Below are 105,000 nucleotides of genomic sequence, written 5' to 3'. Positions count from 1 at the left end.
CTGCTATTTATATCCCACTCCCATACAAGGAGAGACACATATAACAAATCCCTTTAATAAGCGTATAAAGGTCAGAGAGCGGCCCCCTCCATTATACACACCGCCATTACCGCCTGTTTATATCGATTTGGGGAAGGTTTTAGCTAATCTCCATCGCTTGGATTAGGCAACGCTAAATGTCCTGCAAAAGATGGAGTATTAATGTGACAGCAAACAGATTGTAGAAGCAAGCCAGTCCTGTGTTACTGCAGGGTCTATGTGTACATATACTACTGCTCCGGTATTATACTCCAGAGCTGCACTCACTATTCTGCTGGTGGGGTCACTGTGTACTTACATTACATTACTGATCCTGTATTGATCCTGAGTTACATCCTGTATTAGGCCATGTTCACACTACGTAAGTTCCACAGAAATCATGGCCGTTGTTACAACGACCATGATTTCTGCGGTACTTACATAATGCTGCAGGTTGAGGGAATCCCGGCCAGAGTGTATACAGATGGTATACATGTAAGTTTTGTGCAGCCGCTATTCAGTGAATAGCAGCCGCAGAAAACCCTGTCAGTACACGCTATGGAGCAAGCGGCTCCGGCTGACGCTCCAGTGTGCAGTGGGGAGTTCTGATGCGGACACGCACAGATGCGCCTGAATCAGCGGCGCTAAAGATCCTCCAACCAGTACTGCAGTATAATCTTTTCTGAGACCAGCCGGGTCATGAGCGGCCGGTCTCATACTACGTGTGACCATAGCCTTATACTGCAGAGCTGCACTCACTATTCTGCTGGTGGGGTCACTGTGTACATACATTACATTACATATACTGTATCTTACTATATGATGTTATTATACTATATACTATTATGTGATATGATGTATACACCCTTGTCCCTCCATATAACACCCCATATACTGTCTTACTATATACTACAATGTGATATGATGTATACACCCTTATCCCTCTGTATACCATCACATATACTGTATCTTACTGTATGATGTTATACTATATACTATTATGTGATATGATGTATACACCCTTGTCCCTCCATATAACACCCCATATACTGTATCTTACTATATGATGTTATTATACTATATACTATTATGTGATATGATGTATACACCCTTGTCCCTCTGTATACCATCACATATACTGTTGGGAAGTTAATTAAGCCTGACTGAGAATAATTAAAGTGGAGCGGTGTATGTCAGGGCGGATCGATCGGTGACTCTCTTAGCCCTGACAGAGACTCTTCCTCGCTCCCTTATTGTTATTTATGATCCCTGTGAATTCCCCGGCGTCTTCTCAGCCCATTAGTGTTTATGGGATGACATTAGATTGTTCTACATTGTGTGAATCTCTTCTCTTTATCTGTTACTGAGCCCTGGGGTCGCTTTAATGGGGTCCGGGATCACCACTCATCACTGAATATCAGGGGCTTTCCTCTTATTCTGGAGAATTTACCTTAAAAACTGGAGAAAACATAAACCAGCAGACGCCTGGAAGAAGAGACTGCATTGCTTATTGAGCTATAGAGCAGCGCCACCTAGTGGCCAAATTATCAGTATATTCTTGCAATACTGTTTGTCTAGCCAACCAGTGCCCCGCTCTGTCCTGATGAAGAAGCATCCGCAGGAGAGGAGGGGGCATTGGATTGGCTAGTATAAGTCAGTTCCTTCAGCTAATTTGCATACTTTTCCCATGTTGCATTGCCTGTAAAAGTTCCCATACATCCATGAATCTCTTAGACATGATCAGTGACAACTATAACAAGCTGTAGGATATGAGTGCCTATAATAGACTATATGAGATGAGTTTAGCTCAGGTTACCTGCTCTCCCTACCTTATAGGCAGTGTAGCGTCCTGTAAGTACCTGCACTCCCACAGACCACAGGCAGTCATGGCAGCCTCCTCATGGCACACAGAAGTAAGAAGAACACACACACTGGCTCTAGATCCAATACAATGTGATGGTGGGAACAATCGTCAGGATAAGGCCCTATAAAAAAATATATTATTATCGGGCCCCCTATACTACTACTACTAATAACAATATTTTACTATGTTTGCGCCTTGGCTTAAAGGGGTATTACCACCCAAGCCATTACGGCTTCCTTGACTTCCTAAACACAGGTGACCACCTCTCAATTCACTCTTAAATAGGTATCCCCATCTACCGCTCCTTAATGGCTATACTAGAAATGACAACTATATATGAGTATCCCTTAAAGGGGGTACTCTGGCGATTTTGTTTTCTTCTCAAATCAACTGGTAATTTACTTTTATTTAAAAATCTCCAGTCTTCCAGTACTTATCAGCTGCTGTGTGTCCTGCAGGAAGTGGTGTATTCTCTCCAGTCTGACACAGTGCTCTCTGCTGCCACCTCTGTCCATGTCAGGAACTGTGCAGAGCAGCAACAAATCCCCATAGAAAACCTCTCCTGCTCTGGACAGTTCCTGACATGGACAGAGGTGGCAGCAGAGAGCACTGTGTCAGACTGGAAAGAATACACCACTTCCTACAGCAGTGCTTCTCAATTCCAGTCCTCAGGCCTCACCAACAGGTCATGTTTTGAGGCTATCTTATACAAAGGACACCTGTGATAATACCCGATGCACTGAGTATAATTATATCACCTGTGAAATACTAAGGAAATCCTCAAATCATGACCTGTTGGTGAGGCCTGAGGACTGGAATTAAGAAGAACTGTCCTACAGGATATACAGCAGCTGATAAGTACTGGAAGACTTTTACATTGGAGTAATTTACAAATCTATATAACTTTCTATTGATTTGGGAAGAACATTCCACCAGAGTACCCCTTTAAGGATCTGATGGTAACACAACAACATAAGAATCAAGGACTGATCTCTACCTTATCCTATTACCCAGTATGCCATTGTTTTATGACTGGATGCCCCCAGCATTGTGACCAGTGATTGGGTCCCCTCAGCAGCACTGGTCTCCATACTCGCAGGCCATACGGCATCATGGTGATGGCTTTCTTCCCCTTTTAATCAGGCCTAATGCTTTATTATAGACGGCAGCTTATTGCATCGACATATAAAGGTCGGGAGGTTGGGAATCCACTTTAATTGAATAGCGCAGATGAGTCTGAACTTTGAGCCAGAACACAAATCACTTGTCTGGCAGCCGCCGGATCCTCTGTTGACATCTCCCAACCGTCGGTGATGTCACCGTACAAAGAACAAGGTAATAATCTGCAACGGCCCAGCAGGTGTAAACATCTCCTCCCCGTGTAAAAGCTGCGAGCGCTGATCCCAGGGAGACGGCTTATCTGGCGGGCGCTCAGTCATTACACACCTTCTATACACTCAGGTAATCTCTCCGCATTCCTCCAGACACCTCAGCTCCCGCGGAGACATTGGACGGATCGCGCCTCTCTGCCACTCACCTGCCACCACCACCGCCGCGTATGATAGATGCCAGGGACGGCCGCCTGGCTGCAGACAATGGGGCCAATATCCTGGAATGTACAGCGTGACCCAGAGATAAAGGTTATATATATCATACCCAGGTTATACCAATTATAAACAGTATATACCCAGGTTATACCAGCTGTCCATATATCATTATATACAGGAGATCCCCAGGTTATACCAGCTGTACATATATAATTATATACATTATAGACCCAGGTTATACCAGCTGTACATATTTATTATATACAGGAGATCCCCAGGTTATACCAGCTGTGCATATATAATTATATACAGGAGATCCCCAGGTTATACCAGCTGTACATATATAATTATATACAGGAGATACCCAGCTTATACCAGCTGTACATATATAATTATATACAGGAGATACCCAGGTTATACCAGCTGTACATATATAATTATATACAGGAGATACCCAGGTTATACCAGCTGTACATATATAAATATACACAAGAGTTACCTAGGTTATACCAGCTGTACACATATAATTATATACAGGAGGTCCTCAGGTTATACCAGCTGTACATATATAGTTATATACAGGAGATCCCCAGGTTATACCAGCTGTACATATATATTATATACAGAAGATACCCAGGTTATACCAGCTGTACATATATAATTATATACAGGAGATACCCAGGTTATACCAGCTGTACATTTATTACTATATACAGTATAGACCCAGATTATACCAGCTGTACATATATACTATATAGGAGATACCCAGGTTATACCAGCTGTACATATATACTATACAGGGGATACCCAGGTTATACCGGCTGTACATATATCATATACAGGAGATACCTGGGTTATACCAGCTGTACATACTTATAAACAGGAGATCCCCAGGTTTTACCTGTTGTACATATATAATTATATACAGGAGATCCCCAGGTTATACCAGCTGTACATATATAATTATATACAGGAGATCCCCAGGTTATACCAGCTGTACATATATAATTATATACAGGAGATCCCCAGGTTATACCAGCTGTACATATATAATTATATACAGGAGATCCCCAGGTTATACCTGTTGTACATATATAATTATATACAGTATATACCCAGGTCATACCAGCTGTATATATATACATATATACTATACAGGGGATATCAAGGTTATACCGGCTGTACATATATACTATACAGGGGATACCCAGGTTATACCGGCTGTACATATATACTATACAGGGGATACCCAGGTTATACCGCCATGCTACATATCGTTATATATGAGTAGTCGCCTATCTTCTAGCAGCTGTAGAGATATAATTATACCCCTCCCGGTGGCTTTGTATATAATGGTTCGATGACACATTTCGGATCCCTGGTATGTATCTATTCCTCCATGTATTCGGCTGCTCTGCGGTGTCATTGTGCGCACGGTCGCGCTGATGTAAATACAATTATAGATATTTACATGGGGGACGGCTGCCATGATACGCTGAGATTTACGCCTTCTGTTCAATGAAACCTAAAACCTCCCATTATGGCGGCTCCCCTGTCAGGCCGCTGCCTGCAATTACCAGCCAGCGCCGCTAATTAGCCCGTCCTGGCAGCCGGCAGCCAGCTATTTAGGTGTCCGGGAGCCGCAGTGCCAGCAGCCGCCTCAGCTTTGAGCAGCCGCCTGCACTGATCTGTATAATTATCAGCGATACACCCCAGAGATGAGCGCAGGAAGGGGGTGACACGGTCTGTGCCCCTGTATACACAAACACATCATTACACAGATAAAGGATACAGATGAGAGGGGCTCTCATCATGGCACCCCCTGTCTATGTCCCCTATTGGGTCATATGGACGTCATGGGGGGGGGGGGGGGTCTACTGGGAATCAGGCAGCTATGACCAATATCTGCGTCCACTAGGCACGTGTGACACCTGACCCCAACCACACTGACTTACATCTACTGTGATGTCTCCATACACTGTATATACACAGCATAGGGGGTCCTGTTTCCCTATATCTCTATAGTACACCCTCAGAAGCAGGAGACTAGCTGCTATGGTGTCTCCATACACTGTATATATACACAGAAGAGGGGGTCCTGCCCCCCTATATCTCTATAGTACACCCTCAGAAGCAGGAGACTAGCTGCTATGGTGTCTCCATACACTGTATATATACACAGAAGAGGGGGTCCTGCCCCCCTATATCTCTATAGTACACCCTCAGAAGCAGGAGACTAGCTGCTATGGTGTCTCCATACACTGTATATATATACAGAAGAGGGGGTCCTGCTCCCCTATATCTCTATAGTACACCCTGAGAAGCAGGAGACTAGCTGCTATGTCTCCATACACTGTATATACACAGAAGAGGTGGTCCTGTTTCCCTATATCTCTATAGTACACCCTCAGAAGCAGGAGACTAGCTGCTATGTCTCCATACAGTGTATATATACACAGAAGAGGGGGTCCTGCCCCCCTATATCTCTATAGTACACCCTCAGAAGCAGGAGACTAGCTGCTATGGTGTCTCCATACACTGTATATATATACAGAAGAGGGGGTCCTGCTCCCCTATATCTCTATAGTACACCCTCAGAAGCAGGAGACTAGCTGTTATGTCTCCATACACTGTATATACACAGAAGAGGGGGTCCTGCTCCCCTATATCTCTATAGTACACCCTCAGAAGCAGGAGACTAGCTGCTATGGTGTCTCCATACACTGTATATACACAGAAGAGGGGGTCCTGCTCCCCTATATCTCTATAGTACACCCTCAGAAGCAGGAGACTAGCTGCTATGGTGTCTCCATACACTGTATATACAGAAGAGGGGGTCCTGCTCCCCTATATCTCTATAGTACACCCTCAGAAGCAGGAGACTAGCTGCTATGGTGTCTCCATACACTGTATATACACAGAAGAGGGGGTCCTGCTCCCCTATATCTCTATAGTACACCCTCAGAAGCAGGAGCCCCTTCATACATGTGTCCAAAAGCAGCTGCCTGTTTTGCCTTTGTCCTATTAATGTGAAGCTTTATCCTCGACATCTTTTTCCATCTCTGCCAGTAACACTGCGCTCCGCTCCTATATCCCTCTCTGCGCTCCGCTCCTATATCCCTCTCTGCGCTCCGCTCCTATATCCCTCTCTGCACGCTCCGCTCCTATATCCCTCTCTGCGCTCCGCTCCTATATCCCTCTCTGCGCCCCTGCTCCTATATCCCTCTCTGCGCTCCGCTCCTATATCCCTCTCTGCGCTCCGCTCCTATATCCCTCTCTGCACTCCGCTCCTCTATCCCTCTCTGCGCTCCGCTCCTATATCCCTCTCTGCGCCCCCGCTCCTATATCCCTCTCTGCGCTCCGCTCCTATATCCCTCTCTGCGCTCCGCTCCTCTATCCCTCTCTGCACGCTCCGCTCCTATATCCCTCTCTGCGCTCGGCTCCTATATCCCTCTCTGCGCTCCGCTCCTATATCCCTCTCTGCACGCTCCGCTCCTATATCCCTCTCTGCACTCCGCTCCTATATCCCTCTCTATGCTCCGCTCCTTTATCCCTCTCTGCGCTCCGTTCCTATATGCCTCTCTGCGCTCCGTTCCTATATCCCTCTCTGCACTCCGCTCCTATATCCCTCTCTATGCTCCGCTCCTTTATCCCTCTCTGCGCTCCGCTCCTATATCCCTCTCTATGCTCCGCTCCTATATCCCTCTCTGCGCTCCGCTCCTATATCCCTCTCTGCGCTCCGCTCCTCTATCCCTCTCTGCGCTCCGCTCCTCTATCCCTCTCTATGCTCCGCTCCTATATCCCTCTCTGCACGCTCCGCTCCTATATCCCTCTCTATGCTCCGCTCCTTTATCCCTCTCTGCGCTCCGCTCCTATATCCCTCTCTGCACTCCGCTCCTTTATCCCTCTCTGCGCTCCGCTCCTATATCCCTCTCTGCGCTCCGCTTCTATATCCCTCTCTGCGCTCCGCTCCTCTATTCCTCTCTGCGCTCCGCTCCTATATCCCTCTCTGCGCTCCGCTCCTATATCCCTCTCTGCGCTCCGCTCCTATATCCCTCTCTGCACGCTCCGCTCCTCTATCCCTCTCTATGCTCCGCTCCTATATCCCTCTCTGCGCTCCGTTCCTATATCCCTCTCTGCGCTCCGCTCCTATATCCCTCTCTGGGCTCCGCTCCTCTATCCCTCTCTGCGCTCCGCTCCTCTATCCCTCTCTATGCTCCGCTCCTTTATCCCTCTCTGCGCTCTGCTCCTATATCCCTCGCTCCGCTCCTATATCCCTCTCTGCGCTCCGCTCCTATATCCCTCTCTGCGCTCCGCTCCTATATCCCTCTCTGCGCTCCGCTCCTCTATCCCTCTCTGCGCTCCGCTCCTCTATCCCTCTCTGCGCTCCGCTCCTATATCCCTCTCTGCGCTCGGCTCCTATATCCCTCTCTGCGCTCTGCTCCTATATCCCTCTGCGCTCCGCTCCTCTATCCCTCTCTGCGCTCCGCTCCTATATCCCTCTCTGCGCTCCGCTCCTCTATCCCTCTCTGCGCTCCGCTCCTCTATCCCTCTCTGCGCTCTGCTCCTATATCCCTCTCTGCGCTCCGCTCCTCTATCCCTCTTTGCTCTCCGCTCCTCTATCCCTCTCTGCGCTCCGCTCCTATATCCCTCGCTCCGCTCCTCTATCCCTCTTTGCCCTCCGCTCCTCTATCCCTCTCTGCGCTCCGCTCCTATATCCCTCTCTGCGCTCCGCTCCTATATCCCTCTCTGCGCTCCGCTCCTCTATCCCTCTCTGCACGCTCCGCTCCTCTATCCCTCTCTATGCTCCGCTCCTCTATCCCTCTCTGCGCTCTGCTCCTCTATCCCTCTCTGCGCTCCGCTCCTCTATCCCTCTCTGCGCTCCGCTCCTCTATCCCTCTCTGCGCTCCGCTCCTCTATCCCTCTCTGCGCTCCGCTCCTCTATCCCTCTCTGCGCTCTGCTCCTCTATCCCTCTCTGCGCTCCGCTCCTCTATCCCTCTCTGCGCTCCGCTCCTCTATCCCTCTCTGCGCTCCGCTCCTCTATCCCTCTCTGCGCTCCGCTCCTCTATCCCTCTCTGCGCTCCGCTCCTCTATCCCTCTCTGCGCTCCGCTCCTATATCCCTCTCTGCGCCCCTGCTCCTATATCCCTCTCTGCGCTCCGCTCCTATATCCCTCTCTGCACTCCGCTCCTCTATCCCTCTCTGCGCTCCGCTCCTATATCCCTCTCTGCGCTCCGCTCCTATATCCCTCTCTGCACTCCGCTCCTCTATCCCTCTCTGCGCTCCGCTCCTATATCCCTCTCTGCGCTCCGCTCCTATATCCCTCTCTGCGCTCCGCTCCTCTATCCCTCTCTGCGCTCCGCTCCTCTATCCCTCTCTGCGCTCCGCTCCTCTATCCCTCTCTGCGCTCCGCTCCTATATCCCTCTCTGCGCTCCGCTCCTCTATCCCTCTCTGCACGCTCTGCTCCTCTCTATGCTCCGCTCCTATATCCCTCTCTGCGCTCCGTTACTATATCCCTCTCTGCGCTCCGCTCCTATATCCCTCTCTGGGCTCCGCTCCTCTATCCCTCTCTGCGCTCCGCTCCTCTATCCCTCTCTGCGCTCCGCTCCTGTATCCCTCTCTGCGCTCCGCTCCTCTATCCCTCTCTGCGCTCCGCTCCTCTATCCCTCTCTATGCTCCGCTCCTCTATCCCTCTCTGCGCTCCGCTCCTATATCCCTCTCTGCGCTCCGCTCCTATATCCCTCTCTGCGCCCCTGCTCCTCTATCCCTCTCTGCGCCCCTGCTCCTATATCCCTCTCTGCGCTCCACTCCTATATCCCTCTCTGCGCTCCGCTCCTCTATCCCTCTCTATGCTCCGCTCCTATATCCCTCTCTGCACGCTCCGCTCCTCTATCCCTCTCTGCACGCTCCGCTCCTATTTCCCTCTCTGCGCTCCGCTCCTCTATCCCTCTCTGCGCTCCGCTCCTCTATCCCTCTTTGCTCTCCGCTCCTCTATCCCTCTCTGCGCTCAGCTCCTATATCCCTCTGCGCTCCGCTCCTCTATCCCTCTCTGCGCTCCGCTCCTATATCCCTCTCTGCTCCTCTATCCCTCTCTGCGCTCCGCTCCTCTATCCCTCTCTGCGCTCCGCTCCTCTATCCCTCTCTGCGCTCTGCTCCTATATCCCTCTCTGCTCCTCTATCCCTCTCTGCGCTCCGCTCCTATATCCCTCTCTGCGCCCCTGCTCCTATATCCCTCTCTGCGCTCCGCTCCTCTATCCCTCTCTGCGCTCCGCTCCTATATCCCTCTCTGCACTCCGCTCCTATATCCCTCTCTGCTCCTCTATCCCTCTCTGCGCTCCGCTCCTCTATCCCTCTCTGCACTCCGCTCCTATATCCCTCTCTGCGCTCCGCTCCTCTATCCCTCTCTGCGCTCCGCTCCTATATCCCTCTCTGCGCTCCGCTCCTCTATCCCTCTCTGCGCTCCGCTCCTATATCCCTCTCTGCGCTCCGCTCCTCTATCCCTCTCTGCGCTCCGCTCCTATATCCCTCTCTGCGCTCCGCTCCTATATCCCGGCGGTGAGAACAGTCCCCGGGTCTGTGACTGATGAATACGGTAATTGCCCCATTATGTACTTTATGTACTTTCATAATGACTTGCATATAAACCTGTCACTACCAGCGTCTTCCACGGCCCCCGGGATCGGTCGTACTTTTCACCTAATAAGGTCACAGAATCCCCCAGTAACCCGCGGGGCGACCGGCACTGCCCAGGACTTTGGCAATAGTCAAAAAAAAAAAAAGTTCCAGAACATGTGACCTCGTCTTCTTAGAAGTCTGTGAATTGGCCGGGAGCACCGCGAGGTATTAAAAAATAATAATTTAATTAAATGCAGAAGAAAATCAACGAGGGAAGAAAAACAGAGGAAGAACTGGAGAGCGGCCCAGGATTCTTGTCTGAGCCACCCAAGAGGGGGAAGACCCGCCGCCACAAGTACACAGAGGCAGAGATCACACAGAGATGGCGTCAGCGGACTTTCCTGGGCCATGTCTGCTCAGCGAGGCTAAGGAAGAGAATGACTGATGTGAACAGGTGCTCATAGGCTACAGGGGACCCCCTAATGTTAGGACCCCCAGAGATCAGCTGTAATCTGTCAGGGAATCTCACAGCAACGGCTCCATCTCTCTGCACGGCCATCATGGGAAACATAAAGGGGGACATAGTTCCTACTGAGATCAATGGGCTGTCCAATTATTACATGGATGGGTGGGCTCTAGAAGAGGTACTATACAGATACAGCTGCACAGTCCTCTCTATCCCCTCCCTGCACTCAACTCTGTGGTCATACAGTTACAGCTGCACAGTCCTCTCTATCCCCTCCCAGCACTCATCTCTATGATCCAAATAAATTGTGTGGTCATACAGTTACAGCTGCACAGTCCTCTCTATCCCCTCCCTGCACTTATCTATGATCATAGAGAGAACTGTGTGGTCATACAGATACAGCTGCACAGTCATCTCTATCCCCTCCCTGCACTTATCTATGATCATAGAGAGAACTGTGTGGTCATACAGTTACAGCTGCACAGTCCTCTCTATCCCCTCCCTGCACTCATCTCTATGATCATAGAGAGAACTGTGTGGTCATACAGTTACAGCTGCACAGTCCTCTCTATCCCCTCCCTGCACTCATCTCTATGATCATAGAGAGAACTGTGTGGTCATACAGTTACAGCTGCACAGTCCTCTCTATCCCCTCCCTGCACTCATCTCTATGATCATAGAGAGAACTGTGTGGTCATACAGTTACAGCTGCACAGTCCTTTCTATACCCTCCCTGCACTCATCTCTATCATCATAGAGAGAACTATGTGGTCATACAGTTACAGCTGCACAGTCCTCTCTATACCCTCCCTGCACTCATCTCTATCATTATAGAGAGAACTATGTGGTCATACAGTTACAGCTGCACAGTCCTCTCTATCCCCTCCCTGCACTCATCTATGATCATAGAGAGAACTATGTGGTCATACAGTTACAGCTGCACAGTCCTCTCTATCCCCTCCCTGCACTCATCTCTATCCCCTCCCTGCACTCATCTCTACCATCATAGAGAGAACTGTGTGGTCATACAGTTACAGCTGCACAGTCCTCTCTAACTCCTCCCTACACTCTGTAACATGTGTGTTATATAGTTACACCAACTGACATTAAAAAAGATGCGGCATTCATAGTCTGTGCGTTTTATATGGCGGAGAGGTGAAGTAGGGAGAGACGAACAGATCACAGGACAATGAAGCACTTTGGGTGACAACCTTTCCAATGGAACTGCAGCCAAGTACAATGTTGTGAAGGCCTCTGAGCAGCTCCGCTACTTGGCTTCTAATCAAAGACTAAATGTAAATGGAAGAGCATCCAACACCCATCTTACTGTGCCCCCGACCATCTTACTGTGCCCCCGACCATCTTACTGTGCCCCCGACCATCTTACTGTGCCTCCAACCATCTTACTGTGCCTCCGACCATCTTACTGTGCCTCCGACCATCTTACTGTACCTCCGACCATCTTACTGTGCCTCCGACCATCTTACTGTGCCCCCGACCATCTTACTGTACCGCCGACCATCTTACTGTGCCTCCGACCATCTTACTGTACCTCCGACCATCTTACTGTGCCTCCGACCATCTTACTGTGCCCCCGACCATCTTACTGTGCCCCCGACCATCTTACTGTGCCCCCGACCATCTTACTGTGCCTCCGACCATCTTACTGTGCCTCCGACCATCTTACTGTGCCCCCGACCATCTTACTGTACCTCCGACCATCTTACTGTGCCCCCGACCATCTTACTGTGCCCCGGACCATCTTACTGTGCCCCCGACCATCTTACTGTGCCCCCGACCATCTTACTGTGCCTCCGACCATCTTACTGTACCGCCGACCATCTTACTGTGCCTCCGACCATCTTACTGTGCCTCCGACCATCTTACTGTACCTCCGACCATCTTACTGTGCCCCCGACCATCTTACTGTGCCCCGGACCATCTTACTGTGCCCCCGACCATCTTACTGTGCCTCCGACCATCTTACTGTGCCTCCGACCATCTTACTGTGCCCCCGACCATCTTACTGTACCGCCGACCATCTTACTGTGCCTCCGACCATCTTACTGTGCCTCCGACCATCTTACTGTACCTCCGACCATCTTACTGTGCCTCCGACCATCTTACTGTGCCTCCGACCATCTTACTGTGCCCCCAACCATCTTACTGTGCCCCCAACCATCTTACTGTGCCTCCAACCATCTTACTGTTCCCCCAACCATCTTACTGTGCCCCCGACCATCTTACTGTGCCTCCGACCATCTTACTGTGCCCCCGACCATCTTACTGTGCCCCCGACCATCTTACTGTGCCCCCGACCATCTTACTGTGCCCCTGACCATCTTACTGTGCCTCCGTCCGACCATCTTACTGTGCCCCCGACCATCTTACTGTGCCTCCAACCATCTTACTGTGCCTCCGACCATCTTACTGTGCCCCCGACCATCTTACTGTGCCTCCGACCATCTTACTGTGCCTCCGACCATCTTACTGTACCTCCGACCATCTTACTGTGCCTCCGACCATCTTACTGTGCCTTCGACCATCTTACTGTGCCTCCGACCATCTTACTTTGCCTCCAACCATCTTACTGTGCCTCCGACCATCTTACTGTGCCCCCGACCATCTTACTGTGCTTCCAACCATCTTACTGTGCCTCCGACCATCTTACTGTGCCTCCGACCATCTTACTGTGCCTCCGTCCGACCATCTTACTGTGCCCCCGACCATCTTACTGTGCCTCCAACCATCATACTGTGCCTCCAACCATCTTACTGTGCCTCCGACCATCTTACTGTGCCCCCGACCATCTTACTGTACCGCCGACCATCTTACTGTGCCTCCGACCACCTTACTGTGCCCCCGACCATCTTACTGTACCGCCGACCATCTTACTGTGCCTCCAACCATCTTACTGTGCCTCCGACCATCTTACTGTGCCCCCGACCATCTTACTGTGCCCCCGACCATCTTACTGTGCCCCCGACCATCTTACTGTGCTTCCAACCATCTTACTGTGCCCCAATAACCCCGACCCCTTATGGATCAACTTATTTTACCCCGAAAATAATCTAACTGTAGGGGATCCTGGTGCCCTCCTTACCCGCTGGGGGTCAGTCAACAACATTACTCTCTGTATAATACGACTGAAGAAGCAGCACTGAAAACATAGAGGTAAACTCCAGTAACAATGAGCTCAATATTCATTACACTGCTATACCGCCCTCTGCTGGTGCCTGCTGAAACACCTGCTCTTAAAGGAACAGTACACAAAAATAGCATGTGGATTCATATACTGCACATATAATAAGACACGGGGATGTCCCACTACCAGAATACTTACTTTAATACCGATACCTATTTAGTATCACAATTCTCGATACCAAAACAATGCTTTTCAAAAATATCAGATCCCCTTAACTCCCTGAGGGCCAGACAGTAAGCAGCGACCAATACAGATCACTGCCAAAATGATGGGTGTTCTGTTCGGTAGAGAAGCACTGTAATGCAGTCTCTAGTAACCATCACATGATACAGACAGGAGTGGGGAGGGTGTTGAGCTGTGTTTCCACATTGAGGGAATTTTATCTTCTTTCAAACCAACTGGTTCCAGTAAGTGCCAGAGATTTGTAATTTACTTCTATTACAAAAATCTCTAGTCTTCCAGTACTAATCAGCTGCTGTATGTCCAGTAGTAAGCGGTGTATTCTTTCCAGTCTGACACAGTGTTCTCTGCTGCCACCTCTGTCCATGTCAGGAACTGTCCAGAGCAGGAGAGGTTTTCTATGGGGATTTGCTGCTGCTCTGGACAGTTCCTGACATGGACAGAGGTGGCAGCAGAGAGCACTGTGTCAGACTGGAGAGAATACACCACTTCCTGCAGGACATACAGCAGCTGAAAAGTACTGGAAGGCTGGTGAATTTTAAATAGAAGTAAATAACAAATCTCTGGCACCAGTAAATTTGTGAGGGCACTATTTTCCTGTGGTGGTGGTGGTGGTGGGGCATTGTTACTGTATAGGTAACGCTATTATCTTGTGAGGGCATTATTAGCTTATGGGGATCACTATTATCTTGTGAGGGCACTATTAGCTTATGGGGATCACTATTATCTTGTGAGGGCACTATTAGCTTATGGGGATCACTATTAGATTGTAAGGGCACTATTGCCTTATGGGGATCACTATTATCTTGTAAGGGCACTATTACCTTATGGGGATCACTATTATCTTGTGAGGGCACTATTACCTTATGGGGATCACTATTATCTTGTAAGGGCACTATTACCTTATGGGGATCACTATTATCTTGTAAGGGCACTATTACCTTATGGGGATCACTATTATCTTGTAAGGGCACTATTACCTTATGGGGATCACTATTATCTTGTAAGGGCACTATTGCCTTATGGGAATCACTATTATCTTGTGAGGGCACTATTAGCTTATGGGGATCACTATTATCTTGTGAGGGCACTATTAGTTTATGGGGATCACTATTATCTTGTGAGGGCACTATTACCTTATGGGGATCACTATTATCTTGTAAGGGCACTATTACCTTATGGGGATCACTATTATCTTGTGAGGGCACTATTACCTTATGGGGATCACTATTATCTTGTGAGGGCACTATTGCCTTATGGGGATCACTATAACATTGTGAGGGAAGCACTATTAGGCCATGTTCACACTAAGTATAACACCGGCCGTTCTGTGACCCGGCCGGATCACAGAACGGCTGGTGTTACTGCAGATCATCCCGGCAGGTACTGCAGTACCGACCGGATGATCTTCATTTCTGGTGAACTCTGATGTGGGCGCACACAATTCACCGCTGCACACAATGGAGCGTGCGGCCGGAGGTTTAAAAATTTTCGCACGGACTGGCTCCGATCTCCAATCTGGGTGGATTATGCCAGGTTTACAAATGTCCCCGCAGCTCAGGGGAATTATGTAGAGGTGCACTGCCTCTACATAAACTGCCCCTGAACTGCAGGGACATTTGTAAGTCCGGCGTGAAAAAACGCCGGACTTCATAAATGTCCCCCTATGTGTATGTATATATGTACTATGTGTATACGCTCCAGCCGGGATTCCATTCATTCACATACAAGGTATGTCTTGTATAAATCACGGCTGTTGTTGCAAATTGCAACAACGGCCGTGATTTATACAACACATGCGTTGTGTGAACATGGCTTTATATTGTGAGGCATAATGGGACTATTATAACCTAGCGGGAGCACAAAGGAAGCAGCTCTCACTTTATGGTGGGCACTGTGGTCACTTGTCTGTGGGAGTACAGAACAGCCCGCTGGTATGGTGAGGGGCACTGTTAGTAAAACTACCCTATATGGGAGCAGCGGCTGGAGGAACTGGGCTGGATGTAGAAGTGGATGACCCCTGTGAGTCACTGGCTATAAATGCACTGTAATCACTTTCTGTGACATAGATCCAAGGCCCTAGAGTCACTATAAAGATGCACATTCTATCTGAAGTTATCAGTATCAGTAATAACAGGCTGATCCGTGGCGTCCAGTCCCTGCGACCCCCACCGATCCTGAGACCTGGGGGGAAGGAAATGTCCCTAGAATGCCCGCATGGCCAACACTCCATTCATTCTCTATGGGGTTACCAAGCTGGTGATAGAAAGCAGTAAACTAAATCTGCTGCTCTACCAGAGCGCCCCCTACTGATCCAGGTTACTGATCATATACAGAAACTTCCAGGATTCTCAGGGTTAAAGAGAACTCAGAATCATTCACGGTGTAGCAACCACAATGTCTGCCGACGGGTCTCCCCCTGCTGTGACATCCCCTGCTCCCACATAGAGGACTCCTAGCAGGCTGTGTGATAACCCATGTGGGGCTGGGTGTTCCTGCTGGTGGTTAGGTGGTCACCCAGCTTTCCAGGGCTCAGATATAACAATTCCTCAGCTTGCTGGGGCTGATAACCCGCTCTGACCTAGTTCTACTCACAGAGCTGAGCATTTGTCACAATGTACCAGTCTAGACAATCTTCCAGCCTGAACTCTGTGCTACTGATGTGCTTAATTAGCAGATTAGATAGACTGTAACAAACCCTCAGCACTGTTTAATAGGCAGAACATTCCCGGATATAACGATGAGTGAAGCAGTGACCAATGTCTGTAGTGTAGCATATTACTAGTGACGTCACTGCAGCCATACAAGCTTTGCATTGGAGGATGGATGAACGAGGCGCACGCAGAGCTTCACTCCTCCAGATTATTTTATTGAACATAAAACACAAAGGGTATGTTCACACTGAGTAATTCAGGCCGAATTCCACTGCGGAATCCCGCCTGTCTCAGTGTCCCATAGCCCGCCTATGGGAGAGCGCGCACTTCTCTACTGCCGCTGCTCTCCGTTCGAGGAGGTGACATGCCACTTCTTTGAGCGGAGAGCGGTGGCAGCAGAGGAGCGTGCGCTCTCCCATAGGCGGGCTATGACACACACTGAGACAGGGATTCCGCCTGAATTACTCAGTGTGAACATACCCAAACATGGCGAACGCACTGGGTATCTTCTTTTTGTTACAATGTTGCAGCTTCAACTGACCACAACAAATAGGCTCATACCCCAGGCAGTACTACACTGCCACTCTATTGCCTCAGGGGCCAAAAGACCCTGTTGCTGTGATTGGAGGGGGTCCCGGGAGTCGGCCTCCCTGATAACTTTTTGATAACTTGGGCTGGTAAGCGCCCTATAACTGGGTGGTGGACACAACCAATAATCAACATGATCGGTTATGCAGTACTGCCATGTAGTAATATCGAGTTAAATACCGAAGAACGTAAGTCCAAACCAGTAACTTTTCTTTTGTGAATTCCGGGCGGCACCAGAAGATCAGTGATGGCTGCCGGCCTTCCTGGGCTCTTCCCTCTTCCTTCCTTACAGTGTGCTGATGATACTGCCGCCCTCCACCTTCTCCGACAGTAAACGATACTTAGGGGTCACCTCTCCCCGGGGCCCCAGGTCCCTCTCACCATCCAGCAGACTCATCTCACCACTCTGGAGTGAATGAAAGAACAAGCAGCATTTACATAATGGTTAACACTATAATAAGTCTATAATGTTCTGGTCACATGATAAACATGCAAAGACGCAGTGCGCACCTAGCTTGAAGCGGTTCTACTGATAAATTAACGGTGCACTATTCATTACAGGGACAGTTTTGTCTACGTTCAGGGTCCTGAGAGTGGGACCCCCCCCCAATTGATCAACTAGTTATTTCCCATCCTACTCCACATTGGTCATGTTGCCTGTTCAGTTCTCATCCACTTACCTGCACAGGTTCAGTCAGCATAGGCTGATCCATGGGGCCGTTCACAACAATGACTACAGGGGAGGTGTGCTGCTCCCTCAGAGGCTGCAGAAACTTCTGCACATCCTGCAGCTTCGCAGCGACCATCCTGCCATCCTGCGCCTGCATAATGATGCTGCGGAGCCCATTCACTGTGCCAGGCTGCGCACTCTCAGCAAGACTGACAGGTGGCTGCAACTTCTTGTCAGTGGGAAGAATATCTGCTTTCGGCCCAGGTTCTACTTATGTACTACAAGTATATGGATGCAGGATGAATGCAGCCTTACCTCCCTGTCCCCTCCTTGCTTCTCATCCCTGCGCCTCTGCTGATTCTGCTCAAGGATCTGGTGCCTGTAGCCAATTTTTCCACAAAGTTGACACTTCAGTACGGGCTCCAGGGAGGCGTGCAGCTTCCGGATGTGAACTTCTACAAAAAGTGAGGACGATATGGGCTTAAAAACAGGCTACAAGATGGTTTCTGGCGCAAATCAATCATGGAAAAATCATATACAGTGGTACCTTGGTTTAAAAGCATTTTGCAAGAAGAGCTCACAGTTTATCAAAATTGTGACTTGGTGTAAGAGCATTGCTTTGGTGTAAGAGCTCCCTGTACTGGGTGGGAGGGGGAGTGGGGGAGGGGCATGGTCTGCATAGCGGGGTCTACAGCCCTGTACTCTGACCCAGGAAGTCTCCCTCACCTTCCAAATCATAGCAGATCCACTTCCTTCCTACTTCATGCTCCCTGCAGTCTCTGTCAGCCCTTGTGTTTCCCATCCTTTCCATTCCTGTTATAATGTACCTGCACTTACACTCAGCTATACACACTGCTGCTATAATGTGCCTGCACTCACACTCAGCTATACACACTGCTGCTATAATGTTCCTGCACTTGTACTCAGCTATACACACTGCTACTATAATGTGCCTGCACTTACACTCAGCTATACACACTGCTGCTATAATGTACCTGCACTTACACTCAGCTATATACACTGCTGCTATAATGTGTCTGCACTCATACTCAGCTATACACACTGCTGCTATGTTTCTGCACTCACACTCAGCTATACACACTGCTGCTATGTGTCTGCACTCACACTCAGCTATACACACTGCTGCTATAATGTGCATACACTTTCACTCAACCATTCACACTGCACTGTATAGATGTTTCTGCCACTCTGACAGCATCCCTGCTTCTCTATTCTAGCCTGTTGTACTACGCTACTGCATTATGGGGATCTGCAGCTCCATCCTGTATCTACAAACTGCTGCTGTGTTATCAGGGTTATACAGTTACTATACATTATATACCACATGCTGCTATACTGTACAGTAACTTATATATCACATATCTAGCTGCTGTGTTATCAGAGTTATACAGTTACTATATGATCTTTAGTGCCGCTGAATTCGGATGCGGGTGCATCAGTGTGCGCCCTTATCAGAATTCACTGCTGCTCACAATGGAGCATGCGGCCGGAGCCACATGCTCCATTGTGAGCCCTTACAGGTTTTCTGCGGCAGCTATTCAATATATAGCAGCCGCAGAGAACTGACGTGATTGTAAATGCATCGTCACATTGGATCTGTATGCAAACCTGGCCTGCTATGACACCATTATGGCTTCTATATCAAGTAAGAGACAAAAAAAAAAACAATTAATTTTGCAGTCCTGATAGCCGGCAACTAAGAATGAGATGAGGACTTCAATATCTGCATGTTATACTGGTTACAGGGGGGCTCCCATCTCCACACAATATACCCTGAATGTCAGACAGATGCAGGCCCCACCTATCCCAAGCTTGCGGCTCACGCAGGCTGTTTTACTGATTTTTTGGGTTTCAACAAGCTTAGTAACCTCTGACAGAACCTAGTGTCACAGACCTGTGTGCATCTTCATTGCAGACTTATCCATAGTGACATAAAGACACTGCGGGCAGGAGAAGGGCTGCGCACCCGTATGTGAACACATGTGAAGTCGCATCTTGATGACCTAAAAGGACACACTTGTCAGTAACAATACAACCGAGAAAGAGCCTCATGGGTGGAGCAAACCTGGCCTAACCAATCAGAACCAGGAATACACATAACACAGGCGGACACACCACATATACCTGGGCGCTTGTATAATCACAATAGCGGCAGCGGAAAGGATGCAACAGATTGTGCATGGACAAGGCGTGTTTCCGGAGATCCGCCACCAACCTGAACACCAGGTCACACTCACTGCACTTGTAAGGTGGGATCCCTGAAACATAATTGGGCAGATTTAAAGGGGTTATCCAACATTATAAAAACATGGCCACTTTCTTCCAGAGACAATACCATTCTTTTTTCCAGTTCCGGTGTGGATTGCAATTAAGTTGCAAAACCTGCACCCAAACTGGAGACGAGAGGGGTGCTGTCTCTGGAAGAAAGTGGCCATGTTTTTGCAGCGCTGGATAACCCCTTTAATATTGCTCTTGCATAGTGTAGCAGGTCCAGGTGCAAATTCTGGGGTGCGTTCCCAATACATAATGATTTATGAGGTTTAACTGCTGGGACCCCTGATGATCCCCAGATACATAGAGCGGACCATGCATGGCCACTGCTGCAATAATTTCCTATGGGTTTTCTGAAGTTTGAGTGCTGCATTTGGCATCATTCCAAAAGCCCATAGAGAATGCATGGAGCAATGCACGGGGATTGGTAGAGGGGCCAGGGGTTAGATACCTGTTATTCTACAAGTTAGAATACTCCATCAAACTATACTGATCGTTGTCATCGGCTGATCGTTGTGTAGGATAGGGACGATTATCGCTCCGTGAGTGATGACAGGCATTGGTCAGGGTAGGATTTATCTCCTCTCCCAAACACTTCAAAAAAACATGTGATGGTGCGGGAATAACCCGTGTCGCCGTGCCGTACGAATATGAAGTGTACGATTCCTACAACAGTGTGTACAAAAATTTGTGCACAGAAAGAAGCTGCCATCTCTATGTTACGTACCCAGGTGGCGCGGGGTGTGAAGCCGCAGTTCTGATGCAGAAGCAAACGTTTCTTCACATAATTTGCATTGGAGCTGGTCTGAATGTGTCTGCAGGTGTGACCGCAGCATGGCCAGGTGACCATACTCTCTACCGCTGTACATCGCCTTCATGCCTGGAATACAAGGGAGGCCAAAACTAAGGGCCTGAGGTTATACAGAGGTTTTCCTTCTAAGCAGTATAGGGAGTGTCCACGTTCGCTGAAGGGGGGGACGGAAATTCTGTTACATCCCCAGACTATAGCTGACTCCACAAGTAATGTGGGAAAGGTTCTGGGGATCAGCAGGACCCTGGTGTTCATACTGACCATCACTTGTGTGAAGACCTCTGCATATTTCCTGTGTATCCCGTCCCAGTATACAAGGAACAAAGCCCATACCAGTCCCCCCCATAGTCGCAGGCGGATCCGTAGCTGACTTCTCTGGCTCTGCTGATCCTTGGGGTTCTGCATTAGTCTCCTGGGGACCCATCTGCCAGGACATGTCCTAAAAGAGGAAAAGAGCAGTGAGACATAAGCAGAGTAACCTCCTACATTAGAGAGCGGTCAGGACACCTATCTAAAGCAGGGGACACCTTCCTACATACTAGTGGTGTCTGTCAGGTAGGAGACACCACCTCACATCCATGTGTCTTGGTTATGCCGTATTGTACCACAGCTCACATGACCATGCCTGCCTAGCTCTGTTCCGGGTGACGGTCTCCTCCGCAGTGGTCTAAGGGCAGTCTGACACTCTGTATCCCACTATAGGAGAAGCTGATCGTTAAGACAAATGGCGCCAGTGTAGAGGCTGATGGTGTTTCCAAAGCTTATAAAATTGCAATTTTTCTTTCAACACCGCCATCTCAGTCCCCCTCCAGGTGCAGGTGGTGTAATGACCTGACGATAGGGGGAGCCAGGGGACGGGGCAGGCTCCAGCACCTCAGCAGCGTGGCACCGCCTCCTGGACACCTAAACAGGGAAAAAAATGAAACTACACAGACGCCATATGTTTTATCCATCAGCTGACCGATAACGTCTGCAGATCCATGCAGAGCCCCAGGCTCCATCACCAACACTTATTCAGATCACTAATGGGTGACAATCTGCATGCTGTGATGCAAGACCCTCTCTGATGCGGGACCCTCTCTGATGCGGGACACTCTCTGCTGCGGGACCCTCTCTGATGCGGGACACTCTCTGATGCGGGACACTCTCTGATGCGGGACCCTCTCTGATGCTTATAGTTGGGGTCTCTCCTCCTATTATATTTGGGGTCTCTCTCCCTCCTATTATAGTTGGGGTCTCTCCTCCCATTATAGTTGGGGTCTCTCCTATTATAGTTGGGGTCTCTCCTCCTATTATAGTTGGGGTCTCTCCTCCTATTATAGTTGGGGTCTCTCCTCCTATTATAGTTGGGGTCTCTCCTATTATAGTTGAGGTCTCTCCTCCTATTATAGTTGGGGTCTCTCCTCCTATTATAGTTGGGGTCCCTCCCTCTTATTATAGTTGGGGTCTCTCCCTCCTATTATAGTTGGGGTCTCTTCTCCTATTATAGTTGGGGTCTCTCCTATTATAGTTGGGGTCTCTCTCCCTCCTATTATAGTTGGGGTCTCTCTCCCTCCTATTATAGTTGGGGTCTCTCTCCTCCTATTATAGTTGGGGTCTCTCCTCCTATTATAGTTGGGGTCTCTCCCTCCTATTATAGTTGGGGTCTCTCCTCCTATTATAGTTGGGGTCTCTCCTCCTATTATAGTTGGGGTCTCTCCTCCTATTATAGTTGGGGTCTCTCCTCCTATTATAGTTGGGGTCTCTCCTCCTATTATAGTTGGGGTCTCTCCTCCTATTATAGTTGGGGTCTCTCCTCCTATTATAGTTGGGGTCTCTCTCCTCCTATTATAGTTGGGGTCTCTCCTCCTATTATAGTTGGGGGCCTCTCCTCCTATTATAGTTGGGGTCTCTCCTCCTATTATAGTTGGGGTCTCTCCCTCTTATTATAGTTGGGGTCTCTCCCTCCTATTATAGTTGGGGTCTCTCTCCTCTTATTATAGTTGGGGTCTCTCCTCCTATTATAGTTGGGGTCTCTCCCTCCTATTATAGTTGGGGTCTCTCCTCCTATTATAGTTGGGGTCTCTCCCTCCTATTATAGTTGGGGTCTCTCCCTCCTATTATAGTTGGGGTCTCTCTCCCTCCTATTATAGTTGGGGTCTCTCTCCCTCCTATTGTAGTTGGGGTCTCTCCTCCTATTATAGTTCGGGTCTCTCCCTCCTATTATAGTTGGGGTCTCTCTCCTCCTATTATAGTTGGGGTCTCTCCTCCTATTATAGTTGGGGTCTCTCCCTCTTATTATAGTTGGGGTCTCTCCCTCCTATTATAGTTGGGGTCTCTTCTCCTATTATAGTTGGGGTCTCTCCTATTATAGTTGGGGTCTCTCTCCCTCCTATTATAGTTGGGGTCTCTCCTCCTATTATAGTTGGGGTCTCTCCCTCCTATTATAGTTGGGGTCTCTCCTCCTATTATAGTTGGGGTCTCTCCTCCTATTATAGTTGGGGTCTCTCTCCTCCTATTATAGTTGGGGTCTCTCCTCCTATTATAGTTGGGGTCTCTCCTCCTATTATAGTTGGGGTCTCTCCTCCTATTATAGTTGGGGTCTCTCCCTCTTATTATAGTTGGGGTCTCTCCCTCCTATTATAGTTGGGGTCTCTTCTCCTATTATAGTTGGGGTCTCTCTCCTCCTATTATAGTTGGGGTCTCTCCTCCTATTATAGTTGGGGTCTCTCCCTCCTATTATAGTTGGGGTCTCTCTCCTTCCTATTGTAGTTGGGGTCTCTCCTCCTATTATAGTTGGGGTCTCTCCCTCCTATTATAGTTGGGGTCTCTCCCTCCTATTATAGTTGGGGTCTCTCTCCCTCCTATTATAGTTGGGGTCTCTCTCCCTCCTATTGTAGTTGGGGTCTCTCCTCCTATTATAGTTCGGGTCTCTCCCTCCTATTATAGTTCGGGTCTCTCCTCCTATTATAGTTGGGGTCTCTCCCTCCTATTATAGTTGGGGTCTCTCCCTCCTATTATAGTTGGGGTCTCTCCCTATTATAGTTGGGGTCTCTCTCCTCCTATTATAGTTGGGGTCTCTCCCTCCTATTATAGTTGGGGTCTCTCCTCCTATTATAGTTGGGGTCTCTCCTCCTATTATAGTTGGGGTCTCTCCCTCCTATTATAGTTGGGGTCTCTCCTCCTATTATAGTTGGGGTCTCTCTCCTCCTATTATAGTTGGGGTCTCTCTCCTCCTATTATAGTTGGGGTCTCTCCCTATTATAGTTGGGGTCTCCCTCCTATTATAGTTGGGGTCTCTCCTTCCTATTATAGTTGGGGTCTCTCCCTCCTATTATAGTTGGGGTCTCTCTCCTCCTATTATAGTTGGGGTCTCTCCTCCTATTATAGTTGGGGTCTCTCTCCTCCTATTATAGTTGGGGTCTCTCTCCCTCTTATTATAGTTGGGGTCTCTCTCCCTCTTATTATAGTTGGGGGTCTCTCTCACTCTTATTATAGTTGGGGTCTCTCCCTCTTATTATAGTTGGGGTCTCTCTCCTCCTATTATAGTTGGGGTCTCTCCTCCTATTACAGTTGGGGTCTCTCTCCTCCTATTATAGTTGGGGTCTCTCCCTCCTATTATAGTTGGGGTCTCTCCTCCTATTATAGTTGGGGTCTCTCTCCTCCTATTATAGTTGGGGTCTCTCCTCCTATTATAGTTGGGGTCTCTCCCTCCTATTATAGTTGGGGTCTCTCCTCCTATTATAGTTGGGGTCTCTCCCTCCTATTATAGTTGGGGTCTCTCCTCCTATTATAGTTGGGGTCTCTCTCCCTATTATAGTTGGGGTCTCTCTCCCTATTATAGTTGGGGTCTCTCTCCTCCTATTATAGTTGGGGTCTCTCCTCCTATTATAGTTGGGGTCTCTCTCCCTATTATAGTTGGGGTCTCTCCTCCTATTATAGTTGGGGTCTCTCTCCTATTATAGTTGGGGTCTCTCCTCCTATTATAGTTGGGGTCTCTCTCCTCCTATTATAGTTGGGGTCTCTCCTCCTATTATAGTTGGGGTCTCTCCCTCTTATTATAGTTGGGGTCTCTCTCCTCCTATTATAGTTGGGGTCTCTCCCTCCTATTATAGTTGGGGTCTCCCTCCTATTATAGTTGGGGTCTCTCCTTCCTATTATAGTTGGGGTCTCTCCCTCCTATTATAGTTGGGGGTCTCTCCCTCCTATTATAGTTGGGGTCTCTCCTCCTATTATAGTTGGGGTCTCTCTCCCTCCTATTATAGTTGGGGTCTCTCTCCTATTATAGTCGGGGTCTCTCCTCCTATTATAGTTGGGGTCTCTCTCCTATTATAGTTGGGGTCTCTCCCTATTATAGTTGGGGTCTCTCTCCTCCTATTATAGTTGGGGTCTCTCCCTCTTATTATAGTTGGGGTCTCTCTCCCTCTTATCATAGTTGGGGTCTCCCTCCTATTATAGTTGGGGTCTCTCCTTCCTATTATGGTTGGGGTCTCTCCCTCCTATTATAGTTGGGGTCTCTCTCCTCCTATTATAGTTGGGGTCTCTCCTCCTATTATAGTTGGGGTCTCTCCTCCTATTATAGTTGGGGTCTCTCCTCCTATTATAGTTGGGGTCTCTCCCTCCTATTATAGTTGGGGTCTCTCCATCCTTCCTATTATAGTTGGGGTCTCTCCCTCCTATGATAGTTGGGGTCTCTCCCTTCCTATTATAGTTGGGGTCTCTCCTCCTATTATAGTTGGGGTCTCTCCTCCTATTATAGTTGGGGTCTCTCCTCCTATTATTAGTTGGGGTCTCTTCTCCTATAGTGGGTCCTCCCTCATAGTTTGGGTCTCTCCTCCTATTATAGTTGGGGTCTCTCCCTCCTATTATAGTTGGGGTCTCTCTCCTATTATAGTTGGGGTCTCTCCTCATTATAGTTGGGGTCCTCCCCTCCTATTATAGTTGGGGTCTCTCTCCCTCCTATTATAGTTGGGGTCTCTCCCTCCTATTATAGTTGGGGTCTCTCCTCCTATTATAGTTGGGGTCTCTCTCCCTCCTATTATAGTTGGGGTCTCTCCTCCTATTATAGTTGGGGTCTCTCCTCCTATTATAGTTGGGGTCTCTCCTCCTATTATAGTTGGGGTCTCTCCCTCCTATTATAGTTGGGGTCTCTCTCCTCCTATTATAGTTGGGGTCCTCGTCCTCCTATTATAGTTGGGGTCTCTCCTCCTATTATAGTTGGGGTCTCTCGGTGCTCCTATTCTAGTTGGGGTCTCTCCCATTATAGTTGGGGTTCCTCCTTATATAGTTGGGGTCTCTCCTCCATTATAGTTGGGGTATTAGTTGGGGGCTCTCTCCATTATAGTTGGGGTCTCTCCCTCCTATTATAGTTGGGGTCTCTCCCTCCTATTATAGTTGGGGTCTCTCCTAAAGCCTCTTATATAGTGGGGTCTCTCCTCCTATTATAGTTGGGGTCTCTCCTCTATTATATTGGGGTCTCTCCTCCTATTATAGTTGGGGTCTCTCTCCTCCTATTATAGTTGGGGTCTCTCCTCCTATAAGTGGGGCTCCCTCCTATTATAGTTGGGGTCTCTCCCTATTATAGTTTTGGGGTCTCTCCCTCCTATTATAGTTGGGGTCTCTCTCTCCTATTATAGTTGGGGTCTCTCTCCCTCCTATTATAGTTGGGGTCTCTCTCTCCTATTATAGTTGGGGTCTCTCTCCCTCCTATTATAGTTGGGGTCTCTCCCTATTATAGTTGGGGTCTCTCCTCCTATTATAGTTGGGGTCTCTCCTCCTATTATAGTTGGGGTCTCTCCTCTATTATAGTTGGGGCTCTCTCCCTCCTATTATAGTTGGGGTCTCTCTCCCTCTATTATATTGGGTCTCTCCTCCTATTATAGTTGGGGTCTCTCCTCCTATATAGTTGGGGTCCTCTCCCTCCTATTATAGTTGGTGTCTCTCTCCTCCTATTATAGTTGGGGTCTCTCTCCCTCCTATTATAGTTGGGTCTCTCGCCCTCTATTATAGTTGGGGTCTCTCTCCCTCTATTATAGTGGGGTCTCTCCTCCTATTATAGTTGGGGTCTCTCCTCCTATTATAGTTGGGGTCTCCTCTCCTCCTATTATAGTTGGGGTCTCTCTCCTCCTATTTATAGTTGGGGTCTCTCCCTCCTATTATAGTTGGGGTCTCTCTCCTCCTATTATAGTTGGGGTCCTCTCCTCCTATTATAGTTGGGGTCTCTCCTCCTATTATAGTTGGGGTCTCTCTCCTCCTATTATAGTTGGGGTCTCTTCCCTCCTATTATAGTTGGGGTCTCTCCCTCCTATTATAGTTGGGGTCTCTCTCTCCTATTATAGTTGGGGTCTCTCCCTATTATAGTTGGGGTCTCTCCCTCCTATTATAGTTGGGGTCTCTCTCCTCCTATTATAGTTGGGGTCTCTCTCCCTCTTATTATAGTTGGGGTCTCTCCCTATTATAGTTGGGGTCTCTCTCCCTCCTATTATAGTTGGGGTCTCTCCTCCTATTATAGTTGGGGGTCTCTCCTCCTATTATAGTTGGGGTCTCTCCTCCTATTATAGTTGGGGTCTCTCCTCCTATTATAGTTGGGGTCTCTCCCTCCTATTATAGTTGGGGTCTCTCCTCCTATTATAGTTGGGGTCTCTCCCTCCTATTATAGTTGGGGTCTCTCCTCCTATTATAGTTGGGGTCTCTCCTCCTATTATAGTTGGGGTCTCTCCTCCTATTATAGTCGGGGTCTCTCCTCCTATTATAGTTGGGGTCTCTCCCTCCTATTATAGTTGGGGTCTCTCCTCCTATTATAGTTGGGGTCTCTCCCTCCTATTATAGTTGGGGTCTCTCTCTCCTATTATAGTTGGGGTCTCTCCTCCTATTATAGTTGGGGTCTCTCCCTCCAATTATAGTTGGGGTCTCTCCCTCCTATTATAGTTGGGGTCTCTCTCCTCTTATTATAGTTGGGGTCTCTCCTCCTATTATAGTTGGGGTCTCTCCTCCTATTATAGTTGGGGTCTCTCCTCCTATTATAGTTGGGGTCTCTCCTCCTATTATAGTTGGGGTCTCTCCCTCCTATTATAGTTGGGGTCTCTCTCCTCCTATTATAGTTGGGGTCTCTCCTCCTATTATAGTTGGGGGTCTCTCTCCCTCTATATAGTTGGGGGTCTCCTCCTCCTATTATAGTTGGGGTCTCTCCTCTATTATAGTTGGGGTCTCTCCTCCTATTATAGTTGGGTCTCTCTCCTCCTATTATAGTTGGGGTCTCTCCTCACTATTATAGTTGGGGTCTCTCTCCTCCTATTATAGTTGGGTTCTCTCCCTCCTATTATAGTTGGGGTCTCTCCCTCCTATTATAGTTGGGGTCTCTCTCCTATTATAGTTGGGGTCTCTCCTCCTATTATAGTTGGGGGGTCTCTCCTCCTATTATAGTTGGGGTCTCTCCTCCTATTATAGTTGGGGTCTCTCTCCCTCCTATTATAGTTGGGGTCTCTCTCCTCCTATTATATTTGGGGTCTCTCCTCCTATTATAGTTGGGGTCTCTCTCCCTCCTATTATAGTTGGGGTCTCTCTCCTCCTATTATAGTTGGGGGTCTCTCCCTCCTATTATAGTTGGGTCTCTCCTCCTATTATAGTTGGGGTCTCTCGCCCTCCTATTATAGTTGGGGGTCTCTCCTCCTACTTATAGTTGGGGGTCTCTCCTCCCTATTATAGTTTGGGGTCTCTCCTCCTTATTATAGTTGGGGGTCTCTCTCTCCTATTATAGTTGGGGTCTCTCCCTCCTATTATAGTTGGGGTCTCTCTCCTCCTATTAAGTTGGGGTCTTCTCCCTCTTATTATAGTTGGGGCTCTCTCCTCTTATTATAGTTGGGGTCTCTTCCTCCTATTATAGTTTGGGGTCCTCTCCTCTATTATAGTTGGGGTCTCTCCTCCTATTATAGTTTGGGGGTCTCTCCTCCTATTATAGTTGGTGTCTCTCTCCCTCTATTATAGTTGGGGTATCTCCCTCCTATTATAGTTTGGGGTCTCTCCCTCTATTATAGTTGGGTCTCTCCTCCTATTATAGTTGGGGTCTCTCCTCCTATTATAGTTGGGGTCTCTCTCCTCCTATTATAGTTGGGGTCTCTCCCTATTATAGTTGGGGTCTCTCCCTCCTATTATAGTTGGGGTCTCTCCTCCTATTATAGTTGGGGTCTCTCCCTCCTATTATAGTTGGGGTCTCTCCTCCTATTATAGTTGGGGTCTCTCCTTCCTATTATAGTTGGGGTCTCTCCTCCTATTATAGTTGGGGTCTCTCCTCCTATTATAGTTGGGGTCTCTCCTCCTATTATAGTTGGGGTCTCTCTCCTATTATAGTTGGGGGTCTCTCCTCCTATTATAGTTGGGGTCTCTCCTTCCTATTATAGTTGGGGTCTCTCCTCCTATTATAGTTGGGGTCTCTCCTCCTATTATAGTTGGGGTCTCTCCTTCCTATTATAGTTGGGGTCTCTCCCTATTATAGTTGGGGTCTCTCTCCTCCTATTATAGTTGGGGTCTCTCTCCCTCCTATTATAGTTGGGGTCTCTCCCTCCTATTATAGTTGGGGTCTCTCTCCTCCTATTATAGTTGGGGTCTCTCCCTTTTATTATAGTTGGGGTCTCTCCCTATTATAGTTGGGGTCTCTCTCCTCCTATTATAGTTGGGGTCTCTCCCTCTTATTATAGTTGGGGTCTCTCCCTATTATAGTTGGGGTCTCTCTCCCTCCTATTATAGTTGGGGGTCCTCTCTCCTATTATTAGTTGGGGTCTCTCCTCCTATTAATATTGGGGGGTCTCTCCTCCTATTATAGTTGGGGTCTCTCCGCCTTTATAGTTGGGGTCCTCTCTCCCTCCTAGTATGTTGGGGTCTCTCTCCTCCTATTATAGTTGGGGTCTCTCCTCCTATTATAGTTGGTGGTCTCTCTCCCTCCCTATTAAGTTGGGGTCCTCTCTCCTCCTATTATAGTTGGGGTCTCTCTCCGTCTATTATAGTTGGGGGTCTCTCTCCTTCTATTATAGTTGGGGGTCTCTCTCCTATATAGTTGGGGTCTCTCCTCCTATTATAGTTGGGGTCTCTCCTCCTATTATAGTTGGGGGTCTCTCCTGCCTTCCTAATTATAGTTGGGGTCTCTCCTCCTATTATAGTTGGGTCTCTCCTCCTATTATAGTTGGGGGCTCTCTCCCCTCCTATTATAGTTGGGGTCTCTCTCCTCCTATTATAGTTGGGGGTCTCTCCTCCTATTATAGTTGGGGTCTCTCCTCCTATTATAGTTGGGGTCTCTCCTCCTATTATAGTTGGGGTCTCTCTCCCTCCTATTATGTTTGGGGGTCTCTCTCCCTTCTATTATAGTTGGGGTCTCTCTCCCTTCTATTATAGTTGGGGTCTCTCTCCTATTATAGTTGGGGTCTCTCCTCCTATTATAGTTGGGGTCTCTCCTCCTATTATAGTTGGGGGTCTCTCTCCCTCCTATTATAGTTGGGGGTCTCTCTGCCCTTCTATTATAGTTGGGTCTCTCTCCCTTCTATTATAGTTGGGGGTCTCTCCTCCTATTATAGTTGGGGGTCTCTCTCCCTATTATAGTTGGGGTCTCTCCTCCTATTATAGTTGGGGGTCTCTCTCCCTATTATAGTTGGGGTCTCTCCCTCCTATTATAGTTGGGGTCTCTCTCCCTTCTATTATAGTTGGGGTCTCTCTCCCTTCTATTATAGTTGGGGGTCTCTCCTCCTATTATAGTTGGGGTCTCTCCTCCTATTATAGTTGGGGTCTCTCCTCCTATTATAGTTGGGGTCTCTCTCCTCCTATTATATTTGGGGTCTCTCCTCCTATTATAGTTGGGGTCTCTCTCCCTCCTATTATAGTTGGGGTCTCTCTCCTCCTATTATAGTTGGGGTCTCTCCCTCCTATTATAGTTGGGGTCTCTCTCCCTTCTATTATAGTTGGGGTCTCTCTCCTATTATAGTTGGGGTCTCTCCTCCTATTATAGTTGGGGTCTCTCCTCCTATTATAGTTGGGGTCTCTCTCCTTCCTATTATAGTTGGGGTCTCTCCTCCTATTATAGTTGGGGTCTCTCCTCCTATTATAGTTGGGGTCTCTCTCCCTCCTATTATAGTTGGGGTCTCTCTCCTCCTATTATAGTTGGGGGTCTCTCCTCCTATTATAGTTGGGGTCTCTCCTCCTATTATAGTTGGGGTCTCTCCTCCTATTATAGTTGGGGTCTCTCTCCCTCCTATTATAGTTGGGGTCTCTCTCCCTTCTATTATAGTTGGGGTCTCTCTCCCTTCTATTATAGTTGGGGGTCTCTCCTCCTATTATAGTTGGGGTCTCTCCTCCTATTATAGTTGGGGTCTCTCCTCCTATTATAGTTGGGGTCTCTCTCCCTCCTATTATAGTTGGGGTCTCTCTCCCTTCTATTATAGTTGGGGTCTCTCTCCCTTCTATTATAGTTGGGGTCTCTCCTCCTATTATAGTTGGGGGTCTCTCTCCCTATTATAGTTGGGGTCTCTCCTCCTATTATAGTTGGGGGTCTCTCTCCCTATTATAGTTGGGGTCTCTCTCCTCCTATTATAGTTGGGGTCTCTCCTATTATAGTTGGGGTCTCTCCTCCTATTATAGTTGGGGTCTCTCTCCTCCTATTATAGTTGGGGTCTCTCCTCCTATTATAGTTGGGGTCTCTCCTCCTATTATAGTTGGGGTCTCTCCTCCTATTATAGTTGGGGTCTCTCTCCCTATTATAGTTGGGGTCTCTCTCCTATTATAGTTGGGGTCTCTCCTCCTATTATAGTTGGGGTCTCTCCCTATTATAGTTGGGGTCTCTCCTCCTATTATAGTTGGGGTCTCTCCCTCCTATTATAGTTGGGGTCTCTCCTCCTATTATAGTTGGGGTCTCTCTCCCTCCTATTATAGTTGGGGTCTCTCTCCCTTCTATTATAGTTGGGGTCTCTCTCCCTTCTATTATAGTTGGGGTCTCTCCTCCTATTATAGTTGGGGGTCTCTCTCCCTATTATAGTTGGGGTCTCTCCTCCTATTATAGTTGGGGGTCTCTCTCCCTATTATAGTTGGGGTCTCTCTCCTCCTATTATAGTTGGGGTCTCTCCTATTATAGTTGGGGTCTCTCCTCCTATTATAGTTGGGGTCTCTCTCCCTCCTATTATAGTTGGGGGTCTCTCTCCCTATTATAGTTGGGGTCTCTCCTTCCTATTATAGTTGGGGTCTCTCCTTCCTATTATAGTTGGGGTCTCTCCTCCTATTATAGTTGGGGTCTCTCCTCCTATTATAGTTGGGGTCTCTCCCTCCTATTATAGTTGGGGTCTCTCTCCTCCTATTATAGTTGGGGTCTCTCCTCCTATTATAGTTGGGGTCTCTCCTCCTATTATAGTTGGGGTCTCTCCTCCTATTATAGTTGGGGGTCTCTCTCCCTATTATAGTTGGGGTCTCTCTCCTATTATAGTTGGGGTCTCTCCTCCTATTATAGTTGGGGTCTCTCTCCTATTATAGTTGGGGTCTCTCCTCCTATTATAGTTGGGGTCTCTCCCTATTATAGTTGGGGTCTCTCCTCCTATTATAGTTGGGGGTCTCTCCTCCTATTATAGTTGGGGGGCCCCCGGCCCCTATGTTCAGGTTCCCCTTCTTACATGTGAGGGTGATCTCCTCTTGGCACACGGCGTGCCTCCATCTTGTGCCTCCTCTGCCAGCCGCCGGCACTCCTCATCCTCTCCCTCAGGAGTCCAGGACCCCTGCCCCTCACTCTGCACAGCCATAGCTGATAGTTGTCCCGCCGAGACTTCTGCCACGTGCACAGGGGGCGCCAATCACCTCAGCGGCGATCACGTGGTACGTGCCCACAAGGAGTCTGGTGACGTCACTGGGCGCGAGCCGATCCGCGCGATGGGAGGAGTCCAGATAGAGGAGGCGGGGCGGAGAGGAGGCAGCACAGGAGACGGTCAGTGATGTGACAGCAGGTAGTGTGAGGGAGCAGGAAGTGTGAGGGAGCAGGAAGTGACAGCAGGAAGTGTGAGGGAGCAGGAAGTGACAGCAGGTAGTGTGAGGGAGCAGGAAGTGTGAGGGAGCAGGAAGTGACAGCATGTAGTGTGAGGGAGCAGGAAGTGACAGCAGGAAGTGTGAGGGAGCAGGAAGTGACAGCATGTAGTGTGAGGGAGCAGGAAGTGACAGCAGGTAGTGTGAGGGAGCAGGAAGTGTGAGGGAGCAGGAAGTGACAGCATGTAGTGTGAGGGAGCAGGAAGTGTGAGGGAGCAGGAAGTGACAGCATGTAGTGTGAGGGAGCAGGAAGTGGCAGCAGGAAGTGACAGCATGTAGTGTGAGGGAGCAGGAAGTGACAGCATGAAGTGTGAGGGAGCAGGAAGTGGCAGCATGAAATGACAGCATGTAGTGTGAGGGAGCAGGAAGTGACAGCATGAAGTGTGAGGGAGCAGGAAGTGTGAGGGAGCAGGAAGTGACAGCATGTAGTGTGAGGGAGCAGGAAGTGGCAGCAGGAAGTGACAGCATGTAGTGTGAGGGAGCAGGAAGTGGCAGCAGGAAGTGACAGCATGTAGTGTGAGGGAGCAGGAAGTGACAGCATGTAGTGTGAGGGAGCAGGAAGTGACAGCATGAAGTGTGAGGGAGCAGGAAGTGGCAGCATGAAATGACAGCATGAAGTGTGAGGGAGCAGGAAGTGACAGCATGAAATGACAGCATGTAGTGTGAGGGAGCAGGAAGTGACAGCATGAAGTGTGAGGGAGCAGGAAGTGACAGCATGAAATGACAGCATGAAGTGTGAGGGAGCAGGAAGTGACAGCAGGAAGTGACAGCATGAAATGACAGCATGAAGTGTGAGGGAGCAGGAAGTGACAGCATGAAGTGTGAGGGAGCAGGAAGTGACAGCATGTAGTGGCAGCAGGAAGTGACAGCATGTAGTGTGAGGGAGCAGGAAGTGACAGCATGTAGTGGCAGCAGGAAGTGACAGCATGTAGTGTGAGGGAGGAGGAAGTGACAGCAGGAAGTGACAGCATGAAGTGTGAGGGAGCAGGAAGTGTGAGGGAGCAGGAAGTGACAGCATGAAGTGTGAGGGAGCAGGATGTGACAGCATGTAGTGGCAGCAGGAAGTGACAGCATGTAGTGTGAGGGAGCAGGAAGTGACAGCATGTAGTGTGAGGGAGCAGGAAGTGACAGCATGTAGTGGCAGCAGGAAGTGACAGCATGTAGTGTGAGGGAGCAGGAAGTGACAGCATGAAGTGTGAGGGAGCAGGAAGTGACAGCATGTAGTGGCAGCAGGAAGTGACAGCATGTAGTGTGAGGGAGCAGGAAGTGACAGCATGTAGTGTGAGGGAGCAGGAAGTGACAGCATGTAGTGGCAGCAGGAAGTGACAGCATGTAGTGTGAGGGAGCAGGAAGTGACAGCATGTAGTGTGAGGGAGCAGGAAGTGACAGCATGTAGTGGCAGCAGGAAGTGACAGCATGTAGTGTGAGGGAGCAGGAAGTGACAGCATGAAGTGTGAGGGAGCAGGAAGTGTGAGGGAGCAGGAAGTGACAGCATGTAGTGTGAGGGAGCAGGAAGTGACAGCAGGAAGTGTGAGGGAGCAGGAAGTGACAGCAGGAAGTGACAGCAGGAAGTGTGAGGGAGCAGGAAGTAACAGCATGAAGTGTGAGACTGCAAGTGACAGGCTGCATTAGTCAGTATAGTCATAGAAGGAGTATGGGCCCTATTAGTCAGTATTTGACTAGTACAAAACTACAATTAACTGCGTCCTCTGATTTAGCAGAACTCCTATGTAAATCTTTCTTTCTAGGCCGTCATGGACGCCAGTATATTTCCAGCATTGGTTAAGACTTTCGAGGTGCCTGAATTTTACACAGGAAAAGAAGCCACTAGAAGCATAGACAGTGTGACGGCCGATCAGGCCAGGTGATGATGGCGGCCGTGTATACACAGTGATTATATACATAATGATGTTGTTTATTCATCACATTCATTATGGTAGATACCTGGTGGACATGGCTGCATGAGAGTGATGAGCGACCTCCTGACAGTCCTGGAATCACACATAGTGCTGACCGTGCTGAATGGGCCGGGAAATATCATCCAACACATAACACATCTACACATCCCCCCATATACATCTACACATCCCCCCATATACATCTACACATCCCCCCATATACACCTACACATCCCCCATATACATCTACACATCCCCCCATATACATCTACACATCCCCCCATATACATCTACACATCCCCCCATATACATCTACACATCCCCCCATATACATCTACACATCCCCCATATACACCTACACATCCCCCATATACATCTACACATCCCCCCCATATACACCTACACATCCCCCATATACATCTACACATCCCCCATATACATCTACACATCCCCCCATATACATCTACACATCCCCCCCATATACACCTACACATCCCCCCATATACATCTACACATCCCCCCATATACACCTACACATCCCCCCATATACACCTACACATCCCCCCCATACATCTACACATCCCCCATATACACCTACACATCCCCCATATACATCTACACATCCCCCATATACATCTACACATCCCCCCATATACATCTACACATCCCCCATATACACCTACACATCCCCCCATATACATCTACACATCCCCCCATATACATCTACACATCCCCCATATACATCTACACATCCCCCATATACATCTACACATCCCCCATATACATCTACACATCCCCCATATACATCTACACATCCCCCATATACACCTACACATCCCCCCATATACATCTACACATCCCCCCATATACATCTACACATCCCCCATATACACCTACACATCCCCCATATACATCTACACATCCCCCCATATACATCTACACATCCCCCCCATATACACCTACACATCCCCCCATATACACCTACACATCCCCCCCATATACATCTACACATCCCCCCATATACATCTACACATCCCCCATATACATCTACACATCCCCCATATACATCTACACATCCCCCATATACACCTCCACATCCCCCCATATACACCTACACATCCCCCCATATACATCTACACATCCCCCCATATACATCTACACATCCCCCATATATATCTACACATCCCCCCATATACACCTACACATCCCCCATATACATCTACACATCCCCCATATACATCTACACATCCCCCCATATACATCTACACATCCCCCATATACATCTACACCCCCCCCATATACATCTACACATCCCCCCATATACATCTACACATCCCCCATATACATCTACACATCCCCCCATATACATCTACACATCCCCCCATATACATCTACACATCCCCCCATATACACCTACACATCCCCCCATATACACCTACACATCCCCCATATACATCTACACATCCCCCATATACATCTACACATCCCCCATATACATCTACACATCCCCCATATACATCTACACATCCCCCCATATACATCTACACATCCCCTCATATACACCTACACATCCCCCATATACATCTACACATCCCCCATATACATCTACACATCCCCCCATATACATCTACACATCCCCTCATATACACCTACACATCCCCCATATACATCTACACATCCCCCCATATACATCTACACATCCCCCATATACATCTACACATCCCCCCATATACATCTACACATCCCCCATATACATCTACACATCCCCCATATACATCTACAAATCCCCCTTATACATCTACACATCCCCCCATATACACCTACACATCCCCCCATATACATCTACACATCCCCCCATATACATCTACACATCCCCCCATATACATCTACACATCCCCCCCATATACATCTACACATCACCCATATACATCTACACATCCCCCCATATACATCTACACATCCCCCCATATACACCTACACATCCCCCCATATACATCTACACATCCCCCCCATATACATCTACACATCCCCCATATACATCTACACATCCCCCCATATACATCTACACATCCCCCCATATACACCTACACATCCCCCATATACACCTACACATCCCCCATATACATCTACACATCCTACATATACATCTATACATCCCCCCATATACATCTACACATCCCCCATATACATCTACACATCCCCCATATACATCTACACATCCCCCATATACATCTACACATCTCCCCCATATACACCTACACATCCCCTATATACACCTACACATCCCCCCATATACATCTACACATCCCCCATATACACCTACACATCCCCTATATACACCTACACATCCCCCCATATACATCTACACATCCCTCATATACACCTACACATCCCCCCATATACATCTACACATCCCCCCATATACATCTACACATCCCCCATATACATCTACACATCCCCCATATACATCTACACATCCCCCATATACATCTACACATCCCCCATATACATCTACACATCCCCCCATATACATCTACACATCCCCCCCATATACATCTACACATCCCCCCATATACATCTACACATCCCCCATATACACCTACACATCCCCCATATACATCTACACATCCCCCCCATATACACCTACACATCCCCCCATATACATCTACACATCCCCCATATACATCTACACATCCCCCATATACATCTACACCCCCCCCCATATACATCTACACATCCCCCATATACATCTACACATCCCCCATATACATCTACACATCCCCCATATACACCTACACATCCCCCCATATACACCTACACATCCCCCATATACATCTACACCCCCCCCCATATACATCTACACATCCCCCATATACACCTACACATCCCCCCATATACATCTACACATCCCCCCATATACATCTATACATCCCCCCATATACACCTACACATCCCCCCATATACATCTACACATCCCCCCATATACATCTACACATCCCCCATATACATCTACACATCCCCCATATACATCTACACATCCCCCCATATACACCTACACATCCCCCATATACATCTACACATCCCCCATATACATCTACACATCCCCCCATATACATCTACACATCCCCCCATATACATCTACACATCCCCCCATATACACCTACACATCCCCCCATATACATCTACACATCCCCCATATACATCTACACATCCCCCCATATACATCTACACATCCCCCCATATACACCTACACATCCCCCCATATACATCTACACATCCCCCATATACATCTACACATCCCCCCATATACACCTACACATCCCCCATATACATTTACACATCCCCCCATATACACATCGACACATCCCCCATATACACCTACACATCCCCCCATATACATCTACACATCCCCCATATACATCTACACATCCCCCCATATACACCTACACATCCCCCATATACATCTACACATCCCCCCCCCATATACATCTGCACATCCCCCATATACATCTACACCCCCCCCATATACATCTACACATCCCCCATATACATCTACACATCCCCCCATATACACCTACACATCCCCCCCATATACACCTATACATCCCCCCATATACATCTACACATCCCCCCATATACACCTATACATCCCCCCATATACATCTACACATCCCCCCATATACATCTACACATCCCCCATATACATCTACACATCTCCCCCATATACACCTACACATCCCCCCATATACATCTACACATCCCCCATATACATCTACACATCTCCCCCATATACACCTACACATCCCCACATATACATCTACACATCCCCCATATACACCTACACATCCCCCATATACATCTACACATCCCCCCATATACATCTACACCCCCCCCATATATACATCTACACATCCCCCATATACTCCTACACATCCCCCATATACAGCTACACATCCCCCATATACATCTACACATCCCCCATATACATCTACACATCCCCCCATATACATCTACAACCCCCCCCCATATATACATCTACACATCCCCCATATACTCCTACACATCCCCCATATACATATACACATCCCCCCATATACATCTACACCCCCCCCCCCATATACATCTACACATCCCCCCATATACACCTACACATCCCCCATATACATCTACACATCCCCCATATACATCTACACATCCCCCCATATACACATCTACACATCCCCCATATACACCTACACATCCCCCATATACACCTACACATCCCCCCATATACATCTACACATCCCCCCATATACATCTACACATCCCCCATATACATCTACACATCTACACATATACATCTACTCATCCCCCCATATACATCTACACATCCCCCCATATACACCTACACATCCCTCATATACACATCTACACATCCCCCATATACATCTACACCCCCCCATATACATCTACACATCCCCCCATATACATCTACACATCCCCCCATATACATCTACACATCCCCCATATACATCTACACATCCCCCCATATACATCTACACATCCCCCCATATACATCTACACATCCCCCATATACATCTACACATCCCCCATATACATCTACACATCCCCCCATATACACATCTACACATCCCCCATATACACCTACACATTCCCCATATACACCTACACATCCCCCACATATACATCTACACATCCCCCCATATACATCTACACATCCCCCATATACATCTACACATCCCCCCATATACATCTACACATCCCCCCATATACATCTACACATCCCCCCATATACATCTACACATCCCCCCATATACATCTACACATCCCCCATATACATCTACACATCCCCCCATATACATCTACACATCCCCCCATATACATCTACACATCCCCCATATACACCTACACATCCCCCATATACATCTACACATCCCCCATATACACATCTACACATCCCCCATATACATCTACACATCCCCCATATACATCTACACATCCCCCCATATACATCTACACATCCCCCATATACACCTACACATCCCCCCCATATACACCTACACATACCCCCATATAAATCTACACATCCCCCATATACATCTACACATCCCCCATATACACCTACACATCTCCCCCATATACATCTACACATCCCCCATATACATCTACACATCCCCCCATATACACCTGCACACCCCCCATATACATCTACACATCCCCCATATACATCTACACATCCCCCCATATACATCTACACATCCCCCCATATACACCTACACATCCCCCCATATACATCTACACATCCCCCATATACATCTACACATCCCCCATATACATCTACACATCCCCCCATATACATCTACACATCCCCCATATACATCTACACATCCCCCCATATACATCTACACATCCCCCTTATACATCTACACATCCCCCATATACACCTACACATCCCCCATATACATCTACACATCCCCCATATACATCTACACATCCCCCATATACATCTACACATCCCCCATATACATCTACACATCCCCCATATACATCTACACATCCCCCATATACATCTACACATCCCCCCATATACATCTACACATCCCCCCATATACATCTACACCCCCCCATATACATCTACACATCCCCCCATATACACCTACACATTCCCTATATACACCTACACATCCCCCCATATACATCTACACATCCCCCCATATACATCTACACATCCCCCATATACATCTACACATCCCCCTTATACACCTACACATCCCCCCATATACACCTACACATCCCCCATATACATCTACACATCCCCCCATATACATCTACACATCCCCCCATATACATCTACACATCCCCCATATACATCTACACATCCCCCATATACACCTACACATCCCCCCATATACATCTCCACATCCCCCCATATACATCTCCACATCCCCCCATATATACATCTACACATCCCCCATATACATCTACACATCCCCCCATATACATCTACACATCCCCCTTATACATCTACACATCCCCCATATACACCTACACATCCCCCCATATACACCTACACATCCCCCCCCATATACACCTACACATCCCCCATATACATCTACACATCCCCCATATACATCTCCACATCCCCCCATATATACATCTACACATCCCCCATATACATCTACACATCCCCCCATATACATCTACACATCCCCCCATATACACCTACACATCCCCCCATATACACCTACACATCCCCCCCATATACATCTACACATCTCCCCCATATACACCTACACATCCCCCCATATACATCTACACATCCCCCCATATACACCTACACATCCCCCCATATACACCTACACATCCCCCCCATATACATCTACACATCTCCCCCATATACATCTACACATCCCCCCATATACACCTACACATCCCCCCATATACACCTACACATCCCCCCCATATACATCTACACATCTCCCCCATATACACCTACACATCCCCCCATATACATCTACACATCCCCCCCATATACACCTACACATCCCCCCATATACATCTACACATCCCCCATATACATCTACACATCCCCCATATACATCTACACATCCCCCCATATACATCTACACATCCCCCCATATACATCTACACATCCCCCATATACATCTACACATCTCCCCCATATACACCTACACATCCCCCCATATACATCTACACATCCCCCCCATATACACCTACACATCCCCCCATATACATCTACACATCCCCCATATACATCTACACATCCCCCATATACACCTACACATCCCCCCATATACATCTACACATCCCCCCCATATACACCTACACATCCCCCCATATACATCTACACATCCCCCATATACATCTACACATCCCCCATATACATCTACACATCCCCCCATATACACCTACACACCCCCCATATACATCTACACATCCCCCCATATACACCTACACATCCCCCCCCATATACACCTACACATCCCCCATATACATCTACACATCCCCCATATACATCTACACATCCCCCCATATACATCTACACATCCCCCATATACACCTACACATCCCCCATATACATCTACACATCCCCCCATATACATCTACACATCCCCCCATATACATCTACACATCCCCCCATATACATCTACACATCCCCCATATACACCTACACATCCCCCCATATACATCTACACATCCCCCCATATACATCTACACATCCCCCATATACACCTACACATCCCCCATATACATCTACACATCTCCCCCATATACACCTACACATCCCCCCATAATAAGAATACGGATAACAGGATGTAAACAGAGTTTGATATATAAGACTTTATAACATAAATATTTGTATTGTTTTTCTGGATGTGAAACACAATACTGTATTGTTATACAATGCACAATGCTGCCATCTAATGGTCAGTGTTAGCACTACATGCCCTATATTTATGTCCTCTATCTATGTGACATCTATAGTATCAGCCATGGCAGCTCCGTCACTTGTTGGCAGCTTCATTCTCTACACTGCTGTGCAGCTTGGTCTCTGGCAGCGTCCGTTACTAACCATCTGACAGCTGACAGGAGGCTCTATTGTTGTCACCCAGCTTTACCAAGAACAGATACCTCCAGGAAACAGTTTCCTTTGTATATTACTGTTTCCCAACCTTTAGCTTTCCAGCCGTTGCAGACTACAACTCCCAGCATGCACTGACAGCTTAAAGTTGGAACTATGGCATCTAGAAAAAGCGTTCCAACCTGTAGCTTTAGCATTGTTGCAAAACTACAACTCCCAGCATGCCATGGCAGCCATGGACGTGTTGGCATACGCTAGAGAACCATAGATCCTGTAGCCTCCTCCATCATACAGAGCGCGGGATGATTTATTACAATGCTCCCTGGTAAATTATTCCGCCATCTCGCTCACACGCGTCTCGTAAAAATAGGTTCAGTGAGGTGCTGGAGCGTTGTAGCTTTTGCGTAGCCTAAACTTCACTAATCCTGTTTACAGCAGAGATCCCGGCTTAAGCTTTTAATTGAAGGCTAAGTAACCGGGAGAGTCCATTACTGGGGTTAGGACGTCCTCACATCGTGCCGAGCGGGCGTGAAAAATAACACAGCATTACCTTTATCCAACAAGGAGGAGCGGCGGGATCCCGTATTACACTGTGCAGGGCAAGACCCGTCCGGGATACCCATATATATATATACAGATACTCACTATAGCTACCATGCCAAGTCAGTCAACTCCAGCAGCGTATTATCCTTAGAGTTATTGGGGTCCCCACAATGAGACCCCCTTTTCATTATGAGAATGCCATATTGGGTAAAGATCCATGGTGCAGGGAGAAAAAGGTAAGACAAGCCTTGATTTTAAAGGGAACCAATCAGCCCAATGGGCTGAACCACTGTATACAGCAGCAGGAACTGTATACCCGAAAAAAAGGCACTTTAATCCCACAGGCAGAGGCGGGGAGGTAGTCGTCTGGGCGGCTCCCCGCCCGTATCTAGTCACCGCGCTGCTCAGAGGGATGATTGACAGGCAGAGAGACCAGTAAGGGACCTCTCTGCCTGTCAGTCATCTCTCGGAGCGCGCTGACAGGCAGAGCGCGGTGACTAGATACGGGTGGGGAGCCGCCCAGATGACTACCTCCCCGCCTCTGCCTGTCACACGACCAGGGGATTAAAGTGCTTTTTTCCGGGTATACAGTCCCAGCTGCAGGAGCTGTATACAGCGGTTCGGGGAACCATATCAGCGCGATTGGTTTGATTGGTTCCCTTTAAGGTCACGTTCACACAACTTGGCCGTTGTTGCAACGGCCAATGTTTTCACAGTGTGTGAAGGTGGCCTAAAGAGATATTCCAGCAATGAATCTGTAAATAAGGAATATGTTTTTACTGTTAGGGTACCCCTTTAATAACGTGCAATCCCCTTTTTAGCAGCAGTCTCCTTGTCGGCCGCCATGTTTTCTGGACAGCAGCGGCTTCTTCGTGGGGTTCTTGCTTGGCTCGGTGTATCTGTAATGGGGGACACATGGGCGGAGGTTTTGCAGTCTGGAGTGTGTTCTTCTGTCTCTCCTCAGGATCGCCCGTGTGCTCTTGAAGTGATCGGATCAGGACCCCCCCCCCCCCTTATGGAAAGCAGCCATGGTTTGTAGACGATTTGTGTATCAGTGAATTGATGGACACCCAGGCCCTCATGTTCTGAAAGGTTACTTTTCCTCCCTGCACTGTGGGTGTTTACTCGTTGTGCTCGGTAACAAACCTGAATAATAGAACTGTCTGTGTCTTATTATATTGGTTACATTATACAGCGTTTGTCTACAATTGTCAGAACAATCACATCACATTTTACCAAACCCAGGGAATTCCAAATAATCTATGTAAATGAGAATGGACGGCCAATCAGATGAGTCAAAAGGGGTCAGGTGACAGCTCCTTACTGCTAAGGTTCCAATGATATGATGTATATTACCCACACGGACACTAGGGGGCAATCTTTCCTTATAGTCTCACTGTAGACTGTCATTGACCTATAGAGCCATGAACCTGGTGTGTACTGAATAATACTCCGAGATGTGGCAGTGTCGGGACCTCCAGCACACAGTGCCCCAGTGCATCATGGGTACATCACCGCACCGGCAGTATGTAGTACTGCAGTTATAATGGTATCCAGGCACTATATGTCGGTATAATCAGGGCGCGTAGGATAATATTCACTATAGGGCCACATTCACACAAAAAACCACATCTGTTATTGCAACTATGGCCGTTGTTCACTGACAGTGTGGCATTACATTAGATTGTATGGAACAACGGCCATAGTATATACACACTGTATTCACTGTGGCTGTTGTTCTCCGCAGCCGCACAAAATAACCGTCATGTCTATTTTGTACGTCCGCCATTCATTAAATAGCGGCCACACATGGCTCCCGGCCGTTCTTTACACTGTGATCTATGGCACAATTGGAGCGCAGGCACACCCGAATATGCCTGCATTCCAATTTAAATAAAGCGATGTTCACCGACACGTCAAAAAACGGTCAATGTCAAACAACAGCCGATGTTCATACAGCATCTGAGCACGGCCTGAGACAGTATTAGGTTGGCTTTATATAATTTAGGTCTTAGGCCTATTAAAGTATTATGTGAACATGTGTACGGCACTGTTGTGTAGCGGTATTATGTGGGCGTAGCGTGGTGCTGGTATGTAGGCAGTATATAGCAGTATTATGTGGGCGTAGCATGGTGCTGGTATGTAGGCAGTATATAGCAGTATTATGTGGATATAGCGTGGTGCTGGTATGTAGGCAGTATATAGCAGTATTATGTGGGCGTAGCGTGGTGCTGGTATGTAGGCAGTATATAGCAGTATTATGTGGATATAGCATGGTGCTGGTATGTAGACACTATATAGCAGTATTATGTGGATATAGCACAGTGCTGGTATGTAGGCAGTATATAGCAGTATTATGTGGATATAGCATGGTGCTGGTATGTAGACACTATATAGCAGTATTATGTGGATATAGCACAGTGCTGGTATGTAGGCACTATATAGCAGTATTATGTGGGTATAGCACAGTGCTGGTATGTAGGCAGTATATAGCAGTATTATGTGGGTATAGCATGGTGCTGGTATGTTGGCAGTATATAGCAGTATTATGTGGGTATAGCATGGTGCTGGTATGTAGACAGTATATAGCAGTATTATGTGGATATAGCATGGTGCTGGTATGTAGGCAGTATATAGCAGTATTATGTGGGTATAGCATGGTGCTGGTATGTAGGCAGTATATAGCAGTATTATGTGGGCGTAGCGTGGTGCTGGTATGTAGGCAGTATATAGCAGTATTATGTGGATATAGCATGGTGCTGTTATTTTGGCAGTATATAGCAGTATTATGTGGATATAGCATGGTGCTGGTATGTTGGCAGTATATAGCAGTATTATGTGGATATAGCATGGTGCTGTTATGTTGGCAGTATATAGCAGTATTATGTGGATATAGCATGGTGCTGTTATGTTGGCAGTATATAGCAGTATTATGTGGATATAGCATGGTGCTGGTATGTAGGCACTATATAGCAGTATTATGTGGGCATAGCATGGTGCTGGTATGTTGGCAGTATATAGCAGTATTATGTGGATATAGCATGGTGCTGTTATGTTGGCAGTATATAGCAGTATTATGTGGGTATAGCATGGTGCTGGTATGTAGGCAGTATATAGCAGTATTATGTGGATATAGCAAGGTGCTGGTATGTAGACACTATATAGCAGTATTATGTGGGCATAGCATGGTGCTGGTATGTAGACAGTATATAGCAGTATTATGTGGATATATCATGGTGCTGTTATGTTGGCAGTATATAGCAGTATTATGTGGGTATAGCATGGTGCTGGTATGTAGACACTATATAGCAGTATTATGTGGGTATAGCATGGTGCTGTTATGTTGGCAGTATATAGCAGTATTATGTGGATATAGCATGGTGCTGTTATGTTGGCAGTATATAGCAGTATTATGTGGATATAGCATGGTGCTGTTATGTTGGCAGTATATAGCAGTATTATGTGGGTATAGCATGGTGCTGGTATGTTGGCAGTATATAGCAGTATTATGTGGATATAGCATGGTGCTGGTATGTAGGCAGTATATGTGATATTATAGGGCAGTATTATTACTCTTCATCCTTCCCACAACACACGTTTCCCTGCACGTCCCAGCAGCCCCCCCAGCCCTCTGTCTGGCCCTCAGTGTGTGGGTCTCCTATATACCCAGGATTCTGTAACTCCACCAACAATGTGAATATGGCCGCAGTACGGAAAATAGACGTCTCCAATAAAAGGTCCTCAGGTGCAGCTCATCTCAGGTGTATAGGTGATGTGCCGAGAATAGAGGCAGCCCCTCCTTCTCACCCCCAGGGGTACAACCACAGCTCCAAATAGCAGCTACACAAAGACCCTACATGTCCAGAGAGCCTCACTGATGTAATAAAGAGCGGAGACAGTGACACGTCCCTGGTGGGCTGGGGGGATGCAGGATAAAATATTCATGGTAGTCTATAGTATCTTGCAGGTTGAAGTAGTTCGTGATGATCATGGTGATCGGTAACAACATTGATAATATTGCTGACAGGTAAAGGTCAGTAGTCATGCCATGGTACTTCCCTGGTGGTCTAGGGTGGAAAAGGGTAATAATGAGAACTTTTGTGGTCTACAGTGGAGAACATTGGCTGCCTGGTGATCTGTAGCCATAGAGGGGGTCACCTCTTCCCCTATCCCCTCTCCAGGCTCTGATATTGTCACATTCAGACTGGTATCCCATATGGATGCCCAGTTTTGGTTGCAGCCTGTTCTCCAGAGCAGCATTCACACGTCTTCTGTTTCTCTCACACCCCCTGCTTCTTCACTGTCTGCATACAGCTAGCTCTGGTGAACTGCATGCTGGGAAGGGTAGTCTTTACACCATCAACATCAATTAACATTGTTTCCGTAGGTATCAGGCCTTAGAGAGTTAACGCTAGATGGAGCGGGGTAACGGCTGCTAGGTTATGGGCTCCCCGGTGGCCTCGGTACTTTCACATACGTCACTGTGTTCTATATACCTGCTGTACACATTTATATGCACTGCTATATAGGTGATCTATTCCTCAGCCGTTTGTCTATTATTGGTAACACTAAATCACAACCGAGTCTAAGCTTTCCCTCACATAGAGCTAAGGTTTAGCTTACTGTCCTAGCTCTGCTGCATCTAAGTATAAAGGCTAAAGCAAAGGGGCCTTAAAGGGGTGCTGTGGCAAAAAAAATCAACTGGTGTCAGAAAATTATACAGTTTATAATTTACTTCTATAAAAAAAAAAAATCTCTAGTCTTCCAGTACTTATCAGCTGCTGTATGTCCTGCAGGAAGTGGTGTAAGTGTAAGGTGTAGGCTGAAGCATGGGGTATACTACCTATTGGGTGGACTACCAGGGGGGATTACCTAAATGGGGATGGGGGATACTATCTGCACAGAGATGCCTAACTACAATATATGGATGCCTGGAGAGTCACCAACTACAGAAGGATACTGCCTACTTGGGGGGGACACTCACTACCTACAGGGTGATTCCTGTATGGGGGATATTACCTGCACAGGGATGCTTAACCGCTAAAATGGGTGCGCAGTGGGGCACCTAACTACTGTATGGATGCACAGAGGGGGGCTAACAACTATATGGGGACACTGAGAGGGACTAACTACTATATTGTGCAGGTGCCTAACTACTATATGAATGCACAGAGGAGGGCCTATCTACGATATGAGGCACGTACAGGCTTAACTACTATATGGGGGCACACATGGGACCTAACTAGTGTATAGGGGCACAGAGGATGCCTATATTGTATGAGAGAGAAACCTAAACTATTTGTCTGGCAGATTCTGAGAGGACGAGTTGTGGCCTGGAGAATTCTTCATGATGGCCAAGAAAAAATAGATTGAGAATCTCCGATTAGGGAAGACACCTCCTGTGAGTCCATGGGTGTAACTGCACTGTAATCACTTATATGTTGTGCATAGTCTGTGTATCATTGGTATCTGCCTCTATATGGGTCAGAGCATTCTGGGAGGTGTAGTTCAACTGAAAACTTGTTATTCACAAGGTAGTTATAGTTACAGATACAGATACAGTTACAGATAAAGATAAATCCAGAATAGAATATGGTCAGTATATCGCTTCTCACTGGTTCTTTACTAGTGGCCCCAGGATCATTTCCTCTGGTGGCCCCGGGATTATTCCCTCTGGTGGCCCCGGGATCATTCCCTCTGGGGGCCCCTAGGATCATTTCCTCTGGGGGCCCCTAGGATCATTTCCTCTGGTGGCCCCTGGATCATTCCCTCCGGTGGCCCCCAGGATCATTTCCTCCGCTGTACCCGGGATCATTCCCTCTGGTGGCCCCTGGATCATTCCCTCCGGTGGCCTCCAGGATCATTTCCTCCGCTGGGCCCGGGATCATTCCCTCTGGTGGCCCCTGGATCATTCCCTCCGGTGGCCCCAGGATCATTTCCTCCGCTGGGCCCGGGATCATTCCCTCTGGTGGCCCCTGGATCATTCTCTCCGGTGGCCCCCAGGATCATTCCCTCCGGTGGCCCCAGGATCATTTCCTCCGCTGGGCCTGGGATTATTCCCTCTGGTGGCCCCAGGATAATATGCTCTGTTGGCCCCCAGGATCATTTCCTCTGGGGGCCCCTAGGATCATTTCCTCTGGTGGCCCTGGGATCATTTCCTCTGGTGGCCCTGGGATCATTTCCTCTGGTGGCCCTGGGATCATTCCCTCTGGGGGCCCCCAGGATCATTCCCTCTGGTGGCCCCAGGATCATTCCCTCTGGTGGCCCCTTGATCATTCCCTCCGGTGGCCCCCAGGATCATTTCCTCCGCTGGGCCCGGGATCATTCCCTCTGGTGGCCCCTGGATCATTCCCTCCGGTGGCCCCCAGGATCATTTCCTCCGCTGGGCCCGGGATCATTCCCTCTCGTGGCCCCTGGATCATTTCCTCCGGTGGCCCCAGGATCATTTCCACCGCTGGGCCCGGGATCATTCCCTCTGGTGGCCCCCACGATCATTTCCTGCGGTGGCTCCCACGATCATTTCCTCCGCTGGGCCCGGGATCATTCCCTCTGGTGGCCCCTGGATCATTCCCTCCGGTGGCCCCTGGATCATTTCCTCCGCTGGGCCCGGGATCATTCCCTCTGGTGGCCCCTGGATCATTCCCTCCAGTGGCCCCCAGGATCATTCCCTCCAGTGGCTCCCACGATCATTTCCTCCGCTGGGCCCGGGATTATTCCCTCTGGTGGCCCCAGGATAATATGCTCTGTTGGCCCCCAGGATCATTTCCTCCGCTGGGCCCCAGATCATTTCCTCCAGTGGCCCCTGGATCATTCCCTCTGGTGGCCCCAGGATAATATGCTCCGGTGGCCCCTGGTTTCCCAGTCTCACACTGCTATAATGGAGGCTTTATAACTCCTAGATACGCAGGTTTTAGAGCCAGGGATGTACAGTAATGTGGTTGTCGGTAGCTGCTCTACCTTGGTAGTTATGTCCTTATTTTAGAGGGCATGTCTATAGAGGACTAGCGTGGTGACAGGTGCTCCGGAGCTGTATAGATGACACTCAGAGGGATGCGGACAGGCGGGGACAACATTTCCAGATGGTGAAGCTGATTCCTGCAACATTATCTGGACCTGAAGACGGAGCAGAAAGTTGCTGTGATATCTGTGCAGATTCTGGATCCTCACCAGACACGTTCTATCCACAAGGTCCGATAATTCACCCCGTATTGTCTCCCGTTCCTCCATTCTTCTTAGGAACATGATAGTACGGCACCGTGTTAGCCAGAGAAATCCATGTGGAGGTAAATACTTTTGAAGTATCTTAGTAGTGATACTTTTATTGGCCAATATAATCCTGGGGACCTGTGACGTGACGTGTTAGGACTGTTCAGGCAGTAAGTGGCCGAGGAGGGACCCCCTATGGCCGTTGACCGGCTAAGCAGGCCTAACACGCTACGTCCTAGGTCCCTATTCAGACCCAGAAGCGCTCCGGAGCAGAGATGTGGGATAGCAGGGAGGTAAGAGCATGTTACTTCCGTCACCCTGCCCAGCACTCTGATTAAACGGGGCCGTATGAGAAACAGATCACTGATCTCAGAGAGACCAGCCAAACGATAACACTGCTGGCTGCCGGTTAAAGCGCTCAATGCAGTGATATCCTAGGTGCATTGCTCCCTGGGAAACATGAATATGCAAAATAAGAGCCCGTAGAGCCTCATCTAAGAGTCTCAAAACACAGGACTAGTCTGGCCTTGGTTTTTCCATTGTGGTTACATTGACTTATAGGGCCACTTAATATGGTGGTTTTGGTGGTTTCCCTACAGGAGCCGCTCCTTGGCTGGGTCCTTCCCGGAGGTATATCTGGCTGGTCCTGTGTTTCGAGACTCTTCAATGAGGCTCCACGGGCTCTCTTTTTTGCATATTCATGTTTCCCAGGGAGCAATGCACCTAGGATTTCACTGCATTGAGCGCTTTAACTAGCAGCCGGCCATGTTATCGTTTGGCGGGTCTCCCTGAGATCAGCGATCTCTATTTTTGCTTTACTAGGCATTGCTCCCACCTAGCCAGAATCCTGCTCCACACTGATGAGGGGCAACACCCCGAAACAGCTTTCTGTGGATCGCTTCTCAGCCTTTGGTTAAGATCAAGTGTAGTATCTGTTCTGTTCGTGAGAACCACACGGATGGAATTGCTTTACTAGGCATTGCTCCCACCTTGCCAGAATCCTGCTCCACACTGATGAGGGGCAACACCAAGAAACAGCTGTCTAAAGATCGCTTCTCAGCCTTTTGGTTAAGATCAAGTGTAGTATCTGTTCTGTTTGTGAGAACCACACGGATGGAATAGGGGTTGAGGGGTTGGCTGTAGCGCAGGCCGGCCTCCGCAAAATACCATGCCCATCTGGATTCAGGCCATGAGGTTTCCAGGAGGTAGAGGGCTGAGGCGCTAGAAGTGCCCTGGCAGTGGTAACTCAGGGGTGCTGTAACTCACTGGGGAAAGCACTGAGTGAAAGCACTTTGCACGGCGCTTCACTATCACCTCTTTGAGCACTCACCTCTAGCTTTCCAGTCTCCGGCTGTTGAGAGCTATTTTGAGGTTGCGGTCGCACTTTTGGGTGTCCCCCTGGAGGTCTAGGGGAGGCATGTGTGACCATTAGGTTCTTTGCCTCCCAGCAACCCTGGGTCCCCTTCGGGAGATAGCCAAACCATTTGGTGGCCGCTTATAGGGGAACGCCTAGGCTGGCGCTCGGGTGGTTGCTGTGAGCGGCGTTGGTCCTCTCTCTGCTTCGGCAGCGAGGAGATATTTGTCCTGAACCCTTCCAGGAGCCTTCTGGCCCGGAGGGGTAGGGAATGTGGTTGGTTGGGGGCCCATCTCTTTTTAGAGTGGGCTTGCAATAGACTGCATCCTTGTTACACTCCTTGGACTCTCAGTAAACAGCTGTCTGTGGATGGATACCTAACCTTGGTTATTCCCTTGTCATTACATGACAATTGCCTTAGTCCCTGCTGTCCGGTGCTTTAGTGCCTCAGTCCCTGGTGTTTAGTGTTTAGTGCCCCAGTCCCTGCTGTCTGGTGGTCTTAGTCCCTGCTGTCTGGTGTTTACTGCCTCAGTCCCTGCTGTCTGGTGTTAAGTGCCCCAGTCCCTGCTGTCTGTTGTGTTGTGCCTCAGTCCCTGCTGTCTGGTGTGTTGTGCCTCAGTCCCTGCTGTCTGGTGTGTTGTGCCTCAGTCCCTGCTGTCCGGTGGTTTAGTCCCCCAGTCACTGCTGTCTGGTGTTTAGTGCCCCAGTCCCTGCTGTCTGGTGTTAAGTGCCCCAGTCCCTGCTGTCTGGTATTTTGTGCCTCAGTCCCTGCTGTCTGGTGTTTAGTGCCTCAGTCCCTGCTGCCTGGTGTTTAGTGCCTCAGTCCCTGCTGTCTGGTGTTTACTGCCTCAGTCCCTGCTGTCTGGTGTTAAGTGCCCCAGTCCCTGCTGTCTGTTGTGCCTCAGTCCCTGCTGCCTGGTAGTTTAGTGCTTCAGTCCCTGCTGTCTGGTAGTTTAGTGCTTCGGTCCCTGCTGTCTGGTGGTTTAGTCCCCCAGTCCCTGCTGTCTGGTGTTTAGTCCCCCAGTCCCTGCTGTCTGGTGTTTAGTCCCCCAGTCCCTGCTGTCTGGTGTTTAGTCCCCCAGTCCCTGCTGTCCGGTGGTTTAGTCCCCCAGTCCCTGCTGTCTGGTGTTTAGTCCCCCAGTCCCTGCTGTCTGGTGTTTAGTCCCCCAGTCCCTGCTGTCTGGTGTTTAGTGCCTCAGTCCGTGCTGCCTGGTGTTTAGTGCCTCAGTCCCTGCTGTCTGGTGTTTAGTGCCTCAGTCCCTGCTGCCTGGTAGTTTAGTGCTTCAGTCCCTGCTGTCTGGTGTTTAGTCCCCCAGTCCCTGCTGTCTGGTGTTTAGTCCCCCAGTCCCTGCTGTCTGGTGTTTAGTCCCCCAGTCCCTGCTGTCCGGTGGTTTAGTCCTCCAGTCCCTGCTGTCTGGTGTTTAGTCCCCCAGTCCCTGCTGTCTGGTGTTTAGTGCCTCAGTCCCTGCTGCCTGGTAGTTTAGTGCTTCAGTCCCTGCTGTCTGGTGTTTAGTCCCCCAGTCCCTGCTGTCCGGTGGTTTAGTCCCCCAGTCCCTGCTGTCTGGTGGTTTAGTCCCCCAGTCCCTGCTGTCTGGTGTTTAGTCCCCCAGTCCCTGCTGTCCGGTGGTTTAGTCCCCCAGTCCCTGCTGTCTGGTGTTTAGTGCCTCAGTCCCTGCTGCCCGGTGGTTTAGTGTCAGTAATTCTAACCTTGCCCTACTGACAGACAATCACAGAGCACCATAAAGTTTCCTTATCTTATCACTTGGAGGCGCCATAAAGGATTGGAGAGTGGATGATGTTGTGTTTTTGTGACTACCCTTTCCCCTTCACGTCTGAGCTTGAGGTGCAGCCGGGTAGATGTGACTCCTGGGCAGGTAACATTAGTGAACACAGAGGTGATTGGAGCGGGAGAGGAGGCGCTGACCGTGTAGTCACTCCCCGAGCACCAGTCCTTCACATGTACAGCGCCTGATAAGCTGCAGAGAGTCACTGCCAAGTGTGCCAGAGACAAGATAGTGCCGCCCTTACATCAGCGTGTCACCCAGATAGTTCTCACACCTGTGCTGGCGCCATCCACCATAGGCCATGTGCCAGCGCCAGGGTGTATAAATAAAGTTTATGTAAAGTAAGCGCTTGCCTTTTGCTCCTGGAAAGCAGATCATGTGGTCGGCAGCTTCAGTTTATATACATACAGTGTCTCTGGGACAAGCAGGGATGAATCAGGACAGTCTGCTGCCCCAGGCACCCCCACAATCCCCCTGTACAGTGCCCATGTAATGGTAGATACCAGTGCAGACCCTATAAATGATGACAGGGACTTATAGCCAGGGACTCACATGTGACATCTTCTCTGATCGGAGTGGTGTGGGCCACCTCTGTGCTTTACTCCAGCACATGTAGTAAGGAGGTCCTCCCTGTGCCCCTACAGTAATAAGGGCCCTCTGGGCCACTAAATTGTATTGAAGCCCCCCTGTGCCATCATATATTGCTTAGGCCCCTTTGTGCCATCATATAGTGATTAGGCCCCCTTTGTGCCCTTATATATTGGTTAGGCCCCCTTTGTGCCATCATATAGTGATTAGGCCCCCTTTGTGCCCTTATATATTGGTTAGGCCCCCTTTGTGCCATCATATAGTGATTAGGCCCCCTTTGTGCCCTTATATATTGGTTAGGCCCCCTTTGTGCCCTTATATATTTGTTAGGCCCCCTTTGTGCCCTTATATATTGGTTAGGCCCCCTTTGTGCCCTTATATATTTGTTAGGCCCCCTTTGTGCCATCATATAGTGATTAGACCCCCTCTGTGCCATCATATATTGGTTAGGCCCTTTTGTGCCATCATATATTGGTTAGGCCCCTTTGTGCCATCATATATTGGTTAGGCCCCTTTGTACCATCATATATTGGTTAGGCCCCTTTGGGCCATCATATAGTGGTTAGGCCCCCTTTGTGCCATCATATATTGGTTAGGCCCCTTTGTGCCATCATATATTGGTTAGGCCCCCTCTGTGCCCTCATATAGTGATTAGGTCTCCTTTGTGCCATCATATAGTGATTAGGTCCCCTTTGTGCCATCATATATTGGTTAGGCCCCCTCTGTGCCCTCATAAAGTGATTAGGCCCCTTTGGGCCATCATATATTGGTTAGGCCCCTTTGTGCCATCATATATTGGTTAGGCCCCCTCTGTGCCCTCATATAGTGATTAGGTCTCCTTTGTGCCATCATATATTGGTTAGGCCCCTTTGTGCCATCATATATTGGTTAGGCCCCCTCTGTGCCCTCATAAAGTGATTAGGCCCCTTTGGGCCATCATATATTGGTTAGGCCCCTTTGTGCCATCATATATTGGTTAGGCCCCCTCTGTGCCCTCATATAGTGATTAGGTCCCCTTTGTGCCATCATATATTGGTTAGGCCCCCTTTGTGCCATCATATAGTGATTAGGCACCCTTCTCTGTAAATGTATATTAGTACCGCTTTATGCTTCTAAATAGTAGTTAGGTCCCCTCCATGCACCCATATAGCAGTTAGGCCCACAGTAAAGTGTATCCCCTCATGTAGGTATTCCCCAGCAGATAGTCCCCCTGGCAGTTGCCCCCCCTCCTGCCCCCAGCCACTATATAATATCCCCAATGTAGGTAATCTCCCTGCATGTAGTCATAACCCCCCCCCCCCAATGTAGGCATACGCTCTGTAGGTAATCCCTCATGTTAGGCACCCCCCATATAGGTATCCCACCTGTGCAATTTAAAAAAGCCATACTCGCCTAGCTGCAGAGCTGCAATTCTTCTGCGCCTCCTCCTCCTTCTCTGAGAGGAAAGTTTGGGAAGAGAGAGCGGCCTGACATATAATGCTGCCTGTAGCCTCAGGATTGATTGGCAGGGCAGGGAGACAATGGCTCCTCACTCTGTCAATCACAGCACCATGGTTAACTATGAACGCTTTCACTTAAAGGGCCAGCCCTGTCGCCTCCTTGGATCATCAGCAGGTGGTACTGCCTGAAGCAGACACTTCAAGTCACCTCTTGGACTTCAAGTCGACTAAGGACAAGATACCTATAAATAAAGTTACATCTTGACTGCAAATCTTACAGCACCCAGTGCAGGATGAGATGCTCTGGATTGTCAGCTAAGCGTGCCAGCGCATTGGAGAAATTTGTGAATGGATCCTATCATGTCTCATCATCACAGCAAAGTATTGCTTCATCCTTGGCCTGTCCCCAAACCACTCAGTTATCCTGGGACAACGAACTTGGAGGCCACAAAAGGCTACAGGTCTATTGACAGCAGGAGTAAGGGGTGCTCCTACAATGGGTGGAGAAATCTAAAAATATGTCCCCTGTAACATATATAAAGGTGTCTGACACAGAGCTCTCTGCTGCCACCTCTGTCCATGTCAGGAACTGTCCAGAGCAGGAGAGGGGATTTGCTGCTGCTCTGGACAGTTCCTGACATGGACAGAGGTGGCAGCAGAGAGCACTGTGTCAGACTGGAGAGAATACACCACTTCCTGCAGCACATACAGCAGCTGATAAGTACTGGAAGACTGGAGATTTTTAAATAGAAGTAAAAAATATATATTTTGCCAGAATACCCCTTTAACTGCATATAATTTCAATGTGAGTCTTTGAGTTCTCCTTTTCATCTGAAATCCTGCGCTTCTTATCTGTTCCTGGAACAGCTCCACAACAGTGACAGCAATACGCAGGTGGCGTCCACGCATCTGTAAGGAGCCTGCAGCTGCCTATGGCATTCCTGACACATATTTGGAAGTACCCCGCACACAGACACAGGGTATATATAAACCCTGGTGGGCAGGGTCCTCTATCCCCATGTACCAGTCCACCATTTACCTTAGGGCCAGTTCACATGGAGTAAAACTGGTGGAACTCCGCGGCGGAACTATCCACCGTGCAATCTCGCCGGCCTCCGTGTCATACTGACAATCTATGGGAGGGCTCGCTCACCTCCTCTCTCCGCTCGGAAGAGTTGACATGCCACCGCGGAATTCCACCAGGTTTACTCCGTGTAAATTGACCCTTACTCATGTAACATGTGATTGTGTATTGTCCTGTTTGTCACTGCCTATCACATGTATAGCTCTCTGGAATATATATATACACAGTGGTACCTTGGTTTAAGAGTAACTTGGTTTAAGAGCGTTTTGGAAGAAGAACTCACAGTTTTTCAAAATTGTAACTTGGTGTAAGAGCATTGCTTTGGTGTAAGAGCTCTCTGTGCTGGGTGGGAGGGGGAGCGGGGGAGAAGTATGGTCTACATAGCGGGGTCTACAGCCCTGTACTCTGACCCAGGAAGTCTCCTCACCTTCCAAATCATAGCAGGTCCCTTTCAGGCTGGGGCTTACATCAGGGGACAGGACTGTGGAGGTAATCTCTTCATAGCTGTAACCCCTCTCTCCCCAGACAGAGAGTGCTGCATGTATGTGCCCACATCTGCCCTGCTCATTCCTTCATGCTTCCTGCAGTCTCTGTCAGCCCTTGTGTTCTCCATCCTCTCCATTCCTGCTATAATGTGCCTGCATTTATACTCAGCTATACTCACTGCTGCTATAATGTGCCTGCACTTGCACTCAGCTATACACACTGCTGCTATAATGTGCCTGCACTCACACTCAGCTATAAACACTGCTGCTATAATGTACCTGCACTCACACTCAGCTATACACACTGCTGCTATAATGTGCCTGCACTCACACTCAGCTATAAACACTGCTGCTATAATGTACCTGCACTTACACTCAGCTATACTCACTGCTGCTATAATGTGCCTGCACTTGCACTCAGCTATACACACTGCTGCTATAATGTGCCTGCACTCACACTCAGCTATACACACTGCTGCTATAATAGGCCTGCACTTGTACTCAGCTATACACACTGCTACTATAATGTGCCTGCACTTACACTCAGCTATACACACTGCTGCTATAATGTGCCTGCATTTACACTCAGCTATACTCACTGCTGCTATAATGTACCTGCACTTACACTCAGCTATACACACTGCTGCTATAATGTGCCTGCACTCACACTCAGCTATACACACTGCTGCTATAATGTGCCTGCACTTGTACTCAGCTATACACACTGCTACTATAATGTGCCTGCATTTACACTCAGCTATACTCACTGCTGCTATAATGTACCTGCACTTACACTCAGCTATACACACTGCTGCTATAATGTGCCTGCACTCACACTCAGCTATAAACACTGCTGCTATAATGTACCTGCACTCACACTCAGCTATACACACTGCTGCTATAATGTGCCTGCACTCACACTCAGCTATAAACACTGCTGCTATAATGTACCTGCACTCACACTCAGCTATAAACACTGCTGCTATAATGTACCTGCACTTACACTCAGCTATACACACTGCTGCTATAATGTGCCTGCACTTACACTCAGCTATACACACTGCTGCTATAATGTGCCTGCACTTGCACTCAGCCATTCAAACTGCTTTATTTAAAGTTTCTATCTCTGTCCTCCTGCACAGCTCACTTCCTGATTGGTCCATGCTGAACACCCCCCCTTCCCCATTGCTGCCATGTGACCACACAGACCTCTGACAGCAGCCCTGCTTCTCTATTCTAGCCTGTTGTACTACACTACTGCATTATGGGGATCTGTAGTTCCATCCTGTATCTACAAACTGCTGCTGTGTTATCAGGGTTATACAGTTACTATACATTATATACCACATGCTGCTATACTGTACAGTAACTTATATATCACATATCCAGCTGATGTGTTATCAGGGTTATGCAGTTACTATACATTATACACCACATGCTGATTGCTATACTGTACAGTAACTTATATATCACATATCCAGCTGCTGCTGTGTTATCAGGGTTATACAGTTACTATACATTATACACCACATGCTGATTGCTATACTGTACAGTAACTTATATATCACATATCCTGCTGATGTGTTATCAGGGTTATGCAGTTACTATACATTATATACCACATGCTGATTGCTATACTGTACAGTAACTTATATATCACTTATCCAGCTGCTGTGTTATCAGGGTTATACAGTTACTATACATTATACACCACATGCTGCTATACTGTACAGTAACTTATATATCACATATCCAGCTGCAGTGTTATCAGGGTTATACAGTTACTATACATTATACACCACTTTACTATACTGTACAGTAACTTATATATCACATATCCAGCTGCAGTGTTATCAGGGTTATACAGTTACTATACATTATACACCACGCTGCTATACTGTACAGTAACATATATCACATATCCAGCTGCTGCTGTGTTATCAGGGTTATACAGTTACTATACATTATACACCACGCTGCTATACTGTACAGTAACATATATCACATATCCTGCTGCAGTGTTATCAGGGTTATACAGTTACTATACATTATATACCACATGCTGATTGTTATACTGTACAGTAACTTATATATCAGATATCCAGCTGCTGTGTTATCAGGGTTATACAGTTACTATACATTATACACCACATGCTGCTATACTGCACAGTAACTTATATATCACATATCCAGCTGCTGTTTTATCAAGGTTATGCAGTTACTATACATTATATACCACATGCTGATTGCTATACTGTACAGTAACTTATATATCACATATCCAGCTGCTGCTGTGTTATCAGGGTTATACAGTTACTATACATTATATACCACATGCTGCTATACTGTACAGTAACTTATATATCACATATACAGCTGCTGTGTTATCATAGTTATACAGTTACTATACATTATACACCACATGCTGCTATACTGTACAGTAACTTATATATCACATATCCAGCTGCTGCTGTATTATCAGGGTTATACAGTTACTATACATTATACACCACATGCTGCTATACTGTACAGTAACTTATATATCACATATACAGCTGCTGTGTTATCAGGGTTATGCAGTTACTATACATTATACACCACATGCTGATTGCTATAATGTACAGTAACTAATATATCACATATCCAGCTGCAGTGTTATCAGGGTTATACAGTTACTATACATTATATACCACATGCTGATTGCTATACTGTACAGTAACTTATTTATCACATATCCAGCTGCTGTGTTATCAGGGTTATACAGTTACTATACATTATACACCACATGCTGCTATACTGTACAGTAACTGATATATCACATATCCAGCTGCTGTGTTATCAGGGTTATACAGTTACTATACATTATATACCACATGCTGCTATACTGTACAGTAACTTATAAATCACATATCCAGCTGCTGCAATGTTATCAGGGTTATACAGTTACTATACATTATATACCACATGCTGCTATACTGTACAGTAACTTATATATCACATATCCAGCTGCTGTGTTATCAGGGTTATACAGTTACTATACATTATATACCACATGCTGCTATACTATGCAGTAACTTATATATCACATATCCAGCTGCTGTGTTATCAGGGTTATACAGTTACTATACATTATATACCACATGCTGCTATACTGTACAGTAACTTATATATCACATATCCAGCTGCTGTGTTATCAGGGTTATACAGTTACTATACATTATACACCACATGCTGCTATACTGTACAGTAACTTATATATCACATATCCAGCTGCTGTGTTATCAGGGTTATACAGTTACTATACATTATATACCACATGCTGCTATACTGTACAGTAACTTATATATCACATATCCAGCTGCTGTGTTATCAGGGTTATACAGTTACTATACATTATATACCACATGCTGCTATACTGTACAGTAACTTATATATCACATATCCAGCTGCGGTGTTATCAGGGTTATACAGTTACTATACATTATATACCACATGCTGCTATACTGTAGAGTAACTTATAATATCACATATTCCACTGTTTCTAAATGTTTTGTTTCATCTGTTCTACATGTTTTTCTGAATAAAAAATCATTATTTTTGGGGTGTGGAACCAATTGTCTGCAGATTAATGATTTGTTATGGGAAATTTTGCTTTGGTTTAAGAGTTATCTGGATTACAAGCGCCACCCTGGAACAAATTATGCTCGTAAGCCAAGGCACCACTGTATATGTATAGCGGATAGGTACAATGCTTACAGATCGGGTCTGTAGATGTGTGGGGTCTGGCCAGGACTCTTATTACGCAGTTGTGTATCCGCCTTATGCTGCGTTTCCACGGAACGATTATCGTGCAAATTTTCACTATAACGATCGAATTCGAACGATAATCGTACGTGTAAACGCAGCGAACTATCAAGCGACGAGCGAGAAATTGTTCATTTTGATCTTACAACATGTTCTAAACTCGTTGTTCGTCGTTCGCAGATCGTTCCGTGTAAACAGTCGTTCACCGATTTTACCTATGTGCGAGATAGGCTTAAGCGATTGCAAAACAATTTTTCGGTATGATATATCGTTCCGTCTAAATTCTTTCAATATCGTTAATTGTACGATCGGGCGAATTATCGCTCGGTGTAAGGGCAGCATTGGGCTGTAGCGTAGCTCTGCTAGGTATAACACGATAATAGGACACTAACAATCGCGTGTGCCAGTGTCCACATCCCAGGGCTCAGTGTGTGTCAGAGAATGTCAGCTGACCATGTGAGCTCCAGGGCCGCCGCCCCCATCACACGGAGGGCCCCCGCCCGGACAGCCAATCAGCTGCCGGCTCCCATAAACTCACTGACCCGGGGAATCCACACCTCCCTCCAGGCTGATGCAATTCTGCTGCAATCTAAGCATGTCACATTCTCTACCAAAATAGTCCCTCTACCGCTGCCGGCGAGGCTCAAAAAGAGCCAAAACGACAGAAAATGACTGAGATCTGCCTGTCATTGTGGGCTGTAGTGGAGCGGTGTGTGTGCAGTGACAGGTGGCGGTGCTGCCGCCGCTGCTCCCGTGTGTGGGGTGGAATCTGCGGAGGGATATGCAGCCAGCGCTGATGTCACCTCTGCTATCTACACCCTACAAAGTGCAGCCAGCCCCAAACTCCCAGCCATATCCTCCCAGCGGCTGCGTCCTAGTCACACACCGCTCTCGTACATGAGTCACCATGGCTTTCTAGACGTGCACGACCACAAAACAAGTGTGCGACTGCACTTGTGCTGCAACAACACAACTGCAAAGATGGCGTAAGTGGCTTCTCGTACTGGATACCAAAGGGTTAACCTCTACGCTGGGTCTGACTAGTCTGGTGACTCTCTAGCTGTTGTAGTACTACAACTCCCATCGGAACTCATCATGGGTGGTTTGTCAGGGCAGGATTTGAGCTCTAGATTAGCAACATTTCTAAAAGTTTTGCCAGGAGTTGATGGGAGTTGTAGTACTGCAACAATTGTAAAAGTTTCACAAAGACTTTATGGGAGTTGTAGTACTGCAACAATTGTAAAAGTTTCACAAAGACTTTATGGGAGTTGTAGTACTGCAACATTTGTAAAAGTTTCGCCAGGGCTTGATGGGAGTTGTAGTACTGCAACATTTGTAAAAGTTTCGCCAGGACTTGATGGGAGTTGTAGTACTGCAACATTTGTAAAAGTTTCGCCAGGAGTTGATGGGAGTTGTAGTACTGCAACATTTGTAAACGTTTCACAAAGACTTGATGGGAGTTGTAGTACTGCAACATTTGTAAACGTTTCGCCAGGAGTTGATGGGAGTTGTAGTACTGCAACATTTGTAAATGTTTCGCCAGGAGTTGATGGGAGTTGTAGTACTGCAACATTTGTAAACGTTTAAAAAAAACTTTGCAGCATTGTAGTTTAACTAAAGTTCTGCTAAGGCATGATCTGTGAGCTGTCAAAGTTTTACTAGAGTTTTTCTAGGGCTTGATGGGAGTTGTAGTACGGCGAGCCTTGCTTACATTGGTAGATGTTTGCATTGCCTCTCCACTGTTATGTCAGGACATGATGGGAGTTGTACTGCAACATTTGTAAAAGTTTCTGCAGAGTTTGATGGGAGTTGTAGTACGGCGAGCCTTGTTTACATTGGTAGACATTTTGCATTGCCTCTCCGCCGTTATGTCAGGACATGATGGGAATCGTAGTTTTGCCTCATTTGTACTTTGCAGCCTTGTAGTGTTGCTACAGTTCTGTGGAGGCATGATGGGAATAATACAGCTTACAGATGTTGCCCAGGGAATGATGGGAGTTGTAGTAGGGAATGTTGCTCTAGGGCAGGAATAGGAGAACCTGCCACCCTTCAGCTGTTGCAGAACTACAATTCCCATCATGCCTGCCCCAGGGGATTGTGTGTGTATATATAAATTATATATATATTATACATGATGAGTGTTATATAATAAATACGACCATATACTATTATCTATATCTAATATAATATTCGCTCTAGTTACATTATAAGTATATATGAGTATTTCCTGGACTATGGGTGTAACCCTTATACATGGTATATAACACAGACTATTCCAGCACTAGTGTCCGATATGGCTGGATGGTAATAATGGGAGGAGCTATGGCTGTGGGGAGAGAAGAGCTTAGAGCGGCTCTTCCTGCTGTGCTCCTGTGTTATGAAACGTGCCGGGACGCTATTACATAAGCGCTGGATGAGTAAAGCCTGAGTCATGCTGACACCATTGTGATGCTGAATCCCCCATCATCTGATCTCATAGTATGGATGTGGTGGAGCCCCCCGCATCCTATCCGGTGCCCCATAGTCTGTAATAGGATATGGATCCAGGACATGTTACAGCCAGTACAGTGTTTAGTGATCCAGTATAACCATGGCGGAGGCAGCTGTGCCAGATCACCAGACATACGGGAACCCATGTGACTCCTGAACCATTCCTGTATACAGGATACTAATGCATGGGATCTAGGACAGAGCTGTAGACATGTCACATCCAAGGCTGTTGTAGCGCCCCCTTGGGAATGACTGACACATCCACCTCTTGTATGGCGCATTTGCAACCTGTGATTTTCCTCCTGGATGCTGGGAGTTGTAGTTTAGTAACAGTTAGAAAGCCGCAGGTTGAGACCATTGCCCTAAGACAGGCACCTGTATGGATTTACCATTGTTCTTATATACAGATGTAACATAACGTGACTTTCATATACTTTGTATACAGATTTGTAAATTACTTTTATTTAAAATTTTCCAATTTTCCAGTACTTATCAGCTGCTGTATGTCCTGCAGGAAGTGGTGTATTCTCTCCAGTGTGACACAGTGCTCTCTGCTGCCACCTCTGTCCATGTCAGGAACTGTCAAATCCCCATAGAAAACCTCTCCTGCTCTGGACAGTTCCTGACATGGACAGAGGTGGCAGCAGAGAGCACTGTGTCAGACTGGGGAGAATACACCACTTTCTGCAGGACATACAGCAGTTGATAAGTAATGGAAGACTGGAGATTTTTAAACAGAAGTAAATGTTACAAATCTGTATAACTTTCAGAATTTTTTTTTTTTACCGGAGTACCTAAAGTCTATAAGACACTGAGAGTCCAGGTCCTCTTCATGGGGTGGGCACCGATGTTTCACTTCATTCAGTACTTGTGATCGGCAGTCAGTTACTAATAGGGGTATTCCTGTGTGGGTTGATCTACCTTAAACCTTCATGCCGCTCCATTCTTTCTCTTTGGGAGCTGGCAGACACAACCTAACTCTGTACCCAATTGTTTCTGCCGCTCCCATAGAGAATGATGGGAATGCCCCTTTAACACCCATCCCATGGACATGTAATGGTTTTGGGGTGACCCTTTAAGGTTAGGGCTACATGATCACATCTAAGTTGCATGACCAAAATAGTATGTGAGATAGCAATAGTTAGTTGCTTTCACACTGAGGTCGGTGGTTGCAAAGATGCATTCACACTATATTATTATTATTATTATTATTATTATTATTATTATTATACGTTGCATGGTCACTTACATTAGGCGCCATGCTGTATGATCTTTGTGTAGTCACGGCCATGTCCCTGTTTACATAGAGGCTTTTACTGCTGATCTGGACATTGATGTGTAATCTGTGGCAGGCCCTCCATTTCCCTGCAGTGCCCCCGCAGGAGGGATGGAGCATTGCACTGTAGATGACCATGCCCTGGCCATGTAATGCATGGACATATGGGGTCATTCAGAGGTATATGCTTATAATAGGGGGCACCATACAAGACCCTCATCTATCTGTTAACCCTAAAAACCCTAAAAGGGGAAAGTTATTTACCCCTTTAATAATCACCTTGAAGAGCTCATTTTAGGCACAGCCAGTTTTAATCCAGGGTTGACCCGACCCACTGATTTTGGTGGCACAATGTGAATGGGGGCTCAGTGACTCCTCCACCAATGTCAGGGGAGTAGGGTCAGCCATGTTGGATTTCAGCTGTTTGATGCTTTTGTTGTCAGGGAGATAAACCGCTGCTGGAGGAGTCTGATAGTGACTGATGGGAGGGATGGTTGTCAGGCTGTGAGGTGTATGGGCGGCTCTGGTGGATGACGCGGTCCTGGGCACCATAGAGATCTGACTTGGCTTGGTATGATGCTTGTCAATAATATTGTTCTCGACCTGAACCATCTGCAGCAGCGCGGCCCCCGGGGGGTAATTTGCTCTTGTTTTTCATGGAGCAGGAAGATCCCGGGAGAGAAGCGACATGCAGGAGATGGGGCTGGCAGGGACTATACCTGGTCTATTGTCACTACACATCATGTATTACTACTTCCAGATATCTTTCCAGTCTCAGGCTATGTTCACATTAGGCAAGAGGCCCGCCGTTCCATGACCCGGCTGGGTCACGGAACGGCTGATCTCAGAAAAGATCCTCCCGGCCGGAAGATCTTTAGTGCCACAGAGTTCTGATGCAGGCACATCCTCGCCCGCATCAGAACTCCCCACAGCACACAATGGAGCGTGTGGCCGGAGCCGCACGCTCCATTGTGTGAACTGAGGGGGTTTTCACTGAATAGCGGCCGCAGTAAACTGACATGTCATGCTAGGGATCCCGGCCGGAGTGTATACTATGAGGGAGATTTATCAAACATGGAGTAAAGTGAAACTGGCTCAGTTGCCCCTAGCAACCAATCAGATTCTACCTTTGATTAACCAAAGAGTCTGTGGGGAATGAAAGGTGGAATCTGATTGGTTGCTAGGGGCAACTAAGCCAGTGTCACTTTACAGCATGTGTGATAAATCTCCCCCATAGGCCGTGATTTCTGCGAAACTTACGTAGTGTGAACATAGCCTCACTATGTATCTATGTACAGCAATGGTGGCACCCCCCCCCCCCCCCCCCCCCCACCCAATGTGACTACATTATATACACGGTCCTGTGGTAGGGGACAGAAAGGAATCCCCAGGGAACTAGGGACTTTCCTGCTTCTCCAAAACTACAGCAGTCAGGGCATGATGGGAGTTGTAGTCTTGCACCAGCTGGAGGGCCACAGATTGCGGACCATTGCTTTACCCACTGGGGGCCCACCACTAACACCATGACAAGCCCTGTGCCTGTAGCTTGTATGAAGGAATCCCAGCAATGTGCTCACATACTTCTATAATAAAGCTGCAGTTATGTGGAGGGGACGTGCCTGGACATAGCGGAGCGCGATCCGAAATTATATATATATATATATATGTCACAGTACAGGGATAATACACACAGTGATGTCACAGTACAGGGATAATACACAGTGATGTCACAGTACAGGGGGGATAATACACACAGTGATGTCACAGTACAGGGATAATACACACAGTGATGTCACAGTACAGGGATAATACACAGTGATGTCACAGTACAGGGGGATAATACACACAGTGATGTCACAGTACAGGGATAATACACACAATGATGTCACAGTACAGGGATAATACACAGTGATGTCACAGTACAGGGATAATACACAGTGATGTCACAGTACAGGGATAATACACACAATGATGTCACAGTACAGGGATAATACACAGTGATGTCACAGTACAGGGATAATACACACTGATGTCACAGTACAGGGGGGATAATACACACAGTGATGTCACAGTACAGGGATAATACACACAGTGATGTCACAGTACAGGGGGATAATACACACAGTGATGTCACAGTACAGGGGGGATAATACACACAGTGATGTCACAGTACAGGGGGGATAATACACACAGTGATGTCACAGTACAGGGATAATACACACAGTGATGTCACAGTACAGGGATAATACACACAGTGATGTCACAGTACAGGGATAATACACAGTGATGTCACAGTACAGGGATAATACACACAGTGATGTCACAGTACAGGGATAATACACACAGTGATGTCACAGTACAGGGGGATAATACACACTGATGTCACAGTACAGGGATAATACACACAATGATGTCACAGTACAGGGATAATACACACAGTGATGTCACAGTACAGGGATAATACACACAATGATGTCACAGTACAGGGGGGATAATACACAATGATGTCACAGTACAGGGGGGATAATACACACAGTGATGTCACAGTACAGGGATAATACACACAGTGATGTCACAGTACAGGGATAATACACAGTGATGTCACAGTACAGGGATAATACACACAGTGATGTCACAGTACAGGGATAATACACACAGTGATGTCACAGTACAGGGATAATACACAGTGATGTCACAGTACAGGGATATAATACAGTGATGTCACAGTACAGGGATAATACACACAATGATGTCACAGTACAGGGGGGATAATACACAGTAATGTCACAGTACAGGGATAATACACAGTGATGTCACAGTACAGGGATAATACACACAGTGATGTCACAGTACAGGGATAATACACAGTGATGTCACAGTACAGGGGGGATAATACACAGTGATGTCACAGTACAGGGATAATACACACAATGATGTCACAGTACAGGGGGGATAATACACAGTAATGTCACAGTACAGGGATAATACACACAGTGATGTCACAGTACAGGGATAATACACACAATGATGTCACAGTACAGGGATAATACACACAGTAATGTCACAGTACAGGGGGGATAATACACAGTGATGTCACAGTACAGGGATAATACACACAATGATGTCACAGTACAGGGGGGATAATACACAGTGATGTCACAGTACAGGGATACTACACACAGTGATGTCACAGTACAGGGATAATGGATAGATATATAGATAATGGGGGGGGGGGGGGGAATTAAAGGGGTACTCCAGTAATTTTGTTTTATCAACTGGTGCCAGAAAGTGACATATTTGTAATTGACTTTTATTTTAAAAAATCTCCATTCTTTCAGTTATTATCAGCTGCTGTATGTCCTGCAGGAAGTGGTGTAGTCTCTCCAGTCTGACACAGTGCTCTCTGCTGCCACCTCTGTCCATGTCAGGAACTGTCCAGAGCAGCAGCAAATCCCCATAGAAAACCTCTCCTGCTCTGGACAGTTCCTGACATGGACAGAGGTGGCAGCAGAGAGCAGTGTGTCAGACTGGAGAGAATACACCACTTCCTGCAGGACATGCAGCAGCTGATAAGTATGGAAAGATTTTTAAATAGAAGTAATTTACAAATCCAGTTTATGTTTTTTTTTCTGCTGGAGTTCCCCTTTAATCAATGTTTCTTTACCATAAATATTGATTATCAGTATGAAGGTGTACGCGCTGTTCCTATGTGGCTGCCAGGGCTGTGTCATGAGAGACATGTCCCCGGTGTCACTCTGCTCTGTGTGACGGTCATCACTCCCGGCCATTGTTCCTGGTCTGGAGTCTACACAACTACGAGGGTGTAAGACACTACCAGGGGGATAAATAGCGGCCAGATATAAAAGCATCACAGACTAGAGCGACATGACGGAGCGGGCACAGGCTGCGGCTGCCATGAGCATAGGATAGTTACTCTGCCTGATCCCTAGCTATAGACTGTATCCTGGGAAAGCTGGGTGCTGCTGATGGGAACAACTCATATTGCCGCATTGTCACAGGATTTTCCAAGAAAGAATAAAGTTAACAAAAAAACAAAAATCCCCCAAATTCCTCAAAAGTCAGGTGACCATCTCAGGGCAGAATGAGGCCACCGAGGAGCCAGCCAATCCCCATCAGTCGCTACAGCGCACTGCACCTAGCAGGGAAGGGGTTAATGGTGGGCGGGGAGCCGGGCTGATGTCACCTCTGGGTGACAGTATACAGGTCTAGCCTCCTGCGCTGGGATCTCATATCCCTCCTGCAGCTCAGACAACATTATATCCTCGCTCCAGACTTATCATGGCTTTCTAACCGTGCAAACCCACCAAACAAGTGTGCTCCTGCACTTGTACCGCGCCACCAGATCTGCAAACATGGAGTAAGTGCTCGGCATCTACACCCATTGGATTTCACCTTTTTATTTATTTATAGACGATTACTTCGTTTTATTATTATATATTTACTTATTTTATTATATATTTAGTTATATTTATTTTTATTTATTTATAGACGATTACTTCATTTTATTATTATATATTTACTTATTTTATTATATATTTAGTTATATTTATTTTTATTTATTTATAGACGATTACTTCGTTTTATTATTATATATTTACTTATTTTATTATATATTTAGTTATATTTATTTTTATTTATTTATAGACGATTACTTCGTTTTATTATATATTTACTTATTTTATTATATATTTAGTTATATTTATTTTTATTTATTTATAGACGATTACTTCGTTTCTTTAGTAAATTCTATAATAAATAATTTTTTATATATTTTATTATATATACTGTGTGTGTGTGTATATATATTTATTTTATTATATATTTACTTATTTTATATATATATTTTGTTTTTTTTTATACATTTATTTATTTTATTATATATTTAGTTATATTTATTTTATTTATTTATTTTCCATTTCATTTGCTGATACTATTAGTTATGACTGTTATATAGATATATAATGTGGATAAGTAGACCAGGGTTCCCCAACCTGCGGCTCTCTAGCCTTTGGCTGTCAGGGCATGATGGGAGTTGTGGTTTTTCCAACATCTGGAGAGCCACAGGCTGAGGAACAGTGCTATATAAGAACATCCACTGTCAGGGTATGATGGGAGTTGTAGTCTTATTACAGCCATGACAAGGAGGACACAAAAATATAGAAAACACAGGGGGAGATTTATCAAACTGGTGTAAAATAGAATTGTCTTATTTGCCCCCGGCAACCATTCATCACAGGTCTTTTGGAAAATGAAAGGTGGAATCTGATTGGTTGCCGGGGGCAACTGAGACAATTCTATTTTACACCAGTTTGATAAATCTTCCCCACAGTGTGATACTTTGTATCCAAAACTTTGTACATATTTATAACATTACATAACATAACAATGTACATATTCTAGAACTTGGTTGAATGTAATATTTTTTTTTCCTGACACCGTATTACAGTATATATGACTCCCTATTACAGTATATATGACTCCGTATTACAGTATATATGACTCCGTATTACAGTATATATGACTCCGTATTACAGTATATATGACTCCCTATTACAGTATATATGACACTGTATTACAGTATATATGACTCCGTATTACAGTATATATGACTCCGTATTACAGTATATATGACTCCCTATTACAGTATATATGACACCCTATTACAGTATATATGACTCCGAATTACAGTATATATGACTCCGAATTACAGTATATATGACTCCGTATTACAGTATATATGACTCCCTATTACAGTATATATGACACTGTATTACAGTATATATGACTCCCTATTACAGTATATATGACACTGTATTACAGTATATATGACACTGTATTACAGTATATATGACACTGTATTACAGTATATATGACACTGTATTACAGTATATATGACTCCGTATTACAGTATTTATGACACTGTATTACAGTATATATGACACTGTATTACAGTATATATGACACTGTATTACAGTATATATGACTCCGAATTACAGTATATATGACACTGTATTACAGTATATACAACTCCGTCCGGCCTATTTGTGGCGCTTACGTTTTTTTGTAAATGATTCCATATAGATAACATGATCTAATCCCTGATCTGGGGACAATGAGCGGCTGTTAGTGTGCGGCTCGGCCCTACCTGAACCATCTGCGCCAGCTCTGCCCCCCGGGATTTAATTTACTCTTGTTTTTCATGGATGAGAAGAATCAGTCCCCGGGGGAAGCTTAGAGATAAGTGGAACTTACAGTAACAGCAGCGAGGGGGAGGGGGGCGCCCCATGGAAAGAAAGGGTAGTATAACAAATAGTGGGGGATATATATTATATAATTTAGCAGTCACAACTGGATGTTTTTTTTCTGTTAAACTTCCATGCCAATCTAACATAAAGGGATTATAAGAAAGGGGAGGGGGGGGGTCTTAGTTTATAGGTAAAAGTTTGTATTGCAGCTCAATCCCAGCAATAAACCAAGCTGCAATACCATACATGACCATACAGTGGCGCTGTTCTGGGCAGAAAAAAACAAACAAACAATGTTATTTGACTCATTTGAATTGGTTCTTTTATTGTTGCAGCTTATATCTATATTAAAGGGGGGATCTAGGGGTAGAAGTCAGAGCTCTTTTCTTCCCCTGTCAGTAGGTTGTGTCCAGTACTGTCTGCAACTCTGGTCTATTCGCTTAGAATGGTGATGTTTTTCGAGGAAAGCAACCATGTTTTTTATCCTCAACTCTCTAATAAATGCAGCAGCAGAAGGGAGGGCCCCACAGCTACCATCACAGTGGGCCCCCCACATAGTGGTGGAAGGGATTGTTACCCTAGGTTTCCCACTGATGTGAGGGATGTGCTGATGCAGTGACTGGCCTGCAGCGCCCCCTGCCTGTGGCTATGAGAATAGCATAGTCATTCACAGTCATTCCCCATTCTCTGCTTGGTGAACTGCTGAGTATGTGGTAAGCATGATGTTACTGAATAACCAGCTGGGTTAAACATAGACCGCGCTGTATCCTTTTACCTCACACCAATCTCCTGGAACTATGACCTTCCATCTTTAGATCATATAACTTATTACTAGTAGATACATAACAGGTGTCAAGTCCCCATGGGAGGGCAGACTTTGAGGATTGTCTTAAAGGCGCAGCAGCAGTGTATATATATATATATATATATATATATATATATATATATATATATATATATTAGGTATGATGACTGTACCATGGATGAGGCCAGAAGAGTAACCTGTCTCCTGATATGTTTCAGGTCTTTTATCCCCTTTGCGCCTTCCGCTGTCCTCTCCAGCAGGAATCGTGCTCCCGAACAATTCTCCGGCCTAACCCTGAATAATTCTGGTGGAAATGTCTCTCCTGGCGGCTTTGAACCTGGATCTGGAGATGTCGATGTTGCCAGTTAGCGCTCTGCACTGGCGGGCGGATCTCCTTAAGATCCCTGCTCATGGAAATCACTATGAACAGCTTCCAGTGCACATGGAAGACGGGGTGAATTTGCACGGGGCGGAAGGAGGATGCCTGGCAGGTGAGCCGGACGTGTATTTGGGCACTGGGTCTAAGGGTTCAGTGTTCGAGGGGTAACCAGGTCCGCAATGCAAAAGCTGTAACCGGGCCATCTCAGGGGTCTCTGGCCATGCACTTGCATCGCGGCCTAGGTGTAATACAGGGATGGGGAACCTTCGGCCTTCCAGCTGTTGCAAAACTACAATTCCCATCATGCCTGGACAGCCAAAGCTTCGCTTCGGCTGTCCAGGCATGATGGAAATTGTAGTTTTGCAACAGCTGGAGGGCCGAAGGTTCCCCATCCCTGGTGTAATATGATCTCTGCCACACCTAATGCTACATCCTGACTGCTAAAATTCATTATAACAATGTTCTTTCAAGACAATATGTGTGCATAGAACACTTAAAGGGGTACTTCTTTTTTTTCTTTCAGATTAACCGGTGTCACAAATTTATATAGATTTGTAATTTGCTTCTATATAAAAATCTCCAGTCTTCCAGTACTTATCAGCTGCTGTATGTCCTGCAGGAAGTGGTGAATTCTTTCCAGTCTAATACAGTGCTCTCTGCTGCCACCTCTGTCCGTGTCAGGAACTGTCCAGAGCAGCAGCAAATCCCCATAGAAAACCTCTCCTGCTCTGGACAGTTCCTGACATGGACAGAGGTGGCAGCAGAGAGCACTGTGTCAGACTGGAAAGAATACACCACTTCCTGCAGGATATACAGCAGCTGATAAGTACTGGAAGACTGGAGATTTTTATACAGAGGTAAATTTTAAATCTTGATTTTAAAGATATTTTTTCCGCCATAGTTCCCCTTTCACTGTTGTTAAGTATATAGCGGTAACTATGCTAGAATCTAGGAAGTAGTTAGTGGATCCCCGATTCTTTTATCCAATTCTCCAGACTTGACCTCTTCTCTCTTTTGCACAGGGGATGGATTCACGGACTGGATGACGGAAAGGGTGGACTTTTCATGTTTCCTGCCAGCAGCGGCGGATCCATCCTTGCCAGGGCCTCCTGCCCCGGACTTGGAGGTCATGGCGACCCTCCTGAAGAAGGAGCTGGAGCAGATGGAAGATTATTTCCTGGAGGAGTCTCTCTCCCCTGGGCTTCCAATGCCCCATGACCAAGTGGCCCCCAGCACCCCGCCTTCTCATGAAGTCCACTTCCTCTTCCCAACACCTGATCAACAACTCGGCGATAGAGGAATAGAGTTCCAGGCCTATGTGGCAGAAACACCAGCTCCTGCCCCCGTGGCACTGGACACGCTGGATTCTGGATGCCTCGAGCTCCTCAATCTATACCCAGATGTTCCAAGTGATTTCCATCGAGAAAACCAGCAGGATTTTATGGTGATGACCAACACCACTGACCCGCCAGCACAATCCAAACGACTCAACAGGCCTACCCCATACGACCGCCCCACCACTTCAGCCGCCAGCTGTGCTGCCTCACACCAACCCAAAGGTGACCGCAAGCAGAAGAAGAGAGACCAGAACAAGACGGCGGCGCTCCGGTACCGCCAACGCAAACGCGCAGAATACGACGCATTGGATGAAGAATGTCAAGGCCTGGAAGTCCGCAACAGAGAGCTGAAAGAGAAGTCCGATTCCATCGAAAGAGAGATCCAGTATGTCAAGGATCTACTCATTGAGGTCTACAAGGCCAGGAGTCAAAGACTCCGCACCAACTAGAAGCACAAACTTTATTCTGGAAAACAAGTTCCAGCCTCGAACACCGGACGTCAAATTGTAAAAGTAACTTTGGGTCCTTTAAAAAAAGATCAGGAAAAATATCTAAAATCAACAGCGCCACCTACAGAGAAAAGGCAGCCATTGCATGTAGTAGTTTTAAAGGAGTTCTCCAGTGAAAATCTTTTTCTTTCAAATCAACTGGTGTCAGAAAGTTATATAGATTTGTAATTTACTTCCAGTACTTATCAGCTGCTGTTTGTCCTGCAGGAAATGTTTTATCTTCAGTCTGACACAGTGCTCTCTGCTGACATCTCTGGCCGAGACAGGAACTGTCCAGAGTTAGGAGAGGTTTTCTATAGGGATTCATAGAAAACCGACACATAGTTCCTGCCTCGGCCAGAGATGTCAGCAGAGAGCACTGTGTCAGACTGAAAATAAAACAACATTTCCTGCAGGACATACAGCAGCTGATAAGTATGGGAAGACTTGAGATTTTTAAAAAGAAGTAAATTACAAATATATATAACTTACTGACACCAGTTGATTTGAAAGAAAAAGATTTCCACTGGAGTACCCCTTTAATGTTACCTGACCGGTGGGTGGTAAGAAGGCGAACCAACGGCCGCAGATCTTTTTTTTTTTTTTTTTTTTTTTTTTTTTTTTATCGACCCCGGGACGTTTTTACAAGACGGAAGCACTTAGAAGCCGAAAATCCGAGAAACACTGACAAGTTGCACATCCACCAGATAGTTCTACAAAGTGAAAGGCAGGATCGGGCACGATCGATGCGACACGCTGACTTTATGAATGTGATGTAGTGAGATGTTTAAGTTGACTTTTATTTCTGAATAGCTATAGATTTATGAGTGGATATATGGTAAATATATATATATATTTCGTTTTTTATGGGAAAGCCCCCTTTAACCACCCCCCACCTCTCCGACCGTGCAAGTAATACAGCACAACGGCCGACTGCCAATGACAAAAAAGTTGATAAAGGACCATCTTAGCCACAGGAATGAGGCATTTTGCACATCACACCTCTATTTTATAAGGAAAATACAGCTACTTTCTTCCAGAAACAGCACCTCTCCTGTCCTCAGTTTGTATGCAGTATTGCAGCTCAGGTCCATTGAAGTGGATGGAGCTGAATTGTAATATCGCACAATCTGAAGAAGAGAACTAGCCCTGTTTTAGCTAGAAAGTAGTATTTTTTTTCTTATCCCGGGTAACCCCTTTAAGGTGCCTAATCGCAATCTTGCAACCTATGGGTGGAAACAAAAAAGGGCACCATTTCCATTGGTTGGAAGCGATTGTATGGCCAGGTGACTAGTAATGCGATAAGTAATGCAGTTACAAAGAGTGTCACCTGTCCTGCAGTACACGCACACAGCGCGATGGGCACTTTGTAATGCTTCATTTGTCCTGTGGTGGCGCTGCAGGGAAATGCTCACCCAGCTGATCTCTCAAGGTCCCGGCACCTTATTATCAAAGGACTTTTCTAACAAGTAGGGTTTGTCCTAGGTGGAGAACCCCTTGAAGTTATACAGTACATGAGTCGTATGAGACCCTTCCTTGGGTGCACAATACTAAGGATTAACAAACTACCTCAAGAGCAGCTTCAAGCGGCCGCCATGTGTAAAGCAATGGTTGGATTGTGACTTCTAGGAGTCATTTGTGCATGTTACGGAAATATAACGGGACTACAACTCTTTACAGCTCCTGACATTTAGAGGGGTTCTTCTATACAGCTCCTGACATTTAGAGGGGTGCTTCTATACAGCTCCTGACATTTAGAGGGGTTCTTCTATACAGCTCCTGACATTTAGAGGGGTCCTTCTATACAGCTCCTGACATTTAGAGGGGTTCTTCTATACAGCTCCTGAGGTTTAGAGGGGTTCTTCTATACAGCTCCTGACATTTAGAGGGGTTCTTCTATACAGCTCCTGACATTTAGAGGGGTTCTTCTATACAGCGTCTAATGGGTTCTTCTTTAATCCATGTGGCTCTCATAGTCCTGACTGCTTTGTGGCGCCTGGGCATCATGGAGCTGTAGTTCGGCAGCGTCCTGATTGGTTCCTCTTTGTCATTGGTACGGCTATACCTATACACTGAGCTCTTATTATATGGCTGGAGCTGGGGGGGGGGGGCACTTATTCTGGGTTTGACATAGATGTGATTTAAAGGGAATCGGGAATTGTGGTTATTTCTAAAGATGCAATGTAGTCACTAAAAGAACTAATAAATGTTATGTGTTGTCATAGTAATGTTCCGCGTCTGAATGGTGACTGAAGCCGGTTGCGGAGAGTAGACACATACTCCTTTTTCAGGGCCATAGACCCCCCCCCTGGCCACCATATGGCCTTAAAGGGGGAATTTTTTATAGTCTCTGACGCTTTGAAAACTCTTCACGTATCACAGAGACATATCAAAAGTTTTGATTGGTTGGAGTCTGGGTTTCCAGACCCCCACTAATGGTTAAATCGAGCAGGTGGTCAGTACCTACCAAACGTGTCCAAGAAAGGAAAACTGGGGACCGAGGACATAGGGGCCCAAGGCTCATTGCTGTGTGTGGAGTGAAGGATCTGATCCCACAGAAGAGCTGCTGTAGAGCAAACTGCAGAAAAATTGGCAAAATGTTTACTAGTGGGGTTCAGCAAATCCAAAAAAGTTTAAAGCTAATGTCCCACATGACTGGATGTTTTCCATACGACCTTGTTAGCGCTGCGGCACTGATTCTGCCTGTCTGGGCCTTTTTTTAATCTGCTACCGGTTCCCAATATTTTCGTTTTTTATATGCTAATGCGGCCTTCTGGGGGCGGGGCCTGAGGCTCCAGTGCATAGGTATGTCCGCTCCTGGTGACGTGCATCTTCTGTGTTCCCCCGGCCCGGAGCGCCATCTCGCGCTGCCTTGCGCGCTTCATCAGAGTGGGCCGAAGCTGACACAGAAGCCAAGGCTGGAACACAGAAGACGCACATCACCAGGAGTGGACATACCTATGCACGCGAGGCTCAGGCTCCGCCTCCAGAGTGCCAGAAGGTCGCATTATCATAAGTACAAAACAGCGAAAATATCGGGAACCGGGTTTCAGATTAAAGAAAAGAATCAGAACTACAGCGTTAATAAGGTCATATGGAAAACTTATGCTGCGTTTACACGAAGCGATAATTCGCCCAATCGATCGTTTAACGATTTTGAAGCAACGATTTGTTTTTTATTACGATCAGCGTTTAGATGAATAAATCGTTAGAAAATTCGTAAGAAAAATCGTTATTGCAATCGTTTTTCAGATCGCTTAAGCCTATCTTTTACATAGGGTGAATCTTTGAAAGACTGTTTACACGAAGCGATCTGCAAATTTTTAGCGAACGATGAACAACGATTTGTAAACATGTTGAAAGATCAAAATGAACGATTTTTCGCTCGTCGCTTGATCGTTTCCTGTGTTTACACGGAACGATTATCACTCAAATTCGATCGTTATAGCGAAAATTCGAACCATATTCGTTCAGTGTAAACGCAGCATTAGTATATGCAATCTTGTGGTACATTTACCTTAAAGGGGTTATCAAGCGCTACAAAAACATGGCCACTTTTCCCCCTCTCTTGTCTCCAGATTGGGTGGGGTTTCAAACTCAGTTCCATTGAAGTAAATGGAGCTTAAAGTGACTGTACCACCAGCCCCAAGCTGAAGCACTGGAGGCGGGCCGACCCACCCTTAGTGGAAGGAAACCTCCGCCCCTCTGTGATAGGGTTCCATTGATTCTAATGGAGTCACATCATGGAGGGGCTGGAGTTTCTTCCCACTAAGGGTGGGTCGGCCGCCTCCAGTGCTTCAGCCTGGACCTGGTGGTACAGTCACTTTAATTGCAAACTACACCTGAACTGGAGACAACAGTAGGGGGAAGGTGGCCATGTTTTTGTAGCGCTGGATAACCCCTTTAATGAAAAACCTCCTGATCTCTCAGTGACAAGGAACAAGGACTGGCCACATCAACCCGCACCCTCCTAGGCCCATCTACTGACCCACCTCTTCACTTTCAGAATGATTGACAGCCAGAGGAGGCCTGAAGATACAGCAGTGACCAGAGAGTGGTCTGGGAGCGGACAGCCGCACAGACCCCGCCTCAGTGACCCTCTTATCCTAGGATAAAGAATACGGATCACAGAGCAGCAGTGAAGGTATGTACACACTGATCTATGCATGTGCTTGCTGTCAGTATTCCTTTAAAGGGGTTATCCAGCACTACAAAAACATGGCCACTTGTCTCCAGTTTAGGTGCGGTTTGCAATTCTATTCACTTCAATGGAACTGCGTTACAAAACCTGCACCCAGCCATGAAGAAGAGGGAGGAGGGGTGAGGTGACCAGAATGCGGCACAAACACTTTGACACTTCATTACAGAAGGATTGTGCATAATCCACTGTGCAGACAAGTCACCAAACAGCACCATGCTCACTAGGGGACTGCCAGCACCTCAGGTAGGGCCCAGGAGCGGACAGATTCCCTTTAAATACAGGAAGGGCTTAGATACATTAGCTCAGCAGACAGTATAAGCCTTGATCGGTTTAGATACAAAAGCATAGGTGACACCAACATAGCCGAACTTAGTTCTGCATAAAAGGGGCTTCACCTGCAACTTATAGACACACGGAAAAGACTGATACTGGAGGATATAGTCACACAGAGCAGATATGGACTGACAATCAGCTCCATAGTGTGAATGGGGACATGGATCTCTGAAGGTCCCATTCACATGAATAGGACACTAGCAGGAACTATATGTATGTGTATGATTCCACTTCCCGTCTGTATCTGCCGCTGTCCTGGTATAACATCATGAACTGTAAAGTTTCTTTCTCCGTGTCACAAGCTGACCCTGTATATAGCGTAAGATAACATTATCAGGACTGTCCGTTCTGCCCACAACAACGTTTATTGATCATCAAGTCACAGATTTAGGTTTCTATCCTTAAAGGGATTATCCAGGATTAGAAAAAGCACAGGTATTTCCTTGCAAACACAGCACCACCCCTGTCTTCAGGATGTGTGTGGTATTACGATTTAACTCCATTCACTTCAATGGAAGTGAGCTGTAATACTCCACACAAGCTAAGGCCAAGGGTGGTGCTGTTTCTGGGGGAAATTGGCCATGTTTTTCTAAGCCTGGAGAATCCCTTTAATGCTCTGTTATGTCGCAGAAGCGTTAAGAGAAGAGAAAAGTCTCCTAGGAAAACAAAAAAAAAATAATCTGTGAAGGCAGAAGCTGTATAGGTTTATACCACACAAAATGGCTGCTGACAGGCCAGACATGAAGCCTAGTCAGTCAGTGAGGGGGGCCGTCTCCCACAGCAACCAATCAGATTACAGCTTTCATTTGTACTGAAAAGGAAAGAAGCCATTTGATTGGTTGCTATGGAGTTGCCCTACTAGTTCTCACACCTCAGGGGACAAAATGGCTTCTCAGCTTTACATATTGGTTATACAGCCACAAAATGGCCTCCCACAGCTGTGGTGGGGAGTGACACCATATATCCAGGTCAAGGAGCGCCTCACAGACTGTATATAGGATAAAAATACCACAGAGGCCATTACTGTGAGGGAGAATACAAAGACATGAGGCCTACAAACCTGAAGAGCAGGATTCCTGACCTATATACAGCGTGTGGGATCAGCTGTATACTGACGCCATAATGGACTGAGAATAATGTCTGCAGGTGTCACAGGTAAATGTCACCAGGTCTCTATACAATCCTAATGAGACATGAACCCAAACACCACCTATACCCCACTGTACATTATACGGATATTACAGGCCGCATGGATACAGGTCATGGAGCTACAGGGGACTCCAATAGTCTTATTATCTATAGTGAGGGGTACACAGCCATCCCTTATGGTTCTTTTACACAGGACGATTGATCGTTAGTTTTTGCACGATAACGGTCAAATTCGAACGATAATCGTACGTGTAAATGCAGCGAACGATCAAACGACGAGCAAAAAATCGTTCATTTTGATCTTTCAACATGTTCTCAAATCATCGTTGATCGTTCGCAAAAAATTTGCAGATCGTTCTGTGTAAACATTCTTTCAGCGATTTCACCTATGTGTGAGAAAATCGTTAATCGTGCGATCGGGCGAATTATCGCACCGTGTAAAAGTACCATTATACCACACGCCTCAGCTGCTGCAGAACGTCATCATACACCTCAGCTGCTGCACAACCTCATCATACACCTCAGCTGCTGCAAAACCTCATCATACACCTCGGCTGCTGCAGAACCTCTTCATACACCTCAGCTGCTGCAAAACCTCATCATACATCACAGCTGCTGCAGAAACTCATACTATACACCTCAGCTGCTGCAGAACCTCATCTTACACCTCAGATGCTGCCGAACCTCATCATACACCTCAACTGCTGCAGAACCTCATCATACACCTCAGCTGCTGCAGAACCTCATCATACACCTCAGCTGCTGCAAAACCTCATCATACACCTCAGCTGCTGCAGAACCTCATCATACACCTCAGCTGCTGCAGAACCTCTTCATACACCTCAGCTGCTGCAAAACCTCATCATACATCACAGCTGCTGCAGAAACTCATCTTACACCTCAGCTGCTGCAGAACCTCATCATACACCTCAGCTGCTGCAGAACCTCATCATACACCTCAACTGCTGCAGAACCTCATCATACACCTCAGCTGCTGCAGAACCTCATCATACACCTAAGCTGCTGCAGACCCTCATCATACACCTCAGCTGCTGCAAAACCTCATACTACACCTCAGCTGCTGCAGAACCTCATCATACACCTCAGCTGCTGCAGAACCTCATCATACACCTCAGCTGCTGCAGAACCTTATCATACATCCAGGTGCTGCAGAACCTCATACTACACCTCAGCTGCTGCAGAAACTCATCATACACCTCAGCTGCTGCAGAACCTTATCATACATCCAGATGCTGCAGAACCTCATACTACACCTCAGCTGCTGCAGAACCTCATCATACAACTCAGCTGCTGCAGAACCTCATCATACACCTCAGCTGCTGCAGAACCTCATCATACACCTCAGGTGCTGCAAAACCTCATCATACAACTCAGCTGCTGCAGAACCTCATCATACACCTCAGCTGCTGCAAAACCTCATACTACACCTCAGCTGCTGCAAAACCTCATCATACACCTCAGCTGCTGCAGAACCTCATCATACACCTCAGCTGCTGCAGAACCTCATCATACACCTCAGCTGCTGCAGAACCTCATCATACACCTCAGCTGCTGCAGAACCTCATCATACACCTCAGCTGCTGCAGAACCTCATCATACACCTCAGCTGCTGCAGAACCTTATCATACATCCAGGTGCTGCAGAACCTCATACTATACACCTCAGCTGTTGCCGAACCTCATCATACACCTCAGCTGCTGCAGAACCTCATCATACACCTCAGCTGCTGCAGAACCTCATCATACACCTCAGCTGCTGCAGAACCTCATACCATACACCTCAGCTGCTGCAGAACCTCATACTACACCTCAGCTGCTGCAGAACCTCATCATGCTACACCTCAGCTGCTGCAGAACCTCATACCATACACCTCAGCTGCTGCAGAACCTCATACCATACACCTCAGCTGCTGCAGAACCTCATCATACACCTCAGTCGCTGCAGAACATCATACAGAAATAGATTGTTATAATTGTTACAATTTTAGTAAGAAACACTGGCTGAATTTCAATAGGCAGAACAATATCTACATTTTGGGTTGCACTCCATTAGATGAGGACACAGGTCCTTGTGCTCTCATATATGCCCCTCATATCTATATACCCAATTATATTATTATATATCAAGCTCCTCTTCATCTTATATGTACATTTTCAGTCAGGCCATTATGAATTTCTATCAGGGTTACATGAATAGTTTTCTGAAAATATGACCATCAGGCAGCACTGCAGTCACTGCACAGGTCCACAAGTAAGAAGGAGAGGAGTTCAATTTTGATTTGGACACAGGCCGAGTAATTATATCTCATGTAAATGTTAGATTGGCATAAAAATAGAATTTTGTGTAGGAACCAATTTAGATGGACACAATCTGAATTTCTACAGACTCTGTAAACATTTGACTGATATGGAACAATACAATTTTTTCTGTGTACAAGTCTATCAGCAAGATAGAGCATTCAATCTGATTTGGTCGCAGGTGATGATGACATAGTATGCCATGGTTGTGAGACTGTCACTTAGAGACAGGAAGCAATGAATGAGATGATGACCCTACGGAGAGCACAGAAACATGTGTAATTTACAGGGGGTCACCATGAGATCACATGACCTAACTAAAGAGAAAAGGATTCCAGAAATTTTAGATAGAAAGGAAGACGTGAATGAGGTTATACTAGCTGAGTTATATATACTGGCTGCATAATGTGTAACACAAATAATTCTGCGACTGCTCCTTTAATAGATGGGCTGTTCCCAGTATTGTAGGAATCCTTCTTGTTTCCATGGTGGTTAATACACAGGTGTCTGGGCATGATGGGAATTGTAGTTTTGCAACAGCTGGAGGGCCACGACTTTGGCTTCTCTGGTCTGGAGACAATAAGCCACACAAACACAAGGCACAGCCTCCAGGGTCACGGCACGTGTAGCTTTATTTAAGGATTTTCAAGTTTCTAGAAGAGAAATAATCCTTAATGATTGTATATAAATACAGTATATACCTTCTGCGTTACAGTGCAAGTCCGTGTGTGTGTGTGTGTGTGTGTGTGTGTGAGAGATCCCCAACCTGTGACTATCCAGCTACTGCAAAACTACAACTCCCATCATGCACTAAGAGATGCACTAAGTAACACCGATCTACCAGTAAGATATAGACATTAGTGAGCTTAGAGTTACCTTGTATAATCCTGTTATACAGCGTGTGGTAGACTTCAGAGCTGAATTAAGAATTCTGCAGGAATCATAGCTAAAATATCTCATCATTCCCTGTCTTTACATAGAAACTCCACCAGCAGAATAGTGAGCGCAGCTCTGGAGTATAATACAGGATGTAACTCAGGATCAGTAATGTATGTACACAGTGTCCCCACCAACAGAATAGTGAGTGCAGCTCTGGAGTATATGTAACTCAGGATCAGTAATGTAATGTATGTACACAGTGACCCCAGCAGCAGAATAGTGAGTGCGGCTCTGGGGTATAATACAGGATGGAACTCAGGATCAGTAATGTATGTACACAGTGTCCCCACCAGCAGAATAGTGAGTGCAGCTCTGCAGTATAACACAGGATGTAACTCAGGATCAGTAATGTAATGTATGTACACAGTGACCCCACCAGCAGAATAGTGAGTGCAGCTCTGGAGTATAACACAGGATGTAACTCAGGATCAGTAATGTAATGTATGTACACAGTGACCCCACCAGCAGAATAGTGAGTGCAGCTCTGGAGTATAATACTGGATGTAACTCAGGATCAGTAATGTAATGTATGTACACAGTGACCCCACCAGCAGAATAGTGAGTGCAGCTCTGGAGTATAATACAGGATCAGTAATGTAATGTATATACACTGTGACCCCACCAGCAGAATAGTGAGTGCAGCTCTGGAGTATAACACAGGATGTAACTCAGGATCAGCCATGGATAAGTTATATAATAGTGGACACGCCCTTTAAGATCCTGAGAGAATCCTGAGGTGTTTCTTGGTTTTAAACATTTTACTTATTTTACATTAAAAGGGAAACAGCATAAAACCCTTTTATAAAAAGTCTTTATTACCCTGTAAAGCACCAGAACATCAGTGCCGTCACTGTCAAAGTGTCAAAATATAGTTAGCAAATTCTACCTTATATAATTAAAAAAATAATTACATCTACATGATCTAAACCAGCATTTCCTTATATATTATATGTTATACGTTCTAGCAGCTCTGTCTGTCATTCATGGAACATCCAAAGGAAATGAGAACCTGGAGAAAGATTTCTGACAGGAAAGTCTAAGAACCCTGACAATGAGAGATGGCGAGCGTCAAGATGTGGCTGCAGGAAGCACAGCGATCACTAGGGGGCAGTACAGAACAGAGAACCAGGATCCTGAGGATATAGGGGAACATGTACAGCCGGTATAACCTGGGGATCTCCTGTATATAATTACACATGTACAGCTGGCATGACCTGGGTATCTCCTGTATATAATATATATGTACAGCTGGTATAACCTGGGTATATACTGTATATAATTATATATGTACAGCTGGTATAACCTGGGGATCTCCTGTATATAATTATATATGTACAGCTGGTATAACCCGGGGATCTCCTGTATATAATTACACATGTACAGCTGGCATGACCTGGGTATCTCCTGTATATAATATATATGTACAGCTGGTATAACCTGGGTATATACTGTATATAATTATATATGTACAGCTGGTATAACCTGGGTTTATACTGTATATAATTTTATATATATATATATATATATATATATATATATATATATATATACAGCTGGTATAACTTGGGTATCTCCTGTATATAATTACACATGTACAGCTGGTATAACCTGGGTATATACTGTATATAATTATATATGTACATCTGGTATAACCCGGGTATCTCCGGTATATAATTATATATGTACAGCCGGTATAACCTGGGGATTTCCTGTATATAATTACACATGTACAGCTGGCATGACCTGGGTATCTCCTGTATATAATATATATGTACAGCTGGTATAACCTGGGTATATACTGTATATAATTATATATGTACAGCTGGTATAACCTGGGTATATACTGTATATAATTTTATATATATATATATATATATATATATATATATATATATATATATATATACAGCTGGTATAACCTGGGTATATACTGTATATAATTATATATGTACATCTGGTATAACCCGGGTATCTCCGGTATATAATTATATATGTACAGCTGGTATAACCTGGGTATCGCCTGTATATAATTATATATGTACAGCTGGTATAACCTGGGGATCTCCTGTATATAATTATATATGTACAGCTGGTATAACCTGGGTATATACTGTATATAATTATATATGTACAGCTGGTATGACTTGGGTATCTCCTGTATATAATATATATGTACAGCTGGTATAACCTGGGCATATACTGTATATAATTATATATGTACAGCTGGTATAACCTGGGTATATACTGTATATAATTATATATGTACAGCTGGTATAACCTGGGGGTCTCCTGTATATAATTATATATGTACAGCTGGTATAACCTGGGGATATCCTGTATGTAATTATATATGTACAGATGGTATAACCTGGGTATATACTGTATATAATTATATATGTACAGCTGGTATAACCTGGGTATATACTGTATATAATTATATATGTACAGCTGGTATAACCTGGGTGTATACTGTATATAATTATATATGTACAGCTGGTATCACCTGAGTGTCTCCTGTATATAATATATATGTACAGCTGGTATAACCTGGGTATATATTGTATATAATTATATATGTACAGCTGGTATAACCTGGGTATATACTATATATAATTATATATGTACAGCTGGTATAACCTGGGTATATACTGTATACAATTATATATGTACAGATGGTATAACCTGGGTATATACTGTATATAATTATATATGTACAGCTGGTATAACCTGGGTATATACTGTATATAATTATATATGTACAGCTGGTATAACCTGGGTGTATACTGTATATAATTATATATGTACAGCTGGTATCACCTGAGTGTCTCCTGTATATAATTATATATGTACAGCTGGTATCACCTGAGTGTCTCCTGTATATAATATATATGTACAGCTGGTATAACCTGGGTATATATTGTATATAATTATATATGTACAGCTGGTATAACCTGGGTATATACTATATATAATTATATATGTACAGCTGGTATAACCTGGGTATATACTGTATATAATTATATATGTACAGCTGGTATAACCTGGGTATATACTGTATATAATTATATATGTACAGCTGGTATAACCTGGGTATATACTGTATATAATTATATATGTACAGCTGGTATAACCTGGGTATGTCCTGCATATAATTATTAGGGATGGTCCGAACCTGCCGAATGCTCGGCAGCAGATCCCGCTGTCTGCCCGCTCCGTGGAGTGGGTGGATACAGCGGGAGGAACGCCTGGAAAACTGGGATACAGCCTATGGCTATGGCTGTATCCCAGTTTTCCAGGCGGTCCTCCCACTGGATCCGCCCGCTCCACGGAGTGGGCAGACAGCGGGAATCATTACCGAGGGTTCGGGTTCGTACGAACCCGAACCGAACTCTGTTCGTACCATCCCTAATAATTATATATGTACAGCTGGTATAACCTGGGTGTATACTGTATACAGTTATATATGTACAGCTGGTATAAGTTTACACTAGCTTCTGTTTTATACCCTTTGATAAGTCTGAGTTATAGTTAAAGGGATATTGTCCCCCCAGTTTTCCTGTGTGCTCTTATTGGCATCAGTTACAGAGAGTGTTACTAAGGCGGGGCTTTGTGTCCATTGAGCCCCCTCTCCCTGCCTCAGTTCAGTACTGTTATCCACCCCCCCCACTCCCCCACCCATAAGTTCGGGAGAGGGTAACCCTGCCTTAATGTCTGTAACTATGAATGTTGCTAATAACAGCACACAGGAACAAAGGGGGGGGGGAAGAGTATCCCTTTAATAACACAGAGACAATTGTATGCCTTTGTATGCCACAATGAGTAAACATCCACAGTGCAGGGAGAAGGGGTAAGAGAACCACCAGTGTTATTGACTCCAGTATTTCATTGGTAAAATGGGTTTCGGTGAAGGAGAAGATGAGGTGTGAATGAACGGAGACTTGTTAGTAGTTTTGAGCTCTACTAGACCAGCACACAGAACCAAAACCTCATCCCACTGTGGTGCCTGGTGGAGGAGGTATCATCCCTGTGGTGCCTGGTGGAGGAGGTATCATCACTGTGGGGCCTGGTGGAGGAGGTATCATCCCTGTTGGGCCTGGTGGAGGAGGTATCATCACTGTGGTGCCTGGTGGAGGAGGTATCATCACTGTGGTGCCTGGTGGAGGAGGTATCATCACTGTGGTGCCTGGTGGAGGAGGTATCATAACTGTGGTGCCTGGTGGAGGAGGTATCATCACTGTGGTGCCTGGTGGAGGAGGTATCATCACTGTGGGGCCTGGTGGAGGAGGTATCATCCCTGTGGGGCCTGGTGGAGGAGGTATCATCACTGTGGGGCCTGGTGGAGGAGGTATCATCCCTGTTGGGCCTGGTGGAGGAGGTATCATCACTGTGGTGCCTGGTGGAGGAGGTATCATCACTGTGGTGCCTGGTGGAGGAGGTATCATCACTGTGGTGCCTGGTGGAGGAGGTATCATAACTGTGGTGCCTGGTGGAGGAGGTATCATCACTGTGGTGCCTGGTGGAGGAGGTATCATCACTGTGGGGCCTGGTGGAGGAGGTATCATCCCTGTGGGGCCTGGTGGAGGAGGTATCATCACTGTGGGGCCTGGTGGAGGAGGTATCATCACTGTGGGGCCTGGTGGAGGAGGTATCATCACTGTGGGGCCTGGTGGAGGAGGTATCATCACTGTGGGGCCTGGTGGAGGAGGTATCATCCCTGTGGGGCCTGGTGGAGGAGGTATCATCACTGTGGTGCCTGGTGGAGGAGGTATCATCACTGTGGTGCCTGGTGGAGGAGGTATCATCACTGTGGGGCCTGGTGGAGGAGGTATCATCACTGTGGTGCCTGGTGGAGGAGGTATCATCACTGTGGGGCCTGGTGGAGGAGGTATCATCGCTGTGGTGCCTGGTGGAGGAGATATCATCGCTGTGGGGCCTGGTGGAGGAGGTATCATCACTGTGGTGTCTGGTGGAGGAGGTATCATCACTGTGGGGCCTGGTGGAGGAGGTATCATCACTGTGGTGTCTGGTGGAGGAGGTATCATCACTGTGGGGCCTTAGGGCCTGGATACCTTGTGTATGACTGATAGAAAGATGAATAGAAAGGTGTGGGAAAGAATGTTACATGACAATGTAAGGGCGGCCGTTCATGACCTCAAGCTAAAGAGACGCTGAATGAGGCAACAAGACAATAACCCAAGACACACAAGGAAATCCACTAAAGAACAGAGGAAAAACAGAGCCCTGACCTCAAAGGCCTGACCTAAAGAGGGAACCGGCAAACTGAAACATAGGAAGGAAGAACGGATCCAAAACTGGTCCTCAGTGTTGTGCAAATCTTCTTTACTACTATAAGAGGTTGTACTATAGGGGGTCTACAGGTTACTGAGTTCAGGGATTCCCTCCCCTTTCCCCCTGCCCTGTGGATGTTGACTCTCTGTGTAGTACATATAGGGGAAACTGTGTCTTATTGTGTCCTACTCCCCTTAGTAAATCTGGAGGATTTTTCATATGACAAATCTAAATCCCGACCATCCCGTCCCACTGATACGTAGAATATATTTGTGACTTTGATACCAACCAATCAAGCAGACATTAAAGGGGTATTCCCTCAAACATAACTTTTCATATGTTGCTGCCCATGGTGAGACAATTTCTTCCATACTTGTTATTATCTATTCAGTTTTCTTCCCCCAATTCTCAGCTGCTGCTTTCTGCCTATAACACAACAAAATGTGTGAGCTTTTCCCTCTGTCTCCCCCTCCTCCTTCCCACCTCCCTTCTAAGACGGCTGATGTAAACAAGTCCCTGGCAGGCTGTATCTGCAACATTGTAGCTTCTCTGTAATGCTGGGAGGGTTATTCTGAGGTCAAGTTGCTGATGAACTCTCTATGATTAACCCTCCCGGCATTTCAAAGAAGCTAAAGTGTTGAAGATAAAGCCTGCCAGGGACTTGTTTACATCAGGCATCTCAGAAGGGAGGGGGAGGAGGAGAAAAGCTCACACAGATTTTTGTGTCTTCAGCAGAAATCAACAGCTGAGAACTGGGGGAAGGAGACTGAATAGATAATAACAAGTATGGAAGGAATTGTTAGTCTCACCATGGGCAGCAACATATGGAAAGTTATGTGTGAGTGGAATACCCCTTTAAAGAGATTCCTAAGGGTTCACTTAGTTTTCCTTGTACCTGTACATAAGATTACATTGATATACAATCTGCTCCCTGCTTCTCTGTGGTCTCTATCATCACAGGTCAGCTGTCCCGGTATGATGGCTGGGGGGATCCCCATCCTTGGTGTAGGTCAGTGTATGATGCCAGGACTACGATGTATGATGAGATAGCACAGTCCTCATTTCCTGAACATAAGGACTTGTGCAAGAATTGTGCGGCCGCCCTCAGCCTCACTGTTCATTACTGATGGAGCCGTCACTGGTGTAACTGGCCACCGGCTGTAAGGCCACAAAGGGTTCACTAAGTTTCTGTTCCTCCTTGAAGGAGGCCACCTGGTCTGAGATGGAGGAGAAGGCCAGCTGGTCATGCTCCACTATCTTCTCCTGATCCTCCTCCTTCTTCTTTTTCACGTAGAACATTTTACGGAACGTTTTCAACTCCTGAAGTTCACAGAACGTCTCCAGGACGACCAGCATGGCGATGAGACCCAGCAACAGGTAGCCTGCGGGGATAGGAGAGGTGATGAATGGAGAGAAAGAAGACAGATACAAGTCCTAAAGGCGATTCCCGGAACCATCATGTCACATGACTCTGTGCAGCTCTGTTCGCAACTCTGACTGCATGGTTGCAGTGGCAGCACAACTGCATTCTCTCCTATGTGTGACGCAATGCTTTCAGGAATAGCTGTGTAGCCCCAGCTAAACGGGTAGGCCGACTAAGAGCAGGTATTATCTACACACAGGATAGCAGATATGTGGATGGTCGGTGGGACCTCCAGCAGTCTCAGCAAGGTCTTTTGTGAATAGGGCCGTATTGCTGGGGGCCCACCGGGGGATTCTCCAGTCCTCCGGTAGGCCAGTCCGACACTGACTCCATTCATTGTTTTTTAGACTGACAGTAATAGCCAAGTGCAAGCTCCATCAGCCCCATAGGATTTCACAAGGGGCACTCAGGGACTGACGTTCTTGGCGTGTCCCAGTGGTCACATCTTAAGTAATCATCCTGCAAATTAGTGGGTCAATGTCTTTACTCCAGCAAAAGAAATTAAAAATCTTACAAATCAACTGGTGTCAGAAAATTATATAGATTTGTAATTTACTTCTATTTTAAAAATCTCCAGTCTTCCAGTACTTATCAGCTGCCGTATGTCCTGCAGGAAGTGGTGTATTTCTCCAGTCTTTCAGTACTTATCAGCTGCTGTGAAATGTGTAGCATTGAAGTCGATGCAAACAATGACCATTGTTCACACAATGTATTAAACAACGCCCATTGTTCGCTACGGCTGTTGAAATAATTGACACGTCAATTATTTCCGGCTGTTGTGCATTCAGTGCAACAATGGCCATTGTTTGACACTCAATACGATGGGAGTTGTTTTTAAAGTGCCAAACATTGACTGTCATCTATACGTCGTGTAAACAAAGACTGACAGAAAGACTGACGGAAACACTATGTGTGAACACAGCCATTAGTGTTGCAGCCGCTTCATAGTTCACCTGCACGTCACTCCCTTATTACCCAATGTGCAGGCGGCCATTGGAGGAGCAGGGAGCAGCCCTTGTAGAGCCACTTCACCCATTGTCAGTCCTAGTCACCTGTGATAATGTGGTTACCTGGCCGGTGCAGTTTTTTTTACTGACTAAACAGCCGTCTATGCGGGGAATAGAGAAAAACAGAAAAAGCAGCAACATCAGATTACGGGTGGGTTATAGTGTCTGGCGGGGGAGGGGAATCCTGCTCACCATATTACTTGACCTCTCCACGCTCCCTGACTTCCATCCTTCAGGCTTCTCCCTGCACCTGCTGGCACCTCTGATATGTCTCTGAAGTGACAAGCTGATCAGCCAATCACAGGCCGAGATAGGAGAGCGCAGCAGCCAGTGATTGGCTAAGCGGCCTGTCACTTAAGAGACGGCTTCAGTAGCTTCTGCAGTGAGTGGGGAGAAGCTAGAAGGACACTGGGGAGCGTGGAGAGGTAAAGTACAGCCTTATTATTTTCTATACACTCATCGGACACCACCTGGACTCCTCCTATTACACATAGCGACGCACAGTCCGCCGCTGATGATTTTCAAACTTGGTGAAAGACGCTGATCAGCTGATGATCGGCTTTTCAACTGATCCTTGTCTTTATTACACAAAGTAAAATCTGCCCGCAGCCTGGTTCCCGCGCACTGGCCGTTCTTTTGCCGGTCACTGTCCCGGCTTGAAGCACTGGAGGCGGCCCACTGGTCCCCAGAGTGAGGAGACCCCTCCACTCTGTGATGTGGCTACAGTGATTCTAATGGAGCCACGTCACAGAGGGGAGGGCAGAATGTCACACTAGGGTCCAGCGGGCCGCCTCCAGTGCTTCAGGGCGGGACAGTGACCGGGAAAAGAACGGCCAGTGCGCGGGAACCAGGCTGCAGTTCAAAAAAAGGACAGCGACATGGGCATCCCCGCACCGGCACCAGTCTATAGATGTAAAAATCTTAAAGTGATGTACCTGATGATACATTCACTTTAAAAGAGACCCAGAAAGGTATGGATACTTCGGCCCTATTACATGGGACAATCATCGTGTGAAAAATCGTTATATCGTTCGAATTTAAACGATAATCGTTCTGTGTAATTGCAGGCAACGATCGAAAAATCGTTCGTATGTCGTTGATTGTTGATTTAGATCTGAACCTAAAATTATCGCTGATCGTTCGCTGTAATTCCACGTTCGTTCCGCATGTTTTCACTAATCGTTCAGTGTAATTGCACATTGTCCATTATTTTCCTGAGTTCACGAGTAAACGATCGTATCTAACGACCATCGTTCTGTGTAATATGGTGAACGATTTCAGGTTAACGATAAACAATCTCGCTTTCGATCGTTTATCGTTAATGGTTAAAAATCGCTCCGTGTAATAGGACCCTTATTTTCAAGCAATGCTCCATGGGAAATAAAAGATGCAAATTAGCTCTATTCCAGAAGAAAGAACACTCAGCAGTTTCAGGATTCCTGGCCCTTGTCAGTACAGAACCCAAAAAGTCTCCATCTGGCGGCCAGAGTGCTGTAAAGCAAACAGCAACTGCCGTCACAGGCCCCAGTGACTCTACAAGAACTACAGGTCTAATGGCTGTGACCAGGCCAGGGAGGGGACAGCCACATTGATTCTTTATGGCAATTATTTACTCAGCAACCCGATCAGCTACACCCTGAATTCTTTCATTTTGAGCTAAGAGTCGCTGTGAGAGATCACTCCTATACTTAGATCTGCCCCGGTCCCATCAGATAGGAGGACGCCTCTGATCCTGCAGTCAAAAATCCGTCTCTGTGCCTGCTCTCACCCTCCCCAATGCTTCATACTGCTGACAATGGCCTGGCTACATTTCCTTTACATTAAAGGGGCACTCCAGCGAGAAAAAAAAATTCTTTCAAGTCAATTGGTGCCAGAAAGTGTCAGAGATTTTTAAATTACTTCTGTTTAAAAATCTCCAGTCTTCCAGTACTTATCAGCTGCTGTATGTCCTGCAGGAAGTGGTGTATTCTCTCCAGTCTGACACAGTGCTCTCTGCTGCCATCTCTGTCCATGTCAGGAACTGTCCAGAGCAGCAGCAAATCCCCATAGAAAACCTCTCCTGCTCTGGACAGTTCCTGATATGGACAGAGGTGGCACTGTGTCAGACTGGAGAGATTCGAGAGAATACACCACTTCCTGCAGGACATACAGCAGCTGATAAGTACTGGAAGACTGGAGATTTTTTTAATAGAAGCAACTTACAAATCTATATATCTTTATGACACAGTTAATTTAAAAGAAAATAAATTTGCTGGAGTTCCCCTTTAACTCCGTCCTCTTTATGTCAACTGAATTCTGAAATACATTTTGCAACATAGTAGCGACCATGCTGGGGTCATACCATTTCCAGAATAGCGGGAGATCAGTATCCTACCTAACTTTATACAGTACTATATACAGAATGGCAGCAGAGTTAGGCGACTCTTTTCCTGGCATTTCTCGCTGTCTCCGGCTGTAAGTGCCGCCTTTGATTTTACACTTAAGTGTTGTGGAAATAGTAAACAATAAATGGCCGTGATGGTAAAACACTCTACAGGTGAGGGACAGGTTAGGCCGGGATTACATGCCAAGATCAGACAGCGCTGCACAACACCAACCAGCTGCCACAGGATAGAGGAGGCTGCACAACACCAACCAGCTGCCACAGGATAGAGGAGGCTGCACAATACCAACCAGCTGCCACAGGATAGAGGAGGCTGCACAATACCAACCAGCTGCCACAGGATAGAGGAGGCTGCACAATACCAACCAGCTGCCACAGGATAGAGGAGGCTGCACAACACCAACCAGCTGCCACAGGATAGAGGAGGCTGCACAACACCAACCAGCTGCCACAGGATAGAGGAGGCTGCACAATACCAACCAGCTGCCACAGGATAGAGGAGGCTGCACAACACCAACCAGCTGCCACAGGATAGAGGAGGCTGCACAACACCAACCAGCTGCCACAGGATAGAGGAGGCTGCACAACACCAACCAGCTGCCACAGGATAGAGGAGGCTGCACAACACCAACCAGCTGCCACAGGATAGAGGAGGCTGCACAATACCAACCAGCTGCCACAGGATAGAGGAGGCTGCACAATACCAACCAGCTGCCACAGGATAGAGGAGGCTGCACAACACCAACCAGCTGCCACAGGATAGAGGAGGCTGCACAACACCAACCAGCTGCCACAGGATAGAGGAGGCTGCACAATACCAACCAGCTGCCACAGGATAGAGGAGGCTGCACAACACCAACCAGCTGCCACAGGATAGAGGAGGCTGCACAATACCAACCAGCTGCCACAGGATAGAGGAGGCTGCACAACACCAACCAGCTGCCACAGGATAGAGGAGGCTGCACAATACCAACCAGCTGCCACAGGATAGAGGAGGCTGCACAATACCAACCAGCTGCCACAGGATAGAGAAGGCTGCACAATACCAACCAGCTGCCACAGGATAGAGGAGGCTGCACAACACCAACCAGCTGCCACAGGATAGAGGAGGCTGCACAACACCACCCAGCTGCCACAGGATAGAGGAGGCTGCACAACACCAACCAGCTGCCACAGGATAGAGGAGGCTGCACAACACCAACCAGCTGCCACAGGATAGAGGAGGCTGCACAACACCAACCAGCTGCCACAGGATAGAGGAGGCTGCACAACACCAACCAGCTGCCACAGGATAGAGGAGGCTGCACAACACTAACCAGCTGCCACATGATAGAGGAGGCTGCACAACACCAACCAGCTGCCACAGGATAGAGGAGGCTGCACAACACCAACCAGCTGCCACAGGATAGAGGAGGCTGCACAATACCAACCAGCTGCCACAGGATAGAGGAGGCTGCACAACACCAACCAGCTGCCACAGGATAGAGGAGGCTGCACAACACCAACCAGCTGCCACAGGATAGAGGAGGCTGCACAACACCAACCAGCTGCCACAGGATAGAGGAGGCTGCACAACACCAACCAGCTGCCACAGGATAGAGGAGGCTGCACAACACCAACCAGCTGCCACAGGATACAGGAGGCTGCACAACACCAACCAGCTGCCACAGGATACAGGAGGCTGCACAATACCAACCAGCTGCCACAGGATAGAGGAGGCTGCACAATACCAACCAGCTGCCACAGGATAGAGGAGGCTGCACAATACCAACCAGCTGCCACAGGATAGAGGAGGCTGCACAACACCAACCAGCTGCCACAGGATAGAGGAGGCTGCACAATACCAACCAGCTGCTGTAAAGCCACAGGATAGAGGAGGCTGCACAACACCAACCAGCTGCTGTAAAGCCACAGGATAGAGGAGGCTGCACAACACCAACCAGCTGCTGTAAAGCCATAGTTTACATTTGCACAGTACACCATAGACCCATCAGGAGACCTTCTTAAGGCCTTATTACACAAAGCGTCTATGTAATAGGGGCTTTAGTCAGGTGAACAGACCTGGAAAGAGAACCCGCTTAGCCCACTCTTCTCCCAGCTCAGACCCCATCCTGCCTCATGTCTCTATCCTCCGTTCATTATACATTATATATTTTTTTGCTTCCTGTTGAGATTTCCTGTTAATGTTTTGTTTTATTACAGGAAACTCTTTATAATCTTCCCTCCTTTTTTTAACAGATCTCTTTGTATCAGGTTATATCCATTTTTTTCTGCTGATCCTTTAATGGTTGCCCTTTATTACCCCAGTTAATGGTAACTACTTATTTTAATAAAGGGTTAATTTTAAAAATATTCTATTTCCTGGGGCTACGGTGGAAAAGAAAAAAACGATACCCACCTACCCCAGTTCCAGGGCTCCTGCTCATCTCTTCTTATGGACAGGACCTGCCTGTTCAACCAATCAGTGGCCGGGATGGGACACAGCTGCAGTCAGTGATTGGCTGAGAGGGCAGGTCCTCAAGAGAAAAGCAGCAGCAGAATAGAAGGAGCTGCAGGGGGGACAGGGGTAAGCAAGTATCTTTTTTTTTTTTTAAGAAAACCAAATGTCAAACAGGATCCAATCCTTTTTTTTTTTTTTTTTTTTTTTTTTAGTCTCCACCTGTCTATCCTAAAAAATAATGGATCCCACTGGTGAATGTGGGTGAAAAGCTACACAATACGGATTCCCGACTACTCACATGTGATTCCAAACTTATAGAGCTGGCGGAACTTCTGGTTGGATCCCTCCCCCGGGACATAGTCGCCCAATCCGATGGTACTTAGAGAAATAAAGCAAAAATAAAAGGACTCCAGGAAATTCCAATCCTCCTCCAGTACCGAGAAGACGGCGGCGGGAATGAAGAAGAAGCAGCTGACGGTGATGAAGCCCAAGAGCAGCGAGTGGACGATGGCCACAATGTGTCTCGGAAAACCCCAGTGGAGGTGAATATAGAGGACGGGCCTGCGGGTGATGTGGATGATGATGCGCTGGACCAGGGCCGTGAACAGGAGCAGGGTGAAGGGGATGCCGATGACTGAGTACAGGATACAGAACACCTTCCCTCCATCCGACAGCGGAACCGTGTGACCGTAACCTGGAGACACGAGGGGAAAGACATAAGTACAAGCAGTAACAAAGGGGTGTGGTTTAACAGAAAGTGGGTGGAGCATACAATGGAAATGGGTGTGGCCTATGACAATAAGCTGCACAAGTGGATAATATATCAGTATGAATACAAGCAATAACCAAGAGGGCAGCCCAACTATCTTTCAAAGGGGTGTGGTCTAACAGAAAGTGGGTGGATCATATAATAGAAATGGGTGTGGCCTATGACAATAACCTGCACAAGTGGAAAACAAATCAATACAAGCAATAGCAGAGGACAACCCAACTCACTTACAAAGGGGTGTGCTTTAACATAAGTAGGAGGAGCATTTCATTGAAATGGGTGTGGCTTATTCACATTAATATCAGTGACACTTAGCTGCTGTATCAAAGCCCATCATGTGTGGCAACTGGATGTGGCCAAGATACTGGTCTGGTTTACACAAGATAAGTTACACAAGATAAATGCACCAAAAGGAAGTCCTGGGGAAACTCAGATGATGTAACTGCCCATATATGGTCAGTTACCATATGTGGACAGTGATGTCATCAGTCTCTTACCATATATGGAGAGTGATGTCATCGGTCACTTACCATATATGGACAGTGATGTAATCGATTGGTCAGTTGCCATGTTTGGACAGAGATGTCATTCAGTTACCATATATGGATAGTGATGTCATCAGTCAGTTACCATATATGGACAGTGATGTCATCAGTCACTTACTATATATGGACAGTGATGTCATCAGTCAGTTACCATGTATGGACAGTGATGTCATCAGTCACTTACTATATATGGACAGTGATGTCATCAGTCAGTTACCATATATAGACAGTTGCCAAATATGGACAACGATGTCAACGATCGATCAGTTGCAATATATGAACAGAGATTTCATCGGTCAGTTACCATATATGGACAGTGATGTCATCGGTCAGTTACCATGTATGGACAGTGATGTCATCAGTCAGTTACCATATATGGACAGTGATGTCATCAGTCACTTACTATATATGGACAGTGATGTCATCAGTCAATTACCATGTATGGACAGTGATGTCATCAGTCAGTTACCATGTATGGACAGTGATGTCATCAGTCAGTTACCATGTATGGACAGTGATGTCATCGGTCAGTTACCATATATGCACAGTGATGGCATCAGTCAGTTACCATATATGGACAGTGATGTCATCGTCAGGTACCATATATGGACAGTGATGTCATCAGTCACTTACTATATATGCACAGTGATGTCATCAGTCACTTACTATATATGGACAGTGATGTTATCGGTCAGTTACCATGTATGGACAGTGATATCATCAGTCACTTACTATATATGGACAGTGATGTCATCGGTCAGTTACCATGTATGGACAGTGATGTCATCGGTCAGTTACCATATATGGACAGTGATGTCATCGGTCAGTTACCATGTATGGACAGTGATGTCATCGGTCAGTTACCATGAATGGACAGTGATGTCATCGGTCAGTTACCATATATGGACAGTGATGTCATCGGTGCTTCCCAGGGGGAGTCTTCATCTCCCCATCCTGAGATTCCTCCAGAGCTGTGATGGGTGTGTGGGGTGGCTGTCATTAATCCCACCGCTGTCATCAGTACCATCACTCTGGAGGGATCTTAAGAGGAGGAGGGAAAAACATAGTACTGTCCTCATAGTTTAATACAGCGCGTGTTTAAAGTGTCTCAATAGTTTTGATTGGTCGGTGTCTGGGTGTTGAGACCCCCACTGATCTCTAGGGGAAGCCGGCAGCAGTACTCAGCTGAGTGCTTCTCTCCCTGTCTCCCTGCTCTCCACTCCCTGCAGTCAGGAGGGAGGCAGGGAGAGAAGCACTCAGCTGAGCGCTTCTTCCTGCTTCTAGTGGAGGTCTTAGCGCCCAAACCCCAATGAAAGCTTTTGCCAAGCCTGTGGTGTGATACTGGAGGTCTATCTGAGGATCAGTGCGGGGATGTGGCTGATAATCTCTATCATTAGAGGAGGAATAATCCAGCGGCAGCAGCTGACATGGCAGCAGACTCTTCGCACATATTAAATGTCTCTGCACACAATATAATCCCTTAGATTAAGAGATAGGACAACAAGCGTCTCCTCTTACACAGTGTCACCCTGCCGAGCGGTGACCATGGAGAGAACACTTATATGTGTACAGCAAACCTCCTGTACCCCCCACACTGCTGGGAAACTACAAGTCCCAGCATGCCCTATGACTTCTGAATGGCAGATCTCTCTTGCTGAGCCACTGTCTTATTTCATGGCTGATCACCAGCCCTATTATCCAGGGCCACATCGGACAGGTAATAGTCCCGGGTAATAGGGCCCTTAGGCTTTCCCTGCCCCTCTATGGCTGATATGTGGCTATTATATAACTATATGAAGTGCAGGATATGCCCCTCAGCTATCAGTGTACGCATCGTCTTACATCCTGACCTACACAGGAACGGTCAAACAATCTGCAGCAAAGTCTGCACCATCTGCATTGTAACACCTCTTCCCATCCTCATCCCTACAATCAAGCAGGAAGAGGGATGGGAGGGGGAGCAAGGAGGTAATACAGCATGCAGCACTTCAGGAGCTTGGGAACACCTCTCACTTTACAACAGGGAATAGAAGCTTCTTCTACATTGTGGAAGTACAAACTGATAAAGGAAAGGTCCCAAGTGTCTCCTTGTCCTAACCGCATCTACCAGGTTCAGCAGTCTGGAGCAGGAATTACAGCCGACAGATTCCCCTGCTCTGACCTTTCCCAACAAATAGGTTTCTGTTCTGTGGATATTTATGTGCGTTCTCTATGAATGGTGTAGTGTCCCACTACGTGTTTTCTTTTCACCTTGATAAAACAGTTTCTCCCTATTGTCCCAGGTTAGGACAGGAGGCTGCTGTTCCATACTCCAACCACTAGATGTCACTCTCACACAGCACAGCTGCTGATAACACTTAGGTCTAGCTGCACATACATTTCTATTTTTCTCTCCTTTAGTCAGTTAGTGGCTAGCTTCAGGCCCGGCAGGACCTGTATTCAGCTGTTCCTGACAGTAGCTTCCCCCCTTCATGGGTTGCTAGAAAAGGCCCCTCGGGAAACCGGAGACAAGGGACACCTCATCCTTGCCTACATCGAGGACAGACTAGCTAAGTAGGACACAGCGCAAGTTCAGCCGCTCTCTACTGACAAGATGCTCAGCTTAGTAGGAAGGACACTACAAGCCAGCTCCACCCAGATCAGAGTCCTGGGACGTCTTGTTATTAATATACATCCAAAAGGTTAAAGTCTATGACAGGTGGGACTTGTACTACCCCAAAAGGACGGGTCACCTGACACTGTGGGGCAGAAGGCAGTGAGATAACTGGGACACATCCATACGTGAGTACAAGGTTTCCTCAAACACTTTTCAACACTTCACCACATCCTGGCAGAGTGCATAGTACATTAGGCAAGGGCCCTCCCATCCCTGACACCTGTTACTGTTTCTTCTACCAACTCACCTATCTACCATTGTATTGATAATTTTTTGCACTGAGTACCTGAGCACTGTGTGTAACTGTTTGCACTAAGATAGCGCTTATTCAAGTAAAGTTTAGAAGTTGTTTAAAGTGGGGCTCTGACATTTCTACCGTCGCACCTACACTCACACTCCGCACCTCACACCTGTCCAAACTAGTGTGCGGTTGCCGTGTGTCCGGGGGTGGGTGTTACCGCTCCTGACCACCGAGACAAGTAGCCTCCAAAACCACAAACCCACCAGCAGCCTCAACATCAGTTCCAGCAACCCGGGCAACAGCAATGGGGTACATATATAATGGGGTTCTGGTATCAGCTATTTACATGGTTTTGCATAATGCACAGTACCACTTCTCCTGCCCTGTATGCTGGGTGTAATCCTCGGTGCACAGTATAACTTCTCTTCTCCTGTATGCTGGGTGTATATGGGCAGGGCACAGTATAACTTCTCCTGTCCTGTATGCTGGGTGTATATGGGCAGGGCACAGTATAACTTCTCCTGTCCTGTATGCTGGGTGTATATGGGCAGGGCACAGTATAACTTCTCCTGTCCTGTATGCTGGGTGTATATGGGCAGGGCACAGTATAACTTCTCCTGTCCTGTATGCTGGGTGTATATGGGCAGGGCACAGTATAACTTCCCCTGTCCTGTATGCTGGGTGTATATGGGCAGGGCACAGTATAACTTCTCCTGTCCTGTATGCTGGGTGTATATGGGCAGGGCACAGTATAACTTCTCCTGTCCTGTATGCTGGGTGTATATGGGCAGGGCACAGTATAACTTCTCCTGTCCTGTATGCTGGGTGTATATGGGCAGGGCACAGTATAACTTCCCCTGTCCTGTATGCTGGGTGTATATGGGCAGGGCACAGTCCTTCTTGTCTTGTTGTTAATATACATCCTAAACGGTGTGTGTGTTTGTACCCTAAAGGTTAAAGTCTATGACAGGCGGGTGACGTAAACGTTTATGGTGGCAGGCGGGTGACGTAGACGTTTATGGTGGCAGGCGGGTGACGTAGACGTTTATGGTGGCAGGTGCGGGGACGTAGACGTTTATGGTGGCAGGCGGGTGACGTAGACGTTTATGGTGGCAGGTGCGGGGACGTAGACGTTTATGGTGGCAGGCGGGTGACGTAGACGTTTATGGTGACAGGCGGGTGACGTAGACGTTTATGGTGGCAGGTGCGGGGACGTAGACGTTTATGGTGGCAGGCGGGTGACGTAGACGTTTATGGTGGCAGGCAGGTGACGTAGACGTTTATGGTGGCAGGCGGGTGACGTAGACGTTTATGGTGGCAGGCGGGTGACGTAGACGTTTATGGTGGCAGGCGGGTGACGTAGACGTTTATGGTGGCAGGTGCGGGGACGTAGACATTTATGGTGGCAGGCGGGTGACGTAGACGTTTATGGTGGCAGGCGGGTGACGTAGACGTTTATGGTGGCAGGTGCGGGGGCGTAGACATTTATGGTGGCAGACGGGTGACGTAGACGTTTATGGTGGCAGGCGGGTGACGTAGACGTTTATGGTGGCAGGTGCGGGGACGTAGACATTTATGGTGGCAGGCGGGTGACGTAGACGTTTATGGTGACAGGCGGGTGACGTAGACGTTTATGGTGGCAGGCGGGTGACGTAGACGTTTATGGTGACAGGCGGGTGACGTAGACGTTTATGGTGGCAGGCGGGTGACGTAGACGTTTATGGTGACAGGCGGGTGACGTAGACGTTTATGGTGACAGACGGGTGACGTAGACGTTTATGGTGGCAGGCGGGTGACGTAGACGTTTATGGTGGCAGGCTGGTGACGTAGACGTTTATGGTGGCAGGCGGGTGACGTAGACGTTTATGGTGGCAGGCGGGGGACGTAGACGTTTATGGTGGCAGGCGGGTGATGTAGACATTTATGGTGGCAGGCGGGTGACGTAGACGTTTATGATGGCAGGCGGGTGACGTAGACGTTTATGGTGGCAGGTGTGGGGACGTAGACATTTATGGTGGCAGGCGGGTGACGTAGACGTTTATGGTGGCAGGCGGGTGACGTAGACGTTTATGGTGGCAGGCGGGTGACGTAGACGTTAATGGTGGCAGGCGGGTGACGTAGACGTTTATGGTTCTATATTTCCATTGCAGTTTGAAAATAAAAGCAGCCATCCCATTGGTTGCCATAGGCAGTCACCATATTGCACTGATTGTGAGTGAGAACCTGTCTTCTACTATGGGGACCTCCAGAGCTGTATTCATAGTTAATACGGTTGAAAAAAGACACATGTCCATCAAGTTCAACCAAGGAGGGGATGGATACAGGGAAGGGGGAGGGGCGATAGGTTCTATACATATGCATTTATATTATTTTGGTCTAAGAACTTGTCTAGCCCTGTTTTGAAGCCCTCTACTGTTTTTGCTGTGACCAGATCCTGTGGTGACTGTTCCACATATTCACAGTTCTCATGGTAAAGAAGACTTGTCGCCTCCGGAGATTGAACCTTTTTTTCTCCAGGCGGAGGCAGCGCCCTCTTGTCTCTCCAGGCGCAGGCAATGCCCCCTTGTCTCTCCAGGCGGAGGCAGCGCTCCCTTGTCTCTCCAGGCGGAGGCAGTGCCCCCTTGTCTCTCCAGGCGGAGGCAGCGCCCCCTTGTCTCTCCAGGCGGAGGCAGTGCCCCCTTGTCTCTCCAGGCGGAGGCAGTGCCCCCTTGTCTCTCCAGGCGGAGGCAGTGCCCCCTTGTCTCTCCAGGCGGAGGCAGTGCCCTCTTGTCTCTCCAGGCGCAGGCAATGCCCCCTTGTCTCTCCAGGCGGAGGCAGCGCTCCCTTGTCTCTCCAGGCGGAGGCAGTGCCCCCTTGTCTCTCCAGGCGGAGGCAGCGCCCCCTTGTCTCTCCAGGCGGAGGCAGTGCCCCCTTGTCTCTCCAGGCGGAGGCAGTGCCCTCTTGTCTCTCCAGGCGGAGGCAGTGCCCCCTTGTCTCTCCAGGCGGAGGCAGTGCCCCCTTGTCTCTCCAGGTGGAGGCAGTGCTCCCTTGTCTCTCCAGGCGGAGGCAGCGCCCCCTTGTCTCTCCGGGCGGAGGCAGTGCCCCCTTGTCTCTCCAGGCGGAGGCAGTGCCCCCTTGTCTCTCCAGGCGGAGGCAGTGCCCCCTTGTCTCTCCAGGCGGAGGCAGTGCCCCCTTGTCTCTCCAGGCGGAGGCAGTGCCCCCTTGTCTCTCCAGGTGGAGGCAGTGCTCCCTTGTCTCTCCAGGCGGAGGCAGCGCCCCCTTGTCTCTCCGGGCGGAGGCAGTGCCCCCTTGTCCTTTGAGGGGGTTTTACCTGGAACATCTTTTCCCCATATCTCTTGTAGGGGCCATTTATATATTTAAATAAATTAATCATATCTCCCCTTAAACGTCTCTTCTCCAGACTAAACAAATGTAATTCTTTTAATCTCTCCTCATAACTAAGATGCTCCATTCCCCTTATTAGTTTAGTTGCCCGTCTTTGTACCCTCTCCAGCTGTAGAACGTCCTTTTTATGAATCTGGTTCCAAAACTGGACGGCATACTCCAGATGGGGCCGCACCAAGGCTTTATAAAGCGGTAATATTATATCCCTGTCCCCAGAGTCCAGGCTTGTTATATACATGACAATATCCTGCTGGCCTTAGAAGCAGCTGCCTGACATTGTGTACTGTTCTGTAGTCTATTATCTACAAGTATACCCAGATCCTTCATCAGCGACTCTCCCAGAATAACTCCCCCCAGGACATATGATGCATGTGGGTTATTAGTACCCAGGTGCATAACTTTACATTTATCCACATTGAACCTCATTTGCCAAGTGGACGCCCAAACACTCAGTGTGTCTAAGGGCCCTATTCCACGGGACGATTATCGTTTGGATAATCGTTAACGATTAACGATCTCAAACGACCGCTATTGCGAAAGACCTGAAAACGTTCACTCATTTCCATGGAACGATAATCGGTACTTATGATCGTAATTGCGATCGTTTCTCTTCGCTATTTATTCGCTATTGCGTTCGTATCTATTGAGAACGACCGAACGATGTCTTATTCAATGCGAACGATTTGCGAACGAGCAACGATAAAAATAGGTCCAGGTCTTATTAAACGATCAACGATTTCTCGTTCGGTCGTTAATCGTTAACTGCATTTCAACCGAACGATTATCGTTCAGATTCGAACGATTTAACGATAATCTGAACGATAATCGTCCCGTGGAATAGGGCCCTAAGTCATCCTGTAACATCTGCCCATCCTCCATAGACTGTACTGTACATAATCCAACGTTTCCTGTTACAATTGAGCAGTGCATTGCGGGAGCTCACATGTGGTTAGACACGACCTACACCATAGTGTACTCACAAGCAGGGCCGGTTTTAGACTAGATGTGGCCCTGGGCGAAGTTAAAGGTGGGGCCCCAAATGCTGAAATATTTTAGCAACAATTTAAGGTCCCCATACATGTTACTCTTTTGTTGGTGGTACCTGTTGCTCCTGGTGGGTTCGGCCATCAGTGTAAGGTGTATGGGGCTCTCTGGACAGTCCTCTGACAGATGATATCAGTGGACATAGGGGGTCGAGCTTGATGGAAAATCAACGCCCAACCTCTTTGTTCTCAGAGAGATAAGCCGGCATCAGATCTGTATGGCTATGGCTTTCCCCTCTCATAGAGAACACAGGAACACTCAGATGTGCCAAATTTCTGTGTATGGGGAGGACGGGACCGGATGGGACAGATAATTGTCAGCTGAAGGATTGTTCAGCCAGCAGTTATTGGAAGCATACGGCCACTTTTAAGGCCGTATTACACGGCCTGATATTCCGCAGAAGCGAGCGCCAATCTGGTAGAATGGAGCTCGCTTAGAGAGCCTACTACATGGCTCTTTTATGATGCAGCAAAAGCTATGGAGGAGATTTATCAAACTGGTGTAAAGAAGAATTGGCTCAGTTGCCCCTAGCAACCAATCAGATTCCACCTACTTAGAATGTGAGTAATAAAAGGTGGAATCTGATTGGTTGCTAGGGGCAACTGAGCAAGTTTCATTTTACACCATGTTTGATAAATTTCCCCCCCTATGTGTATATATACAGTATATCATTAGTGATGTGTGTGCAATCCTTGCTGTATATAGTAAACAATAAAGATATATACTACCTGATTAAGGTCCCCCGGTGTCCTCAGGCCTTGTCTGTGATATATACTACCAGATCATGTTCCCCAGTGTCCTCTCAGAGCGATAGCGTCCTGATTCGGACAATTTTCGCTCCATGTATTAGGGCCCTTACTCAGTTCAGAAGGTTACATGCCAGGACTGCCGCTACATGTCAGGACTGCAGCTACATTATGGGTCTGCCGCTACATGTCGGGACTGCCGCTACATGTCGGGACTGCCGCTACATGTCGGGACTGCCGCTACATGTCGGGACTGCCGCTACATGTCAGGACTGCCGCTACATGTCGGGACTGCCGCTACATGCCGGGACTGCCCCTACATGCCGGGACTGCCGCTACATTATGGGACTGCCCCTACATTATGGGACTGCC

General features: G+C 47.0%; 3 protein-coding genes and 2 pseudogenes across 7 annotated transcripts in view; 3 read left to right on the top strand and 2 right to left on the bottom strand.

Moving 5' to 3' along the window:
- Window positions 1-16,977: 16,977 nt before the first annotated feature.
- CTCFL (CCCTC-binding factor like) lies at window positions 16,978-32,814 on the bottom strand. Of its 3 annotated transcripts, none has more exons than XM_069952616.1 (7): window positions 32,530-32,812; window positions 21,245-21,350; window positions 20,828-20,980; window positions 19,954-20,087; window positions 19,724-19,832; window positions 18,124-18,263; window positions 16,978-17,544 (listed from the first exon to the last, which is right to left on the bottom strand). In XM_069952616.1, exons 1-7 carry the CDS (start codon window positions 32,653-32,655, stop codon window positions 17,425-17,427), a joined length of 888 nt encoding a protein of 295 aa, XP_069808717.1. In that variant the 5' UTR covers window positions 32,656-32,812; the 3' UTR covers window positions 16,978-17,424. The 3 variants fall into 3 exon arrangements, with proteins under 3 accessions (XP_069808717.1, XP_069808716.1, XP_069808718.1); XM_069952615.1 differs by having other exon boundaries at window positions 21,173-21,350; window positions 32,530-32,811; XM_069952617.1 differs by lacking the exons at window positions 19,724-19,832; window positions 19,954-20,087 and having other exon boundaries at window positions 21,173-21,350; window positions 32,530-32,814.
- On the top strand, window positions 32,759-74,929 carry ATF5 (activating transcription factor 5). Of its 3 annotated transcripts, XM_069952620.1 has the most exons (4): window positions 32,759-32,837; window positions 34,681-34,796; window positions 71,776-72,048; window positions 72,959-74,929. In XM_069952620.1, exons 3-4 carry the CDS (start codon window positions 71,871-71,873, stop codon window positions 73,720-73,722), a joined length of 942 nt encoding a protein of 313 aa, XP_069808721.1. In that variant the 5' UTR covers window positions 32,759-32,837; window positions 34,681-34,796; window positions 71,776-71,870; the 3' UTR covers window positions 73,723-74,929. The 3 variants fall into 3 exon arrangements, with proteins under 3 accessions (XP_069808721.1, XP_069808719.1, XP_069808720.1); XM_069952618.1 differs by lacking the exons at window positions 32,759-32,837; window positions 34,681-34,796 and adding an exon at window positions 61,363-61,706; XM_069952619.1 differs by lacking the exons at window positions 32,759-32,837; window positions 34,681-34,796 and adding an exon at window positions 68,752-68,864.
- LOC138773137 (U2 spliceosomal RNA) lies at window positions 51,077-51,176 on the top strand (annotated as a pseudogene).
- On the top strand, window positions 51,231-51,293 carry LOC138773124 (U2 spliceosomal RNA; annotated as a pseudogene).
- Window positions 74,930-87,803: 12,874 nt separating the features above from the next.
- KCNK1 (potassium two pore domain channel subfamily K member 1) overlaps window positions 87,804-105,000 on the bottom strand; it is a 21,834-nt gene continuing 4,637 nt past the window's right edge. Inside the window, exons 2-3 of the mRNA XM_069952417.1 lie at window positions 95,542-95,937; window positions 87,804-89,372 (exon numbers count right to left, since the gene is read on the bottom strand). Coding sequence (XP_069808518.1) covers window positions 89,101-89,372; window positions 95,542-95,937 — 668 coding nt within the window. The 3' untranslated portion in view covers window positions 87,804-89,100. The remainder of the gene's footprint in view (window positions 89,373-95,541; window positions 95,938-105,000) is intronic.

The sequence above is a fragment of the Dendropsophus ebraccatus genome, chromosome 14 (genome assembly GCF_027789765.1).
Source record: "Dendropsophus ebraccatus isolate aDenEbr1 chromosome 14, aDenEbr1.pat, whole genome shotgun sequence".
Taxonomy (NCBI): Eukaryota; Metazoa; Chordata; class Amphibia; order Anura; family Hylidae; genus Dendropsophus; species Dendropsophus ebraccatus.
Note: the sequence above shows the minus strand (reverse complement) of the source record. Positions and strands in the feature narration are given on the sequence as shown.

What these genes read in the sequence shown, in the direction of transcription:
- CTCFL (XM_069952615.1), bottom strand. Translation starts at nt 32,655, where the DNA reads ATGGCTGTGCAGAGTGAGGGGCAGGGGTCCTGGACTCCTGAGGGAGAG. An exon ending in AGGTCTTCACACAAGTGATG is followed by an intron (nt 20,981 to 21,172) that starts GTCAGTATGAAC and finishes CTTGTATTCCAG; the next exon opens with GCATGAAGGCGATGTACAGC. An exon ending in AGCAAGGAGGGGACAGGGAG is followed by an intron (nt 17,545 to 18,123) that starts GTAAGGCTGCAT and finishes CATTCACTCCAG; the next exon opens with AGTGGTGAGATGAGTCTGCT.
- ATF5 (XM_069952620.1), top strand. Translation starts at nt 71,871, where the DNA reads ATGTCTCTCCTGGCGGCTTTGAACCTGGATCTGGAGATGTCGATGTTG. An exon ending in GGAAGGAGGATGCCTGGCAG is followed by an intron (nt 72,049 to 72,958) that starts GTGAGCCGGACG and finishes TCTTTTGCACAG; the next exon opens with GGGATGGATTCACGGACTGG.